Raw genomic sequence first — 144,179 nt, 5'->3', positions numbered from 1 at the left:
GCAAACTCCAAGCGGGCTGTCATGTGCTTTTTACTGAGGAGTGACTTCCTTCTGGCCATAAAGGCCTGATAAGTGGAGTGCTGAAGAGACAGTTGTCCTTCTGGAAGGTTCTCCCAACTCCATAGAGAAACTCTGGAGCTCTGTAAGAGTGGCCATCAGGTTCTTGGTCACCTCCCTGACCAAGGCCCTTCTCCCCCGATTGCTCAGTTTTGCCGGGCGGTCAGCTCTAGGAAGAGTCTTGGTGGTTCCAAACTTCTTCCATTTAAGAATGATGGAGGCCACTGTGTTCTTGGGAACCTTCAATGCTGCAGAAATGTTTTGGTACCCTTCCCCAGATCTATTTCTCTACACAATCCCGTCTCTGAGCTCTACGGACAATTCCTTCAATCTCATGGCTTGGTTTTTGCTCTGACATGCATTGTCAACTGTGGGACCTTATATAGACAGGTGTGTGCCTTTCCAAATCATGTCCAATCAATTTAATTTTCCACAGGTTGACTCCAATCAAGTTGTAGAAACATCTCAAGGATGAATAATGGAAACAGGATGCACCTGAGCTCAATTTCGAGTCTCATAGCAAAGGATCTGAATACTTCTGTAAATAAGGTATTGTAACGGTTTTCCTCCTCCTCTTCATCCGATGAGGAGGAGCAGGGATTGAACCAAAATGCAGCGGAGTTTGAAGACATGATTTATTAAAGAAAAAACACGAAAACACGAACTTGACTAATAAACTAACAAAACAACAAACGGCGTAGACAGACCTGGATGACGGACTCACATAACACGAAGAACGCACAAACAGGGAAAATAGCCTACACATAAAATGACGAATCACAAAACAAACAGTCCCGTATGGTGCGACAAACACTGACACAGGAGACAACCACCCACAACGAACACTGTGAGACAACCTACCTAAATATGACTCTTAATTAGAGGAACGCCAAACACCTGCCTCTAATTAAGAGCCATACCAGGCAACCCCTAAACCAACATAGAAACAGAAAACATAGAATGCCCACCCAAACTCACGTCCTGACCAACTAACACATACAACAAACTAACAGAAATAGGTCAGGAACGTGACAGGTATTTCTGTTTTAATTTTTATTGATAAATAAAAAAACTGTTTCCGCTTTGTCATTATGGGGTACTGTGTGTAGATTGATGAGGATAAAACATATATATTTTTAATATGGCTGTAACGTAAGAAAATGTGGGAAAAGTTAAAGGGTCTGAATACTTTCCAAATGCAAAGTATAGAGGCCTCAACTGATGTATAAAATAGTCTTAAAACTATCTACTTTGTTTATTTTATTTGTACATTTATTCAACTAGGCAAGTCATATAAGAACAAATTCTTATTTACAATGACGGCCTACCAAAAGGCAAAAGGCCTCCTGTGGGGACCTTGGCTGGGATAAAAAATGTAAAATAAAAATATAGGACAAAACACACATCATGACAAGAGAGACACCACAACACTACAACACATGACAACACAACATGGTAGCAACACAACATGACAACAACATGGTAAGAACACAGCATGCCAGCAGCTCAACATGGTAGCAGCACAAAACATGGTACAAACATTATTGGGCACAGAAAACAGCACAAAGGGCAAGAAGGTAGAGACAACAATACAGCACGCAAAGCAGACACAACTGTCAGTAAGAGTGTCCACAATTTAGTCTTTGAATGAAGAGATGGAGATAAAACGGTCCAGTTTGAGTGTTTTTTGCAGCTCGTTCCAGTCGCTAACTGCAGCAAACTGAAAAGAGAAGCGACCCAGGGATGTTTGTGCTTTGGGAACCTTTAACAGAATTTGACTGACAGAATGGGTGTTGTATGTGGAGGATGAGGGCTGCATTAGGTATATCAGATAGGGAGGAGTGAGGCCTAAGAGGGTTTTATAAATAAGTATCAACCGTCTTGCGACGGGTATACAGAGATGACCAGTTTACGGAGGAGTATAGAGTGCAGTAATATGTCCTATAAGGAGCATTGGTGGCAAATCTGATGGCCGAATGGTAAGGAACATCTAGCCGCTCTAGAGGACCCGTACCGGCTGATCTATACATTCCGTCTCCGTTATCTAGCATGGGTAGGATGGTTATCTGAATCAGGGTTAGTTTGGCAGCTGGGGTGAAAGTGGAGCGATTATGATAGAGGAAATAAAGTCTAGATTTACCCTTAGCCTGCAGCTTTGATATGTGCTGAGAGGACCATCTAGCCATACTCCCAAGTACTTGTATGAGGTGACTACCTCAAGCTCTAAACCCTCAGAGGTAGTAATCACACTTGCGGGGAAAGGTGCATTTTTCTTACCAAACCACATGACCTTTGTTTTGGAGATGTTCAGAACAGGGTTAAGGGCAGAGAAAGCTTGTTGTACACTAAGAAAGCTTTGTTGTAGAGCGTTTAAAACAAATTCTGGGGAGGGCCCAGCTGAGTACAAGACTGTATCATCTGCATATAAATGGATGAGAGAGCTTCCTAATGCCTGAGCTATATTGCCAATGTAAATTGAGAAGAGCGTGGGGCCTAGGATCGAACCTTCGGGTATTCCCTTGTTGGCAGATGTTCTGAATTTATACACTGCACTCTTCGAGAGAGGTAGTTAGCAAACCAGGCCAAAGACCCCTCAGAGACACTAAGCCGGCCAGCAAGAATAGAATGGTCTACCGTATCAAAAGCTTTGGCCAAGTTAATAAAAATAGCAGTACAACATTGCTTATAATCAAGGGAAATGGTGACATCATTGAGGCCCTTTAAGGTTGCTGTGACACAACCATAACCTGAGCAGAAACCAGATTGCATACCAGAGAGAATACTATAGCATCAAGAAAGCCAGTCAGTTGATAGATACACTTTTGTTTAACAGGGCAAAATAGAAATTGGCCTATAACAGTTAGGATCAGCTTGAACTCCCCTTTAAATAAAGGATACACCGTGTTTGCCTTCCAAGCAATGGGAACATAGGGGCAGCAACTTTAAAGAAGAAAGGATCTAAACCTTCTGACCCAGATGCTTTTTTGGGGTCAAGTTTAAAGAGCTCCTTTAGCACCTCGGACTCAGTGACCGCCTGCAGGGAGAAACTTTGTAGCGGAGCAGGGGAAAAAGAGGGATGCGCATCGGGGCTAGTTGCATTTGAAGGGGTGGGAGATGAGGAAATGTTGGACGGGCAAGGAGGCATGGCTGAGTTAAATAGGAATCCTGACATTATGAAGTGGTGATTAAAGGGCTCAGCCATGTGCTCCTTGTCAGTAACAACTACATCAACATTAAGGAACATGGGCAGCTGTGAGGAGGAGGGTTTATTCTTCAGGTCTTTAACCGTTTTTGTCACGCCCTGGCCTTAGTATTCTTTGTTTTCTTTATTATTTTAGTTAGGTCAGGGTGTGACATGGGGAATGTTTGTGTTTTGTTGGTTTTGGGTGATTCTATGGTAAAGGGGTTGTTGGGTGTAGTATATGGGTTTGTGTTGAGTACATGTGTCTAGCGTTGTCTATGTATGTTTAGTTGTCTAGGAGAGTCTATGGTTACCTGAATGAGTTCCCAATTAGAGACAGCTGATTTCGGTTGTCTCTGATTGGGAGCCTTATTTAGGGTAGCCATAGGCTTTCATTTGTTGTGAGTAGTTATCTATGTGATACGTTTGTAGCCTGTGTGTGCACATCGTTATTTAGCTTCACGATCGTTTTCTTGTTTTGTTTAGTGTTTAAGTGTTTTTGTTTCGTTTTTCCTTCGTCATCAAATAAAAAGGAGATGGCTTATTTTCCTAAAGCTGCGTTTTGGTCCGTCAATCCTCCACACGATCGTGACAGAACTACTCACCAATACAGGACCAAGCGGCATGGAAAGCGGCAACAGGACCCACCTACACAGGATTCGTGGACATGGGAGGAGATACTGGATGGTAAGGGGCCGTGGGCACAACCGGGAGAATATCGCCTTCCTCGTGAAGAGCTGGAGGCAGCTAAAGCCGAGAGGAGGCGATATGAGGAGGCAGCACGGAGACAAGGCTGGAAGCCCGTGAGTACAACCCAAAAATTTCTTGGGGGGGGCCTTAAAGGGAGTGTGGCGAAGTCAGGTAGGAAACCTGCGCCTACTCCCTGTACTTACCGTGGAGAGCGAGAGTACGGGCAGACACCGTGTTACGCAGTAGAGCGCACGGTGTCTCCTGTACGCGTGCATAGCCCGGTTCGGTACATTTCAGCTCCACGTATCGGCCATATGGTGCGTGTCTCCAGCCCTTTACCATCAGTGCCTAAACCACGCACCAAGCCTCCTGTGTGTCCCCAGAGTCCTGTGCGTCCTGTTGCTGCTCCCCGCACTAGCCCTGAGATGCGTGTCCCCAGCCCGGTACCACCAGTCCCGGCACCACGCACCAGGTCTACAGTGCGCCTCAGCTGGCAGGAGTCTGCCGTCTGCACAGCGATGCCTGAACTGCCCGTCTGCCAAGCGCCATCTGAGCCATCCGTCTCCCCAGCGCCATCTGAGCCATCCGTCTCCCCAGCGCCATCTGAGCCATCCGTCTGCAATGAGCCTGCAAAGCCGCCCGTCTGCCATGAGCCTGCAAAGCCGCCCGTCTGCCATGAGCCTACTGAGCCGCCCGCCAGACAGGAGCCGCTAGAGCCGCCCGCCAGACAGGAGCCGCTAGAGCCGTCCGTCAGACAGGATCTGCCAGAGCCGCCAATCAGACAGGATCTGCCAGAGCCGCCAATCAGACAGGATCTGCCAGAGCCGCCAGCCAGCCATGAGCAGCCAGATCAATCAGCCAGCCATGAGCAGCCAGATCCGTCAGCTAGCCATGAGCAGCCAGATCCGTCAGCTAGCCATGAGCAGCCAGATCCGTCAGCTAGCCATGAGCAGCCAGATCCATCAGCCAGCCATGAGCAGCCAGATTCGTCAGCCAGCCATGAGCAGCCAGATCCGTCAGCCAGCCATGAGCAGCCAGATCCGTCAGCTAGCCATGAGCAGCCAGATCCGTCAGCTAGCCATGAGCAGCCAGATCCGTCAGCTAGCCATGAGCAGCCAGATCCGTCAGCTAGCCATGAGCAGCCAGATCCGTCAGCCAGCCATGGGCCGTCCCTCAGTCCGGAGCTGCAGTCCCTCAGTCCGGAGCTGCAGTCCCTCAGTCCGGAGCTGCAGTCCCTCAGTCCGGAACTGCAGTCCCTCAGTCCGGAGCTGCAGTCCCTCAGTCCGGAGCTGCAGTCCCTCAGTCCGGAGCTGCCGTTCCTCAGTCCGGAGCTGCCCCTTATCCTGGTGCTGCCCCTTATCCTGGTGCTGCCCCTTATCCTGGTGCTGCCCCTTATCCTGGTGCTGTCCCTTACCCTGGTACTGCCCCTTAGTTCGGAGCTGCCCCTGACCCTGGTACTGTCCCTTACCCTGGTACTGCCCCTTAGTCCGGAGCTGCCCCTTAGTCCGGAACTGCCCCTTAATGCAGTGGGGTTAATGTGGAGGGGGGTCATTTGGAGGAAGCTAAGGAGGCGGTTAGGGACTGTGGTGACGTGGGGACCACGACTAGAGCCGGAGCCGCCACCGTGGATGGAAGCCCACCCAGACCCTCCCCTAGACTGTGTAATGGTGCGCCCGGAGTTCGCACCTTAAGGGGGGGGTTATGTCACGCCCTGGCCTTAGTATTCTTTGTTTTCTTTATTATTTTAGTTAGGTCAGGGTGTGACATGGGGAATGTTTGTGTTTTGTTGGTTTTGGGTGATTCTATGGTAAAGGGGTTGTTGGGTGTAGTATATGGGTTTGTGTTGAGTACATGTGTCTAGCGTTGTCTATGTATGTTTAGTTGTCTAGGAGAGTCTATGGTTACCTGAATGAGTTCCCAATTAGAGACAGCTGATTTCGGTTGTCTCTGATTGGGAGCCTTATTTAGGGTAGCCATAGGCTTTCATTTGTTGTGAGTAGTTGTCTATGTGATACGTTTGTAGCCTGTGTGTGCACATCGTTATTTAGCTTCACGATCGTTTTCTTGTTTTGTTTAGTGTTTAAGTGTTTTTGTTTCGTTTTTCCTTCGTCATCAAATAAAAAGGAGATGGCTTATTTTCCTAAAGCTGCGTTTTGGTCCGTCAATCCTCCACACGATCGTGACAGTTTTCCAGAACTTCCTGGGGTTAGACCCACAGAGAGAGCACTGCTCCTTAAAGTAACTTGAACAATTTGCCTGAACGAAAGCCAATCAGCCTGAGTATGCGTGTGCTGAGTCTTTTGCCAAATGGAATTCTTGAGGTAGAGCATCTCTGCCAGATCATGGTCGAACCAGAGGCTGAACCTGTTTTTAATTCTCATTTTCTTTATGGGGGCGTGTTTGTTAACAATACCACTGAAAATATCAAAAAAGAAGGTCCAAGCGTCTTCGAGGCCAGTTCATGAAGGAAGGCCAGTTACAGAGGCCAGTTCATGAAGGAAGTCAAGTTTTTTAGCAAGCGTCTATGACAGATCAGGGCAGGTTGTTTCACCGAGCAGCCATTACGAACACAGGCTGTAAAACAGTGATCACTAAGGTCATTACAGAAAACCCCAGACTGATACCTATCAGGATTATTTGTGAGGATAACATCAAGGAGAGTAGCCTTTTCTGGGTGTTTGGATTCATACCTTGATGGATTGGTTTTACAGCTTTTCTGCTACATATACACTACCGTTCACTTAGAAATGTTCTTATTTTTGAAAGAAAAGCACATTTTCTAAAATAACATCAAATTGATCAGAACAGCGCAAACTGGCTCTAACCAGAATAGAAAGAGGAGTGGGAGGCCCCGGTGCACAACTGAGCAAGAGAACAAGTACATTAGAGCGTCTAGTTTGACAAACAGACGCCTCACAATTCCTCAACTGGCAGCTTCATTAAATTGTACACGCAAAACACCAGTCTCAACGTCAACAGTGAAGAGTCGACTCCGGGATGCTGTCCTCGGTATGGAAGAACTTGACTAGCATGGACAGAGCCTGACCCCAACCCAATCGAACACCTTTGGAATGAAACTGGATTGCCGACTGCGAGCCAGGCCTAATTGCCCAACATCAGTGCCTGGCCTCACTAATCCTCTTGTGGCTGAATTGAAGCAATTCTTCTCAGCGATGTTCCAACATCTAGTGGAAAGTCTTCATAGAAGAGTGGAAGATGTTACAGCAGCAAAGGGGGGACCAACTCCATATTAATGCCCATGATTTTGGAATGAGATGTGTGATGAGCAGGTGTCCACATATTTTTGGTCATGTATTGTATTTAATTTTTCTTCTTCTGTGGACTACATTCCTTTGGATTATTACACCGACTCACAATTTATTTCATTTTTTTTGCAGCTGGATTATTTCGATTTTGGTTTATTTTGCGATTTCTTGCTGCCAAATTCGGTCAGCTATTATGGCATGTTTATGACAGGGTTATAAGGTGTTAAGACACTTTTCTTCAAATAAAGTGTTACTCTTATGTCAAATTTACAGTAGTACTCGTAATATATGTGTGCAATGTGCATGCGTTTGCTCCAGCACATAATCCCATGCAGTTTAAGACATCAATAGTTGGAGAGGGAGAGAAGCCAAGGTGGTTGGGTTGAGATGAAACCCAATCAGTGCTCAGCCTCGCGGCTCCTCTCCTCGGAGACGGTGGGCGGACAGTCCACTGACCATCTTGCAGATAATAGCACAGGCCAAGGTGCCATATTGTAGTGATAAGACCTGCTGGTGGCTGTCACTCAACTCTTAATGTGTGTGTGCCAGCTCGTGCTCTCTCTCTCTCTCTCTCTCTGTCTGGCAACCTGCCCCTGACTCATCTCTTCTATCTATCTCCCCCAGAATGTCCCATCTGTGCCGGAATTCTCTCAGGGTATCTCAGACCCAGTGTAGAAATCATGCATTCAAATGCGGGGGTAGATTTGTGCTCAAATTAAAAGTAAAGACTCAGACCGAAGAGAGTAAAAGTTATCTCACTGTTCCCTCAGCTAGCTCTCTGAATGTAAGACATCAGACACACATGTGATGTATAGTACATTTCTTATCTCATTAAACCACACAATCGTTAGGCTAACAAACATTGAACATTAAGCTTTTGGTTCTTGGTGTTCCCTTTAATGTGGGTGTTCCCTTTAAGAGGTGTGCCCTTTAATGTCCGATGATGTATTTTCTGGACATCACTTCTTGCCATTTCAGGGACCCTTTTTCACGCCCTGACCATAGAGAGCCCTTGTTTCTCTATGGTGTAGTAGGTCAGGGCGTGACGAGGGGGTGTTCTAGTTTAAAATGTCTATGTTGGTGTTTTGGTTTGGTTCCCAATTAGAGGCAGCTGGTAATCGTTGCCTCTAATTGGGGATCATATTTAGGTAGCATTTTTCCCACCTGTGTTTGTGGGACATTGATTGTTTGTTAGTGTGTTTGGCACTACGTCCTCACGGTCTTTGTAAGTTTGTTATTTTGTTTTGTTAGTTTCACTTAAATAAATATGTGGAACTTTACTCACGCTGCGCCTTGGTCCGCTCATTTCCAAGATCGTGACAGAATATCCCACCAACAAAGGACCAAGCAGCGTGAAAATGAGGTAAGGAAGTTTTGGACTTGTGAGGACATGAGAGGACACGAGCCGTCCTTGGCGGGAGTCGCCAAGGAGCATGGAAGGACAGCAACGACACCGAGGACCACGGCCACAGAAACCTCAAGGGGGGGGGGGGGGTGTGCACATGGAGCTGGCGGTCGAGCAGCGGAGAGTGCCAGAACCTGTTTGGGAGTCGGAGGAGGAATTTGATGAAAGATTCCGGAGAGAGGTGGTAGCGATGAGAATGCTGCCGTACAGGTGTGCTGAAGAGCGTGACACCAGTCCGGTGCCATCTGCACCGGTTTCACGTAACTGACCTCCAGTGCGCCTTCCTAGTCCGGTACAACCTGTGTAGGCTTCCCGCACTCGCCCTTAAGTGCGTGTCACCAGTCCGGTGCCACCTGTGCCGGATCCACGCATCAGGCCTCTAGTGCGCCTTCCCAGTCCGGTACGTCCTGTGTCTGCTCTCCGCACTCTCCCTGAAGTGCATGTCACCAGTCTGGTACCACCTGTGCTGGCTCCATGCACCAGGCGTCCGGGGCGCCTCCCCAGTCCAGTACGTCTTGTGCCTGCTCCTCGCACTCGCCCTGAAGTGCGTGTCACCAGACCGGTGCCACCTGTGCCGGCTCCACGCACCAGGCCTCTGGTGCGCCTCCCCAGTGAGATATACCAGCTGGAGCGTGTGCTACGGGTGTGTGTTGTTATGGTGACCAGTGAGCTGAGATAAGGAGGAGCTTTACCTAGCAAAGATTTATAGATGACCTGGAGCCAGTGGGTCTGGCGACGAGAGCGTACAGGTCGCAGTGGTGGGTGGTATATGGGGCTTTGGTGACAAAACGGATGGCACTGCGATAGACTGCATCCAGTTTGCTGAATAGAGTGTTGGAGACTATTTTGTAAATGACATCGCCGAAGTCAAGGATCGGTAGGATAGTCAGTTTTACAAGGGTATGATTGGCGGCGTGAGTGAAGGATGCTTTGTTGCGAAATAGGAAGCTGATTCTAGATTTTATTTGGGATTGGAGACGCTTAATGTGAGTCTGGAAGGAGAGATTACAGTCTAACCAGACACCTAGGTATTTGTAGTTTTCCATATATTCTAAGTCAGAACCGTCCAGAGTAGTGATGCTAGACGGGCGGGCTGGTGCGGGCAGCAGTTGGAGGCCACAGAAGGAGAGTTGTATGGCATTGAAGCTCGTTTGGAGGTTAGTTAGCACAGTGTCCAAAGAAGGGCCAGAAGTATTCAGAATTGTATCGTCTGCGTAGAGGTGGATCAGAGAATCACCAGCAGCAAGAGCGACATCATTGATATATATAGAGAAGAGAGTCGGCCTGAGAATTGAATGCTGTGACACCCCCATAGAGACTGCCAGAGGCCCGGACAACAGGCCCCCAGATTTGACAAACTGAACTCTGTCTGAGAAGTAGTTGGTGAACCAGGCGAGGCAGTCATTTGAGAAACCGAGGCTGTTGAGTCTACCAATAAGAATGTGGTGATTGACAGAGTCGAAAGCCTTGGCCAGGTCAATGAATACGGCTACACAGTATTGTCTTTTATCGATGGCGGTTATGATATCATTTAGAACCTTGAGCGTGGCTGAGGTGCACCCATGACTAGCTCGGAAACCAGATTGCATAGCGGAGAAGGTACAGTGGAATTCGAAATGGTTGGTGATCTGTTTGTTAACTTGGCTTTCGAAGACCTTGGGAAGGCAGTGTAGGATAGATATAGGTCTGTAACAGTTTGTGTCTAGAGTGTCTCCCCCTTTGAAAAGGGGGATGACCGCAACAGTTTTCCAATCTTTGGGGATCTTAGACGATATGAAAGAGCGGTTGAACAGGCTAGTAATAAGGGGAATAAGGGATTGTGGATTGTGATAAAGGCTTACTTCAGCTCTTGATTATCTTAGTGGTGCTGTGGCCAACAGACTCTAATTCAGCACTTCAGAAATGTAAATCTTGTAAGTAAATGCTTAACAAAAAATAGAGAGATATAAGGAGGTATTTAAGCTACAGATACAGAAATAACATTGTTCACTTTGTAATCCTCCATCTGGCCAGTTTATGCCAATACTGAAAAGCACATCTCAACTAGCTTACCTGGTTAAATAAAGGTGAAATAAAAAAATATTGTCACAGTTGCCAAACACAACAGGTGAAGATTTTACCGTGAAATGCTTATCTTTCCCAACAATGCAGAGATAAAAAGTGAGAAATATTTGCTAAAAAGGAAATAGTAACAGAATGAAATAACAGTAAGGAGACTATATACAAGTTGTACCGGTACAGAGTCAATGTGCAGCAGTACGAGGCAGTTGATGTAATTGCTATGTACATGTACACTACCATTCAAAAGTTTGGGGTCACTTAGAAATGTCCTTGATTTTGAAAGAAAAGCACATTTGTTGTCCATTAAAATAACATCAAATTGATCAAAAATACAGTGTAAACATTGTTAATGTCGTAAATGACTATTGTAGCTGGAAACAGCAGATTTTTTTATGGCATATCTAGATAGGCGTACAGAGGCCCATTAACAGCAACCATCACTCCTGTGTTTCAATGGCACGCTGTGTTAGCTAATCCAAGTTTATCATTTTAAAAGGCTAATTGATCATTAGAAAACCCTTTTGTAATTTTGTTAGCATAGCTGAAAACTGTTGTTCTGATTAAAGAAGCAATACAACTGGCCTTCTTTAGACTAGTTGAGTATCTGGAGCATCCGCATTTGTGTGTTCGATTACAGGCTCAAAATGGCCAGAAACAATTTTTTATTTTTCTTAAACTCATCAGTCTATTCTTGTTCTGAAAAATTAAGGCTATTCCATGCGAGAAATAGTCAAGAAACTGAAGAGCTCGGAAAATGCTGTGTACTACTCCCTTCACAGAACAGCGCAAACTGGCTCTAACCAGAATAGAAAGAGGAGTGGGAGGCCCCGGTGCACAACTGAGCAAGAGGACAAGTACATTAGAGTGTCTAGTTTGAGAAACAGATTCCTCACAAGTCCTCAACTGGCAGCTTTATTAAATAGTACTCGCAAACACCAGTCTCAACGTGAAGAGGCGACTCCGGGATGCCGGCCTTCTAGGCAGAGTTGCAAAGAAAAAGCCAGATCTCAGACTGGCCAATAAAAAGAGAAGATTAAGATGGGCAAAAGAACACAGACACTGAACAGAGGAACTATGCCTAGAAGGCCATCATCCCGGAGTCGCCTCTTCATTGTTAACGTTGAGACTGGTGTTTGCGGGTACCATTTAATGAAGCTGCCAGTTGAGGACTTGTGAGGAATCTGTTTCTCAAACTAGACACTCTAATGTACTTGTCCTCTTGCTCAGTTGTGCACTAGGTCCCTACACTCTTTGAATTAGTGGTGAGGAACCCTGGACTGGAGGTGTGGTTTGGTAGGGTCATGGCTTTCAGAAATATATTTTTAGGACTCCTGTGGGAGTAAATATCATTCCTGTTAATCTGTTATTTTATTTTTTTAATTTCAACTTTATTTAACTAGGCAAGTCAGTTACGAACAAATTCTTATTTACAATGACGGCCTACCAAAAGGCCTCCTGCGGGGACAGGGGCTGGGATTAAAAATGAAATATAGGACAAAGCACATATCACGACAAGAGAGACAGCACGACACTACATGAAGAGAGACGTAAGACAACAGCATAGCATGGCAGCAACACAACATGGCAACAACATGGTAGCAACACAACATGGCAGTAGCACAACGTGGTAGCAACACAAAACACAGTACAAACATTATTGGGCACAGACAACATCACAAAGGGCAAGAAGGTAGAGACAACAATGCATCACAAGAAGCAGCCACAACTGTCAGTAAGAGTGTCCATGATTGAGTCTTTGAATGTTCTGTTGTATTGTTATCACATTTAGATTGCACACTGATAGTTTTGTAGCTTCAATGAGGCTTACAGAGGTGCATGAGTTCATCAAAAACCTAAGCAAATCCCAGTCGGAATGTTTGCCAATTTTTAACTATACTTAATCAGCAAAGTAAACATGACTTATGTTATATTAGAATATGTAATATGCATGAATATTCAAGAAAATGTGACATGTGTTGTCTACAAACTTAACATGATAACAGTAATGACATTTACTTTAACGGGTAGCCCCAAATAACTTTCTCAAAGCCACGCTTCCAATCTTCTGATAGGCTGCCACCTCTACAATATATTATTAAAAATTTTCACAATTGAACCCCTCCCATCACATAAAGGTTCCGGTTTGAACCTAATACAAGGGTTCAGAGGGGTTCCTCAAGGAACCTATTGAACTTGAAAGGTTCCCCCTGTGTGGCAATTTTTTGAGCCCCCAAAGGTTCCTCCAGGCTCCTTTACTTCTAAGAATGTACTTAAACGTGTTACTCGTTGCTTTTCAGGGGCGTTGAAGACTACAAAAGGATGATAATCTGTCCTGTACATATTAGTTACGCTCACACCCTGTCATCACAGTGCTTTTCTCAGGCAGTGTTTTCTCTTTACATCAAAGCAAATAGTTCAGCGAGAGAGCTTTCGAACAAGAGTGTTATTAGTGATGGGAATATAGTGGCTGTATTCCAAATTGGGCTACAGCTAACAGGCAGAAAGTCCCTCCCTCCCTGTCTGTGTCGGGTTCAGCGGTCCGCTTCTCTGCTTTTTTATTGTGTCTCTGAAGCTGCCTCCCCTCCCACCACACTTCATTAGCCCTCCTCTGATACTTAAACATGAAGCTCACAAACAACACGCATCTAAAACACAACAGGACCCCAGGAGGGGCCGTCTGAAGTGCCTGTCCAAAATGCCTGAATCAATATGCCCAAATATGGATCACATATTTGGATTTGCTGCTGTTGTTTTGTTGTTCACTGTGGTTCTTTGTTTTCTTTCTCTGTAGACAAGGGTTCTGTGTTATATTTGTGTTTTCTAAAAGCACTCAGTGCTGATAACTTGGAGCAACTGAGAAATGTTGCCTGGTTTAAAGTGGGCTTTTGAAAGGAAAACACAAAGCTAAAACAAACAAATACATTTACAGGTTGGCGGCAGGCGGCTAAAGTGGACAAAGGTCGAGGGCCAGCCCGTAGGGAGGGCTGGAAAGGAATCCAGGTGTTTCAAGGTTAATGGCTGCGTGAAACAAAATGGATTCAATGTCGACGGCGGGTTGACAGGTGATTTGACTTGAGTGAGTGCGGACCATCAATCTCAGGCTTGCTTCTTTGACTCTCTCCCTGGCGTTGGTATCTAGGGGGCGTCAGGTGCTGTGACCTGCAGAGGCCTCTAGACGCCTCCATGCTGTCAGGCCCAAACCCCCAAAGTGTTTGGAATCGCTCTGGATAGAGAAATAAATAACTAACATCACTTCAATCTCTGGTCGAGATAAAACTAGATCTGACAAACATCAATTGTGAATCTACAATATCAATCTAAAAGAGAAAGTTCTTTGCCTACATTGAGAAAACACAATAGTAGCAGTCTTGGCAGATTGTTGTTGATGTTGTTGATGATGATTTCTTGAAGAAGAAAGCCTCCCTTCAGTGTTTGATGTCACTGAAGAGCTAAAGGATTGCTAACTGACTAGCTGTCTTACTCCAGGGACACTACTAAATGTAAACTGTCAACTACAAGTTTCCAGATGAAGATAAAAGGTTTGCAGAACACTTTACTTTAACATAATCTATGGGCCAGTTGCTTAATGGAGATTCTCCATCGAAAGGGCTTTAGTTCTGGAATAGGCCCTGGGTTCGGGAACCTTTGTGCACCTATAAGTTCTAATGTAACTCGATGTAATGAATAACGTAATGACACAATAACCACAGACTTGTGATTAAATACCCGATTCCGTAGAGGTTACACAACTGTTATCTGAAATGCAAATTCAATGAGACTAGACCGTATTGGAGCTACTTAATCTAAAGTGTCTGACCCAACATTGTTCCAACAAGTACAGCGAGATAGCATGTTTGATTAATGTGCACTAACGTTTGTTGTTAATTCACACTGTGGGTATTGTTTTATTGATTACTTTAATCCAGCGTTTCCCAAACTCGGTCCTGGGGACCCAAAGGGGTGCACGTTTGAGTTTTTTCCCTAACACTACACAGCTGATTCAAATAATCAAGGCTTGACGATGAGTTCTTTATTTGAATCAGCTGTGTAGTGTTAGGGAAAAAAACAAAACGTGCACCCCTTTGGGTCCCCAGGACCGAGTTTGGGAAACGCTGCTTTAATCAAAAGCACAATTTTAAAGTGGTAGAGGGTTGTTCTGTCTTGCCAAGTACACCCAGTTCTTATTGGGCCCTGATATGTTAAAGAGATAAAGCTTTACTGTGTCACTCAAAAGACAATGGGGTACATTTTCCACTTCTAATCTAACACACACTGTGCTGGCCAATCAGTAGCATTAATTCATCAATTAACTATCAGGGAGAAAATACATGGTACTGTGGTACTTTGGTCTTTGGAAGCAGGACTTAAATAGCTGTATAAGTTATAATTTAATGATTTTGACAGAATCCTTATATGTATTTGTTACAACTTTCATTGTGTGTATGTGTGTGTCTGTGTGTGCATGTGTGTATTTTAAAACAATGATCTACACTCTGATCTAATATTGGATTCTTTCTACATAACCAGCTCTCCCCTCATTCTCCTCTGAGCCTTAAAAGGTTCCCTAGAGGGCTGGGCTTCTTGTTTAAACCTGACACAAATTCCTTGTTACAATGCCTGGGTGGCCACGCTTGTAGGCCCAAAAGCAAATATTTCCTTTTCGGATCGCAGCCGATCGCGTTAACCATCCCCACCCACTCCTATTTTAATATATTACAAGTATACTAACGTTTACTTAAATATATTACACATTCAAATAACATACTTCAAATATGAGATATACTTTTCTAGTATACCTGAAGTATACTATAATATACCATCATTACACTTTAACACACTTAATAAAAGTGTACTTCAGTGGAGGCTGCGGAGGGAAGGACGGCTCATAATAATGGCTGGAACAGAGCAAATGGAATGGCATCAACACATGGGAACCACGTGTTTCATTTATTTGATACCATTCCAACAATACAGCTCCAGGCATTACCACGAGCCCATCCTCCACAATTATGGTGCCACCAACCTCCTGTGGTATACTTTATATTCACAGTTTTTTTTCAGTCTTATAGTATACTATACATATACTATCATCAACCTTCAATAGACTTATTTAAAGTGTACTTTTAATTAATTGTTTTTCCTTTTTTAAGTATACTATATGTTCACTATCATTACACTTATTTAAATTGTACTTCAATTTCATAAGCTTTCATTGTAATTTAGTATATTCATTCAAACTACACTTGGAGTTGTTTTCAAGTTGAAGCAAATATTTATTTTTTATGCAACTCTGCTTGTGAGTGATCAATTACATTATAAGTTTTAGTGCCAATAATGAGTTCTGAAGTACTTCCTGAATTCCTGCTCAGAAGAGTGCAGAGAAAGTTGATAATGATAATGATTGTTTGTTCGACATAAGGGAACATGCACAGCTGAGTAGCATGCTTCCTGAGAGTATACCTTTTCATACCTCAAGAAAATACACTTATGTACTTACTTTCAAAAAGCATATTTAACTCTATGTCCACAAAATATATTTAAAGTATACTTTCAAAAATGCATGTAAATAAATAGCATATTACTCAGCATCTGCAGCTGAAGTTTTGATTGATAATATTATGTTCTTCATATTTTGCTTCGTCAAATGTTTTGATGTTCATTTTCCAACTGAATAATGTTGTACTTTTAATTACGCATTACATATTACACATAAAATGTTTTTTATTGTTGATTTATCACCGTAATGTGAACAACTAAAGTGTGAAATTCCGCTGGTGCACAATTATAAAAAAGGTTACATGTAAATTTTTGCTCCAGCCGCAACTGCTTTGTAAATAGCATGTTAACATTGGCTGAGAAGATGCCTTGGTCAATCAAGTTAACCTTTACATGGCTAATTACAATAGCTAATCTGGTTATTGAGTATTTGTGAAAGTATACTGGAAACACATTGTAAATAAACTTTATTTGTAAAGAAAATACAGGAATTATAATTCAAATACCATTTTAGTATACTTCTAATTTATGAGAAATATACATAAAATGTACTTAAGGTGTATTCAAAGTCTATTTGTTTGCTCTTTATCTCATATAATAAGAACATACTTTAGTACAAAAAAATGTCCTAAATGAGCTAATTTTATATGTATTTAATATACTTAAATACTGATAAAATACAAATAAAATTGTCATTAAATGCATTACATGTATTTAAAACGGTTACATATTAGATAATTTTATATATACTTAAGTATATGTATCACAAATATATTTCAATATATACTGAACAAAAATATTAATGCAACGTGTAAAGTGTTGGTCACATGTTTCATGAGCTGAAATAAAAGATCCCAGAAATCCTACATACACACAAAAAACTTTTTTTAAATTGAATCATACACATTTGTTTACATCCCTGTTAGTGAGCATTTCTTATTTGCCAAGATAATCCATCCACCTAACTGATGTGGCATATCAAGAAGCTAATCAACTTCTTATGACTGCAGGGGTAGTATTGAGTAGCTTGGATGGAAGGTGCACAGAGGTGCCCAGAGTAAACGGCCTGCTCCTCAGTCATAGTTGCTAATATATGCATATTATTATTAGTATTGGATAGAAAACACTCTGAAGTTTCTAAAACTGTTTGAATTATGTCTGTGAGTATAACAGAACTTATATGGCAGGCGAAAACCTGAGAAAAAATCCAAACAGGAAGTGGAAATTCTGAGGCTGGTGGATTTTCAACCAAGCTCCCACTGAATTCCCAGCGAGATATGGATGAGTTTTCACTTCCTACGGATTCCACTAGGTGTCAACAGTCTGTAGAACTTTGTCTGATGACTCTACTGTGAAGGGGGGCCGGATGAGAGGAGAATTAGTCACCACTGCCATGAACTGACCATGCTTTCACCATGCGCGTTCACATGAGAGTGAGCTCTGTTCCATCGCTCATCTGAAGTCAATGTAATTCTCCGGTTCAACATTTATTTGAACAACATTCTAAAGATTGATTCAATACATCCTATGACATGTTTCTACTGACTGTTACCGAACTTTTGGACATTTCGTCACGTTTTAGTGAACGCGCTTTGTGACTTTGGAATTGTTTACCAAACGCGCTAACCAAAGTAGCTAATTGGACATAAATAACGGACATTATCGAACAAATCAAGCATTTATTGTGGACCTGGGATTCCTGGGAGTGCATTCTGATGAAGATCATCAAAGGTAAGGGAATGTTTATCATGTAATTTCTGGTTTCTGTTGACTCCAACATGGCAGCTAATTTGACTATTGTTATGAGTGCCGTCTCAGATTATTGCATGGTTTGCTTTTTCCGTAAAGTTTTTTTGAAATCTGACACAGCGGTTGCATTAAGGAGAGGTATATCTATAATTTCATGTGTATAACTTGTATTATCATCTACATTTATGATGAGTATTTCTGTTGAATAGATGTGGCTATGCACTATCACTGGATGTTTTTGGAACTAGTGAACGTAACACGCCAATGTAAACTCAGATTTTTTTATATAAATATGAACTTTATCAAACAAAACATGCATGTATTGTGTAACATGAAGTCCTATGACTGTCATCTGATGAAGATCATCAAAGGTTAGTGATTAACTTTATCTCTTTGTGCTTTTTGTAACTGCTATCTTTGGATGGAAAAATGTCTGTGCTTATTCTGTGGCTTGGTGCTGACCTTGGTGATAATCGTTTGTGGTGCTTTCGCTGAAAAGCATATTTGAAATCGGACACTTTGGTGGGATTAACAACAAGAGTACCTTTAAAATGGTATAAAACACATGTATGTCTGAGGAATTATAATTATGAGATTTCTGTTGTTTTGAATTTGGCGCCCTGCACTTTCACTGGCTGTTGTCATATCATCCCGTTACCGGGATTGCAGCCATAAGAAGTTTAAACAGCATGATTATTTATTACACAGGTGCACCTTGTGCTGGGGACAATAAAGAGACACTTTAAAAAGTGCAGTTTGATAACACAGCACGATGCCACAGATCTGAGAAAAACACATTCTGATTGGCTGGGCCCTGGATCCCCAGTGGGTGAGCTATGCCTATGCCCTCCCAGGCCCACACATGGCTGCGCCCCTGCCCAGTCATGTGAAATCCATAGATTAGGGCCTAATGAATTTATTTATATTGACTGATTCCTTTTATGAACTGTAACTCAGTAAAATCTTTGAAATTGTTGCATGTTGCTTTTATATTTTTGTTCAGTATTAACATATATTAATGAAGTATAATTTAAGTATATTTAAAATAAAAAAAATATCCAGCTTGGGATAACCCACCCGGACACTGCAAGGGAACCATTTGTCACAAAGTAATTATAGAATTATCGATTGGCAAGCAATTAACACTTTTTTCACTCCCCCCCACACACATTTCCCCATCTTTTAATTTGCAGTCTGAACAGCAAGAAGAAAAAAGCTTTTGGAGTAACACATTTAATCCCCTTGGCTCTTCCTTACGTTCTTCAGATTAATGGGGGGTCAGGGACAAAAGGCTTCTTTTTTTTCTTCTTCTTTCTCTCCCCTCTCTTCCTCTGTTCCTTCTTGCCTACAACTCTATCTCTAGCTGCAGTCCGGAGGCTGCTTAGAATACAGCTGCACACCCCACTCTGGCAGCTATCGCTGTCCATGCCGTAGAAACACAATAGATAGAATGGATATATGCCCTTCTGTGCCCCACCATTACTGACATAGTGGCCAGATTGAATTGATGCATTGTCGTGCTCATTGTGGCTAATGGGGCAAAGGTATGGTAGCTAGCAAACTGTAAAAATAGAGACAAATGATGGCTGACAACATTGGTTGCCTTGACACTGTAATTTTTGTACAGAAATCTATTACTTTCAATATTTGTGTCTACTATTGTAAAGGCCATGATACACAGATAAAAATGACACATACATTGATACATATGATATACAGTAGAATAAAGGTGGTGGAACCTCTGCTTTCAAATAACCACAACTGCACCCAAATGGCACCCTATTGCCTACAGGCCATAGCCTGTAGGGCTCTGGTCAAAAGTTGTGCACTATAGGGGATAGGGTGCCATTTGGGACACAGCCCACATATCAGGCTATCCTTATCAGGAGAATATTCAAGCATGGTCTATGCAAAGTAAATCCAGGGTGAAGAAAAGGTCCACTGGAGCCCAACTAATCCTGAATCCCTTTTAATGCGTGTCACTTGACAGTCTGCTGAATGTGTGCTGTCACTTTTGACAATCGCTCTAGCAGAACCAGTCACCTAAATCAGACTTAATTCTAAAAGGAGATTGACCCAGGGAACATATGGAACCTGAATGGACGTGGCATAAAATAAACAATACACGTTGCCAGGTTGCCATACGGTCCTGAATTGAGTATGACATGGTCCTGAAGCTGGTACATCATCAAGTTTCAGTGCTTAGATTTAATCTGACATACTATTGTGTTACTACATTACCTGGTAAAAATGTATTAACTCAGCACAATTGGGTACCCAACCTGATACCAAAGATGACCTTATCTTGTCTGCTTCTCAATTCTCATGTGCTGCATTGATGCCATTCAAACTTGACAGAGAACAATCTAGTTTGCTTCCCTCTGTCCCTGTTTTACAGAGGCCAGCAGATAGACAGACAGTTGTGGCCCAGATGGACCTACAGACGACCAGCCTAAGCCCCACAAACTCAGGCCGCTGGTATATGTCAACAGAGAGATCGACGTCATGGAACGTCACCGTGGTAGCATATGGCCAGGGCAGAGAAAGTAGATTTCCCTTCTGGTGAGTTGTATAACTCGTCTTCTCTCCGATTTCACCGTCTCTCTGTGTCTTTTGTCTCAAAAGATATTCACTGTGAATAAATAATTAGGAAATGTGTAATATGTAAATGTGAGGTGTGAAATGCCCACTTATAATTTAGTTGACTTGTTGAGAGGATTAGGAAGGTTTCATGATAAGTAAACTAAGAAACACTACAGGAGAATACCTCATGTACTTTAATTCATTAAGACGAGGCGATTACCGTAAATTACAAAGTACCTACATTTCATTGCAAATGATAGATAAGACAATCCAAAGTGATATAGAACATTCCTGTATCATAAGCAAGGGTCCACGGGTAGAGTCCTGAAAAATCTAAAATATCAAAAAGTTGATAGTGAAAATTCCTAGTTTGTCTGAGTTATTCCAAACTGGTTTAGTGAAAAGAACACCAGAATGAACTTGAGTATTTCCATTCTCTAATAGCTCCTTGTTATTTTAGGAGTAATGCCAGCTGCTCTTCTGATGCCTCTCATGAATTATGCATAATGGAGAAGACTTTTTGGATTATTTGTTTCAGAGCTTTTCTCTTCTGTTTTTCCTCCCAAAATAATGTGATTACCTTCCAAAACAAACAATTAGAGGCTGTTGGCTGTCGTTCACCAATGATTTATTCAGAAATGTCTGTGGGTCCCACTCCAGGAGTGCAAGTCATTTCACATGACAGGGACTATAGCTACAGTATTGCTGTAGCTCAGTTCAGGCAAGAAAAGGTCAGAAGGGGTAGGCTAGTTGTTATTTCTAAAAATGATGATGATAACGATGATGATGATATTGACCAAAATGATGAAGGATAATTTCGATGGTCATGATGTTCCTCAAATTGATGATGATGATGATGATGATAACGAAGAGGCACAAGGACAGAGGTGAATAGAGGTAAAAGAGAGCTGAGCTTAGAACGCTTCTCTCAAATCACACCAACACACCACGCAATCTGATGATCAAGACAAGGCTACAGTTTGCTCCTGTGATCGGCCTCACTTTGACAGCCACTTAAAGAGCTATTTGAAGGCAGCGATTAGCCCTCCCCTTTCATGGTGTATAGTTAATCAATACCTCCCCACAGGACGTTATGCAAGCACATACAGCAATATGGCTTTATGAAAGATGCTGCCTTATTGACCTGGTTTCCCTCCCTGTAGCCATTCTCATTTTCTCCAAGATAAGCAACCACAGGAGAGAAACATTGGGTGCGTCTGAAATGGCACCCTATTCCCTATGTAGTGCCCTGGGCTCTGGTCAAAAGTAATGCGCTACATAGGGAATAGGTTATAATTTTAGACACAACCACCATTTTGGCCCTGTGGTCAAGATGACTGAAGCATACAGCGGTAGTCTAGTCTAGTTCTGCCAGCACAAAGTACTCTCTGTGCAAACACCACTACAAAGGCTTGGACTGACTTATAGGAAACCTTTTCACACTATAAAATACTTAGTCAAGCTCTTTTCTTCCTGTGAACTAAAGTGAAAGTATAGGTCATGTAAGGTACCCTGTTTGATTCCTAGTTCGCAAATAGTGCTTACTAAACAATAAAATACAGGTACTTTCACAGTTTCAAAGAAGAAACATCATGTCTACCATGATGGCAGGAACACATTTTGATCAAACTGGGTCCTCCTCAAGCAGGGGGAATACTATTTTTCAACCTTCAGACTGCCTTCCTTTGTTTTTCTGTAACCAGGAACAACAGTAACAGTAACCAGAAAAACAGGCCTTGGTGGACTGGGGACATTATGGATGGCAACAGGGTGATGGAGGGGCGAGGGGGCTGAACCGGCAGGCAGGAGGGCCACTGTGGTGGTTCCGCTCCAGGCAGACCTGGTCCTGAGAGTGCAGGCCGGTCCCCTCCCTCTCACTCTTCTTCCAACTCCTCATTTTCCACATGATTAGCTTGCCACCTGTCCTCCGGCTGGCCCCTGGCCCCCGGGCACCCCGCGACACGCCACCATTTAGCACAAGCAAGTTTCTCGCAGAGTCACGCCAACTCCAAAGAAGGACTTGACAGGGGGAATGAGTTCAGACAGAGAAACGTTTCTGCGAAGTTGCAGGAGTGCCACTGCAGTCTGTTCGTTCTATCATGCCAACTCCTTGTCATTCATTGTCATGCCAAACAATGACTTGACAATGAGCAATGCTATTGGCAAGAGCACAAACAGATCCGGGGCCAATAGGCAATCAGATTTACATATCAAACTACAACAATCAAATGGGACATGCTGCATGTCTAATCAAATACACACTGGATGTTTGATGTAACTTATACTGTTAACGTAGCTACATTTTGGCCGGAATTTCATCAGAAACCACGCTATAGCGCAATTGACATTTAGAGGTAATTTCCAGTTGAACATAAATAAGCAGTGTTTACCTTGAATGCAATCTCCACGAACACGGTAACATACATTACATGGCCAAAAGTATGTGGACATCTGCTCGCCGAACATCTCATTCCAAAATCATGGGCATTAATATGGAGTTGGTCCCCCCTTTGCACTCTTCTGGGAAGGCTTTCCACCACATACAGCCAAAAGAGTATTAGTGAGGACGGGCACTGATGTTGGGCGATTAGGTCTGGCTAGCAGTCGGTGTTCCAATTCATCCCAAAGGTGTTCGATGGAAGTCAGGGCTCTGTGCAGGCCAGTCAAGTTCTTCCACATCGATCTTGACAAATAATTTCTGTATGGACCTCGCTTTGTGCACGGGGCATTGTCATGCTGGAACAGGAAAGGGCCTTCCCCAAACTGTTGCCACAAAGTTGGAAGCACAGAATCGTCTAGAATGTCATTGTATGCTGTAGCATTAAGATTTCCCTTCACTGGAACTAAACCTTAAAAACAGCCCCAGACCATTATTCCTCCTCCACCAAACTTTACAGTTGGCACTATGCATTCGGGCAGGTAGTGTTTTTCCTGGCATCTGCCAAACCCAGATTCATTTGTCGGACTACCAGATGGTGAAGCGTGATTCATCTCTCCAGAGAATGTGTTTCCACTGCTCCAGAGTCCAATAGAGGCGAGCTTTACACCACTCCAGCCGACGTTTGGCATTGCGCACGGTTTGTGTGATGCTGCTCGGCCATGGAAACCCATTTCATGAAGCTCTTGACAAACAGTTCTTGTGCTGAACTCGGTAGTGAGTGTTGCAACCGAGGACATACGATTTTTACGCGCTATGCACTTCAGCACTTAGCGGTCCCGTTCTGTGAGCTTGTGAGGCCTACCACCTCGCGGCTGAGCCATTGTTGCTCCTAGACGTTTCCACTTCATAATAATAGCACTTACAGTTGACCGGGGTAGCTCTAGCAGGGCAGGAATTTGACGAACTGACTTGTTGGAAAGGTGGAATCCTATGAAGGTGACACGTTGAAAGTCACTGAGATCTTCAGTAAGGCCATTCTACTGCCAAAGTTTGCCTATGGAGATGGCATAGCTGTGTGCTCGATTGTATACACCTGTCAGCAACATGTGTGGCTGAAATAGCCAAATCCACTAATTTGAAAGGGTGTCCACATACTTTTGTATATATATACATATATATATATATATAAATAGAGTGTACCTTTGAAAGCTGCATTTTCTACTAACGTGATCGGATTGAATCCCGTCCTTTATCCACCTGCGTCAAATGTACCTGGGTATACATGCAATGCCTGGTCTTACTTTGGAGAAAATGCAACATTCTATGATGGTTTATTTGAACAACACATGAGTTGAAAACTATTGTAGCAAGAAGGTCTTGACACAACTGATGGGTCCAAAAGGGCTATCCAGTTCATTACTCTTGGAACTTTTAGTTGAGAGTAGAGTATGCTATCAAGGAGAGGGAAGCTATTACATGGTCTATCGACTCTCTGAAAGTTTCATTTACAGTGTGGCGTCCTTTTTTTGGTGTAGAGCACTTAAGTGAAGATTAACATGTTGTCCACAAACTGAGAACAATGATCACAGGATTGCAATTAAAATATTTGGTCATTAAAGCCCTGTTAGTACAGCAATGTAATCAGAGTCATGGGTAAAACCTTCTTTACTGTCCTCGTAGAGGAGCTAGAAGCAGAGATGTAGTTACAAATTGTGCCAAGGGAGGGCGATGTCTGCCACAGAATGACTGTTTCATCTATACTCCTCACCTTTGGATGTGTCTCTATGCTCTCTCTGGATAGGAATGGAGCATCATATTGCTGACTTGCTGCTGGAGGTTAATAAACCTGTACTTTGAATGCCTTTCAGCTGATTGTCGTGGTCAAGAAATAGTACACAGATGTATTTGCAGGGATTTGAGTGTGAGTAAAATAAAAAAAAATAAAAAATTCTTCAAACATTTTTATTTAAATTAATTTATGCTAGTAAAATGCTTATGCTAGTCAGTAAAAGTGTACATGCTTTCCAATAACTGCAGTTAAATAGTTATGCATGGTGGTGTGACTATGTGACCCCCCCACCGCTCACAAAAAAATAGAATTCATGTCTCTCTACCAACTCTTTATTCTAAGTTCCAGTGACTAAAATGAGAGTCCGTCAGGTCATATTAAAGGGTATACCAGTACAGTAACATAGTTTGATTCCCTGTTTCTGCCCTGAATCCATTTTCCACCTGTTTGAGCCTGTGTTCCAATTCAAAGTGAAGTGGCGCGACACAGCACATTATCCCACCACAATTTGACCTGCCATCCCACCGCCGCTGGTGCGTTTCTGCGTTGTCAGAGGCGACGGAGACAGGCCATGACCTCTGCCGGCCCCTCGACTGATGTTGGTGGCTTACGACATGTGAGAGGAGAGGAAAGAGAAAAGGAACTGTGTTCCTGTAAATGGAGATGAGGGAGAGCTACGTTCCCGTCATTGAATATCACGTAAGAATGTCACGCCTTGATCCTATGTTGCTCTGGACGATGTAAATCCTGGATCCAATAATAAGGCCCGAATATGCATTATTCCCAGAGTGTCGTGGTGTGTTTATGGTGTGAGGAGCCCGGCAGGCGGCACGCTGCGTGGCGGTTAACCTGCCGGAACGCTAATAAAGGCGAGTGAGGGAGGGATGAATGAAAGAGTGCAGCATGAATTCCCGCTCGGCAGTCAATAGTGGAGGAGAGAAACCAAATGTAGAGAGTGGTGGAGGGGGGGGCATGCATTATTAACAGAAGAGCGAGCATTGGTGGTTGGGGGTGGAGGGTGTTAGCGGTGACAGAGGCAGAGGGGGGAAAGAGAAGCTGAGCATGCCAGCACTGCGTGTGGGGGTACCATCTGACATGCGTGACTACCTCGGTCGTGACTATCCTCGTCGTGACCATCGTTTAGGAGCATGCACATTTCAGCGCGTGAGTGAGTATGTGTGTATATGCAACGCACACAGTACATGCTAACGTTGGGGAGTGTATAAAAGCAAGCTGGTTTAGTTGGGGAGACAGGCACTTGCACAGATAGGGTTCTATCGGTGCTGGATCACCTGCCCTTTTTACCCTCGTATGAAAAAAGTGCCCTTTTGATTGGTGGCTTCTTTATCTCTTGCAACTTTAAAGGTAACGAATTGCACATCAAACTAGACCCTTTGTTCACTTTGAGCACCTGCCCCACCAAAGGTCTGTGCACTGCCCTGGGGGAAGTTTAAGAATGGTGTACATTTGAGAGCATTTGTCAAAGTGTGTTACGCCACACACACTACAGTATACGCTCACGTTGGTGAGTGTGTGAGCGCGAACGGGTATGGTGAAGGGAAGAAAGAAAAAGAGAAAGAAAGAGAGGCAGCCGGGGAAAGTTTTTCAAGTCGCCGTCCCTCCTCAATTTGCATGCCTAATGAAGCTGAGCGAGAGTTAATAGAGGGTGTAATGACTTCTGACTGGCCGCGCTCCGACTGGGAGGGCCGAGAGGACAGGAGAGCTGCATGCCGGGAAGGGGCAGGGCTGCAGAGGAATATGGGGTTAACATGTTATAAACAAGCCCTTTATTTCGGTATTTCGGTAATAGAATCATATCGTCGTTTTTGATTCTGTAGGCCTACAAAACATCAGGTAGACTGCCCTCACAGGTAGCGTGAGGGATGGGCAGTAGGTAGTTAGTACTGCATTCACTGCATGCACATTTCTATGGCGGATTTGATTGGTTAAAAGACTGAAACGATTCTTCCCTGAGCAAGATAAAAGAAGATTGCACTGTGCCGCCATGACACGCACCTTATCTCCCCATCTGCAACCTTTACAAACAGTCCCTCTTTTCAAAATATTGCCTTGGTATCTTCTCGTAATGTTGTATAGTATACTTTTCACGAAATTGCATGACCTACAGACAGAGAATTTATCTGAAATTGACCATGAATGCAGGTCTGTTCTTGCTTTTATACAGTTGTTTCATTGTCTTGTAGTATGATGTGACGTGCCGTTTGTAGCAGCTGTCCATGCAAACTGACATGGAAATGAGTGTGAGGAGCGTGCCCATGCATGCACGCACTCACACACACCTCCTCAGGCCCCTTCAGAATTAATCTCATTGGATATGGATGGGCAACACAGATACACACCACACACCTCCTTTCCTAGTTTTACTGCGATGGTTACACAGTAAGACCACTCATATATAGAAATGCTCCCCAAAATCCAGGTTAGTATACTACTCTGTAGTACCCTATGTATCTCTCCTTCCTTCTTCTATAAATCTACTCTACTTCCCCGTCTCACTCCAGTCCGAACTGATATGTTTTCAGAGCTGCTTTTTGGCATGGGGCACAGAGAGCTGTGCTGGCATCGCCCACACTGTGGCCCTGGTGCCAACACTTCTGTCGGCTACTGGAGCCCTCAGCCCTCATCCTGATGATGGCCACAGATGTAGTGTTGCTGCCCAGAACGGCTCCTCCAGGTGTTGCTTCATAGCCTGGTGTCACTCTGAGCCGACTCCATCTGCCACACTGGGCTGGTGCGAACCGCTCTCTTCATCTCTCTTTCCGTCATCCTCTCTCTCTCTCTCTCTCTCTCTCTCTCTCTCTCTCTCTCTCTCTCTCTCTCTCTCTCTCTCTCTCTCTCTCTCTCTCTCTCTCTCTCTCTCCTCTCTCTCTCTCTCTCTCTCTCTCTCCTCTCTCTCTCTCTCTCTCTCTCTCTCTCTCTCTCTCTCTCTCTCTCTCTCTCTCTCTCTCTCTCCTCTCTCTCTCTCTCTCTCTCTCTCTCTCTCTCTCTCTCTCTCTCTCTCTCTCTCTCTCTCTCTCTCTCTCTCTCTCTCTCTCTCTCTCTCTCTCTCTCTCTCTCTCTCCTCTCTCTCTCTCTCTCTCTCTCTCCTATCCTTCCCACTGGCATCAAACATGGTGAAATGCTTCAGCTACAATCATCTGTGTGGAAGAAGTGTGTAGAGTGTCACATTCGATTGAAAAATAGTTACACAATGATACGTTGTGAATAAGGGTGCAAAGAACATAATGGCGCAGTGAAAATACGATAGATACTGCCCTCTCAAAAGCTGCAGCCCTTTACACTCGTACCCGTATACAGGTTGAAAATGGCAGATTTGGGCACTGATAAGCACCTAGATTGGAGTGTAGGGGCTGTAAAGTAGCATGCTATACATAACGTCAGAGCTCAGGCTTTGCGCTTCACAGCGCTCTGTGGGTTTTGACTGACAGAGGTTCTGAACTTGAACATTGCACAGACAAAAAGTTGCCCACATCCTTCCCGGTAATTGGGCAACTTTTGCATTTTTTCTGTTGTCTGAGCGAGGGAAATGCTGTAAAGTAAGACGAATATTTATTTTGAAAGATGAGACATTGAGGATTAGAATAAATAATGTTTTGATGTCATACAAGCAAGCCAAACATCCGTGAGTCATAAAACTCATTTCACATACAGTGTCAACGTTTATGATCACTATGTTTGATGTACAGTTACAAGACGACATGGTGTCACATCCAGGGTTGCTCTGAACAGAATGAGCCTATGCTTGTTTATTGTGAAGAACATTTGCTGCAGCACGCTCACCTGAATGCTCTCATGACTCTTTTCTAAGCGCACCAAAATGATGATCTGTTCCTCTGAATTGCCTTGTGAAAGCCAAACAGTATACAATCGTGTTTTATAACTTATCTAGTCATGTTGGCAATAGAACAAGCTTTCAAATCATGCCCACCTGACCCAGATTGTGATTTCTGATGGACCGTTTTTGGATTGCATAAACAACAACGGTAATTGTGTGATTGTGGGGATACAGGGTTGTATTTGAAAGGCAACAACTACAACTTCACTTGCTCTAGTTCCTCAATGGCACAGTTAGGAGAGTTCTAAGTACCTCACAGTTGAAGACTCTACTTATAAATAGTCATAAAAGTACATTGAAATTGCTTAGGAACTATGCACACTTTGGAGAGGTGTGTGGCCACTTAAAGACACCAGTTTGCAGAGGCGTGGACTTGAGTCACATTCTTGATACTCGACTAGATAGAAAATAAAGTAACTTGAGACTTCACTTGGGACTCAACTTTGACTTGAGACTGATGACTTCAAATTATCTGGCCAGGTTTCGTAATGTTTTGTCACTGTGGACTAGGCTACTCTCAATGCAGCCAGAGATAGTATCGCACGTGCAATCGGGTGCAGCGCAAGCGTCAAACTGCAGGGCAAGAGGATTTCCGTAAATAGGCAGCTCTCCCAAAAAATTGGTGATCAAGAATATGAACAGTTTACTTTTCAAGCTCACCAGCAATGGGGCATCAAGCAACAATTATTACTATAGGCCTTGGTCTTTTTGGTACGTCAAAATTACTTGAAATTGATTGTTTACTTACAGTATGAAGCTTCCATTGTCACGTTCCTGACCTGTTTTCTGTTAGTTTTGTATGTGTTAGTTGGTCAGGACGTGAGTTTGGGTGGGTAGTCTATGTTATGTGTTTCTATGTTTGTTTAAGGGTGACCTGATATGGCTCTCAATTAGAGGCAGGTGGTTTTCATTTCCTCTGATTGAGAGCCATATTAAGGAAGGTGTTTTCACATTGTTTGTTGTGGGTGGTTGTCTCCTGTGTCTGTGTCAGTGTATGTTACGCCACACGGGACTGTTTTCGGTTTTGTTTGTTTGTTTGTTTGTTTGTTTGTTTTATGTAGTCAGTTTTCCTGTTATTGCGTTCTTCGTGTTTCATGTAAGTTCGTCGTCCAGGTCTGTCTACGTCGTTTATTGTTTTGTAATTATTCAAGTGTTCGTCGTGTTTTCTGTTTTGTTTAATAAATAATATGTCGAACTACAACGCTGCATTTTGGTCGAATCACTACTCCTCCTTTTCGGATGAAGAGGAGGAGGAATGCCGTTACATCCATTTGGAATTTGTTGTTAAAATTAGTTATTACATAATCAAAATGTGTTGTAGATTTAACAATTCAAAGGTCTGTCTGGTTTCCTCAATAAATAGACAAAGTTTTGAAGTTGAACAAGTCAATGCATGTAGGCCTATAGATTTGTCTTACTTGTCTTGAGACTTGACATGAATAAATGTATAACTGGACATGATTTGGTCTTAGAATGCACGACTTGGACGTGACTCGAGACTATACCCGTTTTACTTGGGACGTTATTAGTGCATCTGTAACACAGGAGGTTGGTGGCACCTTAATTGGGGAGGACAGGCTCGTGGTAATGGCTGAAGTGGAATAAGTGGAATGGAATCAAATACATCAAACATGGTTGCTGTGTGTGTCACGCCTGCTCCCGCTCTCCCTCTCTGGTGCTCGAGGGCACCAGGCGGCCCATCATTACGCACACCTGTCACCATCGTTACGCGCATCAGCGCTTCATTGGACTCACCTGGTCTCACTTATTGATTGCCTCCCCGATATCTGTCTATTCCTCAGGTTCATCCCAGTGTCAGTTCCCCCTGTCCAGACGCTGTCCTTGTTTTGTTTCCTGTCGGTTATTCACTCCCTGTACTTGCTTCTTGTCTCCCAGCATCTGTCCTCACAGAATGCTGACACCACAATTGGAAGCATCAGGTCGGGTCCGGGTCCAGGTGCCGTTGATGTAGACATTGCGTGCCACAGTATGAAATAGGACCAAATAGGGGGACTATGTACAAAAAGTGCTGTTATTTCTAAACATTTCACCCGATATGAATGAAAATACCATCAACTTAAACCTGTCATTGTATAATTTCAAGTCCAAAGTTCTGGAGTACAGAGCCAAAACTGCCCCAATACTTTTGGAGCTCACTGTAGGGCAATTCCCACGAGTGTAAAGGGTTAATACGTTTTTTTACAAAGCACAGAAAAATGACAGAAAGGAAATTATTTGCCATGTTATATTGTACAGTATAGTTCTAGACACAGCAAACTTTTCCATGAAATCCAGATTCACAATGCTAAGGGGTGGCGAACCGGATGAACTGTTCCTAAAGTAAAACGCCACCATGGCTGTGTCCCAAATGGCACCCTATTCCCTTTATAGTGTGAAAGTAGTGCACTATATAGGAAATAGGATGCAATTTGGTACGTATACTAAATCCCCATGTTACCAGAGAACAGCATAGTATACATAGTAAAACAAACAGAAAAGCAGTTCTTAATTATAATTAATCCTGCACTCAGATTCCAGGCGTAACATTGTTTTCTTCCCTGCAGTGCCAACTCTGTGACCTGAGTCACAGTCTATCCCATAATAGTATTGTTCTAACTCTGTGATTCATCATCCCACCAACAGCTAATGTAATAGTGGGGAACTAGTGGCGCTGCAATTAGGTTTGTGTCCAACAGCGGGGGGTGTTGGTCTCCATCACACACCTACATTTTTAATCACTGTCTGTTGCACAATTTTTTTGAGGTATTAATTTAAAACATTTTACTAACATAGTTTTCTATTTCAGAGAGAGGAAAGGGCAACTTTGCAAATGTGATCAAAGGTGAGTTTTACTCGTTGTTGTTTCATACATATTCATAATGCAGCCTATGCACTTTATGAAAACATAAAGACATAAAGCCACATGCAGAGTGCCTCTGGTAAGGGGTTGGATTGATCTTTCCAACTTATCACATGCTATTCAGGACAGTCATTTTCAGTTTGAACCGGCTACCAGAGCCAACCTTCCCGCAAAGCGAAACAAATGGCAGGGCCCCCAGAAGGCTAAGGCCGGCTCTGTCTGTCTAATTGTCTGTCTATCTGTTGAAGTGTTGGTCTTTTTAGTTGTCTGTCTCTCTGCGTCTTTAAGTGAGTCAGCCAGTTTGCTCTATGGCCTTGCTCAGCACTCTCCTCTCATGTGATAATGACTTGGGATATATGTGTCCATCTGTCTCTCTCTCATCCTGGCACTCCGTCACGTGAAATTGAAAGGCGCTCCTCAGTCAGTCTTTCTCTGTACCTGACTGTCCCTCTCTTTTTACCTGTCTGTCTGTACTCCGTCTGTCTGTCCCTCCATCTGTCCTATATGGCCCTGCCTCCCCATGCATGGTGTGGACTGCAGATGAATGGTGCTCTGTCACTCTGGCCACTCTTCAGAGTTCCAGTCGCCCCGTGTGAGGAAAGTGCCAGTCATTAACAGGGGAGGCAGGATGAAAAATGAGTTCATTTACGGGCAAGTCCTGTGAGCCGCATAACATCAGCAACTACCCCCCTCCACCTCCCCTCCTCAGAAGTCCAGGACGGGTAGAGTAAGGGAGGAAGGAGGGGTGGAGGAAGAAGGAGGGGGGGGCTAAGGAGTTACTCAGCAGATTTTGAGCTGTGCAACAGAGCGGTGGCCTGCCGGCAGTCGCTGGAGGGAGGCAGCCGACGCAGCTGTAGCGAGAGGAAGAGCGAGTGAAAGAAGGAAGGAAGGAAAGGAGGGAGGGGGAGGAAGGGGGTCAGGGCGACAGTTTGAGGTCTCATTAATCAGGTAGGGGAGGCCTGACGCTGTGCCAGGGCTTGACAGGTCGTCTCCACGGAGTTAAGCGTACGCTAGCTCGGAACTCGACACTTAACCCAGCTAAATGCTACCTTGCAACTGAGCACCTCCTTGAGCTAAATGCTCAATTCTAGATCACCATGACGACACTATAGCCGGAGTGCTAAATTACACCTCAGAAATGGTTAATTTGAGCATCCTGGGCTCCATTATCACTCCATATTATCAGTTGGGAAGTGTAATCTAGGTTATCATGTCTCGTCGATGGTTTAAAGTCTTAGCAAGGATCTTTTATCTACTGGTTTATGTGTCTGTGTGAGTGTGTGTGTGCATGTGTGTATGCGTGCAAGAAAGTCTCAATAACACACATAAATAAAGAGGAGCTTCTAAAGTAGAGAATAAAAGAACCAAGGTGTGATGGTTAGGCTTTGTGTGTGGCGGTGTTCCTCCGTAATGTAATTGTATACATCATAAACGCCACTGAGCGACGTAGTCAGCCGTGGGCCGGCGTGGCGGCAGAAGCCATTAATTAAATCAGAGCCGTTTCCTCTTCCCTCCAACTCCCTGCCTTATTCACTTCGCTCGGGTGGAGAAGACTGAGAAGGGTGGAGAGTAGATTAATGTTGCTCGGTGAGTGTTGAGGAGAGGAGCGGTGGTTAGTCTTCATAACAAATGAGAGAGAGCGACGGAGAGAGACAGAGAAAGAGAGAGGGGGAGGGGGTGAGAGAGAGAGAAGGAACAGAGAGAGAAAGAAAGGCTTGATCCCCCTCTTGAAACAAACTGTATTTGGAAACAGGTTCTCAGTATCATGCAAGACTTATACTACTTTTTCATAATGCGTTGGAGTTCTGTGATATTCTGTTTCTTTGCAGTCTTCCTCTCACTCAGAAAAGTCTGAAAAACGACTTTTATCATATTCAAATGTAAAACAGAGTTGGGGAAAATTGCGACAGTATATATGGATATAGGGGATGTTGAGTGACTATATTTTTTGCATAGTGTTTAAGAAAGACGTTCATTACCTTCCTTTACTTTCTTAAAAATGATTTACGGCAATTATCAGAAGTTGCAACTAGATACTTCTACAGCCCCCCATGTGCTCTTTCACATCTTCTGACATGCATGTTTGTGATACATGTGTGTCAGTGTCATCATGGCATAGCATTATAGTATGCTGTAAGTCCTAATACGGAGACCATATCTATGACAGAAAGACTGTATGTTCTTATATGGACACTGTATGTAGGCTATGACAAACACCCATTTCCCCTGCCTTCAGAAGGAGTGTGTTTCTTCCTTCAGAAACCAATAGCCTCTATTCCTTTTCCAGTAATGACCGACGGTGTTTATGACTGAATTTCCCCCCAGGCTCTCCAGTTAGATGCTCTTGATTTCCATCCAGCTCTATTTAATTTCAGGCTTCAATTGGAAGTACACATTAAAAGTTAATGGGAAGTTAGGTATTGATTAAAAGATAAATAACACGCATAACCATATAGTCACGCTTTGATTTTCATTTACCTTTCATTATTTTCCGTCTCTCTTTATTGCACCTTCCGTTTTCATTCTACTACTCTCATCATTACCCCATCGGTCTGTTTCCCTGTTCATCGCTCTTCTTCATCTCTTCCTATCTCTACCCTCATCTATCCATGTATCTCTGTATCTCCCTCTCTTCTTCTATTGTATTGTTTTCCTAATCAGTCAATCTACAGTATCTTGTTGTACATTCCTATATGAAACATGTCTCTGTGATTGATTTTCAAGCCCAGAAAAACGTTGTACATTCAGACATCACTCATAGTCAAACCAAAAAGTCACATGGTTTTGGAGACTGTAAAAATAGCATTTATAGCCTTTAATTACTTCCTAGCAGGTAGATGCTTTCAGTTTTAACAACAAACAAATTCTGTGTGTGCTCCTGTGTATGTGTGTGTGTGCGCACACACTTTGTGTTTGTGTGGCCAGTAGTCATGTCAACAGAGATACCACATTAACCTTGCTAAGGCAAGTTTGATTGAATCCAGCTCCATGTCTCTGTAGGGTATGAGGGGAGGGCTCATGTGTGATCTGGCCAGTGCAGCTGCGACTTGCCTCACGCCGTTTCACACCCGACCCGCTTGCCTGCCTGCCCGCCTGCCTGCCTCTCTACCCAGTGGCCTGCTAAGCAGAGCAGAGCAGAGGAACGGCGGGATAAATGATTATTTATGATCTCCTATCCTCAGAGCCATCCCAGCCCGGATTCATTACTACAGCAGGCTGTCGCTGGGCTCCACGAACATGCACACATTAACACATACATACTTGCATGATATACACACTCAAACAAACATTCTTACACACACACTTGTATACCTATGCACACACACACACAAATTTGTTTTATTATACTTGTGGAGACCAAATCTTTTATTCCCCGTTCAAATCCTATTTCCCCTAACTCCTAACCCTTAACCTAACCCTAACCTTAACTCCAAACCCCTAACTCTATCTCTAACCCTAACCCCTAAGCCTAAAATAGCTGGTTTCCTTGTGGGGACCGGCAAAATCTCCCCACTTGTCAGAATTTTCCTTGTTTTTACTATGTTTGTGAGGACTTCTGGTACCGACAAGGATAGTTAAACCAAACCACACACACACACACTAACAATCAAGAAACACTCTAAATCAAGGGGTGGTCCTGCATTTATTTAAATTACATTACTTGAAATCTTGCAGACTGTGGCTTTAAGACTACTTAATGTAAAGTGTACTGTATTCACTCTCTTCTTCCTCGCTAAATATATTAAAATATGCTAAAAGATGTTAGTTTGAATCTCCAGAGACTGAAAATATCTCTGTCCATCTGCGCTAATCATTTCATGCTTTGAGACACCTCTTGCAATGTCTTGCATCATCTCTCCTCTTCTCGTCCTCCTGATCAGTCTATATAGTCACCTTCCTATCACCTACCGCTATGTATCCAGTCAACCCTTCAGGCTATAAGCTCAGATACACTTCTCAATCAATGGTTGGAATAGGTCCTGAGAGAGGATATGTATTCTTAGGCTTGATGTAATAATGATGCTGTGTTGAAATCTAGGTGAAATCTAGATGGGACAAAAGCCTAGTCGGCAATTGGTGAGGTCAGCATTTGGAAATGTGTATGACATGACCTGTATATAAGATGTGTATGTAAGAAGATGTCGAGATTATGCTAGATTATGCTTCACATTATACTTAGATTCTGTCTGAGAAAGTACAGAAACAAACATTGGTCACTGTGCCACCTCTGTTATAAAGGCCTTTTCGTATCTCTGTGCAGGCCTTTTCGTATCTTTGTGCAGGCTTTTTCGTATATTTGTGCAGGCCTTTTCGTATCTTTGTGCAGGCTTTTTCGTATATTTGTGCAGGCCTTTTCGTATATTTGTGCAGGCCTTTTCGTGTCTTTGTGCAAGCCTTTTTGTTACTTTGTAGTCTTGTCCAACATTAAAGTATAATGTGTGCCATGACTGTCCTATGAGGATCAGAATGGCTCAGATCAGCTTGGCGGGGGTGACAGTAACCAGGCCCTCTCTCGCCCACAGAGGGGGAAGGAGCTGCTGGATGGTCGACAGTTCACACGCTGTTGTAAATTACAGCAGAAGGGGACTCTTTCTCCCCTACAGTATGAACAAAAGGAATGTCTTTGTTAACAGGCTTTTCCCGCCGAAACTATAACATGGTCAAAAGTGAACACTGGAACAATAATTGTAACTTAAGAATGTGGGGAATGGTCAGCATGGAGCTATAGAAAACTAATGTCATATTGTTTTTTATTTTGTGTCATTAAAATGGTATAGACTAAAATACTGTAACTTAGACAGAATATCCCCATTATCTGTCAGGTTTCCATCTAATACGTTTTGCATATAATATAAAGAATTATGGTTGTATTTTTCTTAAGATAGGAATGTTATTTTAGGAGTCATAAGAGATAACTTGGAGTCATATACCCTTGTACAGTAAATAGCCACGCCCCAAGTGAGGTAAGAGAGCGTGTCAGCCTGATGGAACTGTCCTTTTCAGCCAGAGTGCATAAAAAGACTGGCTAAGAATTAACATTTCAGACCAGAACATTCCTGATCCTGAATAATCAACACGAGGTGTAGGCGAGAAGCTCATCTCTCAGACAATCACTGGTACGGCTGATTAGCTGTCCTAAGTCAGATATCAAGAAAAGCGAATCTAATTGGGGCCATCCTACTACTCTTGAAACTATCCCATCCTACTACGAGTCTCAAATCACCGTATGCTCCTACTCTTATCACTGATGGGGACCGTCGACACGGCTGGCTAACCATCACCCTAGGAGCATTGTCCAGAGTGAACAGCCGCAAGAAGATGGGAAAGAGGGGATCCCTTTTTGGACAATCAGAGCCTTGCAAGTGTGCCGCTGAAAGGCCAAACCAACACTCTCCCGACGGAGAGCTAGTTCCGACAGAGATAAACGGCGAATGACACTCACACATAAGTACATTCTTGATTTCTTAATTCAAGTGGGCGGTGGTTCGTGTGCAAAGTATATGATTAATGAGAATAGTTCTGAAATGTGTCACCGATAAGTGTCCCTAGCTAATGGGACAGCTAGTTTACGAGTCAAATGGGAAAAAATTGAATGAATTGTTAATCCTGCTTTTAAAAAAATGCTAGTTTGAGTTCATTCTGGGAGTTTTTTTTACTACTTTAAAGTTCAAATATGTTTGGATTATTAGGGGTTCAAGCGGCACGCCTCTTCATTTTCGGTGTAACAAGCCGCCATATTTGAAACAGTCTGCTAGGGACCGTTTTCTCATGTATTAAGTGTGTATGTTATCCTGTTTTCTCATTTAGTTAGCTAGTAAATAAATAGTTTGTGTAGTACTGGATCATGAGTAAGGCTGGGTTTTTTGCAGATGCATGAGGTTATGGCTGTTCATCAAGAAGTTAATGAGTATTAAGATGACTGTTTATGGATGTGATAGGTATATATGCCTTATAGAGTTTAAATCGGGAGATGGTAACTCTTTAAACAACCTCTTCCGTGGTGCCCCAAATTCCTAATGAGTTAATTGTTACATGATTCATTTAAATAGGGTAGTTAGTGGATTAAATAAATAACAGTCATCAGATTAATGAAAGTAAAGTCACGATATGTGCTTGCCATTGTGTTCCTATATTATGGTCAAAGACACAGTAAGACACACTAACTTGGAAAAACAAAGAAATAGTATTGTTATTCCACTAACGTGACACTTATGAGCTAAGGCTAATTCTAAGAGACAAGTGTGTCCGTACTCGATTGTGTCCTTCCTCTAAATGTGATGACTGCACACATTGAACAGGCACAAAAGTAAGTAGCGTAGCCACTAGCCACGTCCGAATAATCATCTGAATGAAATGCATTTTTCCGAAGCTATTATCCGGATGTAGCGGTGCACATACAACAAATGCACCGAGAACAAAGGGGCGTCTGAAAAAAGATAGTTCCTTTCACTGAGTCAGTGTGATAAGAGTTTCTCTATTTCCTTGCCTTTATCTCATTCCATCCCAGACAATGGATTGAATTTCAAAAAGCCAATAAACAAGGGAGATGTCCATTCTGCTCGCACTTATCACAAGCAAACGTTCCGCTCCCGCTCTCGCTCTTGCTCTCTCCTTCCCGCCCTCCCTTCTTCCAAAACGGGCAAAAAAGGGTAATACAAATTAAAATGGAGGAGAGAAGAGACGGAGTTGAGGAAAGAGGAGACGTGCCCTGGCACTGGCAGTTCTTTCATTTTAAGTGATAGAAAAAAATGCAGAGGCCATGGGTTGATGTTTTTTTTATTAACTGAATGAGGCTTTTGAGGGCGACACTGAGAGAGTGAGAGCAGTGAGATCCCTGGCGAGATGATGGTTGGACGAGGAGGAGGACTGGGAACTGGGAGTGGGGAGAGCAGATAATAAATATTCTTATCTGTTGTTGTCATTGTAATGGGACAGGGCAGGAGAAGAGACGGGGAGGAAGTGAGGGGGGTGACAATGGAGTTTCATAACCAGGGAAGGTTCAGTAGCCCAGGGGTATCAAGGGACCAGCGTCGTGTCGACACAACTGATGGAAAGAGAAGGAGAGAGAGAGAGATGAAAGCGAGAGGGGGAGGAGAGGGAGAGCGAGAGGAGAGAAAGGGAGACAGAGTGGGCAAATGTAATTATTGACGGGAACTCCTTGTGGAAAAGAGACAGAAGGAAGGAGGAGATTTCTGCTCTATCACTGTATTGCAGGTGTGCTGTTCCCTATGAGTGGGCTGAACAGGAAAAGAAAATGAGAATGGCGGTCATTTTGCTTGGTTGATAAATATGTTCATCACTAGTTACCACAGCCACAAAGTCATAAACCCCACTCACTATAAACCCCACCTACAATTTCTCTTCTTAAAATTTGATTTTAAACTTAACCCTAACCTTAACCCTTACCTTAACATATATATTTTTACCTTTATTTAACTAGGCAAGTCAGTTAAGAACAAATTCTTATTTTCAATGAAGGCCTAGGAACAGTGGGTTAACTGCCTTGTTCAGGGGTAGAACGACAGATTTTTACCTTGTCAGCTGAAATGCCTAACCTTAAACATATATTAAGACCCAAAAGCAAATGTTTGTTTTCATGAAATTTTACGATATAGCCGATTTTGACTTTGTGGTTGTGTTATCTTGTGGAAACCGTTAAATACAGAGGTTGCGTTCCAAAAGGCATCCTATTCCCTGTATAAAGCACTTATAACTAGAGCCCTAAATCAGTATTGCTTATTCCTAAGTGCGTGAGATGAAGAAGACCCAGAGAGGGGATGAGAATGAGCACATACTGTACATGGCCGCAGGAGAGGCATCAAACCCTTCTATAGATTCCTTGAGGAACTTCAATAGAAAAGCCCATGTGATGGCTCCCTGATGGAATGCCATTCTACACTTATCTCATCCCCTCCAATATATTATTATCCAATATATTGATTCATCAACCCCCCACCACCACCACCACAAGACACTCCCTTCCCTTTCCCTTTAATGGCCTACTCCGGACAGTTAATGTGAGTTATCCATGTATGTTCCTCCTATAGGTGCATACGTGCTACGGCTCAAATGCCCAGTGGCCAATTACAGTGTCCAATGCGCAGCAATGCATTTCAGACTTAATGGACTTGCTGTTAACAGATCTCCCTAGCCTTGGGACTAATATATACATTTTCTTATCAAGTTCTTGAGGTATGGGATGTAATATTCTATTGAAAGAACCTCCTAACTCTCCTCTTTATAGACAAGATGTCACTTAGGTGCTTTTACTACTAAAGTAAACGTGTTCCACAGGTCTCAGCTGCTAATATCCTGCTAAGTCATTGTTGCACCCGAGTTGAGCCGTGGCGTTGTCCTTCTCTACTTTCTGTTTGACCAGTGGAATGATTCCCTTTGCCCATGTGTGCCACTGAGAGACTACACTTGCAAAAAAGCGCTTAGGCCTATATCAGTGTACAGATGTTGGAGCTAGGAACACAAGATTTTCGCTACACCAATAACATCTACTAAATATGTGTATGTTACCAATACAATTTGATTTGATTTGAGATGAAGGATCTTAATTTGAGCCAATTTCCAAGGGCAGGAAATAATCCTGCAACAACCAGAAATGGGAATTATTATGTAGATTATACTCAATGGAGATTTTTGCAGGGGTTGATACATTTGTTTTAAAAACCTCTCAAGGATACGCCCCTTTTTTTCAAGTTGACATAAAATTACACACCCAAATCTAACTGCCTGTAGCTCAGGCCCCGGAGCAAGGATATGCATATTCTTGGTACCATTTGAAAGGAAACAATTTGAAGATTGTGGAAATGTGATAGGAATGTAGGAGAATATAACACAATAGATCTGGTAAAAGATAATACAAAGGAGAATAAAACTGTTATTTTGTATTTTTTTTTGTACCATCATCTTTGAAATGCAATAGAAAGGCCATAATGTTTTTTTCCAGCCCAGGTGCAATTTAGATGTTGGCCACTAGATGGCAACAGTGTATGTGCAAAGTTTTAGATTGATCCAATGAACTATTGCATTTCTGTTCAAAATGTTGTATCAAGCCTACCTAAATGTGCCTAATTGGTTTATTAATAACTTTTCATGTTCAAAATTGTGCACTCTCCTCAAACAATAGCATGGTATTATTTCACTGTAAAAGCTACTGTAAATTGGACAGTGCAGTTAGATTAACAAGAATTTAAGCTTTCTGCCAATATCAGATATGTCTATGTCCTGGGAAATATTCTTGTTACTTACAACCTCATGCTAATCGTATTAGCCTACGTTAGCTCAACCGTCCCGTAAATCTGATTCTACTGCTTGTATCAGTTACCTGATATGGAATAGATTTACATGTAGTTATGGCTCTATGTAGTAGCCCATAGTCTGTTCTGGACTTTGGGACTGTGAAGAGACCTCTGGTGGCCCTTCTTGTGGGGTATGCATGGGAGTCCGAGCTTTGTGCAAGTCTTTTAAACAAACAGATCGGTACATTCAGCTTGTCAACAGCTTTTACAAAAACAAGTAGTGACGAAGTCAATCTTTCTTCCACTTTGAGCCATGAGAGATTGACATGCATGTCATTAAGCTTGGCTCTCCATGTACTTTTAAGGGCCAGCCGTGCTGCCCTGTTCTGAGCCAACTGCAATTTTCCTAAGTCACTCTTGTTTGGCACCTGACTGCACTACCGAACAGTAGTCTAGTCTAGGTACAATTGTATTGTACCAAAATACAAAAGCATAATGTATTTTAACAAAATACATTGAAAAACATATATTTGTGGAACAAATGGTATCTTTTTTGTCACTGGTTTTGGAATTAAATTCACTTAAAAAACAATAATATAATGTGCTGCTCTTAGTCTGTCGTGTGTGTGTGTTCTGTGTCAGTTTGGCTACTGTGACAAGAATAACAATTTACGTGCAAACTGAAAATAAACATAAATTATTTTCTGTTAGAAAGTAATGCTGGGAGTGACACGTGACACCCAAGCCTCTGTAATATTTGTCTCTCTCTGCGTCATTTTTCCAGGCAGCTGGACGTAATAAATTCTGGGAGACCCATGGAGCTCAAGGTATCTTCAATAATTGATTAGACTATGCATGCAAGCTGGCAGCCAGCTTGCCAGATACTTGCACAGAGGAAGTCACAATAACATAGATACACTTTTATTTATTTTTATTTATTTATTATTTATTTATTTACTTTTATTTATGTGTGTGTGTGTGTGTGTGTGTGTGTGCGTGCGTGCGTGCGTGCGTGCGTGCGTGCGTGCGTGTTAGTTCATGTTCTTGTGTGAGGTTCTTCCATCAGACCATACTGTATATTCCATATTCCATCAACAGCTTATGTGACAGATGTACAATAGTACTCCTACACATCCAGATGTAGGATCATAATTTGATCATCCTGTTTTAGAGGAAATGTTTTACTTCTAGTGTATTTAAGGTTGAAAAAGTCTTCTGAAGTTTGTAATTCAACAGACTTGATTTTCCCTTAAACAAATGAAAGAAATCCCCAATGGTTTAATTAAAAAACTCAAACAGAAAGTACCTGTGCTAAGGTCTATTCACTGCTGGTCTGACCAATCGGAATCCATGCTTCAAGATTGTTTTGATCACGCGGACTGGGATATGTTGAATAAATTTGGGTGGCCCCCAAGACCTTCACAAACTTTTACAGATGCACAATTGAGAACATCCTGTCGGGCTGTATCATCGAATCTTACGGCAACTGCACCGCCTGCAGAGGGTGGTGAGGCCTGCCCAACGCATCCTCGGGGGCACACTGCCTGCCCTCCAGGACACCTACAGCACCCGATGTCACAGAAAGGCCAAAAAGATCATCAAGGACATCAACCACCCGAGCCAAGGTCTGTTCACCCAGCTATAATCCAGAAGACAAAGTCAGTACAGGTGCATCAAAGCTGGGACTGAGAGACTGAAAAACAGCTTCTATCTCAAGGCCATCTGACTGTTAAATAGCCATCACTAGCCGGCTACCACCCGGTTACTCAACCCTGCACCTGCCCTATATACTTTACAGAGACATGGAATCACTGGTCACTTTAATAATGGAACACTAGTCACTTTAATAATGTTTACATACTGCTTTACTCATTTCATATGTATATACTGTATTCTATTGTACTGTATTTTATTCACACTGAAGAAGGCACAGTGATGCCGAAACGTTAGTGATTTACCCAATAATTTACTGTGAGTTGATGTATGGAGTGTGCGACTCTCTTTATTTAACCTGTTGGGGATGGGGGCGCTGTTTAGACTATTTATGCTAATGTGGCTAATTTTTTAAACGGCTTCCCACAAAATCCTTGATCGTACAATATGCATATTATTATTATTATTGGATAGAAAACAGTCTATAGTTTCTATAGGAGTTGAAATTTTGTCTCTAAGTGGAACAGAGCCCATTCTACAGCAATTTCCCTGACATGGAGTCAGATTTGAGAAACGTTGGCCACTTTTCTGAAGTCATTTAAACGGGCACTGTCGTTGCTATGACTATACGGACACTTCTTACGTCTTCCCCTGGATGCCTTTACGTGATGACGATTCCAACGGGCTCGATTGCTCGTTCACAGGCCCTACAAATGAAAAAAACCTTTAGCTAGCAAGTCTTTTCTTGCTGCGTAACGCGCGTGGAAGACACCGACCCTCTCCTGTTCCAAGCATTAGTTTAGCCTGTTATATTTCTCCGGTCATCTTTTCACTCGTTATAGGAGTTACAAACATCACAAAGTAGTTAATTTAAAGCGTTTTATAGCAATTTATATCCGTTTAGTGCGATTTTGTGACATTTATTTTTGCAACGATGTGAAAAGTTGGACACGCTTTTCAGTTCATCCCGAACGTAGTTGACATTTCCACATGGCAAGAGGACAGCTTTCCACCAAAAGACGATTTCTCCCAAGAAAGGATCCTTTGCCCAAGATACTGATGGAAGAACAGCTCAAGGTAGGACATTTTTATTATGATAAATCGTGTTTCTGTCGAAACATTTTAGTGGCTTAGGACGCCATGTTTTTTGACGTAGCTTCGCTTGGCGCAAACTGTATTGAAAAGTAAGGATAAATTAAAAAATGTAATAACGCAATTGTATTAAGAATTAAATTGTCTATCAATCCCTGTCCACCCTATATTTTTTAGTCACGTTTATGAGTATTTATGTATAAGAGTAGATCACTGTCTAAGTGGCGCAAGGACAAATTCTGACCAGCCGAGTTACATTTCACATTGTCTAACCATGATTTTGGTGGCTAAATATAAACATTTTCGATCAAACTGTATATGCATGTTGTAATGTGATGTTACAGGAGTGTCATCGGAAGAATTCTGAGAAGGTTAGTGAAAAAATTAATATCTTTTGGCGATGTTGACTTTTATCGCTCACTTTGGCTAGAATCAATGCTGGGCTGCTAATTGCTATGTGCTAAGCTAATATAACGATTTATTGTGTTTTCGCTGTAAGACACTTAGAAAATCTGAAATATTGTCTGTATTCACAGGATCTGTGTCTTTCGATTCGTGTATGCTGTGTATTTTTACGAAATGTTTGATGATTAGTAGTTAGGTAAACACGTTGCTCATTGTAATTATTCTAGTCCATTTGTGATGGTGGGTGCAATTGTAAACTATGCCATATACCTGAAATATGCACTTTTTTCTAACAAAACCTATCCCATACCATAAATATGTTATCAGACTGTCATCTAATGAGTTTTTTTGTTGGTTAGGGGCTATAAATATCTTAGTTTAGCCGAATTGGTGATGGCTACTGGTGTTGGTGGACAAATAAAAGATGGTGGAATATGCTAATGTGTTTTTAGGTAATAGATGTACATCTTTACATATTGTGTCTTCCCTGTAAAACATTTTAAAAATCGGAAATGTTGACTGGATTCATAAGATCTGTGTCTTTCATTAGCTGTATTGGACTTTAATGTGTGAAAGTTAAATATTTTAAAAAAATATTTTTTTTGAATTTCGCGGCACTGGTTTTTCAGTGGGGGGGGGGGGGGTGTGCCGCTAGCGCCACGCTGATCCTAGACAGGTTAATACATTTTTTATAGTTTATAGTCAATGCGACCTCTGACATTGCTCATCCTTGTCACATCCTGATCCCTTTCACTTGTCTTGTGCTTGTCTCCACCCCCTCCAGGTGTCGCCCATTTTCCCCTATCCATTTATACTGTATACATTTATACTTTTCTGTTTGTCTGTTGCCAGTTCGTCTTGTCTCATCAAGCCTGCCAGCATTTTTCCTGTACTCCTGTTTTTCTCTCTAGTCCCTGTTTTCTAGGTTTCCCTGTTTTGACCATTCTGCCTGCCCTGACCCTGACTGCCATTCTGTACCTTGTGACACTGCCCTGGATTACTGACCTCTGCCTGCACAGACCCTGCCTGCCGATCTGTACCTTTCGGACTCTGCTCTTAATTACTGACCTCTGCCTGCCCTTGCCCTGTTGTTTGCCTGCCCCCTGTTTTTGTGATTGTTACTTCTAACTGTCTGCATCTGGGTCTTATTCTGAGGTCTGATAGTACGAACTGGTCATGACTGACACAGCAGACTCGAACCAGTTCCACAAGGCCATTTCCTCCCGAGGAGCTACCATTGGGAGACACAAAGAGTTACTCTGAGGTCTTATGAACGGATTCCAGATCTTGGCAGAATGCCGTGACTGTGCCTTGAATACATTGTTGGAGCAATTCCGTGGATTACGGCAAGGAGGTTACTGCCGGCCATGACTCTGGGGCCGACAAGAGTTTAATGGACGCCACCCAAGTGTCTGAGCTGGGCATCCCCACTGAGCTCCTCATCAGTCCCCTGGACGTTAGAGCACTGGATGGGTGCTCTATAGGCAGGGTTACCCACAATACTACTCCTATCCACCTGCGTGTGTCCGGGAACCACAGTGAGTCTATACAGTTTATGCTCATCAAGTCTCCTCAGGTTCCCGTGGTATTACAGTCTTCTTGGCTCCAGCGCCACAATCCCCTTATCAACTGGACTGCTGTGCCAACTTCCAATTGCCTGAAGTCAGTACAGCCTGCCCCGGGACGTCTTCCTGTTGGCTCGGAAGAAGCCTCAGACCTCTCAATCGTTCCCGTGGAGTACCAGGATCTCTGGGAGGTTTTCAGCAAGGCCTGGGCCACTTCGCTTCCTCCGCATTGACCCTTGGATTGCGGAATCAACCTTCTCACGGGCACTACACCACCCACGGGGATGGCTTTATTCATTGTTGGGTCCGGAGACCAAGGGTATGGAGACATACATCGAAGACTCTCTGGCTGCAAGGGGTATCTGTCCTTAGACCTGTGGAACGTCTACCACCTGGTACGGATACTGGAAGGTGACGAGTCGAAGACAGCCTTCAACACTGCTAGCGGACACTATGAATACATGGTGATGCCATTCGGTTTTACCAATGCTCCTGCTGTGTTCCAGGCCCTGGTTAATGACGTTCTCCATTATATGTTGAACCGGTTTGTGTTCGTCTACCTCGACGGCATCCTTGTCTTTTCCAGCTCATTTCAAGAACACTTTCTCCACATCTGACAAGTCCTCCAGCGTCTCCTGGAGAACTAGCTGTTTGTAAAAGCCAAAAAATGCGAGTCCCATCGCTCCACCATCTCCTTCTTTGGATACATCATTGCTGCTGGGAATGTGCAGATGTATCCGGGAAAGGTGAGAGCGGTGGTGGATTGGCCCCAACCCACGTCCAGAGTGCAGCTGCAACATTCCTTAGGATTTGCCAATTTCTATCGTCATTTTACCTGGAGTTACAGCAGCCTGGCTTCCCCCCTGTTAGCACTCACCTCTCCCAAGTTCCCGTTCCCGTGGTCCCCAGCTGCTGATCGGGCGTTCCTGGACCTTGAGCACCGCTTCACCACTGCTCCCATATTGATCCATCCAAACCTGTCTCGTCAGTTCGTGGTGGAAGAAGGTGCTTTGGATGTCGGAGTGGAGGCCGTCCTGTCCCAGCGTTCTACCCTGGACCTGTTCTGCCCTAAACTGCATCCCTGTGCCTTCTTCTCCCATTGCCTTAACGCCACGGAGAGGAATTATGATGTGGGGAATCGAGAACTACTCGCGGTGAAGATGGCCTTGAGGGAGTGGAGACACTGGTTAGAGGGGGAACCTGGAATATATCCGCACCACCAAGCCTCTCAACTCCAGGCAAGCTCGATGGGACCTGTTGTTCACCCGGTTTAACTTCACCATCTCCTACAGCCCAGGGTCAAAGAATGTTAAGCCGGATGCGCTTTCACGCCGCTATTGCCCCACTTCTACACCCTCGGACCCCGAGACCATTCTTCCTACCTAGGGGAATAGAGAACCAGGTCCGTGAGGCGCAGCGTTCCCAGACCCAGGGTGGCCCGGCTAACCGAATGTTTGTCCCAGACACTTTCCGCTCCCAGGTCCTGGAATGGGCTCATTCCTCCAGGCTTGCCTGCCACCCTGGCTCCCGTCGGAGCCTGGCCTTTGTCCGACAACACTTTTGGTGACCCACCATGGTTCCGGACGTCTCCGCGTTTGTCGCCGCCTGCACTGTCTGTGCTCAGAACAAGACTCCTCGGCAAGCTCCAGCTGGCCTCCTTCAACCTCTGGACTTCGTCACTGGTCTCCCTCCATCTGATGGCAACACCACTATCCTCACGGTGGTGGACAGGTTTTCCAAGCCTCCCATTTCATTCCCCTTCCCAAGATACCTTCAGCCAAGGAGACGGCCCAGCTCATGGTGCAGTACGTCTTCCGGATCCATGGACTTCCAGTGGACTTGTTTCCGACCGCGGTCCTCAGTTCTTGTCCCGGTTCTGGAAGGCATTCTGCACACTTACTGGGTTTTCAGTCAGCCTTTCCTCCAGGGCTTCCACCATTTTAAAGTAGTCAACTTGGTGAGATGAGTTGCGAGCAATCAGCCAATGAAGAAGAAGAAATTTACTAAGTCTCAATGGCGTTGCCCATGCTGTCACAGACGTTATATTGGCACATATTCAAAGATGTGTCATCTATCTATCTCTATTGCTTTCACGGAATTGCATTTGAAATATTTTGAAAGGCCTGTTTGCCTGCATAATGTTCACTGACAAATTTTCTGTTGGTTCTCGACTGTAGGCTATGCCTTGTTATTTGGTTGTGACTGGAGGGAGTAGAGCTACAACCAGAAGTGACTTTTTGTAGTAGGTTAGGAGAGCATTTTAGCTAATCCTAACCCTTTTTACTAACCTTAAAGTCTCCTAACCTGCACGTTGATTATCCTAACCTACTGCGTAAATTCTCCTAACATGCTACAAAAAGTCACTTCCGGTCATAGCTGTACTCCCTCTAGTCCCTGCTATTCCTTCTCTCTCTGCTGAGGGGCTCTGTCATCTAAACAATCACATCAGAGCCCTCTCTCTGCTCTCTTTCTCTTCCATATATCTACGCAAGCTCTCTCTCTCATTCCCCCTCTTCTCTACCACCTTCCCGGCCTGTCTGTCATCCACCCCTCTGATCTGAGAGTGAGAGAATCACCCTTTTCTCCTTTCTCTTCTTCTCTCCCTTCCCCAAATGGACTGATCTTGTCATGTCACAGTCTCCCTGCAGTATGGAGGGATTTGGCATAGTGTAAGGTGCCATCAAATATGATATGTTGTATTGTGGCTATAATTCAAACAGTATTTTCAGAGAACTGCACATCACCTGCAAACGTTTAAATATGATCTTGGTTATCAATGATCTTCCTCACCTTGACCCCTGCTATCCAAATGCCAATTGTTTTTCTGTAATGTGTCATGACAGTCCCAGGGTTCATTATTCACTGTCATAACATGCAATAACATGTGCAACATCAGTCTTATGACAGCTTTACAACAGCATTAAAACTAGTAAGCAATTATAGTGTCACACAAAAGTGTCTCCCTCAGAAATATTAGTGACTACTACTGGTGTTCTAGAATAATCCAACTACATATCTATACTTGAATAACACCAGTGCTCATTGCCTCTACTGAGTCCCCCTCTTGTGTCATAGGGAGCATTCCGTGGATTTAACTAACAGGCCTGGCCACATTAATTCCTTCTTATTTGCCATGCCAACAACTATGTGGAGAAAAACAAGAGAGTCTGTGCATTCATTAGGTGAGGTTCAGTGGTGCGGGATGCAGTAGTGCCATTTGTTACACCGGCGAAATCAGAGGTGAACACATTAATCAATTAGTCCGAGGTGATAAACACCAGAACGGCACCATCACGTTTCACTCAGGATTCCCGAACTTCAAGGTTGCTGTGCTCATCTCATTTCACCATCCCTTTTTCTATCTATCCATCCTCTCTCTCTCTCTCTCTCTCTCTCTCTTAATTAAACCATTGTTGTAAATTGATCTGATTCTTCAGTGAGGATAACAGGACTGTATGGATTAGAAATTAAACACTCTGGTGTATGTAAAAGAGCCTGGACGGTCCAACTGCAGATGGAAACTTGTTGGTTTGGTTTCTATTTCATTTGAGGAGAAAATGAGAGGAGATCAAAATTTCGATTTAGGAGTTGAAAAATTCCATTTGCTTTCATTATTAATTTTTCATATTTTGCTTTGGCATTTAATTTTCACTTTCTGAATAGCTTGAACTGAACTGGAATTCACAATACATTGGTCTGACAGGAAACCAAGAGTCCAACATTTAATCAGATGGTAGACTTTATTAAAACCAAAATTGAGAGAGTGATAGAGACAGAAAGAGAGAGAGAGAGAGTTAGCTGTTGAAAAATCTAGACATAAAGAAGAAAGGCAGGGGAAAAGAAAAGAGAGAGCCCATTAGGAATGGAGCCTCTGTGGCCTTTTGTTTTGGCTCCAGCTGCTTCGGGAGGACCATGTGAAGATTGATTGCTGAGAATTTTCCGCAAAGCCATTGACAGCGAGTCGGCTGAAAATGGGAAAATGGGAAAATAAAGACGAACAATCTCCTCCTGCCTGTGAGTGGAGATAAAATTGGGGACTCGTGGTTGCCTGGCGGGCATGGTGATTTCTTTAACATATTTCTCTCTCCCCAGCAGTAGGAGCAGGGTTAAACTTTGATCAGTGTTATCAAGGACACTGAGGCCTAATCCATGTGTTTGCTCCCAGTCTTAGGCGGATCACAGTGTTCAAATCAAAAGGGACAGTGATTTTTGCACATCAGGAAGAGAGGACGAGGACATTCGGAGACAGGCACACTCATGTAAACTACATGGCCAGAAATATATGGACACCTGCTCGTCGAACATCTCATTCCAAAATCAAATCAAAACAAATTTTATTTGCATGCGCCGAATACAACAGGTACACTTTACCGTGAAATGCTTACTTAACAAACCCCTACTTAAAACCATGAGTATTAATATAGAGTTGGTCCCCAATTTGATGTTAAATCAGCCTCCACTCTTTTGGGAAGGCATTCCACTAGATGTTGGAACATTGCTGTAGGGAATAGCTTCAATTCAGCCACAAGAGCATTAGTGAGGTCGGGCACTGATGTCGGGCGATTAGGTCTGGCTTGCAGTCGGCTTTCCATTCATCTCAAAGGGGTTTGATGGGGTTGATGTCAGGGCTCTGTGCAGGCCAGTGAATTCCTTCCACACTGATCTCGACAAACCGTTTCTGTATGGACCTCGCTTTGTGCACGGGGGCATTGTCATGCTGGAACAGAAAAGGGCCTTCCTCAAACTGTTGCCACAAAGTTGGAAGCACAGAATCGTCTAGAATGTCATTGTATGCTGTAATGTTAAGATTTCCCTTCACTCGACCTAAGGGGCTTATACACTGTTAAAAAAAATAAAGGGAACACTTAAACAACACAATGTAACTCCAAGTCAATCACACTTCTGTGAAATCAAACTGTCCACTTAGGAAGCAACACTGATTGACAATAAATTTCACATGCTGTTGTGCAAATGGAATAGACAAAAGGTGGAAATTATAGGCAATTAGCAAGACACCCCCAAAAAAGGAGTGATTATGCAGGTGGTGACCTCAGACCACTTCTCAGTTCCTATGCTTCCTGGCTGATGTTTTGGTCACTTTTGAATGCTGGCGGTGCTCTCACTCTAGTGGTAGCATGAGACGGAGTCTACAACCCACACAAGTGGCTCAGGTAGTGCAGTTCATCCAGGATGGCACATCAATGCGAGCTGTGGCAAAAAGGTTTGCTGTGTCTGTCAGCGTAGTGTCTAGAGCATGGAGGCGCTACCAGGAGACAGGCCAGTACATCAGGAGACGTGGAGGAGGCCGTAGGAGGGCAACAACCCAGCAGCAGGACCGCTACCTCCGCCTTTGTGCAAGGAGGTGCACTGCCAGCGCCCTGCAAAATGACCTCCAGCAGTGACCTCCATCTGACTGATGTCTTGAGATGTTGCTTCAATAAATCGGACTCGTTTTACTGTGGATATAGATACTTTTGTACCGGTTTCCTCCAGCTGTTGTTCTGGGATTGATTTGCACTTTTCACACCAAAAGTATGTTCATTTCGACAGAATGCGTCTCCTTCCTTAGCGGTATGACAGCTGCGTAGTCCCATGATGTTTATACTTGCGCACTATTGTTTGTACAGATGAACGTGGTACCTTCAGGCATTTGGAAATTCCTCCCAAGGATGACCCAGACTTGCTTCCTTTCGATTTTCCCATGATGTCAAGCAAAGAGGCACTGAGTTTGAAGGTAGGCCTTGAAATACATCCACAGGTACACCTCAATTGACTCAAATTATGTCAATTAGCCTATCAGAAGCTTCTAAAGCCATCATTTTCGGGAATTTTCCAAGCTATTTAAAGGCACAGTCAACTTAGTGTAGCAAAACTTCTGACCCACTGGAATTGTGTTACAGGGAATTATAAGTGAAATAATCTGTCTGTAAACAATTGTTGGAAAAATTACTTGTGTCATGCACAAAGTAGATGTCTTAACCGACTTGCCAAAACTATAATTTGTTAACAAGAAATTTGTGGAGTGGTTGAAAAACGAGATTTAATGACTCCAACTTAAGTGCATGTAAACTTCCGACTTCAATTGTATATGCATGCTCACAGAAATCCCTGCACTTGGTGGACGGACAACACACAAACACCCACAGGTTGTAGCCTTCACACAAAACGTAATATACTGTTTTTTCTTTTGGGAATGCATAAAGGATCTGTACCTTGGCATCTCCCATTTGTACTGATTAGTATCATATTTGTATCAAAACATTGTTATGGGACTCTAGTGAGTAACTTCAAATGTTTGATTTGAGAGTCACTTTGTGACAACAGGAGACAGACCGCTAATTTATACATACTTGATTGAGGAAAAAGTATGCTGTTATTACAGGGCGGCAGGTAGCCTAGCGGTTAGAGCATTGAAAAATACCTGAGTCGACAAGGTGAAAAATCTGAGGATTTGTCCTTGAGCATGGAACTTAACTCTAATTTGCTCCAGGGGTGCCATACTACTATGGCTGACCCTGTAAAATAATAAATTTCAAAGCACGTATCCTGTGTATGTGACAATAAACATGTATATATATATAGTATACACAGGGGACTACGTGTATACATTGTGCACCAAGGTTATTATAGTAAACTAAAACTATTACAAAAAACGGGTAATGAAAAAACTATTTAGTAAACTGATAAAAAATAATTTACAAACCTCTTTAAAAAACTATACTGAAACTATTATCTTTGACTCCAAAACAAACTAAGATATAGAAACCATCATGAATTACGTTCAGTTTTAGTTTTTTCCCCTATTTGCAAAGCTATTTGGAAAGTTTTCATGCTGAATCTGGCAGGCACAGCCTTATTCTAAAATTGATTTAAAAAAAAATCCCCTCATCAATCTACACACAATACCCTATAATGAGAAAGAAAAAATAGTTTTTTAGAAATAAAAAACGTAAATATTACATTAACATAAGTATTCAGATCATTTTACTCAGTTGTAGAAGCACCTTGGGCAGCGATTACAGACTTGAGTCTTCTTGGGTATGACACTATAAGCTTGACACACCTGTATTTGGGGTGTGTCATTCTTCCTCCCGTTCTTCTTTGCAGATCCTCTCAAGTTCTGTCAGGTTGGATGGGGAGCGTCGCTGCATAGATATTTAGAATCATATTTTAGGTTCAAGTCCGGGCTCTGGCTGGGCCACTCAATGACATTCAGAGACTTGTTCCGAAGCCACTCCTGTGTTGTCTTGGCTGTGTGCTTAGGGTCGTTGTCCTGTTGGAAGGTGAACCTTCGCCCCAATCTGACGTCCTGAGTGCTCTGGAGAAGGTTTTCATCAAGGATCTCTCTGTACTTTGCTCCGTTCATCTTTCCCTCGATCCTGACTAGTCTCCAAGTGCCTTCTGCTGAAAAACATCCCCACAGCATGATGCTGCCACCACCATGACAGGTTTCCTTCAGATCTAACGCTTGGCATTCAGGCAAAATAGTTCAATCTTGGTTTCATCAGACCAGAAAATCTTGTGACTCATTGTCTGAGAGTCCTTTAGGTGCCTTTTGGCAAACTCCAAGCGGGCTGTCATGTGCCTTTTACTGAGGAGTGGTTTCAGTCTGGCCTGATTGGTCTGATTGGTGGAGTGCTGAAGAGATGGTTGTCCTTCTGGAAGCTTATCCCATCTCCAAAGAGGAACTCTGGAGTTCTGTCAGAGTGACCATTGGTTCTTGGTCACCTCCCTGACCGAGGCCCTTCTCCCGTGTCTGCTCAGTTTGGCCTTGTGGCCAGCTCTACGAAGAGTCTTGGTGCTTCCAAACTTCTTCCATTTAAGAATGATGGAGGCCACTGTGTTCTTGGGGACAAGTTTTAGAAACATCTCAAGGATGATCAATGGAAACAGGATGCACCTGAGCTCAATTTCGAGTCTCATGGTAAAGGGTCTGAATACATAAGGTATTTCTTATTAGAATTAAAAACAATTTGCTAACATTTACTAACATTTGCTAACATAAAAACCTGTTTTAGCTTTGTTATTATGGGGTATTGTGTGTAGAATAAGGGTGTAACGTAACAAAATGCAGAAAAGTCAAGGGTCTGAATACTTTCTGAATGCACTGTAAATGTGCATGGCATTTTTTCATGTTCTATCAACTACGAATTTAAAGCTATCCTAACTTACTCCAAATTTACTTTGACTAATAAACGAAAATCAAGTCAACTTTACTTTTTATTAATATACTGTAACCTACTCTTTATAGTTGAATCAATTTAGGTTCTAGTAGAGCTAACTACTATCCATTTTGAAATTACTTCATATTTTCAATTAATCTAACACTATCAAATTAAGTAGACATATATACATTGACAAAACAACCCTAACACAAAAAATTATATAATAGATATTTCTGTCGGGATCATTATGCTCCCATCTGTCTGTTGCTCATGTGTGCACTTTTTCGCCAGTTTCAAAACTGTCAGGGTACTTAGTAATGTAACCCAACCAACAGACCACTTTAACTACAATGACATTCTCAGTAACAGTTACAGAAATGTTTTACTTGTTACTTTTAACATGAGGTTCTGTATCTACCTTCGTTGTATGCACTAACTGCAGTCGCTCTGGATAAAACAACATGCTAAATTACCAAAATGTAAATGCAAAAAAGAAACAGTTATAAAACATGCTGGTTATTATTCTAAAGTGCCCCACACAACTGTTATGTTGCCTCAGTAGATTTGACTTGGTACGAATTTCTAAATATAGTAAACACATAGTTCTAAGCTGATTCAACTTGATTTCATAAGTTAAGACAATTTGATAAGTTGTAGTTATCTAAACTTGACATTTTAGTCAACACAACTGTTGTGTTACTTCCGTTGTTTTGATTTCGTGGCTGATCATTTCTAATTTGACTAAACATTGTTTTTTGCTAACTCTACTTGATTTAATTCGTTTTGGCATTTTGAGTGAGCTGAAGTCTACTAAACATACTTTTTTTGTCATCTCATCAAATTTAGCAAAATATAAAACTTTTGACTGAATCTCAGTATTTTTTGTTACAGTGTGTGGCTATGAGCATTTCATTATGTTCTCACTCTGATGGGATGTGGATAAGCATATACAGGCCAGATTTAACGGAAGCCATTCTTCTCAAGGAGTACATGGAGTGTAGTGGAGAAAGGTGGGAGAGAGGCTTGCGGCTTGAACTCAACTACAATGGTCGATAGAAATAGGAGAGCTATCTCAATTAAATTAATAGCTCACCCAAAGTACACAATTAGTTTCCTTACCCTCTAAGCAGTCTTACCTGGCTGCGGTCACTGAAGGCTTACTTCAGCATTTTGTCCAAAAACCAAAGCAGGTCAATATCTTACATGTTTAAATTTAATTCACAAATCATGCCAAAGTGTATTACATTGATTGTTTTAGCTCATCGAAGTTACTCTTTGCCTTAGCTCATCGAAGAAACATTAGCCTTAGCTGATCGCCACAGCCCCACCTGTTGGCTTGGATGAATCAACAGACAATAGAGCGCTCTTCTGGAGCTAAGCACCAAGACTAACTTGAATTCCGGCTTTCTAATCCCGCCTTTGAGAGCAGTTTTAATAAGTGATAGAGAGCTTGGGCATGGCAGTGCTTTAAGCTCTGTCCATAATGTATTAGGCAAGCGGAGAGAAGTGGCACAGCAGTAAAAAGGAGAAATCATCTCACCATGCACAATGGCAGAATCCAATCTAAGGTCTATTAACTCCAATAGGGCCTGGCTCCAGCAGATACCTTCTCAGGCCACAGACGCTGTGAGACACATGAGACGAGACAGGATGTTGAATGGTACCAGAGAGGATGGTACGTTATTGCCACCAACAGCACTGGTGGTGAAATTACATTTAGAAATAGAAGCTACTAGCTAGCGGCTAGCTAACTAAAGATGTTAGTTATCAGTATATTTCCTAGCGCTTCTAGCTAGCCGCTAGGCTACTAGCTAGCTAGTCAGTGTAGCTAATTTATCAAGGTGACAGCTAAAGTACAAGCAACAGTGCTTGGTTGTAGTGATTTTTGGCATTAACATTGTATCTTAAAGGATCTGAACTAAATTCATCCTGAACACATAGCTAGCTAGCTAACTCTCCCAACTTCGACCACTATGATACTAACGCAATAACGCCCTGGACTAGAGCTGTTGAGCCAACTGGTATGTGCGTATCACACTGACGCCCTGGAACATGTTGTGAGTTAAGGTTGCGCGTGCATATACCAACTGAGACGCAACAATACCATTTGAAACGCATGCACATTCGCGTTCCGTTTCACAGATCAGGCAGCAACATCACACATAATCTGCAGCTGGAAGCTTCTCATTAGCTCAGGAACAATCCTATAAACTGAGAAGGGGCCTCCAGAAGGTTCTCCATAAAGGGGATCAGTAAACCATTATGGAAATGAAACGACACCTGAAGAACGTTAATATAAGAAGGCAAGGAGGTTTCACAGTGCTGCCTGGCTTATATGTCGGGACTTATAATAGTGTAAAATAATACTCTGAGTTCTGATAATATCTTTCAGTTATGTTTCATTGCTGTTTTAATACTTTTTGTATTTATTTTTTATAAACTACATATATTTATATATATATATTACACATATTACCCCATATGAATGATATAATTATGTAGACTGGGTTTTGGCAGGGGTAGCACACACAAGCATAAATTTGTATTTTTGTATACATTTGTATTCCGCACAAGGTTAAAGGAGGCACACAGTTTGTCAGTGTTTGGGAATTAGTTATTCCTCTCTGGTCTTCAGGTTTATCAGTGGAGATAAATCCTAACAATCAAACCGGGAACTAGACAAAAAAATCTCCTAAGGACCAAGACACAATGTCGTGACGACTTTAGGTGACCATTTTGGGACATTCCGGCGACGTCCTAAGGACTACATTTTGTTTACCGTGTCCCCTCCAGTCATATGCTTTATCATTATAGATAGATCGTAACAAACAACCTAACAAGTACTAATTGAAGCAATTACACCCAAAGCGTCCCGTCTTCAATGGCAGAGCACAGAGGAAATGGCTGGGTGCAGGTGTTCAGCATTACTCATGTCCTGACTGACTGCCCTTGGTGGTAGCACTCAATCTAGAAGTAAACAACATAGACAGTCACAGGCAAGGTTTAATCCCTTCTGCTTTAATGTCTTATAGGGGTTCCTTTGTGATGGACCCCCTGAGTCACCAAGTCCACGTTTGGCAGCACTTTACATTACAGCACTACATGTCACCAGTATTTCCACAAAATAGAGAAGTATTTTTTTATGAAGTAATGACATATTGCCAGGCAATTAATATAGTATTCAGTATTCTGTGCTGTAAAATTAAATGCTTTTTTTTGTTCATTATTATTATTATAGTTTTAGGACAGATGCAATAACATTAACACATTGAAATTTACAACAGTAAGGTGCATTGCACCATAGCATGTTAGCTTGCGCCAATTTGCAAGGCCTGTCCCTAGATAGACAGTAAAATGACAAGAAAATCCAGAAATGAAACATATACATACATGCACATACTGTATATTTACAGTTGAAGTCAGAAGTTTACATACACTTAGGTTGGAGTCATTACAACTAATTTTTCAACCACTCCAAAAATGTCTTGCTAACAAACTATAGTTTTGGCAAGTCGGTTTGGACAAGTCGGTTTGGACAATTTTGGCCCATTTTTCCTGACAGAGTTGGGGTAACTGAGTCAGGTTTGTAGGCCTCCTTGCTCGCACACACTTTTTCAGTTTTGCCCACAAATGTTCTATAGGATTGAGGTCAGGGCTTTGTGATGGCCACTCCAATACCTTGACGTTGTTGTCCTTAAGCCATTTTGCCACAACTTTGGAAGTATGCTTGGAGTCATTGTCCACTTGGAAGACCCATTTGCAACAAGCTTTAACTTCCTGACTGTTTTGAGACGTTGCTTCAATATATCCACATCATTGTCCTCCCTCATGATTCCATCTATTTTGTGAAGTGCAAACCGTAGTCTGGCTTTTTTATGGCAGCTTTGGAGCAGTGGCTTCTTCCTTGCTGAGCGGCCTTTCAGGTTGTGTCGATATAGGACTCATTTTAATGTGGATATAGATACTTTTGTACCTGTTTCCTCCACCATCTTCACAAGGTCCTTTGCTGTTGTTCTGGGATTGATTTGCACTTTTCGCACCAAAGTACGTTCATCTCTAGGAGACAGAACGCGTCTCCTTCCTGAGCGGTATGACCGCTGTGTGGTCCCATGGTGTTAATTGGTTACTGTTAATTGGTTACTATGGTTACTATTGTTTGTACAGATGAACGTGGTACCTTCAGGCATTTGGAAATTGCTCCCAAGGATGAACCAGACTTGTGGAGGTCTACAATTTGTTTTCGGAGGTCTTGGCTGATTTCTTTTGATTTTCCCATGACGTCAAGCAAAGAGGCACTGAGTTTGAAGGTAGGCCTTGAAATACATCCACAGGTACACCTCCAATTGACTCAAGTTATTTCAATTAGCCTATCAGAAGCTTCTAAAGCCATGACATCATTTTCTGGAATTTTCCAAGCTGTTTAAAGGCACAGTGAACTTAGTTTATGTAAACTTCTGACACACTGGATTTGTGATACAGTGAATTATAAGTGAAATAATCTGTCTGTAAACAATTGTTGGAAAACTACTCGTATCATGCACAAAGTAGATGTCTTAACTGACTTGCCAAAACTATAGTTTGTTAACAAGAAATTTGTGGAGTGGCTGAAAAACGAGTTTTAATGACTCCAACCTAAGTGTATGTAAACTTCCGACTTCAACTATAAACAACAATAACAAACAAAAACAACAACAAAAAGTTAAAACATACAGTTTTACAAACACAGACCTAGACTACGCCCAGCCCTGTCATGCTTGCTCCTGCTCCCGCCCACTGGCATCGAGGCCGCCAGGCTGCTTATCATTACGCACACCTGTCACCATCGTTACGCACACCAGTGCTTCATCGGACTCACCTGGACTCCATCACATCATTGATTGCCTCTCCTATATCTGTCACTTCCTCAGTTTCATTCCTGTGTCTGCATTGATGTTGTTTTGTTTCTCTTGTCCAGACGCTGTTCTTATTTAGTTCCATGTCTATTTATTATTAAATCCTCACCCTGTACTTGCTTCCCATCTCCCACCGTTTACCGCTACAAGCCCACCACTCAAAGACCCAGTCCGAAGGAGAATACCCATTGCCCTCTAGTCCAGAACTTGCCATTATCGGTTTGCAGAAACCCTGTTAAAAGGGTTTATAAGGTCTATAAGTGATCAAGTTTGCTGCAATTTGAGCCAGGTTTTTACTTTTGAATTCATTGACATTTTGTCAATTCTTCATGTCACCTGGAAAGGAGTTCCAAAGACTTACTCATTTTGCAAAGAAGATTGACTGAGCGAGTGCTGTCCTACACATTGGAACTCTACAGTTACCTCTAGTCCCCCCCCCCAAAAAAAATATGTACCTGTGGATTGCGCTACGGTCAAAATTACAGAGTAATTGTAGCTAGAGTCCATGCATGAATAAAAAAATCTAAATTGCATTGAGAAATGTACAAAATGGTCAAATCGAAAACAAATTGTGTTTCCTTAGCACATGGCAGTGATGGTGCCTTATCAGCTTTTTGTCTAGAATTTTCAAAGCACTATTGTAGTGTATTTCTACAGATGTATTTAGTGTGATGTTTGCCTCAGTCCATGCTGTCATGCAGTAGGATATTTGTGAAATTATCATTGTGTGTAAAAACAAAAGGGTAAACAGTTTATTATAAATCTTAAACCCTTGTCTGTTTTCTGGAGCAAAAGCAAATCACAGAGGTCTTCTTGATATTCAATGTCAAGCATGAGTTATCAAGCCATTCTACAATGAAAACCATATGTTCTGTCAACCCATCAGTAACCACAAGACACATTTTTCCTGCCGCTAGACTACAGTGTCATCAGCATACATCTGAATACTAGCCCCTGGACATACCTCAGAAAGATAATTTATGTATAAATCAAAAAGAATCTAACCTAGAACCCATCCTTGTGGGACAGCCATTCCGCTTTTCTGAGCTGTAGAACAACTGATGTTCCTTGAAAGTTTTGAGACCAGGAGGCTCTAACAGTGTCAAAAGCTTTGCTAAAATCAAGAAAAATAGCGCCAACTAATTGACTATTTTTCAAAGTTATTCATGATTTAATATACAGCAGAAAGTGGGACAATGACTCTCAAAGCATGTTAATGGGACAGAAAGAAAGTACATATAAAAGTCCAACATCATTTCCAAGTCTCTCAGGAAAGTTGGTGTCATTACATAACCATACAGGGAAATGTAAAGGTCATATCAAATTAATTAAGTTTAGATCTCACTTGAATTTTGTGACAAATTGTATGGAGTTGTTTCTGTCCAATGGACAAACTCTATGGATTTCTTCTCAAACTGTTATACCAGTCATTATGCCATATCAGGGAAGTACATAAGAACACATTTTAAACCTGAACAAAACAAAATATTTAGCGAGGATGGGGGCAGTGTACAGTTTATGATGATGGTAATGCATCAGGGGAAGTGGATAAATGAAGGAGGGGAGAGAAAATAGTTTTGAAAAAGAGAACTCCTAATAATAATTAGAGAAAAAGAGAGAGCCGTTAAGGAAAAGAGGAAATGACGTTAATTTAGTAAATCACGCCTCAAGTCATTCTATCCCCCTTCCTACTTTGACAGCGCAATTACATTTATTGAGAGTTTTAGGAAGCGCAAATACCCCATCCTAAATGTCAGAGTTTGGGGTTGACGGCAGGAGGAAGGAGGGGAGGGGTTGACAAAAGCACAGGCCTTATTTATGTCAGACAGTGATTAGATTAATACTCATTAGGCACTATCTGTGTCTGCCTCCTTCCTGTCCCCCTGGGCGCCACGACAACGGGAGCCATGGCAATTAAAACCAGGATGCTGTCAACCTCTATCACAGTGCCATGGTGTTTGCCCCCAGAGGCCATGTCTGATATCATTTTTAGTCTTCGTCGTTTTTCCCTGGCTGGTGCAGCATACATGGGCGTGAGAATATACTCAAACACACACACGGATGAAAATTAAATGTTTGACAACAGACCAGTCAGATGTGCGATTTAAACTCATCACAGTGATCTCTCTCTCTGTCTCTCTCTCTCTGCACAGGTCAAATTTGTTTGCTGGTTATCTTATCCAATTTTCCCAATTCAACCACCCCCAATTCCCAATGTTCATTGCTGTTTTAATATGCCAAACAAATACATTCAGTCACAAATCCCGACATTTACCAACAGAATATGCACAGTATATGCATGGACAGTATGTTTAGTATTTACATAACTTTCATGAACATCATGGTTTGACGTTGAGTAGCTACTTATATTGTAAATATAAATAGATCACCCGACAATGTATCTATGTACGTATGAATTTCATTATGTATTTGTTTTCGAGTCGCACGGAATCTTGTTAAAAATAATGATGACCGTAATATAATTAGGGAGACAAAAAAAAAATCCCCAGTGTTTCTCCCTCCACACCAACCCAACGTTGCTCTAATCATCATTAAAATTGAACCATTTTGGCTGTCTTTTGGTGCTCCATTAACTAAGGGTTACGATCATTACGATGAAAGGAGATTAACGTAGCAGGCCCATCATCTTCTGAATACAACATTTTAAAAACTTCACAGAGTGTCGTTGTTCAGTAAGGAAGGAGGGAAACTTTCTATGTGAGGCAGATTTAATTATTCCTGTTGTCAGGCCCTGCCTTCCCCTCTGCTTTGGAGAAGACAAAACTCTTGAAATAGGGCCTCAGATGTTTGTTGCGAAATGGCTGCCGTGTGTGTTGCTTGTGTCTTGTTGCTGTCTTGGATCCTGTGAGTCCCCCCGTCTCTCTCCGCACCCTAATTAACATGGTGGTGTGGAAGTGTGGAGTTCTCTGCTGACTTTTCCTCTCGTTTTTTACTCCATTCTCTCCATTTTATCTTCCAACTCTGCTCTCTGGCACCCTACCTCCACCCTTTATCTCTGTCTGAAGACACAGCAGCCCCCCCGCCCGTCCCGTTGGGGCTGTGACGCACGTTCTCTCATCTCCCGTGTTCTAAGGCAACAGTGAGTGAGGGAGGAGCAGGAAGGGGAGGAGGAGTGAGAGGAGATAGCGGGAGGAGGGAGGCGAGGAGGAGGTGGTGGTGTGAGCACACGTGGGCAGCAGGAAGAAACCATGGGTAACCGTCTAACCAAAAACAAACAGACTGTATCCTGACAAGCTGCCATGGCTCTTGCCTGCCTTTTGTGGCTGTCCGAGGTGTCGCGTGGATTGAATAACGGTGCTAAAACGTCCCGCCACGAACACAGCGCCTTGTCATTTTACCTCATCCCTTCTCCGCTCTCAGGCACCATCACATCTCTGCCACCTGTCACAGAGCCAGCTCGGAGAGCGTCACCCCGGCCCAAACCGTGACACGTCTCCCACCACAACCCCATTATTGGCTCCTGTCCGTTCCAGTTTATCAGAAGCACGTTCTCTTCCTGTGCTTCAGAACAACCGGTGGCTCCTTACAGCATCACTGTTTGGGCCTCAATTCAATTGAACCCACATTACAATGTTTATGCTGTCAGTGGCATAATCTCAAAACTATATCATAAGAAATACGTCATAAATTGTATGTCACCTAAAGTAACATATAACTAAATGTCAGCTAAGTTTCTACAACTACAATGGTTAAATGTAACTATTTTACATCACCATAGTGACTTATAAGTAATATGTCAGCCTGAAGTGACAACTAATATGTCAGCTTGGGGGACATATAACTACAATGGTTACATATTCTAATGAGACCATGTTGATAATCAATCGATTAGTTGATTCCATTAATTGAGTTTCTGCTGTTGTTGCATGGCTTATTGTAACTAAGTCCCAGTTGCCATAAGTCTGGTCACCATGTGCACATTTTGGGTGCATTGAAGAGGTGTTGAAATAATATACCCACTTTAGGACACTACAATTTTACTCAACCTTCAAATTCCCAACTAAACCCCTTTTGAAAGTATTTTCTTGGAAACATTCAACAGGGATTATGGGTAAACAAGCATATCCCGGTGCAAATGAAAGTACATAATTTAAAGGCAATGCTCAGACAAAAGGAAAAATCCCACTCTAAGTGGAAGCCACCACAATACAGTAAATAAAAAGGGACAGCCATTTCAAAACACAAGGCGGCCTGGAGCACTGTATAGGAAGCTTGGACATTTCATCAAAGCTTAAATGTGCTTTGTTGGTCTTACTTCATTTGTAGTTGACAGTCTTAGGCACCCCTAAGTCACTGCCAGTGATTCCCCCGTCAAAGAGTGAATTAGGTTTAAAGGCAGAGGCTCAGGCCTTGTCAATACTCATTAGCCTAGGACTTTGGCCCTGGGTGAGAACCTGGCTGCCACCGCTGTCAGGTCCAGTACCAGACAGTGACAATGGCATGCCACTTTTTACCTCAACACAAATGGCCATATCAGAAAGGTGGTCAGAGTGGCAAGATTTTTCTTCTCTCCTAGTGGCCACCACAAAACACAAATGTAGCCTACCAGCCTGGATTTAGCCTACTGTACAAGTCATTTCCGACTCTGTTAGAAAGTCACCACAAAACACACAAGCATGTTTTAACTGGGATTTAGCCTGCAAGTTATTTCAAACTCTTTTAGAAAGTTGACAAAACTTGAGAAAAATATTCTTATTCCTTTGTAATAAATGTGTAACGACTGTTGCATTCACAGTGAAATACTTATAGTGAAGTGAAGCAAGTTAAATTATTGCCAGGTAGTGATAGCTAAAGAGATGTGGGAAGAATAACTTTAGAGGGCAGAGTGGAGACGGGATGGGACTTCCCTTATCAGACCAGAAGTGCTCAAAGATATGGATCTCAGTCTATATCAGCTGCGAGGCGGTGGGTCCACTGGGGATCACAAGATCCCCTTCCCCCTTCAACAGACATAATTAGCATCGGGTTAGGCACTTGTTCTTTTGAAAGTCAGTGTTTTCTCTCTACCTCTCCTTTACACCTCTCTCTCTCTCTCCCTCTCACTCCCCTCACTCTACTCCACTTTTTCCTCCATACGAGACCACGCAAAGCTCTGTTTGCCTGTGGAAATTGAAGCCAAAGTGTGCTCTCAAGACTCCATTATGAAAACAGCAAACGCTCCAGTGCTTTATTGATAAAGCATTACACTCCACATCGCATTATAGTATGGGGAAATATGTAGACCTCACCTCCCAACCGCCCCTCCTCCTCGCCCTTAGAGAAAGCATTATCTGGATTAAATGTCCTTATGCTACAATGACACCAACCGCCAAACGAGAAGGAGGCAAAAAACGCCAAATGGCACAGGCCAGCTGTGTGGGTAAAATACAGCGGGAGAAAACAGCTGTCCCAAGCTCTATCAAATGGAGAAAATAGACAAATAAAACAAACAAACATACCTTTTCCAATCTCTGAGAGAGAAGGAGCGAGAGAGAAGGAGAGAGATGGGAAGAGCGAGAGAGAGGGGGAGAGAGCGAAAGTGGGAGAGTAATATCACACTGCGCCATGCGGCTAGGTATTTAAATGTGTTGTTGATGGCCCAATCTGGTTTCTCAGGGGGGACGTGATATTTAAAAGTGACACGGGTGACCCTCCACATTTGCGAAGTGTCATCATGCATCAATCGGCGAGGTGTATATCAAAGCTCCTCCTAATGGTGTGTGCATTGGGATTTATATTTCCAATTAAATCTGCAAATTATATGATTATCCACCGCGCTGCGCCGGGCCATTTTGGAAATGGCTTGCTCTGTTCATTTTGTTTTCTCCGAAGATAATAGTGCCAATGGCGAAACCTGCATGTGCGGAAAGAATATTAATGTATTTCTCTGCGAGAAACACACATACCCAAAACACACATTCCCTGAGGCTGCAATCTTTTTTCACTAATTGGACTTTTGACCAATCAGATCAGCTCTGAAAAAGATCTGATGTGATTGGTCAAAAGACCAATTAGTTGAAAAACAATATCAGAATTGGGTTGCCTGTGTAAACGCAGTGAGATAAACACACATAACCAAGAGTACACGCACGCACACACACACACACACACACACACACACACACACACACACACACACACACACACACACACACACACACACACACACACACACACACACACACACACACACACACACACACACACACACACACACACACACACACACACACACACACACACACACCCCATTGGGATGAAAACACACACTGTTGTTTTAGATATTTTGACGATTCCCAGAGTAACGAGACAGTACCTCTATGAATCCTTCTCAGCTGAGATCCAGCACCTGCCTCAACACATTAATTAGGAAAACGATATCAGCCTACCTGATAAACCAACATGTAGATCTGTCTGACAGAGCAAGGAGGGCCTTCAGATGACCGACAGGAGCTCTGCCTGCCGCTGCTCTTCACTCCCCCTATCCGATTGCTGTAAATTATTGATTTTAACATGACAGCTATCGAAGAGACAGCCCGAATACAGACTGGAGAAGAAGGAAAAGGGGAAATATTTGCTATCGCTTGGCTATGCTTGACTGCCAAGACCACTTTCACCAGAAACTGTAACATCCCCCTCTCGGAATGTTGAGCGAGGGAGGGCTACCAAAGAGGGCTGATCAAATTCTTGAATTTCGAGAGGGGGAGGTTACAGCATGTCATTACATCGCTGGGAAACATCCAAACTATCCAAACAATTATCCACCAAACTCATGTTTACCTAGCCAGAGTGGTCTATCATTTCTTCATGAAGGCATTCTGAATGAGAGATGGAAGAAGATAGAAGAGTTAACAGATTGCCACCCTTCATACGATAAGCCCGGCAGCTGTAATACTAATACACATTTCAATATCCCCGCCCGGCAACAGAAGTAGTCAGATTGTAACTTGTGACTTTGAGTATGGATTGCATAACAACATCTGGCTAATCCTCAACCTACAGGCACAGAAGCATATCTCCCTCTAATTAGATTTATTTGTTGCCTTTATGGGATCTGTCTTTACCCTTGGCATTTTGTGGGTCTGGTGAAAGATGTCATTACAACTGGAGCGGATTCCCACTGACATCCGCTGCCTACAAACGGAGGAGGAAGAGGAGGAGGACGAGGGCGGAGCAGTGAACACACATCAAGGCTTGCACGCTTTGATCTCGTGTACATCTGAAACCAAGTGCAAACCAACCAGCACGGTGCTACTGCTTCTGCTGCTCTCCGTTGATCTGTAGTGAGCATGTGACGCCGATGACATTTGCTTCCAGAAATATCTTCATAAGAATGAGATCAATTGGTTCTGGGATCCTTTAAGAGGTCCCGGTGGAGGTAGATGTACAGTGGTGTATAACTGTATAGTAATATACCTCTACAAGTGAAGGTAGATCAAATCAAATCACATTTTATTGGTCACACACACATGTTTCAAAATCGAATCAAATCAAATTGTATTAGTCACATGCGCCGAATACCACAGGTGTAGACCTTACAGTGAAATGCTTACTTACAAGCCCCTAATCAACAATGCAGTTAAAAAAATTATGAATAAGAAATAAAAGTAACAAGTAGTTAAAGAGAAGCAGTAAAATAACAATATTGAGACTATATACAGAGGGTACAGGTGCAGAGTCATTGTGCGAGGGCACCGGTTAGTCGACGTAATTGAGGTAATATGTACATGTAGTTAGAGTTATTAGATAATAACAGAGAGTAGCAGCGGCATACAATATGGGGGGGGCAATGCAAATAGTCTGGGTAGCCAGGGGTAGTCTTGGTTGATTACATGTTCAGGAGTCTTATGGCTTGGGGGTAAAAGCTGTTTAGAAGCCTCTTGGACCTAGACTTGGTGCTCCGGTACCTATTGCCGTGTGGTAGCAGAGAGAACAGTCTATGACTAAGGTGGCTGGAGTCTTTGACAATTTTTAGGGCCTTTGTAATGATATGCGCTGACAGTCGGGAAGGAAGTTCAGCGAGTGAGTGTTTTAACAAATTTAACATAATCCAAAACAAGAAAGACTAACAGCACACAGACATAAAACTGAAACAGAAACAATGACGCCTGGGGAAGGAACCAAATGGAGTGACATGTATAGGTAATCAGGGAAGTGATGGAGTCCAGGTGAGTATGACGACGCGCAGGTGCGAGTAATGATGGTGACAGGTGTGCGCCATAACGAGCAGCCTGGTCACCTAGAGGCTGGAGAGGGAGCACACCTGACAGTACCCCCTCCTCGACGCGTGGTTCCAGCCGCAGAACGCCGACCAAAATGACGATCCGGAGGAGATCTGGGAAGTGAGGGAGTCCAGGTGAGTCTGATGATGCGCAGGTGCGCATAATGATGGTGACAGGTGTGCGCCATAACGAGCAGTCTGGTGACCTAGAGGCTGGAGAGGATGCACATGTGACAGCCTTCCTCTGACACAGCCTGGTGTAGAGGTCCTGGATGGCAGGAAGCTTAGCCCCAGTGATGTACTGGGCCGTACTCACTACCCTCTGTAGTGCCTTGCGGTCGGAGGCCGAGCAGTTGCCATACCAGGCAGTGATGCAACCAGTCAGGATGCTCTCGATGTTGCAGCTGTACAACCTTTTGAAGATCTGAGGACCTATGCCAAATCGCTTCAGTCTCCTGAGAGGGAATAGGTTTTGTTGTGCCCTCCTCACGACTGTCTTGGTGTGCTTGGACCATGTTAGTTTGTTGATGATGTGGACACCAAGGAACTTGAAGCTCTCAACCTGCTCCACTACAGCCTCGTCAATGAGAATGGGGGCATGCTCGGTCCTCCTTTTCCTGTAGTCCACAATCATCTCCTTTGTCTTGATCACGTTGAGGGAGAGGTTGTTGTCTTGGCACCACACGGCCAGATCTCTGACCTCCTCCCTATAGGCTGTCTCGTCTTTGTCGGTGATCAGACCTACCACTGTTGAGTCATCGGTTAGCAGATGTTGTTGCGAGTGTTGCGAAATGCTTGTAGCATACAGTCATATACCTCTGCAAGTGAAGGTAGATATAGTATACAGTCATATACCTGTGCAAGGTATACATAGTGGTACTTTATCTGATATAAAGGGATGAGAAGTCAATCTAAATATAGACTCTTAGCTTACATTTGACACAAGTTTTGACAAATGAACTTCACATGTTGGTGCTCATGGGTCCTTTTACATGGAAATACCCCACATGCACACAAGCACACATAAGCAAACTCAGAGACCAGTGACAAAATCAGATGCTGGAAAAATATAAAACTGGAGGGCGGAGGAGGGGAAGGAGGTATGAGGCCAATGAAGTCTTGATAGCTTCAATTTTATGGTGAAGAAGAATTTGGAAATTCATCACAGTGGTGGCAGAGATGGCAGCAAACAGCTGTCTACCCCCGCCTCCAATTCCAATCGGCCACAGAAGAAGAAAAAATCACTCGCTGAGGCCTCACTCTCCGCCTGACTTCCCAGACTCAAATGATCTTTTGCGTTGGGGAGAAAAAATAAGCACATTTCCAAGGGGGCAAATTTCACACGTTGGCTGCGGATTAGAATCTTGCAGATGAACTCACTGGATTAGTGCTCTCCTTGTAGCCAGCACTGCGTTTTTCAAGCTAATCTGTTTGGAGACATGGTGAATGGGAGAGAGAAAGCTCATCTTGTGAAACATGCCAGGACGGCCAGGGTGGTTCTCCAGATTCCATCACAATGTGCAGTGATACGACATGACTCTTGGTGATTAAGTAGTTATGGACCACAATGCCACTATCTCTCTCCTCCTGTCGTAATAAATAGACCCACTGATGCTGTTATTACTATCAAACCATTTTATGTAGAGAAAGAGTTCAGCGCCGAGCGTGTGTAGTCAGTCAGGGTCTCAACTTACTGTTAGTAAGGATAATAGAATACAAAATGTGCAATTTTGAAATTTGGTGGTGCATCAGCAGTTTTCCTCCTGATATGTCAGTCACTGACAGTCACTCAATTAACTCATGTCAGCTAAGATTTTATATATTAGTAGGTAAGTTAGTCTAGCCAGCTATCTAAACCTTGTAGTAATTATGGTCCCTATTGATTTTGTTAGTCATTCTCACTCATATATCATATGAACATGGCATAAGTCATGGAGAAAAAAGTTTATTGCAGGAAATTAGCTTTAAAACTGCAATATTTTCTCTCCATCCTATGGCAAAATATGGAGAACTGCAAGATATTAGCTCTACAGCTGCAAAATGTTCTCTTCGCCACCAAAAGGGGGACCACTAAAATGTTGCCAGCGAAGTGACGGGGGCTCCCCAACCAAATCTCCCCAAAATACTAGAAACAGCCCTGAGCAGAGCTATACTGCGGAAGCATGAACAAGATTTGGTGTTCAATCTTGGGCAGTGTGCATGAGGTGCATATCAGAGCGCCGTCTCCAGGGTGCGGGATAATTGTTACTAAAGAGACAACAGCATCTCATAGAAAACAGGCCAATATGAATTTCTTCTGAGTGTCCCTGTCCTACCTCTTTCACACTCTCTCTCTCTCTCATCTCTATTTCACTATCTTTCTCTCTCCATCTCGCTTTCATTCTCTCGCCGTCTCTGTTTCACTCTTTCTCTCCATCTTTCTTTTACTCTCTCTCTTCCACCTTCTCTTTCCCTCTGTCTCCATCTTTCCTTAACTCTCTCTCTCCATTTCTCTGTCACTCTTTCTTCCTCTCTCTTTAACTCTCTCTCCCTGTCTTTCATTCACTCTACCTCACTGTCTGCCTCGGCTGCCTTCTCTCTCGTGCGTCTCCATGGGGATCTAGTGTCTAATTAAAGATGTCCTCCAGCTAGTTGTCCACTTAACACAGTCAATTAGGAACTGGAGTCTGTTTGTCTGTGTTTGTTGGGGTGTGAACCTCATTTGGACAGGGTTACATATGTTTGTGTACGTTGGTGAACATACATGTATGTGTGTGTGTGTGTTTCTGTGTTTCTTGTCTTCAGAGTGCGTGTGCCCATTTATACTTATCGATGGTTAGGGAATGCAGTGCAATGCAGATCCTGGTGTGTGTTCTTAATAATTCACAAGTCATTATTTATTATCAGAGGCCAGCCCGGCCGACGGGCTGCTTTACATGGCCCTGCTTCGTTAAGTCAAATTAAATAAGCACATTCCTGCTCTATTCCCTCCCTGGTGCATTCCGTCTTCCCGGCGCTAAGGGATCACTCTCTTCCTGCTGCTACTTCCTGAAGAGTTTATTTACCATTATCACTATTCAGGGAATCCATTTTTCATACGCAATTGATTTGATGGAAAATAAAATATTCATATTTCTATCCAGTTTAACTTTGTGCATAACCTCCTGAGAGAAAAAAATGCAATGAAGTTGTTTTCATGTACTCAAATTTGTTTCAGTTGGGTGCGTTTGTTATCCAGATTAAGTGTGGGTATTTGGTGCAGTGCAATGCAATGAATGTGTGCGGACATATCCTGGAACTGTTTTCCAACACGGTGTTGCTTTGTAGTCTCATTTTGTCAACCAGTCCCACTCTGGAAAGTCTACATTTTCACATATTTATAAAGTTGTTAGCCTTTTGAATACCTGCAAGCCTGTATCACTCACAAGCGGTCAGAGGAACACATTCTGGCATGAGTGCGTAGTTACATGTCCCCCGCGCAGCCCTACGGGAGAGCCGTGCGTCAGCCGCAGCACCCCTGGCACTACTGTTGGTTGTGTCCAATTAACACCTGTGTGTGATTTTGACTCACACCACTACCTGTGGTAAGACACCTGTCCCATAACATGTTGGTGCTCAGGTGAGGCACATGTGGGAGGTTGTTTTGGTTGTTTGGCGACAGACCTACTTTCTCAGTGGCATTTTTACAACACGTTACTGTTGTTTCTGTAAGGACAGTCACCAGGTGTAGTGGCCTATAATAAACATAGCATTTCACATAAGGGACAGAGTGCCAGTACCCGGGTGCCAGTCTGTTTCTGCTATCATGCCAACTCCTTACCACTCATTGTCACGACAAACAAACATGTTTTTTGGCATACCAATGAGTGACAAGGCATGATAGCACAAACAGATCTGGGACCAGGCTAAGAGAAAACTGGACCCCATGTCATACATAGCACTGCTTAAACTCTGTTTTATGTGGTATTTATATTGGCATCTACAGTATAATTAATAGTGACAGAGTTTGATAGAAAGCTAATCCTCCGTAGTCCCTGGGCACATGGCCGTTAAACATGTAATAATATTGTACCTGTACCGGCTAATGACATGTCTTATACAGTTGTAGTCTATGCATGTATGCAATGTTATTTTGCATATAGTGGGACTCAGAGATGGCAATCGGTGGTGAAGTATGTGGTGAATTCTCAAAACTCATAGTGCAAAACTCGAAAACTGGTAAGACTTGTATCACAGCCAGTCTGACATTAAACAATGTTCATTGTGCATTCATTTTGTTTGTAGATATCTTTCACCACAAAACCATTGATCCAAAATATAAAGTTACTGTGAAATATAATGAGTACAAATTGCCCCTCTGCCCACTTCGCTTCCCTTAATTGAAAGGGGCTCTGTTGTTTCATCGCCCCCAATGCGTTCAGAGGATCACAGCCTTTTGGGACTGAAAAGCTCTACAATATACTATAGTTATTGACCATGCCTCTGGCTCCGGTTCGACAATGCATGCTTCCAGTAGGATGCAGAGCCAACAATGGTTTGCATGCCCTGCTGAAGGACCCTACCATGCGGAATAGGTGGTTGAAGTTCGTTGTTCCCCAATGGCAGTGAGTATACCGGTAGCTAGACCATAGACTGCTAGTCTTGTATCTAGCAGTGATCAAAAAGCAGTGTATCACACTGATCAAAAATAAAAAGGTGAAACAGGTTCTCACTCAAAAATATGTTGTATAAAGCTAACTTCATTATTCAATGACTTTAATTGTTTTCCTGCATCATGGATAGCGTACACAGACGTTTCGGCTTTACAGCCTTATTCAGTGTATACGTACAATGTTCTTTAATTCAAAACAGCATTTGTAAAGAAAAACAGATAAGCAGCAGGTGCTTCTAATCAGGGTCGCCACTCATCTGCCAATCAGGGATGTGGCTTTTCTGGTCTACCTGTACACAAGTTAGTTACAAAAATATCCAGAATTATAGGGTATGGGAGCGGGCACGAAGGGCAACTCAAAAATCAATCGCCCCAGGTGTCATCGATTCATGAAATAGCCCACCACAAAGGACATTAGGCAAACCGTTCATAAATATGTGGGGCCAATTGATAAACGATATGCAAAATCTGATATGGACAGTGTCCTTGTATAACAGTCTAAATGTGGCTTATAGGAAGGAGGTGAAATCAAATTATTTGTTTAAACCGTGTGGAGATACAGAATTTTATTTATATATCTACATGGTTTGTCTTTGGAGTAATTTGTTGTCATAGTCACCTCCTCTAAGTGGTGGATGAACTTTTCCGATCCCGACGCAACGCAATTCATTAATAGAAGGATATTGTTCTAGAAAGTGTCTCGCAATAATAGTGGATTTATGTTCTCCAAGATGTACTTTCAAGGCACGGGATGTTTTTTCAATACAAATCTTATTACAAGAACACTGTAACATATAAATAACTTCTTCAGTGGTGCAAGTTAAACAAGACTTTATCTCATAGGTCCTAGAAGTCTGAGGGCATACAAAGCTAGTACACTTCCTTATGGTGCTACTTGAGGCACAATATCCACAGGTGAAACATACTTTTATGAATGCCTCTTTTCTCTCTCTGACCACATCTGAATGAACCAATATGTTTAATAGATTTCTTGATCGTTGATAGGTAAATAAAGGTGGAAGGCAGAATTTAAAGAGGAGTCTGATGATAGTATATGCCAGTGCTAATTGACTATATACTTTTATTTTATTTAACTAGGCAAGTCAGTTAAGAACAAATTATAATTTACACTGATGGCCATTACAGTTTGATGCCATTACAGCTATCATTGAAAGTAAGTATATAGTTTACAGAAAACAGTTTATTCTGGTTTTTACAATGATGGCCATTACAGTAACTGGCTTTTGATCAAGCTTTTAACTTGTTGTTGAGCTTTATCAAGCCAAGTATCCTCAAGAGAAAAATGCTCAAGGAGAGAATTTGATTGTCTATCAAATCAAATCAAATTGTATTGGTCACATCCACATGGTTAGCAGATGTTAATGCGACCGTTCCGACCGTGCAGTAATATCTAACAACTAATCTAACAATTGTCCCTTCTTTGTAACATGTAGGCCTGCCTACATCTAATAAATGTATAGAGTTAATGTTCTTTTCCATAGTGAAGTAAATTGATTGTACTCTGGAGTTAATGTAGTTAGGAAATTCATTTAATTTAATTTCGGAACCCTTCCACATCATAAAGCGATCATCTACAGTATATAGCCGTATAGCGGGTCCAATATTTAACATAATCTTTGTAAGGATTATTTTGATAAATAAAATCCAAATTTCCCAATAAAGAGATATGCATAGTTAGGAGCTGATGGAGTTCCCATTGCTGTTCCAGAAGTCTGTAGATAGCAATATTTGTCAAATAGAAAATAGTTTTTAGTAAGCACTAGTTAAGCAAGCTGAATTACATAATTTGTAGGCACATCGCTTAAGCGGTTGGAGATATTGGTATTGATAGTGATGAGACGTAAAGAGTGACTAACCAATCTCGTTCACTAATATACTTTGTAGTTTCATTAGAAAAGCAGTGGTGTCTTTTAAATAAGATGGCAACTGTTTGACTAATGGATAAATGTGTCCGAATAACGATGCAGTGTTTCTGTTTGGGAGCCAATAACTGAAATGATAGGTCTTAATAGAGGGTCTGTGGTTGATTTGTGAACCTTAAACAGACCATAAAGGATCGAAACTGTAGGTTTTGGGTCAGAAAGATATTTCAATTCCTGTTCTGTCAACCATTTATTTTGTAGTAGTCCTTTATCGAGGACCATATTCAATTACATTTTATAGTTGAGGTAGGATCAAAAATCAGTTTCTTGCAAAAAATGGTATGATCCAACATATGTTATACATTTTTCGATATATAATATTGTTCAAAAGTTTGGGGTCACTTAGAAATGTCCTTGTTTTTGAAAGAAATTTTAGAAAAATTGTCCATTAAAATAACATCAAATTGATCAGAAATACAGAGTTGACATTGTTAACGTTGTAAATGACTATTGTAGCTGGAAACGGATGATTTTGAATGGAATATCTACATAGGCAAACAGAGGCCCATTATCAGCGACCATCACTCCTGTGTTCCAATGGCACGTTGCAACAAAAAAGCAAAAAAAAAGTTGCTTTTCTTTCAAAAACAAGGACATTTCTAATTGACCACAAACTTTTGAACGGTAGTGTACATGTTGGTTTTAGAAATCACAATCCCACCTCCTGTCACGTTCCTGACCTGTTTTCCTTTGTTTTGTATTTATTTTAGTTGGTCAGGGTGTGAGTTGGGTGGGTTGTCTATGGTTGATTTTCTATGTTGGGATTTTGTGTTCGGCCTGGTATGATTCTCAATCAGAGACAGCTGTCAATCGTTGTACCTGATTGAGAATCATACTTAGGCAGCCAGGGTTTCACTTGTGTTTTGTGGGTGTTTGTTCCTGTGGAGGTTTTGTTGCCAATCGTTGTACCTGATTGAGAATCATACTTAGGCAGCCAGGGTTTCACTTGTGTTTTGTGGGTGTTTGTTCCTGTGGAGGTTTTGTTGCCACACAGGACGGTTTCGGTTTTGTCACGTTGGTTGTTTTTGTATTTTGAAGTGTTTTGTTGATTTTCATTAAAAGAATGAACACTAACCACTCTGCGTTTTGGTCCCCACCTTCTGTCAGCGAGGACAGCCGTAACACCTCCCTTATCTGATCTCCATAAACTAATTGAGTATTTTTATTTTTTATTCATGGTGTCACGTTCTCTTTCTCCCAACGACGATCGTTACACATGGTAAGGTTGTGTTCACGTTGTTAATGTGGAGTTTCACTTTGTTTCTTAGTTGGATGTCAATGTCACTTTTCTACTTATCCATTATTTAGAAAAGGAATTAAAGTAATTTTAGGTCTGAAGCTGAAGGTAATTAGGGAGAGCTTCAGTTCTAGGGCTAAAGAGAACTTTCAATTTGATATTACTTAAAAACCTAAATCGTTCCATTTAAACTTGAAAAGGATTTGTGACTGTATACAGTACAAAGGATAACCCTTTGCTCAAAACAACAATTAGTTCACTTATCTGGAAAGTTAAAAACTATTATCTCGGGGGCATTGTTGCTTTGAGCATCTTTATTTACCTCCTTCTGCCGACCTGTCGTACCTCTCCTCGTGGGTCTTTGTCTTTGGCATGGGTACGTTTGGAACGTTGGGGGGGGCCAGAGGCCCCAAAAAAGTATTTCTGGATCTGGAGGAGGATAGAGGATTCACCAGATTCTGATGCATTGGTCTGTTGGGTGGGATGTCGTCTGTGAGTGCTGTGCTTAGGTTTCTCAGACAACCAGGTGTAGACGTTCTGCTCCTTGTAGTCGACAATGTTGCGCTTGAACTTTCCCAGCTTGAACTTCAGTAGATCAGCTTGGGGGTTATCGATCTTGGTTTTGATCTTCAGCTGGAGTCTGTCCACTTCTTTTCGATTATATGTCTGCTCAATGTCCCTTTTGTAATCATTGGTAGCTTGTTTAATAGCAGAAAGCTCTCTAGAGGAATGGTCAATGATGAGGAGCTTTAGGTCCAATGAGCAGTGATTCAGTATCTCACATAAGTGTCTGCAGAATTCGGGGTCAGGTCTCCCTATGGACGGCTCCTTTTGGATAAGTAAGCCTTGTGGGATTCTACTGTTCTTGTAGTATTGGCTGAGCGTTCTGGCATGGAGCTCGAAGCGAATTTCTCTCTTGTAGTTAAAAAAAAAAAAATCATAGCCTTCCAGTGTTTCCTTTTCTGGGACTATGGTGGTGGTTCATTTTGTCCGCACCTCTTGTGCTGAAGGTGAACGTACGGGCTCTCGCCTCAGTAAGCTTGCTAATAGTTTCAAAAGACATGGTTCAGAGTCAGGGGCTGCTGATGGATGGGAATGATAACTAATCAAAAGAGAACCATCGCGCACTCCCAGAAGCTTGGCTGGCGCGTAAAACAGACAGAGGTGTAATGGGTTCACACAACAATTTGTCGTAAAGCTTACTTTATTATTCAATGTTTTATTTTTTTTACTGCATCAGGGATAGGGTACATAGACGTTTCGGCTTTACAGCCTTATTCAGTGTGTAGGTAACATTTTCTTTCATTCAAACAGCATCTGTAAAGAACAACAGATAAGCAGCAGGTGCATCTTTTATCAGGGTCGCCACTCATCTGCCAATCAGGGATGTGGCATTTCTGGTCTACCTGTACACAAATTAGTCACAAAGAGATACAGAATTACAGGGTATGGGAGCGGGCACTGAACAAAAATATATAAGCAACATGTAAAATGTTGGTCCCATACCCTATAATTCTGTATCTCTTGAATAAAATATCCCAGAACTTTTCCATATGCACAAAAACTTATTTCTCTCAAATGTTCTGCACAAAGAAAATACTGTTTACATCCCTGTTAGGGAACATTTCTCCAAGGTCATCCATCCACATGACAGGTGTGGCATATCAAGAAGCTGATTAAACAGCATGATCATTACACAGGTACACTTTGTGCTGGGGACAATAAAAAGCCACTCTAAAATGTGCAGTTTTGTCACACAACACAATGCCACAGATGTCTGAAGTTTTGAGGGAGTGTGCAATTGGCATGCTGACTGCAGGAATGTCCACCAGAGCTGTTGCCAGACAATTTAATGTTAATTTCTCTACCATAAGCTGCCTCCAACATCGTTTAAGAGAATTTGGCAGTACGTCCAACCGGCCTCACTACCGCAGACCACGTGTAACCACGCCAGCCAAGGACCTCCACATCCGGCTTCTTCACCTGCAGGATCAATCAATGAATCAATGAATCAAACAAATGTATTTATAAAGCCCTTTTTACATTAGCAGATGTCACAAAGTGCTATACAGAAACCCAGCCTAAAATCCCAAACAGCAACAATGCAGAAGGAGAAGCACGGTGGCTAGGAAAAACTCCTTACAAAGACAGGAATCTCTGAACAAACCTAGCGAGGAACCAGGCAATGAGGGGTGGCCAGTCCTCTTCAGGCTGTGCCAGGTGGAGATTATAACAGTACATGGCCAGATGTTTAAACGTTCATAGATGACCAACTGGATTGAATAATAATCACAGTTGATGTAGAGGGTGCAAAAGGTCAGCACCTCATGAGTAAATGTCAGTTGGCTTTTCATAGCCGAGCATTCGGAGAGAGAGAGAGTAGAAAACAGCAGGTCTGGGACAAGGTAGCACGTCCGGTGAACAGGTCAGGGTTCCATAGCTGCAGGCAGAACAGTTGAAACAGGAGCAGCAGCACAACCAGGTAGACTGGGGACAGCAAGGAGTCATCTGGCCAGGTAGTACAGAGGCATGGTCATAGGGCTCAGGTCCTCTGGGAGAGGAGGGAGAGAGAGAATTAGTGGGAGAATACTTCAATTCACATAGGACACCGGATAAGACAGGAGTATTACACCAGATATAACAGACTGACCCAAGCCCCCAACACAAATTATTGCAGCATAGACACTAGAGGCTGAGACAGGAGGGGTCGGGAGACACTGTAGCCCCGTTCAACGATACCCCCGAACAAGGCCAACCAGGCAGGATATAACCCCACCCACTTTTCCGAAGCATAGCCCCCACACCACTAGAGGGATATCTGCAGACCACCAAACTACTACACTGAGACAAGGCTGAGTATAGCCCACGAAGATCTCCTCCACCGCACGAACCAGAGGGGGCGAAAACACGGACAGGAAGATCAGGAAGACTCACTCAAGTGATGCTCCCCTTCGAGGGACGGCATGGAAGAGCACTGTCGCAATCAACAACCTGATCACCTCTATGCGAAGTATCGCGGTGCATGAGTCAATTGGTGGTCACACCAGATACTGACTGGTGTTCTGATCCACACCCCTACCTTTTTTCAAGCTAACTGTGACCAACAGATGCATATTTGTATTCCCAGTCATGTGAAATTCATAGTTTATGGCCTAATGATTTTTTTTCGATTGAATGATTTCCTTATGTGAACTGTAACTCAGTAAAATCTTTGAAATTGTTGCCTGTTCCATTTATATTTTAGTTCAGTGTATATTTTGAAAATCATTATCACTATCCTCGCATGCATAGCTGACATTATCTACCTAGCTACCTAGCTAGCTAGTTAGCTAATGTTAGTCTACATCAATACAACTCAGATTTGGCATGGAAACCCACTAACACTTCAAAAGAAGGCAACTAATTAGTAGGAAAACCTTTTTTCATGATTGTGATGGCTCCTGATTAACTTTAGATGCAGAATATATTTAACCAGCTAACTAAGATTGAGGAGACCACTGTATTTTAGCCAGATAACATTAGCATTGATAACTATTTTTTATGAACTTTGCTAGTAAAAGTATTGGACACATTGCCGTCTCTTTAAACTTCTTCAGGACCAGTGGGTAGTCTGCGGAACGTTGAGCTAACATAGGCTAATGCGATTAGCATGAGGCTGTAGGTAACAAGAACATTTACCAGGACATAGACACATCTGATGTTGGCAGAAAGCTTAAATTCTTGTTCATCTAACTGCACTGTCCAATTTACAGTAGCTATTACAGTGAAAGAATACCGTGCTATTGTTTGAGGAGAGTGCACAGTTTTGAACATGAAAAGGTATTAATAAATCAATTAGGTACATTTGGGCAGTCTTGATTCAAAATTTTGAACATGAATGCAATGGTTCATTTGATCAGTCTAAAACTTTGCACATACACTGTTGCCATCTAGTGGACAAAATCTAAATTGCAGCTGGGCTGGAATAATTCATGATGGCCTTTCTCTTGCATTTCAAAGATGATGGTACAAAGAAAATACAAAATAAAGTTTTTTTTTCTCTTTGTACTATCTTTCACCAGATCTATTGTGTTATATTCTCCTACATTCCTTTCACATTTCCCCAAACTTCAAAGTGTTTCCTTTCAAATGGTACCAAGAATATGCATATCCTTGCTTCACGGCCTGAGTTACAGGCAGTTAGATTTGGGTATGTCATTTTAGGTGAAAATTGAAAAAAAGAGTCCGATCCTGAAGATGAAAGTACATTTGACGACATCATAATATGGAAAAATTGTTTCCTAATAATTATTTACCTACTTTTGCAATGTCATCGTATTTCCATGCCACTATAAGTTAGTGTATTTTAGACTAAACAGTCACATTAGCCTCCAAGGTGCAACACATGTCTAGGGCACATATAACTATTGGATGCAGCTATGTTGGTACTAGCTAACTCATGTCTGACTACAACAGTGTACTAACAAGCAACAACAAACCCAAACCAACCCAGGGCCATAGCAAAACAAGTCATAGTTGGTTACATAGTGTAACGGCGTCACCGGCCCGAATCCAATCTGGTGACAGTGAGTTTACATCTGTAAAGCATGGAATTAGCTTGGGTGTCAGAATATTAATTGGGTGTCAGACTGATCCCCTGGTCATAAACGGATGGCGGGACCTATCAGAAGGAGCAAAGTTTGGTATCATGACATGTCCAGCAATGTAATTGCAATGGTTTAGCGACCTCAAAATAATTTTATTCACTTGCTATTTTTACAGCTTGTCAGGCAAGACCTCAGAATAAAAGTGTGTCATGCGTCACAAGTACCCTTGACACCACCTCTGCTGTTACCAGTCTCCATGGAGGTTGCAATGGATGCCATGGCGCCGCGAGGTCGCCTAGGCAGAGAGCTCCTGTACATTTTGTAAATATTTAAATCATTTTAAAGTGTTTTTTTGTAACATTTTTAAATCAACTTTAGATTTTTTATTAACTTCTGTTTTGATAACATAAATATGGTGGTCTTCACTGTCAGTTACAGGACTTGTTAAATACATTTGTTTGCCTTGGCTAGCTAGCTAGCTGGATGGTTAATGTTTGCATTTAAGTAATGCATCAGAGGCTCGAGCGTTTTTGTTTCACCTGCCGGTTGGAAGGTGGAGACTGCGGTGTCTAAGATGTCAGGAGGAACTGGGAACGTTGAACAAAGCGATGAGCTCTGATGAAGAGCTCCTGGCTTATCTGACAGACTGATTTTCTCCCTGTCTGTGCTGTACCATCCATGCACCCTCCGCTCACGCCATACTGACGTTTCCAAACTGCCTCAACTCCACCTGTTTTCCATCTTTAATTTGTTTTTCCTTAATGAATGATGTATTTTGTTAACAAAAGGACCACAATGGAATGAAGTTTCAAAACTTGTTTGTGTTATCCTCAATGTTATTTTTAAATGCATTGTATCCACGTGTGGATGTATTGTGTTTTTCTTTAATTGTCAAATAAATCACATCATATCTCCCTCGACTCCTATGTAAAGAACACGCCATAATGAGGCCTCTGATAGCAGCGCCAAATACTGCCCTGATGACACAGACAGCTTCATCAACAACGACAGGTAATGTGTGTAATGTGAAAAGTTGTATCAAAAAATACTCAGCTTAATAAACTAGTATGCTAATTCCCCAGCCAAGCAAAAACAACTGCAGTAGTAGAGTCAGTTTGGTTGTGAAGTACATTAGTGAAAAACTTTGTTCTTTCTTAAGAACAAAATGCAATTTACCACTTGGCTGTATGTTATATCACCCTGTCACAGGCCCTGCCAGTCAACACCACCTCATAAGATTGGCTGCTGCAGTTGTTCGAGAGATGTCCAGTTTACGGCCGAACATGCAGCATAGAGAAAACGAGCAAGGGGGCCCTCCTGCAGACATGCCCTTGCTGTGAGCATTTCTATGAATGGAACAGTCAGCCACATGCTGGCAAGTATCCAGCCAGCACCTGTCAGCAGCAACAGCTTTCTCAGGCTCCAGTCAGCAGCAACAGCTTTCAAAGGCTCCAGTCAGCAGCAACAGCTTTCACAGGCTCCAGTCAGCAGCAACAGCTTTCACAGGCTCCAGTCAGCAGCAACAGCTTTCACAGGCTCCAGTCAGCAGCAACAGCTTTCACAGGCTCATCATTTGTACAAATACAGAAGGTAACCCACTTCATTACTTTGACACATTTGATAACCCAATTGTAAAACATAATTTATGTAAACTGACGTTATTTGTTGCTTATTTTCTACTTATTAGATATAATGTCCAGAGCATAACCTAGCCTGGTGGAACCAGCCTGATCGCGGTGTTCACTATCCTATTTCACTTCACGTTTTATGATATCTGAAGTGAAATAAAAATGTGAACACAGCGATTAGGTTGGTTTCACCCGGCTAATCATAACCACCATTGATAATGTAATCAGTATGTTTGCGTGTGACCGACCAGTATCTTTGATGAGGGGCCAGAAGCTGATCTATGCTGCAATGCCCATCAATAGGGCTCTGGCAAAGACCTCACCTCCAGCCTCACCTCTTGCCTGCTCACCAACGGTCGTCGATGGGGAGATCAGAATTAGGTAGGTTTAGTCTGACCTGTTCAAACTTCAACATAGTTTCTGTTTGTGTGTCAGATATCACCTATTCTAACTGCCATTGGTAATAGAACAGTGACTGTGTGTATGTGTTCACAGATACCTGCATGGAACCTGCACTTGGGATGGAGCAAATCCCATAACATTTTCACACGGAAATAACTTTTGATTTCTATGATATAGCCTACAGTAGCCTATATGTGGTGTTCAATGCAGGCCTACATTGCATAAGACTTTTAAAAACGTTTTTACATTATGAAGGGCTTGATATTAATAAATTATATTCTACTTGGTCTGTAACCCCATTGGCCAAATAGGTGACTGTAAATTGCATTGTATTGTGTTGTATGATGCAAGAAATCACTTTACAAAATACAATAAATTATTTTTACCAAACAGAGAATTAGACGATGTAGGCTACCTCTCTGGCTATTGGCGTATTTGCATATTCAAGACTGTCTCAAAATACAACACTGCCCCTTTAATTAAGAGGTAAGCTTTTTACCTAACCAGATTTTCAAAGACAGCTTGAATTGTAGCCTACAATACATGTTTTGTACTCTTGTAGGAAGCACTAACTCCCCATCGCTGACCTATACTTATCTATAACTGTTCTGATAGCTCGCTAACTAGCCAAGATATCAACAAAATTTTGTGAACATGTACAGCTCTGTGCTCTGATCTGAAAAGCCATTCAGTCACTGGTGATTGAAAGACCGCTCATAGGCTACCCCAGCCAATAGAATTCTACTTCGTTGCGCTATGGCTCTCATACAACATCACAGACTCAATCTTGCAAAGTTAGATTTGTTTTGGTTTGTTGCGTTTAAAAAGGGGCTGATATAACTTTGATTTGATCACAGAAAAAAAAGTTGATCTATTTAATGCAAACTAACGGGGCGAACTCAGTGAAGTTCAATCTCTTGTGTCTCTGCATGGCATTTCTTCTGTGTGGCAGCCCTGGAGGAGGTACGCGCAAGCGCGCAGCTTAGAGAGAATATTGACTATCACCAAGCTATGCTAGCCAGCTGCTGCCCGCTTGGCTAAACACAAGGTCAGCACAGGCTTCAGCCTACACATAGAACTGGATTAGCTGACCATTTTGAGATGGGGAGTCAGTCAGGAGGGGAGAAGTCCTCAACTTCAAAACTTTGTTCTCTCCATAGCAAAGCTAGCTTAGCTTACCTCCCTGTACTCGCTACTGCACTTGTTTTGTGATTGAATGGGAAAGACATACCCAAGAAACACCCACATCAAACATCACCCCCAAGACTACTCTGGATAGCCTGCTGTCATGACCGCGAGCATTTCTTAATAGCCATTGATGAAAAACTATGCACGGAAGTGTAGTTGGTCCCACAGTTGACAGTGCATGTCAGAGCAAAAACCAAGCCATGAGGTCGAAGGAATTGTCCGTAGAGCGCCGAGACAGGATTGTGTCGAGGCACAGATCTGGGGAACGGTACCAAAAAATGTCTTCAGCAATGAAGGTTCCCAAGACCACAGTGGCCTCCATCATTCTTAAATGGAATAAGTTTGTAACCAGCAAGACTCTTCCTAGAGCTGGCTGCCTGGCCAAACTGAGCAATCGGGGGAGAAGGGCCTTAGTCAGGGAGGTGACCAAGAACCCGATAGTCACTCTGACAGAGCTCCAGAGTTCCTCTGTGGAGACTGGAGAAACTTCCAGAAGGACAACCATCTCTGCAGCACTCCACCAATCAGGCCTGTATGGTAGAGTGGCCAGACAGAAGCCACTCTTCAGTAAAAGACACAGGACAGCCCGCTTGGAGTTTGCCAAAAGGCACCTAAAGGACTGTCAGACCATGGGAAACAAGATTCTTGGGTCTGATGAAACCAAGACTGAACTCTTTGGCCTGAATGCTTAGCATCATGTCTAAAGGAAACCTGGCACCATCCCTATGGTGAAGCATGGTGGTCGCAGCATGGTGGTGGCAGCATCATGCTGTGGGGATGTTTTTCAGCGGCAGGGACTGGGAGACTAGTCAAGATAGAGGGAAAGATGAATGGAGCAAAGTACAGAGAGATCCTTGATGAAAACCTGCTCCAGAGCGCTCAGGGCCTCAGACTGCGGTGAAGGTTTACCTTCCAGCAGGACAACGACCCTAAGTCCACAGCCAAGACAACGCAGGAGTGGCTTCGGGACAAGTCTCTGAATGTCCTTGAGTGGGTCAGCCAGAGCCCGGACTAGAACCCAATCAAACATCTCTGGAGAAACCTGAAAATAGCTGTGCCGCGACGCTCCCATCCTACCTGACAGAGCTTGAGAGGATCTGCAGAGAAAAATGGGAGAAACTCCCCAAATACAGGTATGCCACGCTTGTTGCGTCATACCCAAGAAGACATGAGGCTTTAATCACTGCCAAATGTGCTTCAACAAAGTACTGAAGAAAGTGTCTGAATACTTATGTATAAAATTGCAAAAATGTCTTAACCTGTTTTTGCTGTTTTTGTAACGTAACAAAATGGGGGAAAAGTCAAGGGGTCTGAAAACTTTTCCCAATGAACTGTATGGGTATATTACAGTACATTACACTGTTTTGACACTAAGCAATACACTTGCACTACCCAATAAAATTGACTGAACATCAAATTTCCATAATTTCTATCCCATTTGTGATCAAAGGTGTGATCATTGAAAACATCTTTCACAATATAATCAAATGAAAAAAATGAAAGAAACATGATGCTTAGCAGGCACTAGTTTGCATCAAGCTTCTCTTGAGCACTTGCACTGCACCAAATACCCTAGTTTCACTCATTATTATCCTCACACCTCTGAAGACTTTCCATGCCAGTCCGAAGAACAGGTGTTTTATCTCTGAACACTCAAAAGCTGGTTTATCCACCGACTGTTAGATAAGGGGAACCATGGGGTGTTAACAACACTCGGTGGAGACTACAGATCTTGACTTCCAACGTGTCCAGCCTGAGACATGCCATTAAGTTATTCTGACACATTCCCTCACACCTCACCATTGTTACAACCCCCTCCCTCTTTATTGTTACAGCCCTCCCCCCCCTCTATTGCACAACCAGATGTTCTGGGTAGAGCTGAGGTGGAGGTTATTAAAAATGCATCCAGGTCCTCTGGGTTTGTCTCCACATCAGACGTCATGCCTTCAGTTGCCCCCGCAAATCGCTACTTCTCTTCATCAAAGAGTTATTTTGAACGACTGGCCAGAGCCAGGAGACAATAAGTTATTTTGCCCAATAAACAAACAGTCTTGAACATCGGAATCTAAAAAAGCACACTAAAATCTGTGGAATCAGTCTCAACTTTTCAAAAATAGTTGTACTGTATATAAAATGTATGCATTGGTTGACATTTATAAACAAACCTGTCTCTGGCAATGCTTTTTTATATCCCGTTCCTTTGGTATTTTGGTATTTTATTAGGATCCCCATTAGCTGTAGCAAAAGCAGCAGCTACTCTTCCTGGGGTCCACACAAAACATGAAACATGACATAATGCAGAACATCAATAAACAAGAACAGCTCATTTAAAAAAAGGCACACGTAGCCTACATATCAATGCATACACACAAACTATCGAGGTCAAATAGGGGAGAGGCGTTGCTTTATCAGTTTTTTTTAAACCAGGTTTGCTGTCTATTTGAGCAATATGAGATGAAAGGAAGTTCCATGCAATAAGGGCTCTATATAATACTGTATGCTTTCTTGAATTTGTTCTGGATTTGAGGACTGTGAAAAGACCCCTGGTGGTATGTCTGGTGGGGTATGTGTGTGTGTCAGAGCTGTGTGTAAGTTGACTATGCAAACAATTTCCAACACATTAACGTTTCTTATAAAAGAAGAAGTGATGCAGTCAGTCTCTCCTCAACTCATAGCCAAGAGAGACTGGCATGCATAGTATTTATATCAGCCCTCTGATTACAATGAAGAGCAAAACGTGGAGCTCTGTTAAGGATCGGCATCCCGTCAAAGGGACAGTTGTAAATCATGCAGAGCTGTAACGGCTTTCTTCTGTGGACGAAGGAGAGCTCCAAAGCGCAGCGTCGTTAGTGTTCATCATGTTTAATAAAGACGATAAACGTGAACACTACAAAATACAAAACAACAAATGTGAAAAACCGAAACAGCTCTGTCTGGTGCAGACACACGAAGACAGAAGACAACCACCCACAAAACCTAACACAAAACAGGCTACCTAAATATGGTTCCCAATCAGAGACAATGACTAACACCTGCCTCTGATTGAGAACCATATCAGGCCAAACATAGAAACTGGAAAACTAGACACACAACATAGAATGCCCACTCAGCTCACATCCTGACCAACACTAAAACAAAGAAAACACAAAAGAACTATGGTCAGAACGTGACAGTATCTCCCCCCCCCCAAGGTGCGGACTCCGGCCGCAAAACCTGAACCTATAGGGGAGGGTCTGGGTGGGCATCTGTCTGTCGCGGTGGCGGCTCTAGCGCTGGACGTGAACCCCACTCCACCATAGTCTTTGTCCGCTTTAGTGTTCTCCTAGGAACGACGACCCTCGCCGCCGACCTAGGATTGGCAACCCTACTAAATGGCCCCACTGGACTGAGGGGGCAGCTCCGGACTGAGGGGCAGCTCCGGACTGAGGGGAAACTCCGGACTGAGGGGCAACTCCGGACTGAGGGGCAACTCCGGATTGAGGGGCAACTCCGGACTGAGGGGCAGCTCTGGACTGAAAGGCAGCTCCGGACTGAAAGGCAGCTCCGGCAGCTCCCGACTGGCGGGCGGCTCTGGCAGCTCCCGACGGGCGGGCGGCTCTGGCAGCTCCCGACTGGTGGGCGGCTCTGGGAGTTCCCGACTGGCGGGCGGCTCTGGCGGCTCCCGACTGGCGGACGGCTCTGGCGGCTCCTGACTGGCGGGCGGCTCTGGCGGCTCCTGACTGGCGGGCGGCTCTGGCGGCTCCTGACTGACGGACGGCTCTAGCGGCTCAGGACAGATGGGCGGCTCAGATGGCGCTGGACAGACGGGCGGCTCAGATGGCGCTGGACAGACGGGCGGCTCAGATGGCGCTGGGCAGACGGGCGGCTCAGATGGTGCTGGGCAGACGGGCATCTCAGATGGCGCTGGCCAGACGGGCAACTCAGATGGCGCTGGGCAGACGGGCAGCTCAGACGGCGCTGGGCAGACGAGCAGCTCAGACGGCGCTGGACAGACGGGCAGCTCATGCGGCGCTGGACAGATGGAAGACCCTGGCGGCGCTGGACAGACGGGAGCACCGGTAGTGAGGAGACAGAGAGACAGCCTGGTGCGGGGGCTGCTACCGGAGGGCTGGTGCGTGGAGGTGGAGGTGGAGAGTGAACGAAACGAAACAGTTCTGTCTGGTGCAACAACACAAAACAGAAAACAACTACCCACAACACACAGGTGGAAAAAGGCTAACTAAGTACGGTTCTCAATCAGAGACAACGATAGACAGCTGCCTCTGATTGAGAACCACACCCGGCCAAACACATAGAAAAGAAAACATAGAACACCAGACATAGAATGCCCACCCCAACTCACGCCCTGACCAAACCAAAATAGAGACATAAAAAGGATCTCTAAGGTTAGGGCGTGACAATTACTATGAAAAATTGCCATGCTTTTGGACGGGGCCACAGTGTCTCCCGATCCCTCCTGTCTCATCCTCCAGTATTTATGCTGCAATAGTTTATGTGTCTGTTATATCTGAAGTATTTCTCCCATCTTATCAGGTGTCCTGTGTGAATTTAAGTATGCTCTCTCTAATTCGCTCTCTCTTTCTTCTTTCTTTCTTTCTTTCTTTCTTTCTTTCTTTCTTTCTTTCTTTCTTTATCTCTCTCTCTCTCTCTTGAAGGACCTGAGCCCTAGGACCATGTCTCAGGACTACCTGGCCTGATGACCCCTTACTGTCCCCAGTCCACCTGGTCATGCTGCTGCTCCAGTTCCACTGTTCTGCCTGCGGCTATGGAACCCTGACCTGTTCACCAGACGTGCTACCCGAACCAGACCAGCTGTTTCCAACTCTCTAGAGACATCAGGAGCGGTAGAGATACTCTGAATGATCGGCTATGAAAAGCCAACTGACATTTACTCCTGAGGTGCTGACCTGTTGCACCCTCTACAAGCACTGTGATTATTATCATTTGACCCTGATGGTCATCTATGAACATCTGAACATGTTGGCCATGTTCTGTTATAATCTCCACCCGGCACAGCCAGAAGAGGACTGGCCACCCCTCATAGCCTGGTTCCTCTCTAGGTTTCTTCCTCAGTTCTGGCCTTTCTAGGGAGTTTTTTCTAGCCACCGTGCTTCTACACCTGCATTGCTTGCTGTTTGGGGTTTTAGACTGGGTTTCTGTACAGTACTTTGTGACATCAGCTGATGTAAGAAGGGCTTTATAAATACATTTGATTGATTGATTGATTAATTGTTTGAGGAGAGCTCCTAACAACAAAACACTTTTTTTCACCGCGGTAGGTTTGATAAATTCACCTCTGAAGGTGAAATGTGTACTTACATTCTGAAATCTTGCTCTGATTTATTATCCAAAGGGTCCCAGTGATAACATGAAGTGTCATTTTGTTAGATACAATTATTTTTCATATCCTAAAAAGGTCCATATAGCATGCACGATCAATTTTGTGTTTCCACTCGTTCAATTTGCAAAGAAAGGAATCTGTAAAAATCTCACCATAAATGTTGTTTCAACAAGTCAAATCATGTTCGTATGTATTCCTCAGAGATCCTAGAAGGTAAAAAGACTTCATTATTTCATTAGTGATGTACTATATCCTATAGGACACCATATTTGTTCAGAGAGCGACGCCTTCATGGCACGCCGATGACGCGGGCGGCCATCACTTGAACAACTTTATCTTTGTCAAATAAGCACCAATCGGGGTCACACAAAGCTAGCTAGATAGCCAAGGATCTGGGCTTTACGGGAGTATCTGGAAACCATATGTCGTCAAATGTAGCTTCTAACCTTGTACGACAGCATGCCTTTTAATTTTAGACAACAATTATAAAGATATTCAGAGTTTTGAAGTTATGAAAACTGGTTGTTTTGCAAATGTTTAACTTATAATATGGCTACTAATACTTTGAAAGCTAAATCAACGTCCAAGTATACAGATTTTATGATATTCTTACAGAGAAATGTAATATGAATGCGAATGTCTCCTTCACGATTAGCCCAAATGTGGGGACTTCACACTAAACGTTTTGTAGTTCACTCATACTTCAAGATATCCATCTGAAACTTTGCACATACACTGCTGCCATCGTGTGGACACTATTGGAATTACAACCAGAGTGATGGCTAGAACTGTGACCTTTCTCTTGCATTTCAAAGATGGTGGTTTAATTTTTGTTTTGTTTTTTTCTTTCAATTTTCTTCTACCAGATCTATTGTGTTATATTCTCCTACATTCCTTTCACATTTCCACAAACTTCAAAGTGTTTCCTTTCAAATGGTACCAAGAATATGCATATCCTTGCTGCAGGGCCTGAGCTACAGGCAGTTAGATTTGGGTATGTCATTTTAGGCAAAAATTGAAAAAAAGGGTCTTGCTCGCCGAATGACCATCACCGCTTCCTTTTAAGTCACTGGAGAAGTGCTCTGCTGTAGCTGCTGCTGCTGTTGTTGTTGCTGGAATAGCTAGTTGGCCTACTTGAGTCATCCATCTTTCGTTCATATCAGCCATTGTTTTGTAGTTCAGCATCTGATTCAGCCTGGCCATGACATCAGTTGTTGGAAATCCATGCCCTCATGATGCATCATTCCCTCACACAAAGAGACCCCTAGCGGGCTCGCGGGTCCGATGAACTAATTGTATCAACGAAAAAAATAAACGGTCAATAGCCACTTGTCTCCTTGGTGTATTTTACTAGGCTTGGTTAGGTAGCTAACGTTAGCTAACTAGCTAACAAGCTATCCGTTCTTCCACCAATGTTGGGTAGCTAGCGAACATTAGCCAACTATACTTTGGTAACTAGCTAGGTAGCTAGCTTTGCTTGCCAGCTAACATCATCTTGTTCTAGTCAAACAGCAACGTGCAATTTCTTAGTCCTACAACTAAAATCCATGTAAAATGATAATGTCAACTACAATGTTTGTTAACTGACTAGTAATGTTAATTGTTGTCTATATTGGCTGTTGTAATTTGACTAATTTGACTCTGCTAGCTAGCAGAGATAGCTATGCTACAATGCTAGTTAGCTAGATAGCTTTTTTTAATACAAATAATTTCCATGGCTTGGTGTGATGAGTAGAAATTCCGGGAGTTGTTCATTGCTAGCTAGCTACAGGAATATATTGTTTTCATACCCCCCCCCCCTCCCGGTTTTAATGTCTAGGGGTATGACAGAGTTTTCAAATCGTATTCATTTGATTGGTCATTTTCAACCGTCATGCCCTCACTTCTGGTTTTATTAGTTTACTTTTTTATTATTTACTTTTCAATCTCTACGCCTATCTGAGATATCTACTGCAGCCCTCATCCTCCACATACAATACCCATTCTGCCAGTCACATCCTGTTAAAGGTCCCCAAAGCACACACATCCGTGGGTAGCTCGTCTTTTCAGTTCGCTGCATCTGGAGACTGGAATGAGCTGCAAAAAACATTCAAAGACTCAATCATGGACACTCTTACTGACATTTATAGCTGCTTTGCGTGATATATTGCTGTCTCTACCTTCTTGCCTTTGTGCTGTTGTCTGTGACCAATAATATTTGTAACATGTTTTGTGCTGCTACCATGTTGTGTTGCTGCCATGTTGTGTTGCTACCATATGGTGTTGCTAACTTGCTGTGTTGTCATGTGTTGCTGCCATGCTATGTTGTTGCCTTAGGTCTCTCTTTATGTAGTGTTGTGGTGTCTCTCTTGTGGTGATGTGTGTTTTGTCCTATGTTTTTATTTTTAATCCCAGCCCCTGTCCCCGCAGGAGGCCTTTTGCCTTTTGGTAGGCCGTCATTGTAAATAAGAATGTGTTCTTAACTGACTTGCCTAGTTAAATAAAGGTTAAATAAAATAAAATACTATTCTCACGCATTTTATTGGCTGATGTGTTTGTACCGGTGTGTCATGAAACTACACATTGATAATATATCATAACAATGTACAAAGTTGTCTACTTTATTGCTGGGCCTTTAAAACCCCTCTTTATTTTCAATGTCATTCTATTAGAAACTTTTATTCGAAAAGTATTTTGTTCGTGCGATGTTTTTAACTTTCATGCAGCCTACTTGGGATTTCACCACCACCTTTTTTTTTACTGTTCAACAACACAGATTCAGGTCAAGCTCACAAAGGTTGCACCAAATGTCTACAGACATTTCAATGGAATGGGGTGAAAAAGCAGATTACTCCATCATGCACTGGACAGGAAACCATGTACTGCAACGACAGAAAGAAGTTCACAAAATGCAAGGGAGTATGTGGACACAGGTGAAGACCAAGGCAGAGAGCAAAACTGAAACTGGGGACAGATTCTCGGAGCTATTTAAATTTCCAAATGTCATGCACATAGACATGCATAATCCATAATCCTTTATTGGGGACAGGAAAACATGTTTAACCACCTGGAAGAATATTGGTGTGCTGGATGATGGAATACTAAGAAAATTCCCTCTTAAAGTTCATGCACTGAAAGCACCTGCAGACATGGGCCAACTACCCGCTAAAAACTCATCAGGGTTTTCTCATTTCAATGCACAAGAATTGAAAAATTGCGTTTACTCCTTATTCGCTCTTAACTTATGCCCATTATGATTGCTGGACCGATTTTGTTAAAGCCCTTACAATCTCATGTACAAGGTGTATCACAGTGGACCGGTTCGGAGAGGCTCATCACCAATTGCAACAGTTCTGTGAGAGCTTTGCAAGGTTGTATGGAAAACACTATTGCACACCAAACGTCCACCTCCATAGCCACTTGAAGAAATGCTTCCCATTTGAGCAAGATCATAGGTAAACAGGAGACCAACAATCACAGCATCTCAGTTCAGTTAATCCGAAAGGTTTTAACTGCCCAAGAGGAAAACCTTCCTTACATTAAGTTGCACTTTTGCCATCAGAACAGCCTCAATTAATTTGAGTATGAACTACAAGGTGTGGAAGGCATTCCACAGGGATGCTGGTCCATGTTGAATCCAATGCTTCCCGCAGGTGTGTCAAGTTGGTTGTGATACACACAGAAACTGCTGAGCATGAAAGAGCCAGCAGCTTTTGCAGTTCTAGACACACTCAAACTGGTGAGCCTGGCACCTACTACCATACCCCGTTTAAAGACACTTAAATATTTTGTCTTGCCCATTCACCCTCTGAATGGCACAGTAGTTCTAAACAGTATCTGTTTACATGTAAAATATATAGGTTTACCAAATGTTTAAGTGATCTTCAATTAAGAGCAATCAAATTAAGTAATAGTAAAATATATTTTAACCAAAGAGAAGAGAATGATATCAAAAGTAATGTGAGCATTGCATTGTGAAAGGCAATTATTTTATATCATCAATATGAAACATATTTCTAGATGAAACTGATTCATTTTGGTGAAAAAGTGACTGTATGATTTTGTGTGTTGTACCCAGTCAGTTGAAAATGTGCTTAGAGTTTTGAAACAACTCTTTTTTAGCTTATCTGTTTTGAGTTTTGTATTAAGAGTTGTGTAAATGTACCACATACTCGAGAAAATTGCACCAAAGCTATTAAAAATACTGTAAGACAAGGCATGCTTGTACCATTGAAGTCAGAAGTTTACATACACTTAGGTTGGAGTCATTAAAACTCGTTTTTCAACCACTCCACAAATGTCTTGTTAACAAACTATAGTTTTGGCAAGTCAATTAGAACATCTACTTTGTGCATGACACAAGTATTTTTTCCAACAATTGTTTACACACAGATTATTTCACTTATAATTCACTGTATCACAATTCCAGTGGTTCAGAAGTTTACATACAATAAGTTGACTGTGCCTTTAAACAGCTTGGAAAATTCCATAAAATGATGTCATGGCTTTAGAAGCTTCTGATTGGCTAATTGACATCATTTGAGTCAATTAGAGGTGTACCTGTGGATGTATTTCAAGGCCACCCTTCAAACGCAGTGCCTCTTTGCCTGACATCATGGGAAAATCAAAAGAAATCAGCCAAGACCTCAGAAAAAAATTGTAGACCTCCACAAGTCTTGTTCATCCTTGGGAGCAATTTCCAAATGCCTGAAGGTACCACGTTCATCTGTACAAACAATAGTATGCAAGTATAAACACCATGGGACCACGCAGCCGTCATACCCCTCAGGAAGGAGACGCTTTCTGTCTCCAATAGATGAACGTACTTTGGTGCAAAAAGTGTAAATCAATCCCAGAACAGCAAAGGGCCTTGTGAAGATGCTGGAGGAAACAGGTACAAAAGTATGACCACAGTAAAACGAGTCCTATATCGACATAACTTGAAAGGCAGCTCAGCACGGAAGAAGCCACTGCTTCTTAAAAATAAAGTGGTGATCCTAACTGACCTAAGACAGGGAATTTTGACTAGGATTAAATGTCAGGAATTGTGAAAAACTGAGTTTAAAAGTATTTAGCTAAGGTGTATGTTAACTCCCTACTTCAACAGTAAACGTATTTTCACCAGATAGAGTTTGTATGTGTTTGCCCTCTTCTCAGCCACTGCTCCACAGTCGTGCTGGCCTGCACTGACCCTTTTGACCCAATGTCTCTGGCAAACCTCCAGATAGCCTACAGTCCCAATCCATCTTTCTAACCCACCCCGTTTAGTAACACTCTACACTAGAGCCCAGATCACCTACGAGAAGATAGCTGTGAACATAAATATGTCCTCAGTCAATCCAGTCCTTTTAGATGAATAATAGGGCCCCCTTTCAACATCTCCAGAAGACACTATTACTCCCAATATTTGCATTTATTTTGAAAACCTCTCATCGAGATGTCCATAACAGGACGGTGATAATTTAATATAGGTTTCAAACGGAATATACAGGTAAATTATTGGCCAAAGATGAGCAAAAGACTGGATAAAATAAATAATGCAAATACTGATCTATACTTTATACTCATACAATTGCTCAGAGAAAGAGATTTTATTGAACAAATAATATATTTTTTTCCAAAAAAGATAAGGGTAAAAATGATTGGCACCCTTGTTTTCGAATCCTTTTCAATACTGTACCTCACCTTGCGAGGATTATGGCACTGAGGTGTGGCGTGGCATTATTTTCTATATATGCATCTCAGAAAATCCATTTGAATTCAATCACTTTTTGACAGAATCCCTTTTGATTTAAACAAAACTTTCCATACATGTTTGGAAGAAGTGGTCAGTAAGTGATTGTTTTTAACCTGTATGCCAAAACATCCAGAAGATAAAGGTGCTCAAAGTTGACCTATTTAGCATACCCCACCTGTCACACCCTGATCTGTTTCACCTGTCTTTATGCTTGTCTCCACCCCCCTCCAGGTGTCGCCCATCTTCCTCATTATCCCCAGTGTATTTATATCTGTATTCTCTGTTTGTCTGTTCCCAGTTCCCTTTGTTTTGTCAAGCCCAACAGTGGTTTTTCCTGTGCCCCTGTCTGTCTCTAGTTCCTGTTTTCTAGCTTTCCTGGTTCCTGACCATTCTACTTGCCCTGAGCCTGCCTGCAGTTCTGTACATTTTGGACTCTCCTCTGTACAACTGACCTCTACCTACTTTTGTTACTTAGAAACTGTCTGCATCTGGGTCTTCTCCTGAGCCTTGACAGTACGAACTGGCCATGACGGACCCAGCAGACTCTGACCAGCTCAACAACATCGTCTCCTCCCAAGGAGCCACCATTGGAAGGCACGAAGAGTTGCTTTGTGGTATTATGGAAGGGTTCCAGACCTTAGCTGAACGCCATGACCACGCATTAAACACTTTGTTGGCGCATTTCTGCGGGTTGTCTGTCAGGCAGCCTATCACGACGGTAACCTCCCAGCCCCTCAGTATTCTGGCTATTAGCAGCGCGGCCACCCCGGTTTCACGAGAGCCCCGCTTACCTGCCCCGGAACGCTACGCTGGAGAGTCGAGGAACCTGTCGGGCATTTCTCGCATAGTGTTCTCTCATCATCAAGCTGCAGTCCTCCTCCTTCCCCTCTGACCGCTCGAAGATAGCGTACCTCATCATGCTGATGTCTGGGAGGCCGTAGCCTGGGCTACGGCCGTGTGGGAACAACAGTTGGTCGTATGCTTCAGTCTGGAGGAGTGTGGCGGAGGTGAAGAAGTCTTTTGATTTTACATTATCCGGGAGAGAGGGTGCCCAGAAGTTGCTCCCGCAGTGTGGCAGACTATGCAGTGGATTTCCGCACGTTTGCAGCTGAGAGTGCCTGGAACCCGGAGTCGCTGTTCAACATCTTCCTGCACGGAGTATCGGAGGAGGTTAAGGACAAACTAGCAGGCTGGGAACTACCGACAGATCTCGACTCGCTCATTGCCTTTGCCATCCAGATCAATGGGCGGCTACGGGAACGCAGGAAGGAGAGGGGTGTCCGATTCCACTCGCCCGCCCAAGGATTCCACCTCACCTCCGAGGCATCCCAGAAGTCCCCGACGTCTCCATTGTCGAGAGGACTTGAGGCTACCAGAGTTCCCCCGAGAGTCTCTGAAGTCTGCCGAATCACCTCTTCCTCAGCCAATGCAACTAGGCAGAGATAGGCTGTCCCCAGCTGAACGTCTATACCGGCTTCACACGAAGAGTTGCCTGTATCGCGGGACTACTGGTTATTTCATGTCCTGTCCATTAAAAGACCAGGCTCACCAGTAGGGGTGAGTACTCTGGTGGGTCATATGAAGAACTTTTCCTCTCCCCTTACTCGCACCCCTTTCTATCCTAGTTTTCTCCCACTCAGGCCAAGAACACGTGCTCCACGTCTGACAGGTCCTCCATCGCTTTCTGGAGAACCAGCATTTCATGAAAGCAGAGAAATGCGAATTCCATCGCTCCAACATCCCCTTCCTTGGTTATAACATCGCTGCAGGGAATGTACAGATGGATCGCGGGAAGGTGAGAGTGGTGGTGGATAAGCCCCAGTCTACGTCCAGAGTGTAGCTGCAACGTTTCCTGGGATTTGTCAACTTTTATTGCTGCTTTTTCTGGGGCTACAGCCCCCTGTCTGCACTCACCTCTCCCAAGGTTCCGTTCATGTGGTCCCCAGCTGCTGACCGGGCGTTCCGGGGCCTCAAGCACCTTTTCACCACAGCTCCCATATTTGTTCATCCTGACCCGTCCCGTCAGTTCGTGGTGGAGGCCGATGCTTCAGATGTCGGAGTGGGGGCTGTCCTGTCCCAGCCTTCTGCCCTGGATAGAAGGCTGGGACAGGACAGCCCCCACTCTGACAAATATACGCTTTAAAATATTTTCTATATCTGTGCAGTGATGATTTCCATTCATTTAATTAAAAACATGAAGACTAAATGCTACTTAAAAGCATATTTTATAAGTCACTCCAAAGAGAGAAGTCTACTCAATTGGAGTCATTAGGATATAATATTCTACACTTCTTGCCTGCTGCAAATTGTAAGGCTCAGGTAAGGCTATTTCCTTCAGTTACTAAGAAGTAAGCATTGTAAATGTTTAGCTAATAGCAATATAAATGACTCCATGTTTACGATGTATGTAATGTTAGCTTACTATAGGACCAGCGACACAATTCTCATAGCTACTTCTTTAGGTAGCCGGAGCAAGGTTAGCTAGCTAGCTAACATTATAGTGTTCTAACTAGCTTGATGCGATTGCCAAAATCTGCCGCATTTCGCAATCAAATCTATGATGGAGAAATTTCCATTATTTTAATAACATGTTTTGTCTGCGCATTTGTTGGATCATACGTGACCGATGGCTAGCGATCTTGTTTGTGTTACTAGCTAACGTAACCTAGACTAGCTAGCTAACTTAAAGTTTCATTTATTTATTTTCTCGCTAACTTAACTGGTAAGTAGCTATCTCGCTAATGTAAGAGGAGCGGCACATAGCCTAGTGGTTACAGAGTTGCGCCAGTAACCGAAAGGTTGCTTAACCTGTTAGGGCTGTAGGGGGCGTTTTGGAAAAAATGGAAAATATGTGCAAATTTTCAAACGACCTCCTAATATATTTTTCCTCTTACAATATGCATATTGTTAATACTGTTGGATAGAAAAGAGTCTATAGTTTCTAAAACCGTTTTAACCTGTCTAGGATCAGCGTGGCGCTAGCGGCACCCCCCCCCCACTGAAAAACCAGTGCCGCGAAATTCAAAAAATATTTTTTTAAAAATATTTAACTTTCACACATTAAAGTCCAATACAGCTAATGAAAGACACAGATCTTGTGAATCCAGCCAACATGTCCGATTTTTAAAATGTTTTACAGGGAAGACAAAATATGTAAATCTATTAGCTAACCACCTTAGCAAAAGACACCACTTTTTCTAACTCCATCAGTTTTTTACTCCATCAGCAGCTATCACAAATTCGACCAAATGAAGATATATATAGCCACTAATCAAGAAACAACTTCCTAAGATGACAGTCTGATAACATATTTATTGTATAGCATATGTTTTTTTTGAAAAATCTGCATATTTATGGTATAAATCATAAATTACATTTCAGCTACACTCAAAAATTGCACCGAAAGCAGCCATAACATTTACAGACACCAACATCAAATACCTAATTACTCCTCATAAAACATTTCGGAGAAATACATACTGTGCAGCAATTGAAAAACAGGATTCTTGTGATTCCAGACAATATTTCCGATTTATGAAATGTTTTACATCGAAAGCTAAATGTAGCGCTAAATTAGCGTAGCCACGCCAGACAGACACACTTGGGCGCGCGCGACCAGTTGACATGCACGACAGATATATGAAATAACATTATAAATTTGGTCTTACTTTGGCTGATCTTTCATCAGAATGTTGATCAAGTTGTCCTTAGTCCAGAATAGTCGTTTAATCCATTCAGAATGGCAACTTTCCATCTTCCTTTAGCCTGGGTACTAGTCGAGTGGCATGGATCTCTCCAAAGTAAACAAAGGAAACATTACAGAACACGGCAAAACTCCCGAAAAAATTCAAATAATCTGATTAAACTATATTGAAAAAACATACATTACGATGACATGGTCTCATTTATCAAATCAAATCCGAGCTGGAGATAGTTCACATCAGAAACGGCAGCAAAACAAAACATGATATCTCTCCCAAGTCGCGCGCTTCTGACTTCCTGAAATTGACGGTCACGCTAAAGAAATAGGTCTTATTTCACGTCAGAACAAGATAAACGCAAGATTTCTCTTCTGACGTCCTCTTGACACCCAGAGGAAGGCGTACGAGGTGTGTTTCGGGTCATAGGTGGCATGACCATATATAGGCAGAGCGTTGAAGCGAGCATAAACATCTTGCATTTTACTTCCTGGTCGGGGAAAGTGCTGCCAAAGGACTTGTGTTCCACTCAGAGAAAAAATTAAAACGGTTTTAGAAACTATAGACTCTTTTCTATCCAACAGTATTAACAATATGCATATTGTAAGAGCAAAAATATATTAGGAGGCCGTTTGAAAATTTGCACATATTTTCCATTTTTTCCAAAACGCCCCCTACAGCCCTAACAGGTTAATTTTTTCTCTGAGTGGAACACAAGTCCTTTGGCAGCACTTTCCCCGACCAGGAAGTAAAATGCAAGATGTTTATGCTCGCTTCAACGCTCTGCCTATATATGGTCATGCCACCTATGACCCGAAACACACCTCGTACGCCTTCCTCTGGGTGTCAAGAGGACGTCAGAAGAGAAATCTTGCGTTTATCTTGTTCTGACGTGAAATAAGACCTATTTCTTTAGCGTGACCGTCAATTTCAGGAAGTCAGAAGCGCGCGACTTGGGAGAGATATCATGTTTTGTTTTGCTGCCGTTTCTGATGTGAACTATCTCCAGCTCGGATTTGATTTGATAAATGAGACCATGTCATCGTAATGTATGTTTTTTCAATATAGTTTAATCAGATTATTTGAATTTTTTCGGGAGTTTTGCCGTGTTCTGTAATGTTTCCTTTGTTTACTTTGGAGAGAGCCATGCCACTCGACTAGTACCCAGGCTAAAGGAAGATGGAAAGTTGCCATTCTGAATGGATTGAACGACTATTCTGGACTAAGGACAACTTGATCAACATTCTGATGAAAGATCAGCCAAAGTAAGACCAAATTTATAATGTTATTTCATATATCTGTCGTGCATGTCAACTGGTCGCGCGCGCCCAAGTGTGTCTGTCTGGCGTGGCTATGCTAATTTAGCGCTACATTTAGCTTTCGATGTAAAACATTTCATAAATCGGAAATATTGTCTGGAATCACAAGAATCCTGTTTTTCAATTGCTGCACAGTATGTATTTCTCCGAAATGTTTTATGAGGAGTAATTAGGTATTTGATGTTGGTGTCTGTAAATGTTATGGCTGCTTTCGGTGCAATTTTTGAGTGTAGCTGAAATGTAATTTATGATTTATACCATAAATATGCAGATTTTTCAAAAAAAACATATGCTATACAATAAATATGTTATCAGACTGTCATCTTAGGAAGTTGTTTCTTGATTAGTGGCTATATATATCTTCATTTGGTCGAATTTGTGATAGCTGCTGATGGAGTAAAAAACTGATGGAGTTAGAAAAAGTGGTGTCTTTTGCTAAGGTGGTTAGCTAATAGATTTACATATTTTGTCTTCCCTGTAAAACATTTTAAAAATCGGACATGTTGGCTGGATTCACAAGATCTGTGTCTTTCATTAGCTGTATTGGACTTTAATGTGTGAAAGTTAAATATTTAAAAAAAATATTTTTTTTGAATTTCGCGGCACTGGTTTTTCAGTGGGGGGGGGGGGGGGTGCCGCTAGCGCCACGCTGATCCTAGACAGGTTAACCTGTTTGGGGTGCAGCCCGACACCGGTACACTTATGACAACATCCAGCTCAAGTGCAGGGCGCGAAATTCAAAAGGTATTTTTTTTTTTATATTTAACTTTCACACATTAACAAGTCCAAGACACCAGATGAAAGGTGCACGTCTTGTGAATCAAGCCAACATGTCCGATTTTTAAAATGTTTTACAGGGAAGACACAATATGTAAATCTATTAGCTAACCACGTTAGCAAAAGACACCAATATTCTTACTCCATCAGTTTATGACTCCATCAGTAGCTATCACAAATTCGGCCAAATAAAGATAAAAATAGCCACTACCCAAGAAACAACCTCATCAGATGACAGTCTGATAACATATTTATTGTATAGCATATGTTTAAAAAAAAAAAAAAATCATAGTTTACATTTCAGCTACAATCAGAAATTGCACCGAAAGCAGCCATAATATTTACAGACACCAACGTCAAATACCTAATTACTCATCATAAAACATTTCTGAAAAATACATAGTGTACAGCAATTGAAAGACAGGCATCTTGTGATTCTAGACAATATTTCCGATATATTAAATGTTTTACAGCGCAAACAAAATGTAGTGTGATATTAGCATAGCCACAATAGCCAGAAACACTTGGGCGCCCACGACCAGTCAACATGCACGACAGATATTAGAAATAGCATCATAAAATGCTTCTTACTTTTGGTGATCTTCCGTCAGAATGTTGGATAAGGTGTCCTTTGTCCAGAACAGTCGTTGTTTTGATCTGGAACGGCAAATATCCCTCTTCATTTAGCATGGGCACTTGCCAAGTGGGACAGATCACTCCAAAGTCAACAAAGTTAGAGAACGGAACACGGCAAAATTCCCGAAAAAATGTCAATAATCTGATTAAACTATATTGAAAAAACATACGTTACGATGATATGGTGACATGTATCAAATAAAATCTAAGACGGAGATGTTCGTCGTTCATAACGACAGCTAAACAGAAGCCATTTCCATGTCCTCTTTCGCGCGCTCCAGAAACAGGATATGGACGGTGACGTCAAACAAAGACCTTTTATTCCACCTCAGACCAAGATAGACACGACATTTCTTCTCTCACCGCATCTTGACAACCAGGGGAAGGCGTAGGAAGTGTATGTAGACTCTTACGTATCACACCCATGTATAGGCATGCAGTTGAACAGAGCATCAATTTCTGACATTTCACTTCCTGGTCAGGAAAAGTGCTGCAGAATGAGTTCTGTTTCACTCAGAGAAATAATTCAAACGGTTTTAGAAACTAGAGAGTGTTTTCTATCCAATTGTAAAAATAATATGCATATTGTACGAGCAAGAATTGAGTACGCGCCGTTTGAAATGGGCACATTTTATCTGGCTACTCAATACGCCCCCTGCAGCCATAACAGGTTAATGGAATCCCCGATCTGACAAGTTAAAAAATCTGTTAACCCACTGTTCCTAGGCTGTCTTTGTCATGGCCTGATCTGTTTCACCCGTCTTTGTGATTGTCTCCACCCACCTCCAGACGTCACCTGTTTTCCTCATTGGTCCCTGGGTACTTATTCCTGTGTTCCCTGCTTGTGTGTTGCCAGTTCGTTTTGTTTGTCAAGTCAACCAGCGTGTTTTTCCCGTTCTCCTGCTTTTTCCTTCTCTCTGTTTTGCTAGTCCTCCCGGTTCTTACCCTTGCCTGTCTGGACTCTGAACCTGCCTGCCTGACCTTGAGCCTGCCTGCCACTCTGTACCTTCTGGACTCTGACCTGGTTTTGGTCTTTTGCCTGTCCACGACCATTCTCTTGCCTACCCTTTGGATTATAATAAATATCAGAGACTCAAACATCTGCCCCCGGTGTCTGCATCTGGGTCTCGCCTTGTGCCCTTATAGTCATTGTAAATAAGAATTTGTTCTTAACTGACTTGCCTAGTTAAATAAAGGTAAAATATAAAAGAGCACCTGTGCTAGCTAGACAACTTTCTAAGATAACATTAGATCATTTTGTATATTTTAGCCCATGTGTATTATAGCGAGCTAGCTAGTAATGTATCAATATTCACAACTCCGAACTGGTGGGGTGTGATCGTGTGTCCGCCATTGATTGCTAACTTACGTTAACTAATAGCTAGGTAATGTAATGGCTGAAGTTTTAATTTCTCTCGTTTTGTGTGCGACGCTCGCTCTGGCAGAAGACCAATGTGGTGATCTAACTTTTTTAAACACAGTTTTGCTTTATTTTCTTTGTTTACATTTGACTCTGTGGTATAGATCTAATTAGCTTATAAAACCAATGATGTAGCGTAATAGTGACTGTTTGTTAACTTCTTGTGAATAGGGGGGCGCTGTTTTCACTTTGGATTAAACGGCCTCGTACTCTGTTCTAGATCATACAATATGCATATTATTATTACTATTGGATAGAAAACACTCTGAAGTTTCTAAAACTGTTTGAATTATATCTGTGAGTAAAACAGAACTCATTTGGCAGCAAACTTCCATACAGGAAGTGAAAAATCTGAAAACGAGGCTCTGTTCTAGGGCCTGCCTATTCAACTGGCTTTTATTTATCGATATGTATGCACTTCATACGCCTTCCACTAGATGTCAACAGGCAGTAGAAGGTTGAATGGGGTGTCTAGCTTGATGTGAGGCCGAATAAGAGCTTTTGGAGTGGCAGGTCCGGTATTTTGTCAGTTTTCGACGACGCGCGGGGGAACTCGACATTGTCTTCTGAAGAGCGTTCGGTATACACGGCGAATTGCTCCGGCTCTGATTTTATTTGATATATATGAGAAAAACATCATAAAGTAGGATTTTCCAACCGAGTTTGATCAGTTTATTCAACGTTTATTGGGGATTTTGGAATTTTTGCATCAAGAGATGATGGGCATGTTCGCGCCACTTGGCTAGCCAAAGTTGCTAATTCGACAGAAAAAATGGACATTCTAAAATCAAACAACAATTTATTCTGGACCTAGGACTCCTTGCACAACATTCTGATGGAAGAACAGCAAAAGTAAGACAACATTTATGATGTTATTTCATATTTCTGTGTAATATGTTGACTCCAACACCGCGGAGAATAGGTGAGCGCTGTCTCACAATAACACATGCTGTATGTTGTGGTAAAGTCATTTTTTAAAATCCAACACAGCGGTTGCATTAAGAACCAGTGTATCTTTCATTTGCCGTACAACAAGTATTTTTATGTAAAGTTTATGATGAGTTCTTTGGTCAGATTAGGTGAGTGTCCAAAATATCTCCGGACATTCTGGTGAATTGTTGCTACGTATTCACAATGTACAACCACGATTTGCAGCTCTAAATATGCACATTTTCGAACAAAACATAAATGTATTGTATAACATGATGTTATAAGACTGTCATTTGATGAAGTTGTTCAAGGTTAGTGATTAATTTTATCTCTATTTTGTCGGTTTTGTGAAAGCTATTTTGGCGGGGAGTAAATGGCGTTATGTGTTTGGCTATTGTAGTGAGCTAATATAATTCTATATTGTCTTTTCGCTGTAAAACACTTTAAAAAATCGGAAATATTGGCTGGATTCACAAAATGTTTATCTTTCATTTGCTGTACACCATGCATTTTTCATAAATGTTTTATGATGAGTATTTATGTATTTCATGTTGCTCTCTGTAATTATTCTGGCTGCGTTGGTGCTATTTGTGATGGTGGCTGCAATGTAAAATCAGGATTTGTAGCTATAAATATGCACATTTTCGAACAAAACATAAATGTATTGTATAACATGATGTTTTAAGACTGTCATCTGATGAAGTTGTTCAAGGTTAGTGATTAATTTTATCTCTATTTGTGGGTTTTGTGAAAGCTACCTATGCGGTGGAAACATGGTGAAAATATGCCATTGTATGTTTGGCTATTGTGGTTAGCTAATAGAAATACATATTGTGTTTTCGCTGTAAAACATTTTAAAAATCGGAAATGATGGCTGGATTCACAAGATGTTTATCTTTCATTTGCTGTATTGGACTTGTGATTTCATGAAATTATATTATATGATATCCCTGTCCCGTTAGGCTAGGCTATGCTAGTCAGCTATATTCTTCTTTTAACAGATGTGCCTCACCGCTCAGAGAATATACTTAGTAACAGACAAAGAAAAACAACACAATGGTGATCAAATCAAGGATGACCAAGACATTTGCACACCGAAGACAGAATGTCATCAACCAGTGTCCTAGTGTTGAAGACATGGAAGACAGATGGCCTGCTCTGTTTGAAGCCTCTCAGGTGAGTCAACAGCCCAAAAATACAATAACAAATTAAATATATTTTATTATCCTTGCTTGACGATATTTCAGTATTTGTCTTTCAGATAAATGAAGAATTCCAGAGGCTTACCACAACATTTTGAGCCAAGGTTTATGGCCATTTTCACGCCCTGCCCATAGAGAGCGGTTTATTCTCTATGTTGGTTGGGGCGTGATATTGACTAGGGTGGGTCATCTAGGTGATTAATGGTTTATGTTGGCCTGGTATGTTTTCCAATCAGAGACAGCTGTTGTCTCTGATTGGGGATCATATTTAGGCAACCATTTCCCCTTTGTGTTTCGTGGGATCTTGTCTACAGATAGTTGCCTGTGTGCACAGCAGTAGCTTCATGTTTCGTTCAGTATTTTGTTGTTTTTGTTCGGTGTTCATTTAAATAAAAGAAAATGTACGCCTACCACGCTGCACCTTTGTCCAATCCTTACGACGATCGGGACAGAAGATCCCACCACCAAAGGACCAAGCAGCGTGGCCAGGAGGAGTGGACATGGGAGGACATCCTGGATAGAGAAGGACCCTAGGCGCAGGCCGGAGAGTATCGCCGTCCAAGGGAGCAGATGGAGGCAGCAAGAGAGGAACGGCGACGATACGAGGGGTTAAGTCAACGACGGAAGCCCGAGAGGCTGCTCCCCCCAAAAATGTTTGGGGGGACCATGGAGCAGTCGGCGGAGTTGAGGGGTGAACCAGATCCAGTCAGAGAGTCGAGTGAGGAACTCGACGCAAGATTCTGGAGAGAGGTGCTGGCGTTAAGAGCGCTGCAGAGCGGGCATGTTGAGGAGCGTGACACCAGTCCGGTGTCATGTGCACCTGTTTCACGCATCTGGCCTCCGGAGCGCCTCCCCAGTTCGGTGCGTCCGGTGCATCCTATGTCTCCTCCCCGCACTCACCCTGATGTGCGTGTCATCAGCCCGGTGCCACCTGTACCGGTCCCACGCATCAGGTCTCCAGTGCACCTCCACAGTCCAGTACGTCCTGTGCCTCTTCCCCGCACTCGCCCTGAGGTGCGTGTCATCAGCCCGGTGCCACCTGTACTGGTCCCACGCATCAGGCCTCCAGTGCGCCTCCTCAGTCCAGAGCTTCCGGCGACATTTCCCAGTCCAGAGCTTCCGGCGACAGTTCCCAGTCCAGAGCTTCCGACGATGGTCCACGGTCCGGAACCTCCTGAGACGCTCTACAGTCCGGAACCTCCAGCGACGGTCTGCGGTCCGGAGCCTTCAGTAGGCGTTCTCAGTCCAGAGCTTCCTGCGACGATCCACGGTCCAGAGCTTCCTGCGACGATCCACGGTCCAGAGCCTCCGGCAACGATCCACCGTCCGGAGCCTCCGGCGACGATCTATGGTTTGGTGCTTCTGGCGACGATCCACGGTTCGGTGCCTCCAGCGACGACCCACGGTCCGGAGCTTCCGGCGACGATCCCCGCACCAGAGCCGCCATGGAGGATGACGTATCTGCGAGCGGAGTGGGTACTTCGCCCCGCACCGGAGCTGCCCCCGACGCCCTGTGTCATCCATCGTAGATGCCCACCCGGATCCTCCCCTTTTGAGTCAGGTTTTGCGGTCGGTGTCCGCACCTTTGGGGGGGGTACTGTCACGCCCTGACCACAGAGAGTTGTTTATTCTCTATGTTGGTTGGGTCGTGATAGTGACTAGGTTGGGTCATCTAGGTGATTAATGGTTTATGTTGGCCTGGTATGTTTCCCAATCAGAGACAGCTGTTTATCGTTGTCTCTGATTGGGGATCATATTTAGGCAGCCATTTCCCCTTTGTGTTTCGTGGGATCTTGTCTACAGATAGTTGCCTGTGTGCACAGCAGTAGCTTCACGTTTCATTCAGTATTTTGTTTTTGTTTGGTGTTCATTTAAATAAAATAAAATGTACGCCTACCACGCTTCACCTTGGTCCAATCCTCACGACGATCGTGATGGCCATGTTGGACCTGGACACCCCTAAGTTGCTGTACTTATTCCACGTTGACACAGATTGCGGGTCATGCTGGATGTACTAACAAGGAAAAATTCATTGTTTTATATTTAGCTGGCTGATGTTCGGTGCTGCAATTTAAGCCACAGGCCCTGCTCTGCTACCCAAGCTTTGTACACCTTTTAGTAATATAGGACACTTGGATCAGTGAATGCATTGATTTCACTCCTTCACATGCACAGATTCAATGCAATGAGAACAGTGATTTTATTCTACATCAGGGAGAGATGTGAGTAGAGTGAGGAATTTTTGTTCAGTGTTACTGAGCAATGAGCAATTACTGGTATGTGGTTTGTGTTGAATACCTAATTTCAGAACCCATTGACAAGAAGTGTTTTTACATTGCTTGATTGACTACCTGGCTGAAGACGGAGGGGACCTCGTTAAAGACTACCATGTGGGGGCAATAAAGCAATTTCTGACCTGAATATTATAGTGTGTGTGTGAGAGAGAGAATGTTCACTGCATTCTGATAAAAATAAAGGCATCTCGTAATTCACCTTGATTTAAATTTGCATGTAAAATTTGTTCCCCAAATTTAAAGAATGTCTGTAGTTTTGTGTTCTATTTTTTTACAGGAAGCTGAAGGGGGGTGATGTCCTGCAGGACCTTGCACAACATGTAATGAAAATCTATGTGATCAAGAAGGAGGATTCCATGGCGAGTGATGGTCCAGAGGAGATCGGCATCATCCTAGAGGGCCTAGGCAGTGTCGCACAGGCTTGTGCCATTCTTCTTGGCATGACATATGCTCTGAATCTCAGCTACCCCAAAAACCTGCAGTGCACGTTCGAGGCATTCCAGAAACTGTTAGTGAAGCTGGACTGCTCAAAGCTCACAGTCAAGATGACAGCCCTCAAGAACAAATTACTGTCTTAAGCAGAACGACAGCCCAGAGGACAATTGTCACAGACTGAATGTCAGGGTTACTTTGTAACACCTTCGTAGTTAAACACTGAGGAGCCTCTGGAACTCTTCTCTCCCTTCATTTGTTCTGGTAGCAGGTCAGGAATGGTGTCTCCTACCACAGGCTTTCCTATTGTTGTTGAAGCCACCTGGGGCACAGAATCTGTGCCGGGACCAGGCTCTACCTTCCGGGGTATGGTCACCGAGAGGCGGGGCTCGGGCACATTGCGATCTGGGACCCCGTCCCCGATCGCCCTGCTGCAATGATAATAGGCTAAATAAGTTAGAGGTTAAGGAAGACACATTTATTCTTCAATGTGTGATTTAAAGATTCACTGCCACAGTATTTTAGTTGTGTTTTGTGTACAAATATACAAAATAGGTGTTTTTAACTAAGGATATCATTGTAAAATGTCATGTCAATTTTGTTCCTATATGGTTGATGTTTGAAATCTGGACATTTGAAACAGTTGTACAATTTTGAGGTTTCATCAAGGTACCAACATTTTACCACAGGTATTTTGAAAATTATACCAGGGTCTGCCTGCACAGTATGTTTGGAATGACATCACAATGCTACCTGCATCACTGATGGTCTACCTGCAAGCAGGCACCCCTAAGGGGTTCCCCGTGTTGATGATCAGCGTAGCAGATGCGTTGTTGCCTACCCTCAGCACCTGGGGATGGCCCATCAGGAAGTCCAGGATCCAGCTGCAGAGGGAGGTGTACAGTCCCAGATCCTGAGCTTAGAGATGAGCTTGGAGGGCACTATGGTGTTGAACAATGAGCTTTAGTCAATGAACAGCATATTCACACAGGCGTTCGTCTTGTCCAGTTAGAGAGGGCCGTGTTGAGTGCATTGCGTCATCTATGAATCTGTTTGGGCGGTATGTGAATTGGGGTGGGTCCAGGGTGTCTGGGATGATGGTGTTGATGTTAGCCAAAACTAGCCTTTTTTAGTCATTTCATGGCTACAGATGTGAGTGCTATGGGGTGATAGTGATTTATATAGGTTACCTTGGTGCTCTTGGTCACAGGCACTATGGTGGTCTGCTTGAAACATGTAGGTATTACAAATGTCAGTAAAGAAACTTGCCAGCTGGTCAGCGGATGCCCTGAGTACGCATCCTGGTAATCAGTCTGGCCCCGTGACCTTGTGAATGTTAACCTATTTAAAGGTTTTACTTACGTCGTCTATGGAGCGCGAGATCACAAAGTCATCCAGAACACCTGGTACTCTCATGCATGATTCAGTGTTGCTTGCCTCGAATCAAGCATAGATTAATTTAGCTTGTCTGGTAGGCTTGCATCACTGGGTAGCTCTCGGCTGGTTTTCCCTTCGTAATCCGTGATAGTTTGCAAGCCCTGCTACTCCAATGAGAATCGGAGCCGGTGTAGTAGGATTCACTCTAAGTCCTGTATTGACATTTTGATGGTTTGCCAGAGGTCATAGCGGGATGTCTTATAAGCAGTCGGAATAGTGTCCCACTTCTTGAACATGGCAGCTCTAGCCTTTAGCCTGTAATAGGATGTTGGCTGTAATCCATGGCTTTTGGTTGGGATATGTACGTACGGTCACTGTGGGGATGACATCGTCGATGCACCTATTAATGAAGCCGGTGACTGATGTGGTAAACTCCTCAATGTTATCGGATGAATCTCGGAACGTACTCGATTCTGTGCTAGCGAAACATTCATGTAGCTTAGCATCTGATTAATCAGAACACATCCGTATTGAGTTTTTGCTTGTAAGCAGCAATCGGGAGGCTAGAGTTATGGACAGATTTGCCAAATGGAGGGCGGTATTTGTATGCATTTCTGTGTGGGGAGTAATGGTAATCTAGAGTTGTTTTGCCTCTAGTTGCGCAGGTGACATGCTGGTAAAATTGAGGTAAAACGGATTTCAGTTTCCCTGTGTTAAAATCACGGTCCACTAGGAGCGCCGCCTCTAGATGTGCATTTTCTTGTTTGCTCATGGCCCTATACAGCTACTTGAGTGCGGTCTTAGTGCCAGCATTGGTTTGTGGTGATAAATATACAGCTACAATTTTTTTTTGAAAACTCTCTTCGTAAATAGTATGGTCTTCAGTTTATCATGAGGTATTCTAACTCAGGTGAGTAAAATCTCGAGACATATTCAAGAACATGTTGTGTATAAACCAATGGCACCCCACAACACAAAAACCTTTGATGATTAAAAATAGAATCTAAGGTTGCAAAATAACATAATCATATATATATTTTTTAAATAGCCAAATTATAAAATAGTTTGACAGCCCTGTTTGTAAGCTTTTAAATTACATTCATCTCAACCTTTTATATTTTCCAGTGATGAGGACATGTATGTCTCATGGTATTGTGGGGTTTGCAAAATGCTTCAACTTTGAGTACCTTTATGAAAACTCTCTTGGTAAATAGTAGGCTGAAATAGGAGGCTGAATCTTGATCGCAAGTGGACCTTCCAGCATGACAATAACACCAAGCACAAGCCAACATCCACAAAGAAATTGTTAATTTGCCACAAAATCAACAATTTGCAATCTCTGTCTCCGGACTTTAAGCCCAATTTAAAACCTGTGTTTTGAATTGAAGAGGGCAGTCCATAAGCGCAGACAAAGGATATGAAGTACCTCAAAGGATTCTGTATGGAGGAATGGTTTGAGATTCCTCCCAATGTGTTCTTCAATCTCATAAAACATTTTAGAAAATAGCTCAGTGCCCTTATCCTCGCAACGTGAGGTATTTAAATGTATTTTAAACAGGGTGCCTATCTTTAAAAATATATATATTATTACTTATTTCTTAAACAATATCTCTTTCTCTGAGCAATTGTAAGAGAATAAAATAATATAACAAATATTTTGAGCATACAATAAATCTCAATATTTGTATTATTTATTTTAAATAATATTTTTTGCTCATCTTTATCAAGGGTGCAAACAATTTTGGACCTGACTGTATATGTGATGCAATTTCTCGTCTGATGCATTCCACACTTGTTTTGAAATGGGTTCCGCACAGAATAGCTTGAAGTTGCTTATTTGTGCTGTCAAAAAGACCGCCCCAATCCCAGAATCCCTCATGCTTCTCTAATACTGACTATGTCTCCAACGCTCTGCTCCCTCTGATGGACGGTTAGAGATTATGGTTACATCCCAAATGGCACCCTATTCCCTTTCTACGTTTACACACTCATTTTGAAATAAGTTCCCATCGTCCAAAATGGCACCCTATTCCATTTATAGTGCACTAATTTTGACTAGAGAATAAGGTGCCATTTGGGACGCACCATGTGAGTGACAAGCTACACGTTGTCAGAGCATGTCTGGCTGGGCCCATCCGCCCGGTGACAGACAGACAGCCTAGGATGAATCATTTAAGGTGGCGGATGCTGCGCTACAGAGCTGCGTTTTCTGGACTATTAGCTACAAAAGCAGCATTAGGCAGATGAGCGAGACTCAAGCTACATCTCTGGCGGTCGGCGCCAGAGGCAACAGTCACGAGGGGAAGGCATCAGAGGATGGAGACATAGCAATAACGACACAGGAGTGAACTTGTCAGACAACCCAGACAGATCTGAAAAAGAGACCAATAAGTTAGCGGACAATGGTGCTGTTTGGATGAATATAAAGAAGCCTCCACCACAGGAAGTATAAAAACATAGCCTGCATCCCAAATGGTACCCTTACAAAAAAATGGGATGGCATTTGGGACTAGAGCTTTGTATTTATACTTCCCGTGGTGAAGGCTTCTTTATAGACAAATGTATGGGGAGCAATTTGAAAGTATCACCTGGAAGACATTAGTAGTATCTTTAGTATTTGACCTAAACTGAACAAAGGACTGAGTATGCTAACGATGTACCGGTTTGATTTTATGATTTTGCTTTTGTAAAAAAAAGAAATGCATACAAAAAAAATGGATTGCCACTATTACAGTCCTACTTCAATGCATAAAACCAGAGATATACTAGGATGCACATACTGTAGCTTTATAAACATTTTTATACACACTCTTTAGCCCAGAGCATGTCTTTTTCCTTCATAGTTATCATTTCATGCCGTTATCCTTGGCCCTCCCTCCCTGGTGGCTCACACATGGTGCTGCAGGACCATGACCCTGGCCCTATGGGTTTCTGAAGCTTGTTTAGCTTTGGTGGTGGGCGATGAGGTATGATGTATGGGAATGTTAGTGTGTGTGTGTGTGTGTGTGTGGTATCTGTAGGTGTGTGTATGTGGATAGAGTGGGTGTAGATAGATTGTGTGTGCGTGCATGCGTGCAGTGTGTGGGGAAAAGATGCCTGTGGGACCTGCCTCTCAGACCTGCCTCTCAGAGTAATTGAAAAATGTGACCTGGAAAATGTTTGCCCAGCGGAGCATGAAAGTTACCTTCCACGGCATGCGGTGGCTAGCGTCTCTCTCACCTGGCCCCTGACTGGGAGAGTCCCGGCAATGCTGAGAGCCCGCCTTAAGAGCCACTTTATCCCCACGGCAACCCAGCTCATGCATTATTCACCAGGGCTAAATAAGACGGGATTGGCTAAAAAAAACAACAAAGGAATTCAGCCCGGAATCCCCACCTTAGGTGTGGATCTTGGAAGTTTGACCTCGACAAGGGTATTCTAAAGAGAGTTTTGAATATGTGTCTTTGTCTGTTTTATGTGTGGATGTCTGTTTGTAAATGTGTGTGTACGGTATGTGCGTATGTGTTTTTTTAAGTGTAAGGATTGACAGTGAAAAACAGGGATATATTCTGCTATTTTAACACAAGGTGAACAGAATGACAGACAATTCACATAACTAAGTTTCTTTCCTTCCTTACACTTTTCAGACGTATAATGAGTATACCAAACATTAGGAACACCTTCCTAATACTGAGTTGCCCTCAGAACAGCCTCAATTCGTTGGGGCATGGACTGTACAAGGTGTTGAAAGCGTTACACTGGGATGCTGGCCCATGTTGACTCCAATGCTTCCCACAGTTGTGTCGAGTTGGCTGGATGCCCTTTGGGTGGTGGATCATTCTTAACACACACGAGAAAAAGTTGAACGTGAAAAACCCAGCAGTGTTGCAGTTTTTGACACAAGCGGGTGTGCTTGGCGCCTACTACCATACCATTTCAAAGGCACTTAAATATTTTGTCTTGCCCATTCACCCTTTGAATGGTAGACATACACAATCCATGTCTCAAGGCATAAAAATTCTTCCTTAATCTTTCTCCTCCCCTTCATCTATTCTGATTAAAGCGGATTTTCCAAGTGACATCCATAAGGGATCATAGCTTTCACCTGAATTCACTTGGTCAATCAATGTCATAGAAAGAGCAGGTGTTCTTAATGTGTAGTATACTCAGTGTAAAGAGTAATTATACATACAGCAAAACAAATCATGGTGTGAGTTGATCTTGTAAGGCCGCCCCCGAAGTGACTATTCTTATCAACATTCTGTCCAAAAGGTTTTATTGTCTTCTCAGGAATTCAGCCTTTTCTGTGTTGATTTCACCAACCCCCATCGTCACACCTCTGAGAAAAAGAGGTTCTGTTGTGATTACATCATGTAGGTCTGATATCTGATCGGAGATTAACTTTACAGTAATTCTATTGTTCAACAACTCAGATTTTTGAATGATCTTTATGGACTATTAACATTTTAATAGGTTGACTGCTTAGTCTTATTATGAGTTGCATGTGAGGTAGTGTGTATATATAATATGCATATACACTACATGACCAAAAGTATGTGGACACCTGCTCATCGAACATCTCATTCCAAAATCATGAGCATTAATATGAAGTTGGCCCACCCTTTGCTGCTGTAACAGCCTCTACTCTTCTGGAAAGGCTTTCAACTAGATGTTGGATCATTGCTGCGGGGACTTGCTTCCATTCAGCCACAAGAGTTGATGGCACTGATGTTGGACGATTATGCCTGGCTCACAGTTGGAGTTCCAATTCATCCCAAAGGTGTTCAATGGGGTTGAAGTCAGGGCTCTGTGCCGGCCAGTCAAGTTCTTCCACAACGATCTCAACAAACCATTTCTGTATGGACTTCGCACAAATTTGACGAACTGACTTGTTGGAAAGGTGGCATCCTATGACAGTGCCACGTTGAAAGTCACTGAGCACTTCAGTAAGGCCATTCTACTGCATATGTTTGTTATGGAGATTGCATGGGTGTGTGCTCGATTTTATACAACTGTCAGCAACGGGTGTGGCTGAAATGGCCGAATCCACTAATACGAAGGGGTGTCCACATATTTTTGTATATATAGTCTATCTAATATTACTGCCCACTACAATCTGAAATGCAAATGAATTCTAAATTATGTCAAAGTACCACCTAACCTGTTTTTGTTTAAGTGTAAATAACTCACATGTACTATTTCGTCCACAATAGTCACAGCAGTCATATCCCTGAGAGGTGGAGTGGGAAGCAACGACCACAGTTTGAAGCATCAGCAGATCTCACTGCAATTAATGTGGTGAATGACTGCAATCAAAAAATCACGCCTAAGGTCCTCTGGGTCATTTTCATTACCCACAATAATTGTTTCAACTAATCTAATTACCAAAAGGGAGCTTTTCCACGTTTTTTATAAAAGACAAAGCAATGTCAAACACACGGCCGAAGCTTTGAGGGGGCACTCAAGAGTGGTGGGGAGAGAGAGGATGGGGAAAGAGAGAGAGAGAGAGATCACTGTGATGAGTTTAAATCCCACATCCCCAAAAGCATCTTAAGGCTAAGTTCATCATTAGAACCTTCATAGGAGCATCGTTAAATCTCTGAGCTGTTTCCCAAAACCACTGTTATTAATGTTGCACTTGAAAATGCATTCAATCTAATGCCTGCCTCAGACCACTCAGAGAACTGCTAAGTTCGTTGTTAGATGCTTTTTTGCCCTCCCGTGTCACGTTATACATAGAAGTTCTTGGCCAAACATAGAATCACATGGTTTATCCGTCTTTCTATGACCCTTTGACCACCGATAACTGCAGAATAAAGTTGACTACAAAAACAGTTGCCAATGTCTTTGCAATTGATACAAACAAGTGATGTATAAAAAATGGTTCAAATGAAAACCAAGATGACTGCATTAAAATATAGATAGCCTACAGTAGGCTATAGGCCTACAGTAGTTAATTCATATTGAAATACATTTCATGTTCAGTAAATTGAGTTATATTTTTCTCCTGGTAGGCTACTGTCTGTAATTTGTCTCAATATATACCTTGATGTCAAGCCTAACGTGCGCAATGATTTGCCAAATCGGTGAATTAGTGAATTCTTTTGAAAAAGATAAAAAAATTATTGACAAGGAAATACAGAAATATCTAAATTACATAATTTACATAAGTATTGGCACCCCTGAGTTAATACATGTTAGAATAACCTTTAGCAGCGATTGCAGCTGTGAGTCTTTCTGGGTAAGTCTCTAAGAGCTTTGCACACTTGAATTGTACAATATTTGCCAATTATTATTTTCAAAATTCTTCAAGCTTTGTCCAATTGGTTGTTGATAATTGGTAGACAATCATTTTCAGGTCTTGCCATAGATTTTCAGTTAGATTATTAGGCGAAACTGTAACTCTGCCACTCAGGAACATTCACTGTCTTTTTGGTAAGCAACCCCAGTCTATATTTGGCCTTGTGTTTTAGGTTATTGTCCTGCTAAAAGGTGAATTCATCTCCCAGTGTCTGGTGGAAAGCAGACTGAACCAGGTTTTCCTCTAGGATTTTGTTTGTGCTTAGCTCCATTCTGTTTCTTTTTAATCCTGAAAAGTCCCCAGTCCTTAATGATTTCAAGCATACCCATAACATATTGCAGCCGCCGCTATGCTTGAAAATATGGAGAGTGGTACTTAGTAATGTATTCTATTGTTTTTGCCCCAAACATAACACTTTGTATTCATGACAAAAAGTGAATCGCTTTGACACATTTTTTCATAATTACTTTAGTGCCTTGTTGCAAACATGGTGCATGTTTTGGAATATTTGTATTCTGCACATTCTTTTCACTCTGCCAATTAGGTTAGTGTTGTGGAGTAACGACAATGATCGACGACAATGATCCATTCTCCAATCACAGCCATTAAACTCTGTAACTTTTTTAAAGTCACCGTTGGTCTTATGGTGAAATCCCTGAGCGGTTTCCTTCCTCTCTGGCAACTGAGTTAGAAAGGATGCCATTATCTTTGTAGTGACTGGGTGTATTTGATACACCATCCAAAGAGTAATTAATAACTTCACCGTGCTCAAAGGGATGTTCAATGTTGGCTTATTCTTTTATTTATATCAATAGGTGCCCTTCTTTGCAAGGCATTGAACCCCAGCCCCCCCCCCCCCCCCCCCCCCTTGGAAAGGTGGCATCCTATGACGATGCCACGTTGAAAGTCACTGAGCTCTTCAGTAAGGCCATTCTACTGCCAATGTTTGTCTATAGAGTTTGCATGGTGGTGTGCTCAATTTTATACACCTGTCAGCAATGGGTGTGGCTGAAATAGCCGACTCCACATATTTGGGGTGGTGTCCACATACTTTTGTGTATATATAGGGTATTTAGGCTTTCCATAACAAAGGGATTGAGTACTTATACGCTCAAGGCATTTCAGCTTTTCAAATTTAACTAATTTAGAAACATTTTGAAAAACATAATTCCACTTTGACATTATGGGATATTGTGTAGGCCAGTGACGCAAAAAATCTAAATGTACTCCATGTTTTATTCAGGCTGTAACATAACAACATGTGGAAAAGCGGTGTGAATACTTTCTGAAGGCACTGTATTTTGTGTATACCAGATGCCAATTGGCAAGTGTCTTTATCTCAACCTAATGGCCTGGTGGTCAAGCCGAGAACACACTGATGTCTTGGACAAGCTTTCTCTCTCTATCGCTCTCTCTGTCTCTCTCTCTCTCCCTTGATGACTAAAGTGGATGGCCTCTCTCCTCTCAGAAGACAATTGTTCTCCTTGCATCATGAATATTTAGGATCAACTCATTGTGACAACGCTCCATCCCCCCAACCCCCCATGAGGGGCTTGTGTTGGTCTCCAAATGCGCTCTTGTGAGCTGCTTGAGGGAGGAAGATTATGAAGAAGCCATTGACATTGAGAGAAACCAAACCATTGATGACTCTTTGGTATTGACTTTCAAGACACTTGCAATGATTTTTGGAAACCCATGAAGAGTAATGTAGATGAGCAGAGCATACTAATATTAGGATCACTACATACTGTAGCCCCAACATTCTGGTGTAGGTTATCCTGGTCCAAAAAATGACCGATATCTGTCATAGGAAGTTGACATTTTAAGTCTATCCCCACCAAGCTAGGACATCACATTAACAACCACCAATTTATGTTGATATTTCGATTGAGTCAAATGTAAAAACTCATTAATTAAATGTAAAATAAACCAACCTGTAAAACCCCATAAAAATGACAAATCAACCTCATTAACTCCGCCCCAGTCCAAACAGTGAGCAGTGTAGAAAGGTATCCAAAGGCAACACAGTGAGAATGCTACATTGCCAGCCTGATCTCAATCACGAGATTTGATCTGCTCTACGTTAGTTAAACGTCACTGAGGAGGCGAGGTTACTTACTGCCCGACACTTCCACTCTGAAGGTCAATGATGTCACCAAAGCCATTAAGAGCCACGCAGCTCACAAATGAATATCCTTCCACTGAAATATTATAGCTAACTGATAGTGGTTTCAGTAGGTGAAATATTTAAAGTGTGCATTGTGTAGATTGCAAACGCAACACTCTTTAGTCCTAACCACTTTTTAAAGTCAATTGGGTGCTGAATCAGAATCTAGAGTACTCATCTACACATGTAATAATATGTGATTTGCTCGAATATGCCTCTACATATTCATTGCATGTGGACATGGTATGCACTGGACATGGTATGTGGTAATGCTGTGTGTTTCTACAACACTGGAAAGTTTCATGCCAGCAGTGCAGAGCCAAAAACAATCTAAATGTGATGGTCAGACTATTAAAGCTTCTAAGCGAACGCTTGTGGCTCAGGAAAAGGATTATGGTTAATTATTTAGGCACTGTAAGAGAGGGACTGCACTTCAAGTCTTTAATGAGCACATTTTGCATCTTATATTCATTAAGTTGATGCATGTGTGTGAATGTTACAAAGTGAGACGCACAAACTGGGGGTGTTATGCTTGAGGATATTCAAAGTTGTATCAATCATCTCAATCAAGGTGAACGTCTGTCTTTTCCCAGCTCCTTAGCTCCGTCTTTGTCAGTGTGATTAAGGTGAAACACCTACAGTACTACGCCATCAAAGCCTTTGTGCCCATTTGAATTAAACATGGTCCTTGTTTATCATGGAAACATGGGTTGTGTTTGGAATGTGCTAACTGTTTTGTGGAGACACTAACACTGCTTTTGGAAAAGACTACACACAGTACATGAAACTCAACGAGAGTTCCAAACTCTTACGTAAGCGTTCATTGGTAGCACCGTCATCAGCTTCTGGGAAGTTCTTACCTCACCCGTACCAGATAAAAAGACAACCAAGACTGTATCAGTAGCTTTATAAATGAGACTAGACTAAATACAGGCTAGTAAACACTGTGAATCTAATTAAAAGATAATGTTGACCATTTTGTCACGGATGCTCCTACAAATAGTGGGGCATATTTTCCAGTGGTGGTGCTCTACTTGTGTTGAAACCATTTCTCTCTGCTTTTGGCCATATCTTCGAGCAAGGGGCTATCGTATCTCACCATATGCAGTGATGTATTTTATAGTCATACCTTTTTGCATTGGGCCATGTTTATCTGTGAAAGACTGTGTACCATGAAAGTAGTCTCACTAGACAGACGTGTTGCCTCCCATAATGTACCAATGTTACAGCATACACGTCTGTACTTACGCTACATTCACAACATTTCGTCATTCCGTAAATACCAGCATATGACTGGGAAAAATACACTTGAACGCCCTTCCAACTGGTAATTACTAATGGGAAACTCTTCTTTCATCCCCAGCAACAATACAAATTGTTGATACAAAATGTATTCTGTTCCTCTTCCTTTTGATTTAGAAAGTGAAATTGCATGCTTATTGCTTTTAAGACCTTATTATGTTCTGTGGGAAAAGCTATTCTTATTTTGGTGTCTACATAATTTGGTGCGCGCAACACCTTGAACTGAGTTAAAGAAGCTAGCTAGCTAGTGAGCAAAACAGCCTGACAAAATTGACACTATACAGCACTTCAAACTAGTTTCCAAGTTGTATTTCCAAGGAAAACTTGGCGTAGGCTAATTCAGAAGGGGAGACCAACACCTGCACATTCATCAATGGGAGGGGTAAGAAATCTGATCGTTTAAATGGGAGTGGTATAAACGACAAGACTGGCTGTGAGGCAGCACTACCAGTAACCATCTGTACTGCTTCCCCTGCCTGCTCTTCTCAACCAGGGACAACAGAAGGCTGCTACTGCGACCTCAACAACCTGACCAATGCCCTCATCAAACACGAAAAATCAGCAACGCACATCCAACACCAGATCACTCTGAAAACTTTGGGGAACACATGGATCGATCTGGCAAAAAATGAGCAGTGAAAACAACAAGTCATCATGCACAATGATGAGGTAAAGGAAAACAGTGAGATTTTGAATTACCTTAGAGCAACATGCTACCTAGGGAAACAATAGTTAGCATTTCAGGGTGATGATGATGAAGATAGGCTACAAGCTCATGTAAATGTGGCAACTGAACTATGTGGAGTTATTGTATAGGCTACCTTTGCTGAAAAATATGAAAGGTTAGCTAGACACTTTGATCTTCCTGAAAAAGTCTCCAACAGAATACAGAATGATTTGATTGGGACAGACAAATGGACTTAACCTGTTGGGGATGGGGGCGCTGTTTAGACTATTTATGCTAATTGGGTAATTTTTGAAACGGCTTCCCACAAAATCCTTGATCGTACAATATGCATATTATTATTATTATTGGATAGAAAACAGTCTATAGTTTCTATAGGAGTTGAAATTTTGTCTCTAAGTGGAACAGAGCCCATTCTACAGCAATTTCCCTGACATGGAGTCAAATTTCAGAAATGTTGGCCACTGTTCTGTAGTCAGTTAAAAGGGCACTGTTATTGCTATGACTATACGGACACTTCTTACGTCTTCCCCTGGATGCCTTTACGTGATGACGATTCCAATGGGGTCGATTGCGCGTTCACAGGCCCTATAAATTAAAAAACCCTGTAGCTAGCAAGTCTTTCCTTGGTGCGTAACGCGCGTGCTGGACACCGACCCGCTCCTGTTCCAAGTGTTAGTTTAGCCTGTTATATTTCTCCGGTCATCTTTTCACTCGTTATAGGAGTTAAAAACATCATAAGGTAGTTAATTTAAAGCGTTTTATAGCAATTTATATCCGTTTAGTGCGATTTTGGGACATTTATTTTTGAAACGATGTGAATAGCTGGGCACGCTTTTCAGTTCATCCCGAACGCAGTTGGCATTTCCACATGGCAAGAGGACAGCTTTCCACCAAAAGACGATTACTCCCAAGAAAGGATCCTTTGCCAAAGATACTGATGGAAGAACAGCTCAAGGTAGGACATTTTTATTATGATAAATCGTGTTTCTGTCGAAACATTTTAGTGGCTTAGGACGCCATGTTTTTTGACGTAGCTTCGCTTGGCGCAAACTGTATTGAAAAGTAAGGATAAATTAAAAAATGTAATTCCGCAATTGTATTAAGAATTAAATTGTCTATCAATCCCTGTCCACCCTATATTTTTTAGTCACGTTTATGAGTATTTATGTATAAGAGTAGATCACTGTCTAAGTGGCGCAAGGACATTTTCTGACCAGCTTGTCTACATTTCACATTGTCTAACCATGATTTTGGTGGCTAAATATAAACATTTGCGATCAAACTCTATATGGATTGTGTAATATGATGTTACAGGAGTGTCATCGGAAGAATTCTGAGAAGGTTAGTGAAAAAATTAATATCTTTTGGCGATGTTGACTTTTATCGCTCACTTTGGCTAGAATCAATGCTGGGCTGCTATGTGCTATGTGCTATGCTAATATAACGATTTATTGTGTTTTCGCTGTAAGACACTTAGAAAATCTGAAATATTGTCTGTATTCACAGGATCTGTGTCTTTCGATTCGTGTATGCTGTGTATTTTTACGAAATGTTTGATGATTAGTAAGTAGGTAAACACGTTGCTCTAAGTAGTTTTTCTATTCCATTTGTGACGGTGGGTGCCATTGTAACCTATGCCATCTACCTGAAATATGCACTTTTTTCTAACAAAACCTATCCCATACCATAAATATGTTATCAGACTGTCATCTAATGAGTTTTTTTGTTGGTTAGGGGCTATAAATATCTTAGTTTAGCCGAATTGGTGATGGCTACTGGTGTTGGTGGACAAATAAAAGATGGTGGATTATGCTAATGTGTTTTTAGGTAATAGATGTACATCTTTACATATTGTGTCTTCCCTGTAAAACATTTTAAAAATCGGACATGTTGACTGGATTCACAAGATCTGTGTCTTTCATTAGCTGTATTGGACTTTAATGTGTGAAAGTTAAATATTTAAAAAAAATATTTTTTTTGAATTTCGCGGCACTGGTTTTTCAGTGGGGGGGGGGGGGGGGTGTGCCGCTAGCGCCACGCTGATCCTAGACAGGTTAATTTATAAGTAAAGGTAGGCCTAATGCAATTTATTTTGCAATTTGCGGGTTAGGCTACTGAATACCTGTATATTAGCCTATTTAAACTTGTAAAACTTAAACAGAACCTTATTTATTTTATATCTCTACGTAATAATATTTCACATAATCATATTATTATGTGCCTCTGCGTGTGTTTGTGTGTGTGTGTGTGTGTTTGCGCGTGCGGAACGTGGTGCATTGGATGAATATGTACATCCATTGTGAAAGGCTTTGGAGTTTGAGTTGCGATCGATTCCGATGAAATGTGTCCATATATTGATATTTTAGTGCCATCTATTCGTTGTAACTGTGTTGAGAAGTGTAATTTTGTCTGATGATATGAAATATGTGGCCTATCACTTGTGTATCTTGGCTACATTGGTTTTTAAATCTACATTTGGCAAAAATTGTTTGTCAATTTTGGTTAATAAATGTCACGTCATGCTGGTTCTGGATCTGGATTTTATAATAATAACAAGAATAATTTGGTGGGTACTTATATTAATCCTGTTTCACACATATACAAGAGTATAATAGCCTATGCCTACCCAGCCACCGACCTCACCGCACGTCGCTGGTATTGCCACTGGCTAGAATCAGGGGTGTCACTTGGGTATGGCAGTGTCACGCCCTGACCTTAGAGAGCCTTTTTATTTCTCTATTTGGTTAGGCCAGGGTGTGATTTGGGTGGGCATTCTATGTTTTCTGTTTCTTTGTTTTTGGCCGAGTGTGGTTCCCAATCAGAGGCAGCTGTCTATCGTTGTCTCTGATTGGGGATCATACTTAGGCAGCCCTTTTCCCCACATTTAGGTTGTGGGATCTTGTCTTTGTTTGTTGCATGTGTTGCACTCTGAAGCTTTACGTTTGTTGTGTTGTTTATTGTTTTTTGGTGGAACATTTAATAAAGAAAATGTACGCCTACCACGCTGCACCTTGGTCCGGTCATTCTACCACTAACGACAGACGTAACAGGCAGACCAGCAATTTAAAGTAAAGTAGGCAACAAAAAAGGTATGAAATAATTCCAATCCTGATTAAAATGCAATGCATGTTTAGCGTATTAAATGGATGGCTTTAGGACCATAAAGAGCATTGCTCCGAGAGCAGCTGCCAGCCTGCGTGCCTTTTTTGTCACTTTTAGAAAGCAGAGCAGAGACTGTGCCATTTGCTTTGCCAGTCAACCGTTTAGGCAGTGCTACGATTGAATTTGATGCTGGTATTTAAACTCAGGCTTGTAAACCTTGTAATCTGATTGTCAGGGGTTAATTTAATTGGGAAGTGGGAAAACTTTTTTGTGACCATTAGAAACCAAAAACGATTTTATTGCTATTCAATTATAGGTTGTGATAGCTGTAGGCATAATTGTTATTTTAATTAATTTGCCCAGTAGACTAGTGCAATTTTTGGTTTCATGTAGGCCTATTGGTATTAAAATAAACATAACTGAACAAATTGCTATTTAGAGCATTTCCCCAAAAATACATATCCTGTTTTTGGCTTCAAAGACAATTGTAGGCTATAACAAATGTGCATTGTCATGCAGTGACAGAATTATAATGATTTAATGATTACTTAGTTGGTCTAACTTTTTTGAACTTCTTGCGGAGGGCCTACTTCATCATCATCTTCTGTCTGCATTCCTAATCACTACATGTAGCCTACCAGCCTCGTGTATAATGAATTTCCACCTCTTACTGTACCAGTCTTGCTTGTCCATCTTTCGGAATTAAAATTAGATATTCTAACAGATCAATCTTGCTGGAATAACATAATTCAATATGTATATGTTATTTAGCAACAGTGGATGTAGGGCTGTTTGTTTTCCGAATATTGAGTTGCACCCCCTTTTACGATCAGAACAGCTTCAAATCATCAGGGCATGGACTCTACAAGGTGTCGAAAGCGTTCCACAGGGATGCTGGCCCATGTTGACTCCAATGCTTTCCACAGTTGTGTCAAGTTGGCTGGATGTCCTTTAGGTGGTGGACCATTCTTGATACACACGGAAAACTGTTGAGCATGAAAAACCCAGCAGTGTTGCAGTTCTTGACACAAACCGGTGCGCTTGGCACCTACTAGCATATTTAGTCTTGCCCATTCACCCTATGAATGGCACACATACACAATCCATGTCTCAATTGTCTAAAGGCTTAAAAATCCTTCTTTAACCTGTCTCCTCTTCATCCATACTGATTAAAGTGGATTTAGCAAGTGACATCAACAAGGAATCATAGCTATCCCCTCGATTCACCTGGTCAGTCGATGTCATGTAAAGCGCAGGTGTTCTTAATGTTTTGAATTCTCAGTGTATAATGAATTACACCCAGATAGTGCAACTGCTGCATAGGCAATACAATAATAACATCAGAGAGAAACTTGCCCAGGGGAAAAAATTATTGCGGTGACAACTAATGGCTGGGGTCATCTTTGTTTGTTTTTGCTGTTCTCAGAGTTTTTTTATTGTGTAAAAATGCAATCCCACACATACTTTATCATACACTAGGTTTAGCTGAACTGACGCTACTGGCTAGAATGTAAACGCAACGCCAATGGGATTTACATTTTAACTTGAGAAAACTCAAAATGCATGATAAAATAAAAAATGTAATCAAATTTTATTTGTCACATGGGCACAACACAACAGGTGTAGACCTTACAGTGAAATGCTTACTTACAAGCCCTTAACCAACAATTCAGTTTTAAGGAAAAATAAAAAATAAAAAAACAAATAATTATAGAGCAGCAGTAAAATAACAATAGCGAAGCTATATACAGGGGGTACCGGTACAGAGTCAATGTGCAGGGGCACCGGTTAGTCGAGGTAATTGAGGAAATATCTGCATGCAGGTAGAGTTATTAAAGTGACTATGCATAGATAATACAGAGAGTAGCAACAGAGTAAAATAAAGGGGGGTGAAAATAGTCTGGGTAGTGTCGTGTCTTTGACTATGCCAGATTAATTGCTATGACATGCTATTCCATAAAATAATTTCTCCGTAATTAATATTACCTGATTGAACTAATCATGTAAATGTTAATTAATTAGAGAGGGACACCACAAAAGAATATTTATAGAGCTGTTATCTTTCGAATAAACTCTTAAAGATTTAGTAAGATTTTACGTCCATAACTATCACATTAATCGTCATTTTATTCAGTCTCATCTGAAAGTTGTAAGTCCTTGGTTATCTGCAAGAATCCTGGCTAAGAAGTTGAATCAGCAATACAAAATTGGGTTTAATTATTTATTTACTAAATACCTAACTAATCACACAGAATCACGCATATACAATTAAATCATAACTTGATCACAAACTACGTCATACAGAAAACGTCCCTAGCGGGCGGAATAGATATGACAGCTTGTTACACAAAGGGAAGGGGGGAGTCCTAGTGAAAGAGCGGCAGACTTGAACATAGGCGAGCTGTGCTATCGTAAATACAGTATCTTATGCATTCTAAATTACCGCCCATTTGAAGAGGAAAATGCTATCAATATTTACTCTAAGCTGCGCTTCAGTAGGTTGGTGGTAGATGGACCGTGTCGCCAACCTGAGTCCTCTGTCCTTTGGAGAATGTCTCTGGTAGTCACGGAATACGCTGGAGTAACGTTGGTGTAGTAGACGGGATACTTGGACTGTCCTTCCTAACCTGCGTTTAGCTGTTCCTAACTCAACGGCTAGGAGATATCACTTCTGTAGTGAATACGAGTTCAAAGTTCATACCATTCACCATCAAAGTCCATGCTGATGTTGGCTTCTGTAGTTATCTGAACCATTCTGACACCGGATTGTCATCCTAGCGTACCCGGAACAGGAAGTTATATTCTTGTCCTTTGGCTTTTATAGTGGAGGGAGAGGGGTGTGTCTGAAAAGTTTATAACCCATGCCTCTTCACAGGGGCGGACCACTGTCAGCAGAGGAAAACTTATGAAAGCACAGATCTCTCATTTGGAAGCTAAAACTACATTTCACCTCTTCACAAATAATGTCATATTCAAACATTTGAATTAAAGAACAATTCCATGTGAATCTGATACCTCTGACGTTTAGACTTTCCACAGTAGAGTTTATGTCATTCTATCATTGATGAGAATGTGTCAGAGGGCAACCGAACTGACATAATATACCTTAAGTACCCCCGCATATGTAAAGTTGGTCGGACTACCAGAATATAGTTCATTTCCCCCAACTTCTGATGTTACCCAGAATCTCTATGTTAACCCATGGGTTTCCTTATGTCACATCAGTTATAGTAGGGAGAGAGAAAAAGGGGGAAAGAGGTATTTATGACTGTCATAAACCTACCCCCGCTGCCAACGTCATGACAGTAGCCATTTGATTATATGGTCAGGAGTCTTATGGCTTGCGGGTAGAAGCTGTTTAGAAACCTCCTGGACCTAGACTTGGCACTCTGGTACTTGGCACTCTTTGACAATTTTTAGGGCTTTCCTCTAACACCGCCTGGTATAGAGGTCCTGGATGGCAGGAAGCTTGGCCCCAGTGATGTACTGGGTTGTATGCACTACCCTCTGTAGTGCCACATCATCAGATATGCTTTGCTTCTTACATATCCTATATCTTGGAAACTTGACTGCTGACTGTATCAACATTGGACGAATGAAACAAATACCAAAATATATATTTTTTTGATTTTTCCCTTAATAAGAGCTTAACATGCCTCAGGGGAGGTTCCTTATCCCCCTAGAGTTTATGTCCACTTCCCCGCGGAAATCGAATTAGGATTATACCAAAATCCCCATACAAATCTGTCAGTGTAAGCTAGAGTTATCTGTTTTTGCATTGGACATATCTCTGGAGCGGTAGGTAGCCTAGTGGTTAGAGCGTTGGACTTGTAACCAAAAGGTTGCAAGTTTGAATCCCTTAGCTGACAAGGTGAAAATCTGTCATCCTGCCCCTGATCAAGGCAGTTAACCCACTGTCCCTAGGCTGTCATTGAAAATAAGAATTTGTTCTAAACTGACTTGCCTAGTAAAATAAAGGTAAAAAAAAAAAAAAAAATCTATCACATTTGCTGAAGTTGTGCATCTGCAGTGGAAGGTTACAGAGCTAGAGCAGAGTTTGTCAGACCATGAGACCTCCTGAAAATCACTCTTCTCACAAAAAGAGGAGACCCTCGTGCACATGGTGTTCTCTGTTATGCTCTACGACCCCCACTAGCGTCTTGGGACTCATCTGAAGTTGGTACAGCCGACAGTTGTGTTTACTTTGATAGCTACCTAAACAAATAGCTAGCTAGAACAAAGTCTTAACAAGATAAAAATGTATTAAAAAGATTTAAAAGCAATACAAATAAAAGTTGTTCAGTAGGCATCTACAGAGGGAGCTAAGAGCTCCTGCAAACTTCTGTCTGTTGTGTCCAAACAGTTTGGGTTTTATACTACACCCTCTGCGGAAAGGTGAGGCTCCCACAGGCCTCTCAAGACTTGTCTGAAGAGCAGTGACCATAGAGAGCCCTTTCCTGATCATAGAGAGCCCTTGTTTCTCTATGTTGTAGTAGGTCAGGGCGTGACTAGGGGGTATTCTAGTTTATAATTTCTATGTTGTGTTCTAGTTTATATTTTCTATGTTGGTGTTTTGTATGATTCCCAATTAGAGGCAGCTGGTAATTGTTGTCTCTAATTGGGGATCATATTTAAGTAGCTATTTTTCCCACTTGTGTTTGTGGGATATTGCTTTTTTGTTTGTGCATGTGCACCACGTAGTCACGTTTAGTTGTTGTTTATTGATATATTTTGTTTTGTTTAAGTTTCTCTTTGAATTAAATATTTGGAACTCAACATCCGCTGCGCCTTGGTGCCGTTCTTACGACAGCCGTGACAAGGTGCCCTGGTACTAGTTGATGTATACAGTATATGGAGACTGTTTAGGGCCAAAAATAAGAGGTTAAATACGTGTAAAAAATACATTAAAATGTTTCCTGATCTTTCTTATGGCTCTCCGATATAGGACATTCACTTTATTTTATTTGGGGACTATTTGTTGTTCCGTGTAGTGAATGTGTTATTCAATTCCTTTGTATGGGCTAATAGCAGGAAGGTCAAACACATTTTCATCAAATATATATATATATATATATTTTTTTTTGATACTTCAAGGGGTCTTAAAATTAAACATCAAATAGCTAAATGATCCTTGGTATTACCTTCTTAAACAATTCCATACACAGTTGAAGTCAGAAGTTTATATATACTTAGGTTGGAGTCATTAACTAGTTTTTTACTCCACAAATGTCTTGTTAACAAACTATAGTTTTGGCAAGTCGGTTAGGACTTCTACTTTGGGCATGACACAAGCAATTTTTCCAACTATTTTTTACAGACAGATTATTTCACTTATAATTCACTGTATCACAATTCCAGTGAGTCAGAAGTTTACATACACTAAGTTGACTGTGCCTTTAAACAGATTGGAAAATTCCAGAAGATGATGTCATGGCTTTAGAAGCTTCTGATCGGCTAATTGACATAATATAAGTCAATTGGAGGTGTACCTGTGGATGTATTTCAAGGCCTACCTTCAAACTCAGTGCCCGTTTGCTTGACATCATGGGAAAATCAAAAGAAATCAGCCAAGGCATCAGAAACATTGTAGACCTTCACAAGTCTGGTTCATCCTTGGGAGCAATTTCCAAATGCCTGAAGGTACCACGTTCATCTGTAGAAACAATAGAACGCAAGTATAAACACCATGGGACCACCCAGCCGTCATGCCGCTCAGGAAGGAGACGCGTTCTGTCTCCAAGAGATGAACATACTTTGGTGCGAAAAGTGCAAAACAAAAAGTAAAACGAGTCCTATATCGACAACCTGAAAGGCCGCTCAGCAAGGAATAAGCCACTGCTCCAAAACCTCCATAAAAAAGCCAGACTACGGTTTGCAACTGCACATGGAGACAAAGATTGTACATTTTGAGAAATGTCCTCTGGTCTGATGAAACAAAAATATAACTGTTTGGCCATAATGACCATTGTTATGTTTGGAGGAAAAAGGGGGAGGCTTGCAAGCCGAAGAACACGGGGTGACGCATGGGGTGGCAGCATCATGTTGTGCGGGTGCTTTGCTGCAGGAGGGACTGGTGCACTTCACAAAATAGATGGCATCATGAGGAGGAAAAATGTATGTGGGTATATTGAAAGAAATAAAAGCTGAAATAAATCATTCTCTACTATTATTTCACATTCTTAAAATAAAGTGGTGACCCTAACTGAACTAAGACAGGGAATTTTTACGAGGATTAAATGTCATGAATTGTGAAACTGAGGTTAAATGTATTTGGCTAAGGTGTATGCAATCTTCCGACTTCAACTGTAGCTTAGTAGACCCCAAATTAATTGATTAACACTTAATCTGGTGTTATAACCACTTACATTGGTACAGTACACTATAACCAAACTCAATGCAATTTCACAGCAAGGGTTGTACTTTTGACAGTTTAACAATCAAAATACACTATTACCCGTGCAGCAACTGCCCAATGAAACTGTTGATTGAATCCCCACAACCGGTTTACTTGATGAGAACTGGAAAGAACAGAAGTGACAACTGACATCCTTCAGAAGTGGGTTCATCGTTGTTTACTGACTTCAAAGGGCCCAGTAACCAACATGGCAACCATTGATATCAGCTGCTTTGATTCCTGAGGAGTTCTAAAGGAATACTGCGCAAAAATCCCCCAAGGTTCTGTCACGATCCTCTTCCTGGAAATGACTGGACCAAAGCGCAGCGTGATGAGCGTACATTTCTTTTTATTTGAAATGAATGTCGCCAACAAAACAAGGACACGACCGTGAAGCTTAACTTGGGCAATAGTGTCACTAACAAAGATAACTACCCACAAATGCGAAAGGAAAAAAGGCTGCCTAAGTATGATTCCCAATCAGAGACAACGATAGACAGCTGTCCCTGATTGAGAACCATACCCGGCCAAAACGTAGAAATACAAAAGAAACATAGAAATAAAGAAACTAGAATGCCCACCCTAGTCCCACCCTGGCCTAACCAAAATAGAGAATAAAAGCCTCTATGGCCAGAGCGTGATAGGTATAACTTGTCTATTCAGCCCATTTTACAGTACATGTACATTAATTCAATCAAGTTACCATTCCTCTCACCTTGTGGGGAATTCTAATAGGCCAGATAGGTGCAAAGTAATCCCCCAAAACCAAATGCCCTCAATCCAAATCCAGGCAAGTTTTTGTAAGTAAACATGGTCTGTGTTTGAATGCATTGTCATACATTTTATCACAAAATAACACAAAATTGCTCTCCAATGGAATGAGTTGGTTTCATTAAAGATGAATTTAAGGTGAAGTTGGAGTTTTCAAAATAATGTATTGCATGTGTGCTCACTTTGTAATTTCTTTATTCATAGCCATATTTCCCTACTCTCACCTCCCCACAAATCTCTTGAAGATAGCTGGTTTGCATGTGTTCCTGGCAAATACATAACTTTGTGACAGAATTATTCGTCGACACCATACAGCATAATTCTAGCTAATAATACACTTCAATTCTAAACTAGCTACTATTAGCTGCAAAATAGCAGACATTATGCTTTTACAATGTTACTGTATGTCCTTAGTTATCCCTTATGACAGACGTTTCAAGAAAAGTTTTCTGGAAGTGTGTCAAATCCTGCCACTCTGAAAACATCAAACTCTCAAGTCTGAGTCACACAGGACGTTGTTAGTCGATGCTGTCACTACCTCTATATGCACCAAATGTGTGTGTTTGTTTTTGTGTGTGTGTGTGTGTATGTGCACGTGTGCCTGTTGCAGTGTGAGCCCACACTGGAAAATGACTTATTAAAATAAAATTAATCTGTGCCCTGACCCACAATTTGTCTAGCAGTTGAGCTGTGAATAAAATCTGATTGGCAATAATTTTGCTTTAGAGTTGATATACCATCCCACGCAACCCCCAATCTCCCATCCACCCACCTCTCCCCTATCTCTTGCCCCCTTGAACGATTCCCATCCTTCCTTCCCCTCCTCCCCCAGCCTTATCACAGTGTGTGTTGATCTGAGGGTGAAATATTGCTGATACAGACCAGGGGTCATTGAGCCGCACACTGTGATGATGGGTAAGTGGGCGGTGGAGAGGTGGGGGTAGGTTATATGGAGCGCTGGGGGCTGATGGTAATTTTAAATGCCAATGTCGACTGCTGATCTAAGAGGGTGCTGGGGTGGATGGTAGACAGGGAGGGGTGTAGGGATAGAGAAAGGTGGAGGGAGAAAGAGGGGTGGGTAGAGAGAGAGAGGGATGGATGGAGGGAGAGAGAGATGAAGGAGTAGGTCTTGACAGGGTTGCTATGTCAGCAGTTGTCACTCCCCTTCTCCCCTGTTGTCATTCCGGTCTGTTTTTTATTATTCAGCTGCATTTCTAGGGACTGTATGAGAATTGAAAAGCATAGTCACTTCCTGTCTTTAGCTATACCATGGCCTTGGTGTCTTTATGTGTCTGTAACGTCTCAGTTTAGCTTAGAACAAAAATGGACTGAACCCAGAAAATGGTTAAAGCAGGTGGCACTCAGACCTACGTTGCTGTAAAGATTGATGTTTTGAGGGAAGAAAAGTAATTATAGCTAAGCAATGTCAAAAATACAACCCTATATCCATGTGGAGGATAAGTTCCACATTATGACCGGGTGCCCATTAGAGAAAAGACAGTCTATCGTTAGTTATCTTCAGGTATTTTTCTTCACGACCCATGAACATGAAAATAGAGGAGGCAGAGGGGGTAAATGTGAGAAAGGGAATGATAGAGGGAGGGTGGAAGAAAGGGAAAAAAAGATAGAGCCAAAGACTTGCAGGCTGCGGTGGGGCTTAGACAGGTTGATGTAGCTTCAGCAATGAACATCTCATAAAAAGTGCTATCCTTAGGCCTTAGGAAGATATTCTATCTCTGCTTGCTAACGGCCAAGCCTAAAATCACCCGCTCCATCAAAGTCAGACCCACCCCTAATAGATACGCAGCACAGGGAAAACAGAACAAACAAATAAGAGTAAGAGCACTCCCACCATTACTCTGTATGTGCAGCATGTGTGAAGAACTTACTTTTAATTGGAGACTTAGTGTTGCGGTAATGCAAGGCAAGCATTCAGTGAAGGATGGACTCTGCATGTGAAAGGTAGACCAATGTGGATCTTTAAAGAAATTCTCTTAAAGGTAGTTATCCTTTAGTATTACTAAGTCTGATAATTTGTGTAAGTCGTATAATGGGTGACATGCCTTAGAGTATTGCCAATGAAGTTAACTTACATGATATAACTTCGCTTGTATAACTACATTTTGTATCACTCTATCAAGTCCTTGGTCACTTATTCATTAATTGCCTACCACAAGGTTTGAAAGCAGTGACATTCTGTAGCATTGTCAGTAACATTTTTGTTCATGACGTCTTGAATGTCTTATACTTTAAGAGTTTTAAGAGTAAGCCATGAAATTGAGTGGGTACTTAGCGTCAGTTTCTGACTCATCTTTAAGGTAGCTTTGCCATCATTGATCACATGGTAACGGGGGCACTTTTGGCCCGTAACTGTAGTAGTTTTCAAGTTGCCGCTAGCGCATGGCATCAGCCAAGGCCTTAGAGGAAATAGCTTCAGATGTCATTTACTTTACTGTTCTCTTCTTATCTTTTTCATTTCTTTCCCTTCCCTGTTCCCATATCTTTTCATGATGTTTGCTGTCATTGGCAGTGGCTTGAGTAGCCGCACGGCTGAAATATTGATATCCCTTCTTTCTCCTTTTTTCATCACCCCCTCTCTTGTCGCATCAGAGGGCTCAAGCTGACACATGACTGGCCTACTTCTCTGGCAGCTCATTCCGCTTCGTTCTCCCTCTCTTGCTCTGTCTCTCTCTTTCTCTCTCACCCCCCCCCCCCGCAACTTGATTCTGACGTTTATTCTGTTGGTCTGCCACGGAGCCTTCGACAGCCAAACTCCTCTTTATGGGAGAGGGTTTCCCTCCGTTTGCTCTGTTCTTCTTTCCATCCATCAAAGCTGAGGGGGGCCCTTTTCAGACAATGTGTCGGCTGCATCGCTAGCTCACCGATATCTCATTCATGGTGACAACACATAAATAACTATAAACTTTGACTATTAGCGGGGTCACTGCAAAGTGAGGCTTTTTCAAGCAAAGATTTGACACTGGCCTGGAGATAGAACCAGTCTTCCACTGCAAACAGTGAGGTGCCACTAGCTAGAAAACAACCTATAAAAGCCTAACACTAGCTAGAACCAACCCTTAAAAGCCTAACACTAGTTAGAAACCAACCCTTAAAAGCCTAACACTAGTTAGAAACCAACCCTTAAAAGCCTAACACTAGCGAGAAACCGACCCTTAAAAGCCTAACACTAGTTAGAAACCAACCCTTAAAAGCCTAACACTAGCAAAAAAACAACCGATAAAAGCCTAGCACTAGCGAGAAACAACCCTTAAAACCCTGACACTAGCTAGAAATCAACCCTTAACTAGAAAACAAACCTTAAAAGCCTAACACTGGCTAGAAACCAACCCTTAAAAGACTAACACTAGCGAGAAATAAACTGCAAAAACCCAAGGACACTCACTGCTCCTCCATGCAACTATACATGATTACAAAATGTGCAGCTCACCCATTAATGATACCCACCTAACAGATGCCAAAATACGAGCTTTAGGGAATATTAGCATTGTAACTTTACAGGCAGTCATCAGCTGTAAACAAATGCACCTGTTTCTGTGTACTCTCTTGGCTATATTGCTTCTGACAACACATTGGCTTGGCAGGGCAAACTCATTTTGCCCTGGTATACCATCAAAATAAATCAATTACAGCACGTTTTTGAACTCATTCAGAAGTTTTTACCTGATTAAGAACAATACCATTTGTAATTAATGTTGAAAGTTATTTATTTTCCTAATACTTAAAGCTGCAATATGTAACTTTTTGGGCGACTCGACCAAACTCTCACTGAAAAGCAAGTCTAAGAAGCGGTAGATATGTGTGCATTATTTCTATGCTTCCTGTTCTTAAGTTTTGTTTTTGTATCTTTTACTTTTGGTTTTGTACACCAGGTTCTGTCACATACATTGAAATTAGACAAACTATTAGAATTTTAGCAACCAGGAAATGGTGGAGCGATTTCTGCATAGTGCACCTTTAAGTTGAAAATGATACTGTCGCTGCTTCCTGTTGACAACACATATTGATAAATAGCCCAATGTCAAAACACAGTTTTAAAGTTTCCAAATCAATAACCAATATGCATAAACAGTTTGTGATATGTTGAAAATATAAAATGTACTATCTACACATAGATGTGCAACAATAGTAATCGTATTACTTTTATTCCTTTTTTTACGAGCACCTATAAAATGCACACACACCAAAAACCTGGTTGTTTTGTCAAGTCGCAATAAATCAGTCATCGATTGGAAGGGGGGATATGCGCTGTTGAAACTATCACAACTAAGAAACCACACTGGATACATTTTTACATCACTGGTTAGAAAGAGGATAATCTGCAGAACACAGTCAGCTACATTTAGGAATGCTGCATTTTTATAATGAGGTCACCAAAACAGAAAGAGGAATACAACCAGTGGTGATCTGTCATTCAGGGCGGGTATTTCTTGAGTAAGGCTTCTCCAAAATGCATGTGTTTCAGCCTACAGTAGCTCAGTGCTTTCTGTTGGGGTGGGGCGTAGGGGTTGGTAATGTATTTTCCAATGGAAAATATGGCAAGCAGGGGTTAGTAATGTTCTCTAGTTGTGCTGTGATTGGCTCAGTGTTCTGTCAGTCATGGGGAGACTACGTCACCGCAAAATCTACGCAGAGGGCTCTAAAATTGGAGTGCCCATCCAAGAAGGCTCAAGGTCATTGGCCACAGATAAAAGGGCGTCAAATCACGTTATATCATACTTTCAAAATCTTAGCTACCAAGTTAGACAAGCAGTCATCATGAATCAAGTTGACAATCTACTGGAAAATCTTGTTCAATCTTTGTCATATGAAGATACATTTTAGATAAAACGTATCAGTGCTCATCGGTCATTGGACATAAACATTACACAACAGGTTGGAAATCGCAAATTCAACAAAGAGTGGTTTGGAAGGAATCAGTGGTTAACCTGTTTGGGCTGCAAGGGGCAGTATTGAGTAGCCAGATAAAATGTGCCCATTTCAAACGGCCTCGTACTCAATTCTTGCTCGTACAATATGCATATTATTATTACTATTGGATAGAAAACACTCTCTAGTTTCTAAAACCATTTGAATTATTTCTCTGAGTGAAACAGAACTCATGCTGCAGCACATTACCTGACCCGGAAGTGGAAAGTCTGAAATCGATGCTCTGTTCTTCTTCCTGCCTATAAATGGGCACAAGACTTATTAGTATACATGCACGTCATACACCTTCCTCTAGGTGTCAATAGGCTGTGAGAGAAGAAATGAGTTGATTATCTTGGTCTGAGATGGAACACATCATCTTGGAATGACATGTCCACCATTTTCGGTACTCTGAAGAGCGCGAGCTGGACAGTCGGATTGCCTTTTGTTTAGCTGCCGTTATAGGCGACTACAATCTCCGGCTTTGATTTCATTTGATACATGTCACCATATCATCGTAAAGTATGTTTTTTCAATATGGTTTCATCAGATTATTGAAATTTTTTAGTGAGTTTTGCCGTGTTCCGTTCTCTTCCATTTGTTGACATGGAGAGTTTTGTGCCACTAGGCTAGCGCGCTCGCTAAATGAAGAGGGAAAGTGTCCGTTCTGAATCCAAACAACGACTGTTCTGGACAAAGGACACCTTGTCCAACATTCTGATGGAAGATCAGCAAAAGTAAGAAACATTTTATGATGTTATTTCATATATCTGTCGTAGTCGCCGGCGCCCAAGTGTTTCTGGCTATTGTGCTAAGCTAATATAACGCTACATTTTTTTCCCGCTGTAAACACTTAATAAATCGGAAATATTAGTTGGAATCACAAGATGCCTGTCTTTCGCTGTACACTATGTATTTTTCAGAAATGTTTTATGATGAGTGATTAGGTATTTGACGTTGGTGTCTGTAAGTTTTATGGCTGCTTTCGGTGCAATTTCTGACTGTAGCTGCAATGTAAACTATGATTTATACCTGAAATATGCAAATTTTTCGAACAAAACATATGCTGTACAATAAATATGTTATCAGACTGTCATCTGATGAAGTTGTTTCTTGGTTAGTGGCTATTTATATCTTTATTTGGTCGAATTTGTGATAGCTACTGATGGAGTAAAAAACTGTTGGAGTAAAAAAAGTGGTGTCTTTTGCTAACGTGGTTAGCTAATAGATTTACATATTGTGTCTTCCCTGTAAAACATTTTAAAAATCGGACATGTTGGCTGGATTCACAAGATGTGTACCTTTCATATGCTGTATTGGACTTGTTAATGTGTGAAAGTTAAATATTTAAAAAATATATATTTTGAATTTCGCGCCCTCCACTTGAGCTGGCTGTTGTCAAAAGTGTACCGGCGTCGGGCTGCAGCCATAAGAAGTTTTAACTGCAAGCATTGCAAAACAATCATTAGCCTGCTATTCAGTGGAGTGAGTGTGTGGTCCAAGTCTGGGTTTAAGGGTCTCTTTTCCAAGCTTAAAAGGATAAACATTCACATGCAACACCATGTGCCAGAAAAGGTTGAATACATTGGCCATGCTGTCAATCCAGCATGACTGTAATGGCTGTCCTCGCTGACAGAAGGAGAGGACCAAAACGCAGAGTGGTTAGTGTTCATTATTTAATGAAAGTAAAACAGAACACTTCAAGATACAAAACAACAAACGTAACCAAACCGAAAAAAGTCCCGTGTGGCACGAACACTGACACGAGATACAAACACCCACAAAAACACACGTGAAACCCCGGCTGCCTAAGTATGATTCTCAATCAGGGACAACGATTGACAGCTGCCTCTGATTGAGAATCATACCAGGCCGAACACACAAAACCCCAACATAGAAAATAACACATAGACAACCCACCCAACTCACGCCCTGACCATACTAAATAAATACAAAACAAGAGAAAACAGGTCAGGAACGTGACAATGACTTCTACCATGTTCAAAACAACTGGAAACTCAGAACTGGGAAATCTCAGACTTCAGTAAGTTCAAGACAACTGGGAACTGAAAAAAACAAGCTCCGACTGGGAAAATAAGTTTTGAACGGTCATCCAACTCGGAATTCCAAGTCAGGATTTCTAGAGCTCCAACCTGAAGATCACTGACATCATGATTCAACCTTGTATTTTTCAGAGTTCCGAGTTGTCTTGAAAGCACCATAAATGCAGAGAATGTCAGACTTTGATGACAAAGTTTGATGATAATATTTGCCCACGAGAAGGACTGCCATGCCACCTTCCTGTTCAAGTGAGCACAGCACAACAAGGTAAGTCAAAAAACGTATTGAATGCTGCTGCATAAATGATGTAATATGCCAGGGAGATATGTATACTGTAGCTAAGAAAGTAATACTAAGTGTATGTTGTGTAGTAAGCTGTTAGTAGCCCATGTGCCTCACCCTAATAATTTGGTCCCTTTCCCCCTCATAACTTAGCTTACTGTTCTGACTTGGTGGTGCACATGTAGCCTATAGCCTGTTTTAGGGAAATGTAATCATGGAATACTGTAAGAGCTTTCATTGTCTGGTTATAGACCCACTTTATTTATCCTACAGTTCTGACTTGGTGTACAGGGAGAATACTGTAAGAACAACCCATTTTCTGAATTCTGTTGCTGTACATTTCAAAAGTGCTGAAAAAATAGTTATATTGACTAAGTCCATCTTAACTCGCTCATTAATGTCTTAATCGAAATTATGGATCGCCTCCTATCCGCTCGTCGTCCTCTTATGCCATAGTTTGTACATCTCAATTGTCAGTAGAAAACGCATTTGTTTAAGCAAGTCAGCCAAATCAGCTACACTACCGGTCAAAAGTTTTAGAACACCTACTCAAAGGTTTTTCTTTATTTTACAATATTCTACATTGTAGAATAGAGTGTGCAAATCTGTCATCAAGGCAAGGGTGACTATTTGAAGAACCTCAAATATAAAATAAATTTTGATTTGTATAACACTTTTTTGGTTACTATATGATTCCATATGTGTTATTTCATAGTTTTGATGTCTTCACTATTATTCTACAATGTAGAAAATAGTAAAAATAATGACAAACCCTTGAATGAGTAAGTGTCCTATAACTTTTGAACGGTAGTGTTAAAAGGTATTAAATGAGGCTGAATGAACTGTTTCGCTGCCAGACAGGGCTCCGCTGATAGTCAGGTGTAGCAATGTTTTTTTTGTCTTTTTTTGCCCAACAAGATTTACATGCTAAAATTGCCACTGAACGCATCACTGTTTTGTCAATCCCTAATATCCATTATAACATTGAAATCAGGTGTGCGAGAGGGGGGAGATGAGGTTTGCACGTCCTGTTAAAACTGACACAGCTCCAAAACCACACAGAACCTATGAATAATGTGTACATCACTGGTTAGAGGACAATTTGTAGAAGACCGCTGGCTAAATTTTGAAGGGTTGCATTTTGATTCAAGTGGGTCGCCAACACGGTAAGTGCAACACAACACTTTTTAAAATAAATCACTTCCATCGATATCACACTGAAATCAATAGAGCAGGGGGCACACGTTTGTGGTGTAGCGCTGTTTTAACTAACACTATTGAAAGGCCACACTGACACATGGAATAATCGATACATGGTTGATTGGATGAGAATTTGTAGAAGGATTCTATCTACACTTGAGTAAACAAACCATTATGAACACCTGCTTTTTCCATGACATAGACTGACCAGGTGAATCCAGGTGAAAGTTTTGGTCCCTTATTGATACCACTTGTTAAATCCACTTCAATCAGTGTATATGAAGGGGAGGAGACAGGTTAAAGAAGGATTTTTAAGCCTTTAAGCCTTTAAGACAATTGAGACATGGATTGTGAATGTGTGCCATTTAGAGGGTGAATGGGCAAGACAAAATACTTTAGTGTCTTTGAACTGGGTATGGTAGTAGGTGGCAGGCGCATGCACTGGTTTGTGTCAAGAACTGCAACACTGCTGTATTTTTCGTGCTCAACAGTTTCCCGTGTGTATCAAGAAGGACATCCAGCCACATTCCAAAGGACATCCAGCCAACTTGACACACCTTGTAGAGTCCATGCCCAGACGCACTGAGGCTGTTCTGAGAGCAAAATGGGCTGCAACTCAATATTGAAAGGTGTTCTGAACGTTTTGTTCCTAATGCAAGTTACACATTTTCGCACCTGTACCACCTGAATATAAAGACTCAGGTCTGGACAGAACAATGGATGACTGGTGGATTGCATTGAGCCCTGGGCTGAACTGTTTTTTACAAGTTTTGCATGAGTGCTACTTCTAACATTAGCAGTCATTGCATGTATTCTTTTCCATGAAGGTGAAATATAATGCCACATTTCTATTGATTTTGAAGAATCTGATAAATACCTAACTGATCTGTGACCTGTCTTTATCAATATAACAATGTTTAAGACCTTTTCATGTTTTGTAATTTGATCATGAAAGATAAATAATTTGAAGCTTCGATCAGGTCTTGAAAAGGTAATTTTGCACTCATGAATTATCCTGGACAAAATTATTCATTTTGTTTGAGCATACTACTGTCCATTTGACCTTTTGGAATTACTGATGAGGAGTTTATAAACACCATATAAGAGCAGGGAATACACAATAAGAGGGACTCCCATTTACAGTATTTGGAAACTCCAGAAGAAGGGATCGAATTCTGCACTACACAGGACTCGAAACACCATAATAGTGTTTTTAACCTTTTATGTGTTAGGGCTCCCAGTCTCTAGCAAGGGGTTGCAAAACTATTGATTATGTGGTGTTACAATGGACCATGACATGTTTCAGAATGACTCAGGATGAATGCTTCAGTACACCTTAAATCTGTCCCAATGCACAGCCATGTTTTAATACTCCAGCAAAGTTAATGTTTCGTCTCCTTTAAGTCGGTGGCAGTTCAGTTGCCACTAGTTTGAGTGTTACAAAGCACTTCATGTTTACAGTGTATCCCCTTTCTGACTCTTGTAGTGTGCTACCCCAATCTGGGCCCCACTCATAGTCGTCATGTTCTCCATTGCCTGGTTCTACATGCTTGAAGGCCATTTACTCCCATAGTCTTTGATGTGCTTCTGTTTGAGGCGTCATCACCTCCAAGATGGGAGTGGGTGTTTGACGCACAAATATCATACCCCCAGGACATACTAACCTCTCACCATTACAATAACAGGAGAGGTTAGCATTTTTTGGGGGGGGTATGATTTTTATGCCACAGTAACATTCTCACTCATCATTTTTCACGATTCATTCAGGATTATCCGTAATCATGGTAGCCTCCACATTAATGTAGAAGTGTTTAGAAACCTATTCTATTCGTACTTATAATAAATGTGACTCCAAAATGACACAATACATTATTTACCATTCATTTCTATTGGACACAAAATAGTCACAAGCTTCATGTAAGGGAGCGTTCAAAATATAATTAATTGTTACCTGGAGGAAAATGGGGGAGGGTCATACTTTTTAAATTTCAGGCAGGGGGAGGGTTTAGGATTTTTTAAATCCAGGGTGTGGTCATGTAATTTGTAATCAATAAAATGTGAGTATATTTCAGCATTTTGGAATTTACGTATTGAATTCGACTATGTGTAACTTTGGTGTACTACCCTTTCTCTCTCTCATTCTCCTTGCTGAGCCCAGGTGGATGGGCATTCTGCTTTCACCTTTCCATTGGCTGTTCGATCAGTCCCTCTTTGTGCTTGGCTTATCAAGAACGTGGGCACGTAGAGTACCTAGCAAATCAAATTAGTGCTTGTAGTGATGACGTAGAACAGTGGTAGACATTTCTTGGTGTTTATTGCTCCGTTCAAAATAAGTCGGAACTCCGCAATCTCAGACTTCCAACTTCAGTGCGTTCACAATTGGGAAAAAACAAGCACCGACTGGCATTTTTTTTTGTTTGAATGGTCATACAACTTGGAATTCCAAGTCGGAAACTCTGGCATCTTTCTAGAGCGCCGACTTTCTGATTTAAAAGATCAATGACCTCATGATTTGACATCGTTTTTTTCCCAAGTTCCCAGTTGTCGTGAAAGCACCAATAAACAGCAAAGAGCATGGCATCGCACAATTACAAAGCTCATGAAAAAAGAGCTTTTATCTTCACACTAATGTAAGGGTTTCTTTGCCATCTCTGTCTGATGAAGAGTCTAGAAAAGTTCAATTGAATTCTTTTTAAGTCGAAAGGAGATGGTTCCTCAATACGGAAAAAAGTTAGTGGATTAAATCGGCTGTTGGAGGGGTTGCTGCTACTGAATGGGGAGGACAACAGTGCATGTGGATGGCTGAACTATCTGTATTCCTATTAGTTGTTCCCCTCCTTTTTCTAGGGACATGTCTACGCTGTCTGTCATTTCATAATCTGTGTAAATTCATTGGGTAAGCCTATGGGCTACTCACTGCAGTATTATTCCTGATAATTCCTCTTTAGCTCTTGGAGTCCCAGGAAAAGCTAGACTAGACCTACAATAGCTTGTTGTACACTTATTTCAAGCATTTTATTTTCTACCACTAGCCTATCGAGGCGAGATTTCATCTTGCTCTTGGTTGCTGAATGTAAAGTGCAGAAACTGAAAGAACTGACTGAGTTTGAATGGAGAGAAAGATAGTGTGCGGTCATGTGATCAGAATACACCGTATGAGTAGCCTGCTAATATACCTTTCTGGACCTTGTAAACTGTCAGGAATGAACCCATAACTAATGCAAATGGTTGCATAATCAGGCCGAGGCTGTATTCAGTTATTTCAGCGTATAGCATTTAAAACAGGATGTTTGAGCAGTTATTCAAATTAGCCTACATCACTGCAGTTTACAGTCCTAGCCATTGATTGTGCAGGACTACTCACTTTTGATAACAATAATACATTACAAATTGAACTGTGTTGTAGCCTATAATTTAGGTATAATAATGTTGTCTAAAAACATAAGCCTAATCAATAGTGGCACTTTGCTTGCCCGACTCCCCCGGGACTACAGAGAGCGGCCTGGAGGAAGGTACAGATTTTCCATTTCATAATCTGTAAACTTTTTGTTGTTGTTGCATTTTGACAGATAAATACACTACATGCCCGAAAGTATGTGGACACCTGCTAGTCAAATATCTCATTCCAAAATCATGGGCATTGATATGGAGTTGGTCCCCCCTTTGCTGCAATAACATCCTCCGCTCTTCTGGGAAGGATTTCCACTAGATGTTGGAACATTGCTGGACCTCTCTTCGTGCATGGAGGCTTTGACATCATGGAACAGGAAAGGGCCTTCCCCAAACTGTTGCCACAATGTTGGAAGCACAGAATCACCTAGAATGACAGTGTATGCTTGAGTTTTAAGATTTCCCTCCACTGGAACTAAGGAGCCAAGCCCGAACCATGAAAGACAGCCCCAGACCATTATTCCTCCACCACCAAAGTTTACAGTTAGCACTATGCATTTGAGCAGGTAGCATTCTCCTGGCATCTGCCAAACCCATATTTGTCTGTCGGACTGCCAGATGGTGAAGTGTGATTCATCATTTCAGAGAACGTGTTTCCACTGCTCCAGAGTCCAATGGCGGCGAGCTTTAACCACTCCAGCCAATGCTTGGCATTGCAGATGGTGATCTTAGGCTTGTGTGGCCATGGACCCCATTTCATGAAGCTCCAGACGAACAGTTATTGTGCTGACGTTGCTTCCAGAGGCAGTTTGGAACTCGGTAGTGAGTGCTGCAACCGAGGACAGACAATTTGTATGCGCTACACACTTCAGCACTTGTTGTTCCGGTTCTGTGAGCTTGTATGGCCTACCTTTTTGAGGCTGAGACGCTGCTGCTCCTAGACCTTTCCATTTCCATTTCCATTTAAGTCATTTAGCAGACACTCTTATCCAGAGCGACTTACAAATTGGAAAGTTCATACATATTCATCCTGGTCCCCCCGTGGGAATTGAACCCACAACCCTGGCGTTGCAAGCGCCATGCTCTACCAACTGAGCCACACGGGACCACCCATTTGACAATAACAGCACTTACAGTTGACAGGGGCAGCTCTAGAGGGGCAGAAATTTGACAAACTGACTTGTTGGAAAGGTTGCATCCTATAACGGTGCTACAATGAAAGGCCATTCTACTGCCAATGTTTGTCTATGGAGATTGCATGCTTGCATGCTCGATTTCAGCAACGGGAGTGGCTGAAATGGCCAAATCCACTAATATGAAGGGGTGTGCACATACTTTTGCGTATATATACTGTATATGTATGTGTGTATTTACAGCCCAAATATTTACCTAATGTTTGGCCTAATGTCTAGCTAATATTTAGCTTCTTCTGCTACACAACGCTAGCGCCTCTCTTCCAGCTGTTCCCGTTTTTCATGAAATCTCAGGAAAAGCTATAGGAGATTAAAAAAAATATTGATGCTAGACAAAATAGGCTTTTAGTGGAGAGAAGCAGGTTTGCCCTGGCTAATTGCTGAATGTAAAATAGGTCTAGGCCATGGGTTCCCAAACTTTTTTGGCCAACGACAAGTTTTTGATATCTGAAAAATCATCTGGAAGCTTAAATTCTTGTTAATATAATTGCAGTGTCCAATTTACAGTAGCAATTACTACGAAAAAATGTCATGCTATTGTTTGAGGAGAGCTCCTAATAACAAAACACCTTTTTCAACGAGATAGGTTTGATCAATTCACCTTTGAAGGTAAAATGTGCACTTACATTCTGAAATATTGCTCTGATTTATCATCCAAAGCGTCCCAGAGATACACTGAAGTGTCGTTTTGTTAGATAAAATCCTTTTTCATATCCTAAAAAGATCCACATAGCATGCACAATCCTTTTTTTTATTTCCACATTCAATTTGCAAAGAAAGGAGTCTTTGGAAATCTCACCCTAAACGTTGTTAGAATGAGTCAAAACACGTTCGTATCTATTCCACAGAGATCCTAGAAGATAACAAGACCTCACTATTTCATTAGGGGTGTACTATATCCTAAAGAACACCATATTCGGTCAGAGAGCGACACCTTCATGGCACGCCGATGACGTGGGCGGCCATCACTTGAACAACCGTGTCTTTGTCAAATAAGCACCAATCGGGGTCAAACAAAGCTAGCTAGATAGCCATTGAGCTGAGCTTTACAGGAGTATCCGGAAACCATATATATGCCGTAAAATGTACCTTCTAACCTTGTACGACAGCATGCCTTTTCATTTTGGACAACAATTATGAGGATATTCAGAGTTATGAAGTCATGAAAACTGGTTGTTTTGCAAATTTTGAACTTATAATATGGCTACTAATACTTGGAAAGCTAAATCAACGTCCAAGTATACAGATTTGATGATATTCTTGCAGAAAAAATGGAATATGAATGCGAACGTGTCCTTCACGATTTGCCCAAATGTACCTGGGGAATTCACACTAAAAGTCTTGAGGATCAGTCATACTCCAAGTTATCCATCTGAAACTTTGCACATACACTGCTGCCATCTTGTGGACACTATCGGAATTACAACCAGAGTAATGGCTTTAAATGTGACCTTTCTCTTGCATTTCAAAGATGGTGGTAAAAAAATTGTTGTTTTTTTCTTTGTATTTTCTTCTACCAGATCTATTGTGTTATATTCTCCTACATTCAATTCACATTTCCACAAACATCAAAGTGTTTCCTTTCAAATGGTACCAAGAATATGCATATCCTTGCTTCAGGGCCTGAGTTACAGGTAGTTTGATTTGGGTATGTCATTTAGGCGAAAATAGAAAAAAGGGGGCTATCCCTAAGAAGTTTTAACAGCCAATTTATTTATTTTATTTGGAGCTATGGTAGTCAATTAGAAAAAATTCTAACAGTATTTCTGATTGTCTTCTCAACTTCCCGTCACGTACTTTCAACGTGGTGCTATGACAGTCAATTGCAAAGGAGTCTGACATATGTCTCTTATTTCACCACCACTAATGAGATGGGTGTGCCTGATGCATGTTGGAGGATTGGCTGACATTGCACACCCCAGCTCTGTTGTTACATCCAACCTGGATCAATATTTGTTTTTTTATACAGACGAGCGCATTGGATCCAACTTTACACAGATATGAGCTGGCCAGGGGTAGCCCAAGACAACTGGGAAGTCAGAAAAATAAAAAGTCAATTCATAATGTCAGTGATCTAGAGGGTATTTTTCCCAGTCGTAGCTTGTTTCTTTCCGAGTTCACAGTTGTCTTGGAATACACTGAAGTTGAAGATTTCCGAGTTCCCAGTTCCCAATTGTTTTGAACGTAACATTAATGCTCAGAGAGACATGGTAGGGTATTCCCTTTGAGACAGGAACCGAAACTCCTCTGTCGTGACCTATGAATGTGTTGTCTGCAGCATTCGGTCACATGACAGCTCGATCAGCTGTTCGATTTCACTTACCGGCATGTCAACAAAGCCAGTCAAATGGATTGGGAAGTACGTGCCAAAGTGCTCTTCCAAGCGTTGGAGGTGAGCAGTCATCACTTGTGTGAGACACTTACTGATGCTGTTCTGTTATTTTCTTTTCATTACACAGAAAGTCAACCAAGTATGTTTTTTTAACCTCCATTGTGAATGACAACAGTGCCTCTTTCAATGCGAAAAATCTTTCCAACCCTCCCCTCGATAACCACCAAGCCTCGATGTGAAAGAAAGATCCCAGATCTCCACATAGTTTTGCAAACAGGGGTGTGTGCAGTGGTTGTGGTTTGATGTAGTTTACAATCAAAGTTACCTACTGCAGTAGATCTAAGTTGCTCTCGGTTTATCATACAATGCGTCCATATGGCGGAGGAAGACACATTCATAACTAGAGTGCAGAGGCCTTCCCGTCGTCCCGCCATAGATGGAGCCCCATCTGTGCAAAAGCCCACCAATCGATCCCATGTGGAAACTGTTTTTCATCAATATAGCCACGCAGCACACTGAACAGTGGAAGTAGTAGCAGTTGTGGAATTGTTAGATTACTTGTTGATATTGCTGCACTGTCGTAACTAGAAGCACAAGCATTTCGCTACACTCGCAATAACATCTGCTAACCATGTGTATGTGACCAATACATTTTAATTGATTTTGATTTGATCCCCTATGTCGTTTCATGCTCGGGAATTGTGAGACAGAACAATAT

General features: G+C 42.1%; 1 long non-coding RNA gene across 1 annotated transcript; it reads left to right on the top strand.

The window, feature by feature from the left end:
- Window positions 1–27,772: 27,772 nt before the first annotated feature.
- LOC129844822 (uncharacterized) lies at window positions 27,773–88,900 on the top strand. Its single transcript, XR_008758015.1, has 5 exons — window positions 27,773–31,355; window positions 79,947–80,024; window positions 80,223–80,603; window positions 80,893–81,022; window positions 86,887–88,900. It is a non-coding gene; the product is annotated as an uncharacterized LOC129844822 (long non-coding RNA).
- Window positions 88,901–144,179: the final 55,279 nt, after the last annotated feature.

The sequence above is a fragment of the Salvelinus fontinalis genome, chromosome 3 (assembly GCF_029448725.1).
Source record: "Salvelinus fontinalis isolate EN_2023a chromosome 3, ASM2944872v1, whole genome shotgun sequence".
In the NCBI taxonomy this organism is placed as follows: Eukaryota; Metazoa; Chordata; class Actinopteri; order Salmoniformes; family Salmonidae; genus Salvelinus; species Salvelinus fontinalis.
Note: the sequence above shows the minus strand (reverse complement) of the source record. Positions and strands in the feature narration are given on the sequence as shown.